General features: G+C 36.4%; 2 protein-coding genes across 3 annotated transcripts; one reads left to right on the plus strand and one right to left on the minus strand.

Moving 5' to 3' along the window:
* Positions 1 to 9,743: 9,743 nt before the first annotated feature.
* Positions 9,744 to 82,641, minus strand: LOC129941015 (protein CBFA2T2). 2 transcript variants are annotated; one of them, XM_056049554.1, is made up of 9 exons: positions 81,632 to 82,641; positions 26,973 to 27,066; positions 12,224 to 12,546; positions 11,992 to 12,138; positions 11,580 to 11,927; positions 11,235 to 11,513; positions 10,984 to 11,160; positions 10,801 to 10,908; positions 9,744 to 10,730 (listed from the first exon to the last, which is right to left on the minus strand). In XM_056049554.1, exons 1-9 carry the CDS (start codon positions 81,632 to 81,634, stop codon positions 10,518 to 10,520), a joined length of 1,692 nt encoding a protein of 563 aa, XP_055905529.1. In that variant the 5' UTR covers positions 81,635 to 82,641; the 3' UTR covers positions 9,744 to 10,517. The 2 variants fall into 2 exon arrangements, with proteins under 2 accessions (XP_055905529.1, XP_055905528.1); XM_056049553.1 differs by lacking the exon at positions 81,632 to 82,641 and adding an exon at positions 34,957 to 34,975.
* Positions 82,642 to 140,543: 57,902 nt separating this feature from the next.
* LOC129939288 (probable 6-phosphogluconolactonase) lies at positions 140,544 to 141,621 on the plus strand. Its single transcript, XM_056047256.1, has 3 exons — positions 140,544 to 140,810; positions 140,887 to 141,377; positions 141,442 to 141,621. The coding sequence occupies exons 1-3, from the start codon at positions 140,693 to 140,695 to the stop codon at positions 141,553 to 141,555; spliced, it is 723 nt and encodes a 240-aa protein (XP_055903231.1). The 5' UTR covers positions 140,544 to 140,692; the 3' UTR covers positions 141,556 to 141,621.
* Positions 141,622 to 144,179: the final 2,558 nt, after the last annotated feature.

Raw genomic sequence — 144,179 nt, forward strand, 5'->3', positions numbered from 1 at the left:
AGGTGATAAGAGTAAAACTCTTGGAACTTTTATTTTCTCAGAATGACTGTCGATTTTGTCAAAATCTACATAGGCTATAATAAGTAGACACAACATTTTCAATAATACTGATCATTTTCCCCTAATTTTTGTTTGTTAACTTTTCTCCAAATCTTTAAGGTAGTTCTAAGGGCCTTGTGATAAAAGCTCAAAACTTTGTGGAAATTTGTATTAAATTTCCGTGGACTACAGGGGATTAAAACAATTTCGTCTTTGGTCCAAATCATTTGAAATTTACTAAACACTTTTTAAGCCTTACGTTTTCTGTATCATTGATAAAAACAACAAATATCAGTGACTTTAATAGCCTTAAACTCATTTACAATTTATTTTATTAAGGTACATACATTTTGTCCACCAAATTTATATCTTTTGTTCACTGTTTTCCAGTTAGCGGCCAACGGACGCAACGCGACGTATCTATTCAATTTTTCCCTTCTTACACATATATGTGTCACCAGAAAAGATAGATATGTATTTTTTTTAGTTTTTGAATAAATTTTGTGGTTAGATAGTAGGATGGTTTTAAATAATAGCTGTTGGGATCCAATTAGTGTACGTAATTAAGTTCTTTAGATATTCATGCAACGGATATAGATTGAGTATAATATTGAGAATGAGAATAAAAATTGAAAAAAGAAATACGACATCAGCCACCAATAAAGTTGGGGTGGTCTAAAATAGCCCACGTTTAAGATACCAAATGTAAAAGAATTTTTCTTATATTAAAAGTTTACATTAAGTTAAAAATCAAAGGCTACAATAAGTAGAACTTTTTTTCAAAATTTAGCACATCATAGAAAATTGTATTCAAAAATGCCGGAATTATCCTTTTTAATTTATTAACATTCCTACAGCGGTGGCCAAAATTAAATTCAATTCCTATCCAATCCTATTATAAAGAAGCGATACATACAGTAGTCTTAGTGAATGTGGTCTTAGTGAATAGAGATTTCCAATTTAACTGGTCAGAATAGTACAACATCTCATTCAATAAATTGTTTCATTACAATACAAGTAATATTAGATGGATTCAAGTCTGAAAACCACAAAAAAACTGGTGTGCCACAGGGCTCCGTTCTATCTCCAACACTCTTTCTCATTTTTATTAATGATGCCCTGTCTGCAACTTGTAATCTAATACATTTTTTCGCTGACGATGGTACTCTTAGCTCTTCACATACTTTTCGAAATCACATCCCTCTTCTTATGATGTGGAGACAGAATACGATAAGCTCATTATTTTTTGATCTAAACAGAATTTTAGATCGGAATTTGATGCTCCAACAGCATTGGAGGTCTTGTATCGTTAAAGAGAGATGTACCCCCTTGCCATTATCCATGTATGACACTTGCACGAGGAGACATCTCGATATTCTCAGTATGTGTACCACCAACCACCTCTTATGGAACGCAATGTCACAAAAAATTCGGCAAGAAGTTGAGTTTTCTAAAGCGATGCAAGAAGTTTTTCTCCCTCTCTGATGGGGATGTTATCTACAAGACTTATATACCTTCAAAGCTTGAGTATAAGTCCCATATCTGGATAGGTGCTAATGGAACTTACTTAAACCTTTTAGACAGTATTGAACGTAGAGCATGTAGATTGATTGACGATAATACTATCATAGGATCATTTACGTCGCTTGAAGTTACTTGTCTTACCCTCTATTACACTTGTTTTAAAATGATAATCAGTATACCCTCGAGCCCCGTAGTACCCGTGGCATGATGGTTAGTGCTTTGGACTGTCATGCGAGAGGTCTTGCGTTTGACCTCAGCCTGTACCACCTAAAAAGTTTTTTCACGGGTATTTCCTCTTTCTCAAATAAGCCGTTCGGTTTGGCGTAAAACTGAAGGTCCCCTCCTTCCCTGATAGCATTACTCGCACACAGCAATGGTTGAGAGTTGTAAGTCACTAGGTCCTAGTTCTCAACAGACTGTTGCGCCACCTAATTTATTTATTTTTATACCCTCGAGCCCATCTTCAGTCATACTATCAAGTATAGATATTCGTTCTTTACGTACTACGCGAATGTGGAATGTCTTAGCACAATCTGTATTTCATAGCCATTGCAATATTCAGGAATTCAAAACCGATGTGCACCGACACCTCCTTTTAACTACTCTCTCGCTTTCCTAGTGCTCACACTGTGCCTTTAGATATTAAGAGTAGTAATATCCCCTTGAGTGGGCGCTTATTATAACCCAAAAAATTAAATCGCAAAAGTTAGACAAAGGTCTGCAAGAATTAGATTTCTTGGCCCCAAGCTCATAAAATCAATGTTTAAACTTATGTAGGTGACGGCATTAAACTTAAGGTGTAATTTTCTTAGTCTTGAGTAACTGGGTATCCAATTTTTTGTATGTACATTCTTTAAAAGTATGAATTTAAGATTACGTTTTCAGCACTATTCCGTAAAGTTAATAAAGCTCTCATTTTAAAAGATATTTTTTAAATCTCACTAAGAACCTATTCCTTGAGTATAAGATTAAACAGAACAGACAAAAGCCTTCTAACAAAACGAATCTTTGAACAACTGTAACTGAAATGTTTTACTTAATTCCTCATAGAAAATTTTAGCATCAAGTTGAGTCTTTGAATGTTAACATAAAAATAGATTCTAGAAATCCATGAAATCTTGGCAACCAATATTATCTTTAAGAAATACCAAATAAGGAAATATTAAAAGCCTGGTCAAATGGGGAGACGGTCCGAAAACGCCGCTACGATCCACAATCTGATACGTCAAACAGAACACAGTCAACATTCGGCATTCTATTATCCCAGCTTTAAACCTCAAGACAACTCTTTTTTTCTTTGCTTTTGAATCCAAAAAATTCAAGAAAATTTTTTTTAAATAAGAATTTTTGCGAAGAATTTAAGTTTTTCGGGAACAGCGGCAGTAAAGATGAGGCCCTTTTTCTACTAACCTTCTTTTTTTGCGTCTTCCTATAATGAAGTTTCACTGTCGCGTTTGTTGTAAAAATCAACAACTTGAATTTGATCGTTGCATTCTAAGAGGGTTTTTCTATTGGCGCTGGTAGATTTTGGCACCCCGTGGCGGCCATTTTGTTTTGGTGACATCTTTCAAATCTTTTGTTTATTATTAAGCTATTTATGCCAAATTTTAATATAGCTCTTGAAAACCCCTCACTATCATTGATTTGAAAAATGTTAAATTAGAAAACATAAGCTGAAGTTTAAATAACAGTGCATTCAACAAAAGTTATCAAAAAATATTTGTTGAACCTACATTCAGCTGTCAAAATCAAAACGACCATCATCCACAGCACTCAAAATGAAGACAACACAGTGGACCATATACCATCGGCTATGGCTTCGGCTTTGACATCGCACCAGAGAAGCGTTAATTTACAAAACTTTGCTACCCGAAAACAGCAAATCCAAAAACTATCACCACATCATACCATACCATGTCCTCATCCTTCAACGTCCTTTATCCCTTCCCTTTCCTCAAGCTACTCGTATGTATTGTACACATAGTGCTTTTCTGTTACGCATCGAACACAAAGAATTTCCGTAAATTATTACGCTTCTGTCACTACAATGTCATATGGCAGCGAACACCACACCACACCACCCAATGTATTCCACTGCCTTTGCCACTGACGCCATAAGAACAGTTTTACTGGAATGGCAGGGACATCAATCAGTTCTGCCTGTGACAAGGACTCTTTACTTGTTCGTTATGAAGCACAGCATCCAGCACCAGCGCTCAGTTCCGCGCGACTTCACTGACCGAGTGAGGAATTGGATGACAAGGATGAGGACGAAGCTGAGGCAGGAATATGTTCACATCATCCACTTGATGATATAAGCTTTTTGTTGTTCCATGGAATACGAGGAGTAGTACTATTCCCATCACTGCAACCACTCTGCCTCTAAAAAGGCAAGAACTACCTACGACCACCTTTTACCGACCGAACTGACTCTGCCTCGCACCAAAGGTGCTCCTGATCCTTGATGATACTCCTTTCTCCTTCTTCTTCGGTTGCTTCCTGTGCCTGTTCCTGGTTCCTGTTCCTGTTAGTGATTTGCCGGTAATTGGAATTAAAGGAAGATGGGAGAGAAAGAGAGAAGCATATCTGCGCTTGCCAGGAAAGCAAATTACAATAATTCCGTAAATGTCGGAATCGGAGTCGAGTCGAGTAGAGTATAGTCGGTGCCATGCCATGCCATGCCATTCCGTATGTATGTGGTTTTATATATTTTTTGGTTTGTTTGGGCACAACAGCAGGTTATGACAGCTAGTCTTCTGAAGGATTGTCCCTTCCAGTCCATTGGACTCAGTGAAAAGTGCACACGTACAAAAACGAACATTGAAAGTCCCTAAGGACATTTCAGTATCAGCAACCGGTGGTGGTGATGGTGATGGTGATGTTGAAATGTGCAGGTAGGAAGGATAACAAGACCACATACGTACAAGGCTCCCATCAAAGTGCTTTCTCCTGTGCTGTGTGTAGGTGGAAATTGGAAATGGGACAGCCACATGGGGGTAGATTCTTCGGAATCCATTGTTTTCGTCGAAATATTATATCTCCAATAGAATCTTTTCCAGCATCATGTTATTCGAGTTGTCGTTGTCGATAGTTTTCATCGCTGGTTCAATGAGTTTCTACTTAAATTTAACCCAAGGACATTTCTTCTTCAAAGCCATTTCTCCCGCTTTGGTTCCTTTTTTGCCTCCTTCTTCTGTTTTTCTTCATCCTCTTCGTCCGTCCCACATGCTTCTGTGTGTTCCTGTGTTCCTCACTCAATCGAGGTAACACAAAGGTCCTCCATTCCAAGTTTCATGTAACCGTGGTTAGGGTGTTGTGGTGATGGTGATAGTGATGGTGATGGTGTTGGTTGGTGCTGGTGCGGTGATTGTGAAACCTTATTTTGGTTCAATCAACATCTGGTACTGATTTCAAAGGGAGCAAAAATCTGGCGCATTGGCTTATTTCTGTTTAGAGCAGGGGGTGTCGCATGATGGGGGAATTCTGTTTTCTTTTTTTTCAATCATCCGGGTGAGAGCATGGATTCGTGAAACGTTCCAATTGCTCAAGCTTAACATGTGTCAATTACAGAATCAAATGTGTTTGAAAAGTTCTTGCTACGAGTATATAGAGGAACGTATAGCTTCTAATATTTATGTAGGTGGGCAGTAGGTGTATGTAGTAGGTTCGTTTAATGATTATTATGATCATGATGGTGGGCGTTGAAAGCAATAAACCTTGAGGAAGAATTTATATTTTGTGTATGAGAGATGAAATTAAATTTTTGGTTTTGAAGATTTCAAATTAAATTCGATAATGACAAAGGGTCGACGCAAAACCTCATTTTTTTTTGGAGGAATCAGTCCTTAGTGTTGATAATATTTTTTGAAAATGATAACATTTTGAAAAACGTAACACGTTTAACAGAATTTATTAAATTAAAAATAGTCCAAGAAAATTGAACATGCACCTCAAAAGTTTCCGCCAAAGTTAAAGTTAGGATGCAACACTTTCTAAAGTGTTTTCTAAATGGAGTAGAGTAAAATGTCTACGGGGTGAAAGAGTGAAATGTATTTTTATTCAAAAAAATCGAAAAGAATAGGCTTTTCAGAAAGATGTACTGGATATCAATTCATAGATTGGAAGAAAAACGGTGAAAAATATTACGGTGTAGCACGTTTATTTCAAAAAATACTAGGAGGAGATAGAGCTTGAAAGGGGTTGTCGGAACATTGGTTTTGAATTCCTGAATAATAAATGGCTGGGAAAGACAGAGTGTGGCAAGGCATTCCACATTCACATAGTACGGCTAAAGAACGAATCTCTGTACTTGACAGTACGACCGAAGTTGGCCTCGAGGGTATACTGATGAACGTTCCTAGAATCGCGAGTAATACGATTGAACTGTTTAAGACAAGGAATGCAGCTGGCTATTTCTTTCTGAAAAATATTACGGTGTAGCACGTTTATTATGTGGACCTATTGCCGCGAAAGCCGTACTGCCTGTCATTAAGAAGCTTCCGATCTTCGAGATATTTCTTAAGCTGATAATTTATCAGAGTTTTCATGACCTTGGAAAGGAGGAACGTAAGTGCAATTTGTCGGTAATTAGAGGGTGAGGAAGAACCGCCTTTTTTGGGGATGGGCTGGACAAATGTAGTTTTGTAGGTAAGATTAAAAAGCTTACGCAGTGGTTTTGCCAACGTTGAAGAACACATCTTCAGAACAATAGTTTCGATATCAACCGGACTAACGGATTTATGTATGTTGAGATTGTTTAGGACTCTCACGACAGTACGAGTGCGAAAAAATATTGACCCCATAGAATCATTTAAGCATGACAGCGTTAAATTAGCTGCAAACTACCTAGCAAAAAAATAAGCTTTCTCAAGAGAGCTAACAAATGGTGTATCAATAATTACGAGCGTGGGAACCGAGAAAAAGGAAGAATTTCTCATATTGTTTACGAATTACATAAATTTCTACTGCCTTTGTGAGATTGCAGTATTTTTTGCCTTCATTTTTGGTCATGTAAAAATTTGGTCAGTCGAATATGGGCGTAACAGGCCTTCCTGGCTTGCTTGAACTTAATCCGGTTTTCCTCAATTGGGTTGAGAACTCATGCAAAAACATCTCAATCAAGTTCTTGAAGGAAACTTTTAATATGCGCATTATCTTGCGTGATAAGCCTAAAGCGTGGCCTCCCAGATTGTGCGATTTTACACCAGTATGGACTTTTTTGTGGGGTTATGTGAAGTAGCTTGTCTATGCATATAAATCGGAGACAATTGACTCATTGAAAAACAACATTCAACATTGCTTAAATATGATTGTATTCAATTGTAACGTCATACAGATTTGGTATGAACTTAAAAAAATCAACAGAGTTGGAACTTTGAAATTATGCGTAAACAGTACAGCATTAAAATGACCACCATGCGAATTGTTGCAAGCATCGATTTTGTTTAGGTAATTTTTGACCACTTTTTGACGCATATTTGGCGGTATCTAAGCCATAACTTAACGAATGTTGGTTTTGAACAAACAAAAGTCCAGCGGTGTCAAATCACATGCTTTTGGTGGCCAGTTGATATCGACACGACGAGAAATTACGAGGCCATGAAATGTGAAAAAAGCAATAAAGCTCGAGTTTTGTTGCATATAGCACCGCCTTGTTGAAACCACATATTCTCCAAGTCGTATTCTTCAATAGCAGACAAAAAAAAGTTGGTTATCTTATAACCACAACGCTCCGAATTGACAGTGACAACAGTCGCTAGATCGTTTTCGAAAAAATATTGTCCAATCTCACCTCCGGGCCTTTGTGTGGATGTAACGGCTTCTTTTCAATTTCTTGCTGATTCTTAGAACCCCAAATACCACAATTTTGTTTATTAACACAGCCACCGAGTCAGAAATGTGCTTTGTCGCTGAAGTAAATGTTGTTCGAAAAATCGCAGCGCTTCACCGCCTATTGTTCAAGCGCCCATTCGACGTATCTCCGACGTTGTGGTCTCAGTTGTTGTGTGAGCTGGGTTTTTATTTGGATGTAGGTGTAGATCCATATGAAAAATAGGCGATAATGTGCCTAATGAAAGTCCGCATTCCTGCTAACGACGAGGAATCAACACATTCGGGTCTACGGCAAAACTTTCACTCAAAGCAGCGATATTTTTAGCGGTATGAGTTAAACTATGATTCACAGTCCTTTCTTTCTTTTTCTTCAAAATTTTTCCAATCGCTTGCGTAGTTTGACGATTACGTAAACCATAATCTCCTTTTAAAGCACGATATGTAAAGGGTGATTTTTTAGCTATTATCTTTTTGGCAACAATGGCTTAAACAGCACGTTTCGTGTTTTGTTTTCCTGTCAAACATCTTCAGTTTGGTCTATAATTTAACAACAACGCTAGCAAATTATTAAATTTTATTATCAAAATCCGTGCTTTGTTCAGAATGTTAATCGCGCGCTTCTTCCATTTTATGGTCAGTTTAATCGACCCACTGAAGCGGCTATTCGGACTATTGTGACTAAATTTCGCACCAAATTTACATTGTTGGATATTAAACCACCAACACGCTTACGTAGAGTCCGAACTGAAGAAAATATCGCAGCTGTATCTGCGATTGTTAATGATGACCATCAATTCTCGATTCGTCGCCGTTTGCATCATTTGGGCCTCTGTTACTCAACAACGTGGAAAATTTTGCGGAAGGATTTGGGTGTGGTGCCCTTCAAAATACAGATGGTGCAAGAACTGAAGCCGAACGACCTACTGTAACGTAAAATTTTTGGCGAATGAAGATCCACTTTTTTACCAAAAAATTCTGTTTTGGAGTGAATATCGATTTTGGAGTTCATATTAGCCATAAGCATTGCAAGAGCTACCAATGCATCCAGAAAAAGTCACAATTTATTGCGGTTTATAGACTGGTAGCATCATTGAACCGTACTTTTTCAAAGATGATGCGAATCGTAACATAACTGTGAATGGTAACCTCTACCGTCAGATGATATCCAACTTTATTTTTGCCCAAAATGCAAGAGCTTGACTTGCATGGCATGTGATTTCAACAAGACGGTGCCACATGCCGCACAGCACGGGCAACATTGGATTTATTGAGAGGCGAGTTCGGTGCGATTTAACGCATTTAGAATATTTTTTATGGGGCTATATTAAAGCTCATGTCTTTACAGACAGGCCCGCTTCAATTGACGCATTAGAAGACAACATTGAAGCATTTATTCGTGAGATATCGGCCGAAATGCTGGTCAGGGTATGCCAAAAACGGATGGAACATTTGAGGCAGTCAAGGGCAACATTTGCATGAAATGATCTTCAAACATTAAATAATATGGACCGTACTATCGATTCAAATAAAGATTTCACGCATTTTTCTAAATTGTATGTTTTTTTGAAAAACTTTCGTATAGCTCCTTTTCATTGGTTTTAATGATTTGTAAGCGTTGTGCGATAGTTAATCCAAAAACGGAGCGTAAATGTCAGAATTTCAACTGAAAAAAATGGTTTAAAAAACTTAGTTTGACAGATGTCGAAGTCCAACCGTATACTTTTAAAACATCAAAATGATAAACCCGTTACTATCATTTGAAAATATCTAACGGCACTAATGGGACATTATCAGAATGGGTCGTATCCCAGGCTTTTAAAAATGTACCTATCCAATATTCATATTAAACTTTATCTTTTGTTTTTAAGATAGAACATCCCTATTTTTCGCCAAAGTAATTTCCATGGGGTCTTCTAACATCAGCTTCAGCCATATCTTACGTTTGCTCAACCACTTAGTACCCCTTTTTCACAAAAAGTCTATCTTGCTTTCGATTTTTTTCGCTTTTCAACAGTGAATGAAAAATCAAAACCTATTTTGACGAATTACTTCTGAATGTCTTTCCATAATATAGAAAAGTTTTCCAACAGTCAAAATATACTCGTAGTTTCAGTGCGGGTGCGGGATGAGCTGGTGCGAGTGTTAAAGTTCTATGTCACATAGATATCATTGTATTTCTTCTTTTAGATAATATTTACTTTCCTTAGCTTTGTCGACCTCAGTTTTGTCTCTTCAAGTTGAACGTTGTATTAAAGTGCTGGAAATCACTTCACCTTACCTGCATTCGAGCTAGTCTCTTCCGTTTCCGATCACAACACAACAACACTAACAAAAAAACAATCATTAAATCTCTTCAATAAATTATTCGTTTTATTTAACAAAATGAAACATTTAAAAACTTTAAAATAAATCACATGGTTGTTTATTTTCATAACTTTTCTTTCAATTACATTTAAGTTGTCTTAAGTTTTCTTTAGTTTTTTAAAATTTTGTTTGAAATAATTCGAACTGAACACAAATTAATGGTTCTACATTTTAAACATTAATAAATTAAAAAGAATTGTATTTTGTATTTAAATGGACAACAGCAATTTTTAAATAGTTTTTCTAAATTAAATTGAATTTTGCAATTTGTTAAAAAATAAAATCTATAGCCTATAAAATAAATTTATAACAAATTAATATTTTTATTATTAATCGGGAAACATTTAAACCTAAACACAAAATTATAGACATCTTTTTACAAGAAGATTTTTAGTTAAATAAATAAATTATAATTAAATTTAATTTTTATTTTTTTTTTAATTTATACTCTATTCTCTATAGTGTTTTATTTTTTATTTTCTTTAATAACATTTTAATTAAAATTTATAAAATAACTATGCATTGTGCTGTTTTGTGGTTTATTTTTGTGCCTGTTGCGACCTTCCCTTCACATGACAGAAATAAGAAAAAACACATTAAGTCCGAGAATGAAAAGTGCATGACTTACACATTGAATGATAGTGATTTTTGTTTAGACACTAAATAAATAATATTAAAAATTATTTTATATAATATTTATATATATATTAATTTGACTAGCACAAATATTTCTTTTTGGGTTTCATCATGCGAATACGTCATTTAGATCCGGTCGCAGATGTTGAACCGTTTGGAACTAATGACGCAGCACTCGATTGACTTGAGGGTGGCTGTGACGATTGTGATGATATCGTTGATGTTGATGGGGTGGGCGGTGTACGGGCCAGACTTCCGCGGATGTTCGCTGTCAGGGCAATCACTTGAGATGGATGTTTGGCGGCAGTGATGTCGGACCTTGAGCTGCCACAAATCTATAAGAATAGAAAAAAAAATCGTGTTAAAAGTTTGTGAATTCAAAACTTTGACAATTTGTGTAGGTACCTGATGATGATGTTCCCAGTCTTTGTGCTGGCAAAACGCCCCACAATATCGAGCTAAATTACACCCGGAGCAAGTTTCAGTCGCCTTTCGTCCACAATTCCAACAGGCCTGAAAAAAGATAACCGAAATACAAAATGAAACTTTAGTTTTCCCTTTTGAATCTTGAGCTATTGCTGCTCTTACATTTTGTCCAGCTGCAACAGAAGGAGACTTGTTGTCAAGATCTCGTTCATTTGGATTGCGGCTTATCTCCGCGAAAAACTTCTCCATACGCAGGCGTTCCTGAGCCATTACCTCAGCGGCTCGACTTTCCGCCGCTGCTACTGCTCTTTGAATTTCAAGTACTGCTTGACGTTTGACCTTTTCATGGGTGTACAAAAAAGATATTTTAATAACCATTCCCTTACTCATGAACCTTCTTAAGCCTCTTTTACCTGATTCACTGCTTCTTCAGCGTTTCTCTTGAATTCGGATACTTTTTCTTCGGTTTGTCGGCGAATGTCCAAGACTGCAGTCGAAGAGACTTCTTGAATCGGGTCCACCCCTCTTTGCTGGAGAATTGTTATAGCACGCTTGGTTTTGTCCACCATGGCTGATATGCAATTGAGCATAGTGTGAATATTTTTCCATTCCTCCTCCCCGCCACCGGCTGCCATACGACCAACACGTTGAGATTCAGCGGCACGCATTTCCCTATCTTCCCTGTGAGTTGGCTAAAACAAAAACAATGCACCCAAATGAGGATTTGGATTTCTTAAACCAAAGGCAAGTAAACTTACTTTGTCTAAAAGTCCGCCAAACCCAACGTCCCCTTGACTGCTGGCAGCACTTCCTGGATACTCGAAGAGCGACGAAGCTGGCTGCCCCGGAATGTACCCGTTTGGAGGAGGATTGAGTGTGTGCATTCTCTTCGCCGCCGGATACATGTAATCATTCCACTCCTGACCCCCGTTATGGTGATCCATGATGGAGTCTGATGAACGTCTTTTAAAGACCAATCCGTTGCCATTCGAAACAGAACCGCTGGTTGTGGAGTCGAGCTGAAGAAATATGTCCTGATACTCCGAGGGGCTGTGTGAGAACTCCATGACGGAATTTTCATTTGACGTGACGTACTGTAGAGGAGTCTGGAAAAGGAATACACTTATTAGATATACCGACGGTGGAGACATGGGTTCTTCAAAGACTTACCTGACTTGTGGCTCTGGACAATGCGGCTATTTCTCGTTGAAGTAACACGATGTGACTCTTGAGCAGCGGAATGACATGGGGCCTCAGTGGAAGATTTATAGCCTCTTGAAGAGCTATTCGAAAGTCTTCAATGGATATGCCACCACTCTAAAGAAGAAACAATAAAAAAAAGAACACCCATAAAGAGACTTCTCGAGTAAAAGAAAATGTTCTCAAGGACGGACACACTTACCCCAAATGAAAGTACCAATGCTCGAACTCTATCACTCGCCTCCGGATGTACGTCCTGTGCCAATTGCACCAATGACCCAAGAAACTTTCGAATCTTACCCAATAGCCTGGCTTGCTCAACATGTGCCGTGGATGGAGGTGGCGGTGGGGGTGTGGTTGTGGCACCATTCACCACTGGTGAGGAACTTGAATTTCGATTCGGTCTCGGAGGTGGTGCCAGACTAGAGTGATGTATCTGCGGTGACATGGGTGAACGTGGGGCAACAGCTCGTGCACTTTCGGGTGAATCTGGTGTTCGGCACTTATCCTTGCACGCATTACCACCTGCAAATACCAAAATGGGGGGTTTGAGTTTTATTATAATGAAATGAAAATGCAATTTATATCATGGAAAACATCTACATCATATGCAATGCGTAAATTTTGTATGGCAACAGTATGAAAACCTCAGAGTCCTTGGGAGCATGTTTTAGAAAACCCACAAACCAATTGCAAACAGACCTGCTGCTGGCCTGGCCTGGCACTGAGTGTATATGTGATAGAGAATCCAGAATTGGATATAGGTTATCCATTATGCATCCCTTTAGCTGATGATTCTATTCTGGCTCTGGCTCTGGTACTGGTACTGGTTCTGGTTGGGGTTGTACTTCAATCTCTGTTATGAGTTACGGACCAATGGATCTCAGCTATCAGGTTCGGTGTTCGTTGTTCGGTGTCAGTTTGTGAAAATCACACAAAGATTGAAATGCAAACACATGTTTCAAAACATTATGGATCGCAAATAATGCAGCATCAGGAAAATGCATTCTGCCACATTTATAGTCCGTACATATGGATTTATGCTACAAATAGCAAACTTTTGTCATATGGCATTATTTTCTATCTCTATAGACGTATATCGGGTAGATGCATGGATGTGGTTTTGGCAAAATGATGCTGCGTATGTTAGGGGGAGGTTTTGTATAGTATTTACATTGCCAGCCAAATCAAACCAACCCTCTCTGGATTTCTCTGCTGCCATACCTTTTCTATGTTCTAGTTGAGTAATAATTGTCAACACATATGTCAGAGTTGGTTTTAAATATTCACGCAAATATTGAGAATAATCTTATAATAAAAGTAGTTAGGTATACATTTGTAAATATATATGTATGTTTATAAGGATTAAAGAAGAGGATTACTTTGCTAATGGTGCGAGTTGGAGTGCGTGTGATGCCCAGAGCCAAATGGGACAGGATTTTTCTTTGTTTAAAATCTGTATATAAATTTGATTTGAATAAAATTGATTTGTGGTTTTTCTCGAAAATAGTTGATATCATCTTTCATGATAATTGCCCTTGAGGATTGGATTAATTTGTTTATTGAGTCGAGCATAATTTAAATGTAATTTTGTTGTCAGTAAAGTGTCTTTTTTTGAAAGATTTTCATCAACATGGTTGTCTGCTATCAACGATAGATTTAACAAAATGTCGGTTTTCTATTTAACTTAATTTCAGGGGAATTTTGACTTACATTTATACGCATTAACAGAGTCTTTTGATTAGATCAGTTCTGAGCTACTATTTGATAAATCCTTGTAGAAAAAACATTTGCATCAGGAATAAAATAGGCATCGATTCGCGACACATGCAGAAAGAGGCTGAACCGGTGTTTTGACACATGTTTCGAGTTTTGTGTCACTGTCAAACATCTTCAGTTTGGTCTATAACTAAACCATAAATCGTCTTTCAAACGCACAAAGCTAGAAAATTATTGTATTTTATTATAAAAATGCGTACTCTGTTAAGAAAGCTAATTGTGAGCTTCTTCCATTTAGTGGTCAGTTTAATCTTGTCATTGGAGCTATTGTGACCAAATTTACATTTTTGGTTGTTAAACTACTAACACGCTTACTTAAAGTACTGGCTGAGGAAAATATCCCTGCATAAGCCAGTGTTTATGATAACCGTGAATTATCGATTCGGTGCCGTTCGCAGCAATTGGAATTTTGTTATTCCACTTCGGGGACCATTTTGAAAAGAATTTAGATATAAAGCCTTTCAAAATACAGTTTGTGCAGGAATTGCAAGAATAGAATGATCACAATGCCGAATTTTCGGGGAATGGGATTTAGAAAAGATGGCCAAGGATAAACTCTTTATCAAAAAATTGTTTTGAGCGACGAAGCATATTTCTGGTTGAAAGGATATGTAAAAGAGCATAACTGCTGTATTCGAATAAAAAGCAGACAGAAACAAGAAAAGGTGAATTATTGGTGCGGATTATAAGTTGGACCGTATATCTTCAAAGATAATGCGAATCGCAACGTTACAGTGAATAGTAGGGAATACCGTGTGATGATAACAATTTCTTGTATACAAAATGGAAGGTCTTGACTTTCATAATACTCGTATATGGTTTCTACAAGACGGTTCCTCACAAAGTTTATTTCACTTTGGGACTGACTAACCACATAGATCGTCTGTTTTAGACTTCTAGATTATTATTTGTGGATTAATGATAAGGCTCAAGCCCGCTGTGATTGACGCACTGGAAGTGTACATTGAAGCATTCATTCGTGAGATACCGGCAGAAATTTTAAAAAGAATTTGCCAAGACTCTAGTAAGCGGACAGGCTTTTCGAAGTGCGTCCGTGGCCAACATTTGTATAGTACACTATTGAAATTATCAGAAAAAGACAAAATCTTCTTTATATCTAGCGCTTCCTTGTGTTTCATGCTTTAAAATTCAAATATAAAAAAGTAATAATCTTAATCTACTACAATGGGGGAGACTAACTAGGTAGCTGTCACTGTCCAAATTTTAACTGTCAAAGTCATTTTGGTTTGTTGTTAAGTTTAAACTGTAAGATTGTTTTTATTTTCATTACAAATTTTATTTATAACAATTTTGAAAAATGCCTGGAAAGGGCAGAAAACTGACTTCACTTTCAATTAAACAAAAACTACAAATCCTCCGCCTGGTTGAAAGCAAAACGAAATTAAGAAAGTAAATCGCTGAACAATTTAAGTGCGATGTTTCTACTATTAATCGAGTGGCCAAAAACAAAACAAAGTTGGAAGAAGCTACACAAAAAAACCAAAACTCTGAAAAAGTAGAGAAAGCTCTTGCTAAATGATTTGATCAAATGCGATTTCAAAATGAAAAAAGAGGCTGGGATGCGAACCACACTGATAACTTCCCATCCCGTCTGTCGATTTGTCTTGCTTAAAAGTTTGTCTATATAAACTCGTATCAATTTTACCAAATTTGCGTACTATTTTTTGTAGATTTTATTTTTTATGAAAAAACGGACTGTTGGATTTTTATATAAAAATTACTGAAAATCGAAAACAATATTTTCTGTGAAATAAAATAAGTTTCAAGCCAATATTTTTAAGTTTTGAAAAGCTATTTGAGTCGAAAGTAAATTTTTACGAAGTTTTAGTATTGTTTTTTTTTAGAGTTTTATTTTTTGTAAAAAAAACTGTCAATTCGATTTTTGAAAAATTTTACCAAATGTTGAAAACAATATTTCTTATGAGATAAAATTACTTTGAAGCTAATGTTTAAAATTTTTGAAAAGATATTTGAGTCGAAAATCAATTTTTACCAACTTTTGTTAATTTTTTTTTAGGTTTTTATTTTTTGTAAAAAAAACTGTGGCTTCCATCTTTCTCAAAATTTGTCCAAATATTGAACACAATATTTCTTATAAGTAAAAATTAGTTTGAAGCTATTATCTCAAATTTTTGAAAAGATATTTGAGTCAAAAATCAATTTTTACGAACTTTTGTTAATTTTTTTTAGGTTTTTAATTTTTTTGTACAAAAACTGTCAATTCGATTTTTTTCAAACTTTAATTGTATGTTGACAACAAGATTTTTTGAAAGATAAATGTAAATTAAAGCCAATATCTCAAAGTTTTGAAAAGATATTCGAGTCGAAAATCAATTTTTAACAACTTTTATAAATTTTTTTTTAGGTTTTTATTTTTTGTAAAAAAAGTGTCAATTCGATTTTTTTCAAACTTTAATTGTATGTTGAAAACAAGATTTTTTGAAAGATAAAAGTAAATTAAAGCCAATATCTCAAAGTTTTGAAAAGATATTCGAGTCGAAAATCAATTTTTAACAACTTTTATAAATTTTTTTTTAGGTTTTTATTTTTTGTAAAAAAAGTGTCAATTCGATTTTTTTCAAACTTTAATTGTATGTTGAAAACAAGATTTTTTGAAAGATAAAAGTAAATTAAAGCCAATATCTCAAAGTTTTGAAAAGATATTCGAGTCGAAAATCAATTTTTACCAACTTTTATACATTTTTTTTTAGGTTTTTATTTTTTGTAAAAAAGCTGTCAATTCGATTTTTCTCAACATTTTTCAAAATGTTGAAAACAATATTTCTTATAAGATAAAATAAGCTTGAAGCCTAAATTTCAAGTTTTTGAAAAGATATTTGAATCGATATTCAATTTTTACGAACTTTGAGTAATGTTTTTTTTTAGATTTTTATTTTTTATAAAAAAACTGTCAATTCGATTTTTCTCAAAATTTTATCAGATGTCAAAAACATTATTCTTCGTTGCACAAAATTGGTTTAGAGATGAAATCATATTTCAGTCGTAAAATTTTGGAGGTGACAAATTTTTTTTTTTTCAGTTTTATTGATTTAAAAAAAAAAACCGTTATATTGATTTTTTTCAAAAAATATACTTGTTTGGTATCATGATACAATATATTATATAAAATTTAATTCAAGTCTCTAGCGTTTTTGGTTCGTAAGATATTTGGGGTTAACCAAAATTTTCACCTTTTTTTCAAACTGCTATGGTAAAAAAACCACCGACGCAATTTTCTTGAGAGCCCTTTCTGCATCTTTCTGCCTTATTATCTGTATAACAAAATTTATATGAAGTCGATATCTCTTCTGGTTCTTGAGCTATGGACGACGAAAAAAACGTCGCGAACGTACGGTCGTACGGACGTACAAACGTACGTACACACGCACGCACAGACATCTTTCTAAAAATCTTTTATATCGGCTCTAGGGAACTTGAAACGTCGAGAAATGTCAAAATTTTCAATTTGACAAATCGGACCCATTACAATAACTTCCTATGGGAAGTTAATAATCAGTGGAATTCAGCAAATGAACAAGGCTAAAGAGTTTTCAGTTAAATTAAATGAACACTTTGAGCCAACAAGTGGCTGGCCTTGGAGCTGTAAGCGAAGAGAAAATATAAGATACAAGAAAATTCAAGGTGAGGTGGCTGACGCAGATGTTTCAGGAGCTGATCTATATCGCCAAGAATTTTTGCCAAGTCTAATTTCCATGTACGAGCAATGTAACCTCTTTAATGCTCACGAAAGCGGCCTTTTTTCAAAGCCTTACCAAATGGTACTTTAACAAAAAAAAGGATGCTAATTGATAAAAGTCGACTCACTCTTCTTTTTCTCGGCAATGTCGATGGAACATTCAAAAAAGTATTTCCCATCGGAAAACCCAAGAATCCATGGAAAACCATTTCACTTCCTTAATATTCCCAAAATAAAGGATGGATGGCGTCTTCTTTCTTTTAGGCTGGATTCCTTTTGATTCACGAGTTAGATTCTGCTGAAGACAGCGAAGGCAATGAAGATATAGTCGAAAAAATATGGGACATTCCAATAAATCCATATTTTTTAATGCTATGTCCAGTGCGAAGGAAATAGTAGCAGAAGTAAATAATGAAGATCAAGAAGAAGATGTTGAAAATAATGAAGAATAGTTAAAACCGCCCAGCTTCAACAAAATTTTAAAAGTGCTGACGATTTTGAGAAGATTTTTTGAGCATAACAACATGAATGATAGTGAAATGGAGCGCATTTAAGAAAAACGGTTATTAATAAGTTATCAATACTAGTGTCAGTTATTTTTGTAAATACAGAGATAAGTGCTTATGTGCACTTAAGCGGGTTTTTCATAGCTGCCTAACCCGCATAAGTATCTGTTAAAGCTATGCATTTATGGTCAGGCACATATCCGGGTTTTACTGTAATCGATAAACTCAAATTTATATGGACCCTAAAGATTGTATGCATTTTTCTGAATTTTATTGATTTTTGTTTCTAAGCAGATCGCATATAAGCTCCATAATAGGCATCATAACCGGAGACTGTCTAATAGGAAAGCACTCCACGAGACTAAGCGTATTCTCAAATGACTTTTGCAGAAGCTGTATGGAAGAAGAAACAGTTCTTGATTCCACAAAGTCTCGAGTAAGACCATTTTCAAGAACCTAAATCCTATGCTATATGATCAATATCGCAGGTCTTATCGCTGCCAATATCATACAAAACACCGAACGAAAAAAGAAGCCTTCCACTAAAACAAACTTCAGTGCAGTGAAACCCAAACAATGAGTTTTTTTTTAAAAAGAAGCTGTTTTCGAAATGTCCACCAAGACGAGATGCTTGGTGTTTTTGTTTGTGTTGAAATTTCGTAGACTGGTAAATTAGTGGGCTACACTGCAGTAGGCACAAATAGGAATATGGCATCAACATCCAAAGTTATGTAAGACTTAATTCATTAACATCAAAGCGCCATAAATCTAAAAAGCTCAACATTGTACGGATTATAGCCTGAGGAGAATACTGCACAAGGAGAATTTGCTTACAAGCTCCAATCGAAGATGCACGACCATCAGCTTCATTATTGCTTCGCAGTTTGGGTCTTAGGGCAGCTTTGAATTTGACAATAACTTCTGAAGAAATAATTCTTAATTGTTAAAGCGAGAACTAGGGCCTAGTGACTTACAACTCTTAACCATTTCTGCGTGCGAGATATGTTGTCAGGGATGGAGGGGACCTATATTTTAAGCCGAATTCGAACGGATAATTTGAGATAGCACTTTTCATGACAAGAATTACATTTTGGGGATTCGTCAATTCCTCCCAAGTGGAAGTACCCGTGAAAGAAATTTTCAAATGGCACAGCCAGGGATTGGACCCAAGACTTCTGGCATGACAGTTCAACACACTAAACATCATGAAAGAAAATTGAAAAACAAAACCTAATTGTTTCCCAATTACTTTTCATAATATATGTATTTTCTACGTATCCGGTCTCAATTAAGGCTCAACAACCAAATGTGTCTAAAATACTTTCTCTCTACATCTCCTGGTCTTTAAAAAATAAAAAGAAAACACCTAAAAGTTAAAAAAAGGCTTTCAAGAAAAACGAATTGCAAATATTTCAACCCCTTGGCCTTAGCCCGGTCTTCGCATACCTACATTGACATTCCAGTTCTCCATCATATCTTGTACCTACCTACCTACCTACTCTTGCGTTTGTCATGATTTTGGATAAAAGGACGACAAATCGGACGAGTGTCTCCTCCTTATGTCGACAATGGCAAACAAGACTTGTGCTCAACCAGCTGGGCTCATTGAGGATTTTTCCCATTAGTTTGTCCAAACAGAGAGTACAGCTACAGACACAGAGCATCGAATTTCTTCTTCTTCTCTTACTCCTTCTACATTTGCGTCTCTCATTCTAGGAACTATATGTGTAGATGCCTCTAAAGTTTGGACCACATCGATGTGCAGATGATGATGATGACGATGGTATATTTTCAGTGTGTAGTGTATGAGGGAGTCTCGGAGTTCGGAGACGACTTGTCATGGAGTATAATCCTTTCGGGCAGTCACTGAGAGCTGCCATATGCTATGTAGAAAAGTTTCTACAAAATGGTTTAGTCTTCCTATCACCACCACTGCACCGTCATCATCACGCGCCGACCGACCGACCAACGACTTCTTCCTTTCTATTTCTAGAAGCTATAGGAAACGACAGTGTAGTATAGGCCGTAGGTCATGCATGCATTACACGAGTTTTTTTTTAACAGTCTTTGGTAGAGCTTATTTTTGTTTCACAAAAGTTCTGTGAAGAACATATTTTGCATGCATCGCCAGTTGTTTCTCAAGACTTTGAAAAACATCTGTGTTTGTTTAAGCTCAATCCCATGCAGACCAAAAGTATGTAAAAGGTATGTAGATGATGTAGATATCTACCTAGTATGTACCTTTGGTAGATTGAGTGGAATTATGGTAAACTTTTTTTTTATGGAACCATATTACATCACCAGATTTAGGAAGGACAATACAAAGGGATATACGGAACCACAGAAATCGAAGAAAGGTTCATTTTTAATATTTTTTTTGAATATCTACAGGGTGACTTTTGTTGACAATTTTATTAAAAATGTGACATATTTGTTTAAAGCATATTCTTTGTGATTATTGAAAATCGTAATCTTTTTTTATGTTTACGGAATCGAACGAAAAATTAAAGTGAAATTTACATAATATAGAATATGTCCAAACCATTTTTGGTCTCGGTTTTGTATGAATCTTGTCCCGGTCTCCTGTTTTCCTTTTCGTATCATTCGTTTCGTCAAGTCGATGTTTTAATTCTTAAACTGTTTTAAAGACTTAATGTTTTAAGGTATGGGTTCCCTAACAAGAGGTTAAATTCTGATATTTAAAAAGAAGCTGAGATGCGTCCCACATTGGTTCCCTCTAAAAATTTCCAAATCGAGAGGATATGGAATCAAAAATGTAAGTAGTGTCCGTTTTCTGTAGCGAAACATTCGAACAATTAGAAAAACACTGAGCTATATTCATAGTTCTTTTAAAAGTTCTGATTTTATCTTGTGCTAAACACCAGTTGGTCGTAATCAATTAAAACTTATTTCTAAATGATTGCAGGGACTCTATAAATAAATACGACAGAATCTATGATTCAGCTGATTTTAATTAAACAAAACTTCAAAAATAAACAAACTAATTGAGAAAATTACATTGCGAGACTTTTAATTAGACAAAATTAAAACAAAATTTAAATGTGATTAGACTTAAGAATCTACGAAGATTTTGGCACAGAAAATGAAAGCGGTACTTAACCCGAATTCGGTCAGCTTTCCAGTTTTCACATTTTGAAACAGGTTTAAGTGAAATTGTACAAGAATTGTAGTAGATTATAACTTAGACATGTTTCCAATTAAACAGAGCTGCCAAATTCCTTAATAGTCTATAGTTGCTGTGTCTAACTTGGCTGTTAAATTTAGAATCTAGCTCAATATTTGACTCGGTACTATGAATATGCCCCACATTGTTTAAACGTTACAAAACATTAACAAAAATGTTTATGTGGGATACTTAAGTAAGTATGAAATTTTAGTAATGTTTTGTAAAGTATAACAAAATATTAGTAATATAGCATTTTGTAAGATTATGGTTTACATAAACGTCCAACTACGCAACCAAGAGAAGAAGAGACAGGATTGGTTTCAGATATTGAAAGGACTGTGCATCATGATCATAGTTTCGCTCGTACCACTGAAAATATCGCTGCTAAATTTCCGATTAGTTTCAGACGTCAATGAGAGTTAAGCAGGGATGCTTTTTAAGCGCGCTATTGTTCCGTCTACACATAAACGATGTAACAAACTCAGTGAGAAGCGGAATAGTGATTAGTGTAAAATTCATTCCTGGTCTCATGTATTTTGACGATATAGTCTTCCTCGCCGAACCTAGGGACTGAATGCAGCTGATGATGAATAGACTTCAGTGCTATTGCAAAGTCTGGAATCTATCAGTTAATTTGTCGAAGTCCAAAATAATAATATTTAGAAGCAGTGGAGATAGGTACTCTAGAATGGAAAAATGGACTTTTCAAGAAGAAGTCGTAGAAATGGTTAAGTATCTAAAAGTATCGGAAGCTAAGCGTGCATTATTTATTATTTATTATTATTTGAGAAATGACGTTTCACATATTGCTTAATACAAAGTTTTTCAAGTAACCGCAATTGCAATTTTTTTTACGGAGCGCAAGTGTGGGTCGAAAAGTTCATCCGTTTTTTCATCAAAAGCACCTTAAGCGTGTCGAGTACGACACCCAACTATATGATGAAACAGGAACAGGCCCCATTTTTAATTTACATTTAAAGTATGTGGGAAATTGTGGAGATGGGAGAAAACAGGATTCCAAGGCTTGTGCTAAGTCACATTATTAATTCCAAAGGCGCATGCATAGATTAGTGGTATAAAACGGAGAACTTTTCCAATATCAACTGAAGTTAATCTTTCTTCCCTTAATTCGAAATTTGATGATTTGTTGATGAAAATGGGAAACAGTATTTATGATCAGTTAACTGAGGAAACGGAATCATCATTCTACAGAGCTTACTACAGTAAAGTTAACCAATTTTTGGAAAAGAGACCTACTTTTTGGCCGATTACACCATACCCAAAATCAGTACAATCTTTAAAGTCAGTGGTGAACTACTCAGTTTCAACTTTATTCCTCACCATCCAGATCTTTTTCTCTGGTGTGTTCGATGCAATCGAAGAGAACGTGAAGACGTGTTCCATTTTTTGGCAGGTTTGTTCAATTCTGAAAGAATTCCGCAAGAGATACTTTGGAATTAATGTACTAAGTTTAAAGGAATTCATAAAATTGATGAGTAGAGAAAGAGGGTGGGAAGTCTTATAACAATATTGTTTGAGTGCTTTAGGATATAGAAAATTTTGAAGACCATACCACTAAACTAAACCAAAATATCGCTGCTGTAAGTGAAAGTGTTGCCGAAGACCCGAATGTGTCGATTACTCGTTGTTCTCAGGAATTATGACTGTCTTACGGCACTTTATGGCGTATTTAGCATTTGGATCTAAACCAACACTCATATAAAGTCCAGGTAACACAACAACTGAGGGCAGCTGAGCATTCACAACGTCGTAGATACGTCGAATGGGTGCTCGAGCAATAGGCGATGGACGGCGATTTTTCGAACAAAATTCTCTTCAGCAACGAAGCACATTTCGCACTCGTTGGGTGTGTTAATAAACAAAATTGTGGTATTTGGGGTTCTGAGAATCCTAAGTTATTGAAGAGAGACCATTACATCCACAAAAAGTCAATGTTTGGAGCGGTCTTTGGTCCGAAGCTGTTATTGCACCTTACTTCTTCGAAAACGAAAATGGAACGATTTTTTTGCTTGTTATTGGAGAATACGACTTCGAGAATGTGTGGTTTCAACAAGACGGTGCCACATGCCACACATCTCGAGCAATATGGTTGCAAGAGACATTTCGTGGCTACGTAATTTCTCGTCGTGATGATATCCACCACAGTTGGCTTTTTTTTGTGAGGCTATGAGAAAGGCTTTTTATTCAAATAAATCCTTGAGCAATTAAAAACCAATATTCGTCAAGTTAATACTAAGATAATACCCAATCTGTGTCAAAAAGTGTTCGAAAGTTTCCTCAAAAGAATCGGTTCTTGAAACAATTCGCGTGTTGGTCATTTAAATGAAAGTTGTTTGTCATTCAGATTTGTCGAATTGAAAATTTTGAAATTTCTCGACCTTTCAAGGTCCCCAGAGTCGAAATAAATGGTTTTTAGAGAGATGCCTGTGCGTGCGTTCGTACGTTTGTGCGTTCGCTAAGTTTTTTTCGTCGTCCATAGCTCAAGATTTTGGTTAACCCAAAATATCTCACGAACTAATAACGCAAGTGATTTAAATTAAATTTTATATTTTGTCTTGTGACGATATCATTCAAACATTCAATTAACCGTGTTTTTTATTCATAAAAAAACCGAAAAAAAGAATTGTCACCTCGAGTTTTTTACGAACAAAAAATTGATTTTATCTCCAAAATAATTTTTTTGACATCTCGTATAATTTTTGGGAGAAATCGAATTGACACTTTTTTATACAAAATAAAAACCTAAAAATAAACAATACTAAATTTGATTAAAATTGATTTTCGACTCAAATATCTTTTCAAAAATTTGAGATTATGGTTTTAAACTTATTTCATCTTATACAAAATAATTTGTTCGTTATTCAGTAAAATGTTTATGAACATCCGACAGGCAGTTCATTTCATAAAAACTAAAATTTACAAAAAAATAGCTTTTAATAATAATAGTAAAAAAATAGTGACTTACAACTCTCAACCATTCCTGTGTGCGAGTAATGTTGTCAGAGATGGAGGGACCTACAGTTTATATGCCGAAACCGAACGGCTAATTTGAGAAAGCACTTTTTCATGACAATAGTTACTCTTGGAGAATTTGTCAATTCCTCGCAAGAGGCAGTACCCGTGAAAAGACCTCTGGTATGACAGTCCAACGCACTAACCATCATGCCACGGGTACTACAAAAAAATAGCTTAAAATTGGTTAAAATAGATGTTCGGTTCTCGATATCTCATGGATAATAGAAGATATTGACTTCAAATTAATTTCATCCATCCAATTTGTATTTGTTTATATAAAAAATAAAACTTTTAAAAAATGCTACTAAAATTGGTAAAAATTGGTTTTAAACTCAAAACCTCGTTAACGAAAATAGATTTTGAAATCAAACTTTTTCATCACCTAAGCCCCTTTTAGCAAGACAAATTAACAGACGGGATGGGAAGTTATTGGTATGGGTCGCATCTCAGCATCTTTTGTATATTTACTTTTGAAACCTCTTAATGTATAACCCTGTACTTAACATTTTACCAAATGTTAAAAACAATGCTTTTGATAATAAGATACAATTAATTTGAATACAATATTGTCAAGACATTTTGTTTATATTTTTAGCAAGAAAATTTTTAATTCAATTGTTCTCAAAAATTTTACCAAATATCAAAAAAGTTCGTAAGATATTCCAGTTAACAATTTGCTTGTTAGCTATATTGGTTCGTGATATTTTGGGGGCATAGATATTATTTACCACGTGACCTCAACTAATAAGGAGCTTATGCGTTTATTCACAAGATCTTGGTGGCCAATTGAGATCATCTCTTCCAGAAACAACGTGGCCGAAAAACTATATTCACAAAAAAATTGATACAACATTGACGGGATATATTTTGGAAACAATTCATTTCAGAATATTACGTCCAATGAAATTCAACCTTTAGCAGGAACATCAAACCTGTAGTCTATGTTTAAAAACCATCAAAAATATTATTGATCATCAAAAAGTGATGCAAATATTGCTGTTTCACTTTTAACAACTGACTTCCCAATTCCGTGAAAAGTAAATTGTTTGCTTTTCATCATTCATTAATTGTTAACTTTTCTACTCAAATAATGTCTTGCAACATTCTGGTAGTGAAACCCAAAACAGGATCAAATTAGCGGAGGATCAAAAGAAGTTCTAGAGAAAATCTTTAAAAATTCTTAACGTTAAAAAAAATCTAATGAAAATATCGTTATCTTAAAAATAGTGTAGAATTGAAAGTTTGATTTATTAAACGAACACAAAATCAAGAACTTACACCGCTTATATCCTATTGCCTATTAATGGTTATAACTTATAAGATATGCTATGAAGTAAGTACAGAAAGAGAATCCCATGCAAAAAATAAAAAACACCTCAAAGCTTCTAAGCTCCTAATGTTTGAGAGTTAACAAAACAGTTGTTTTTTTTATTCTTTGTTATCCTTTCAATATTCCATTCCATCACAATATAAAAGATACCGAACACAGTTATATCATTCATTTGTGCCCTTATTCGACTAGCATGGGAATTTCCACAGACAATCCTTTGTAAATTTATGACAAGGGCTTCAATGATTCTTTTTTTTTGCCCCCACCCCTTTTTGCAGCTTCAGCACCCGACCGACCGTTCTTGATCCTTGAATGGAAGAAAAATAAATACCTACATACGTATTCTCGTACAACAACAAAAAAGGGTTCCCTTCCTTGTTGCACATTATTCAGTAGCAACCAGGAACAGGAAAGGATAAGGAAGAAGATGAAGTGGAGAGGTCCATTTCATCGTGAGACAACAAGCACACTCTCTTCAAGGATGGTTGGCCATCAACAAAGCGAGTCTTAATGGGCCAGAAGTCGGGCATAGGAATGGGGTGCGAAGCCGAAGACGAAGAAGGTGGCGGTCTGACGGGCTTCGGGAAAAGCTGTTGTCGTGCCTGGTGATGGTGGTGTGTTGAATGGTGAATATTGTGATGTAACATGCTAAGAACATATCAAAATATTTTAGCAGCTCCCACGGCACATTTGTGTGTTGTGTGTTGTGTGGGGGGTGTGGGATGGTATCGGGTGTGGAAATGATATAAGTATGAGCTATGAGGGTGGAGGATGAGGCTGCTTTTATTTAAAACCGATAAAAAATACGAAGGGAAGAAGCTAGTGAGTGTGCAGAGCAGACAGGATGAACTGAAGAAGAACATGATGGAGAGATGGAATAGTGGGAATTTTGCATGCTGGACACCTGTCAATTCGAAGGACTGAGTAACAGCACAAAAGATTGATTTAAACGTTGCTCCTCGTCTCTGTCTCTGTCTCCGTTGCCGTTCTTAACGTCGTCGTCGTGGTCGAACTTTCATTCTATCCTCCACTTTCATCCTCTGTCGTGCAGTTGTCTGTTTTCCCATCTTTAAGGAGGGTGGGCTCCTTCGTCCTCTTCGTCATCGTTGAAATTGTTGTTGTTATTGTGTTGTTGTGGGTGGTTTTGTGTCTGTGGTAATTAATCATGTCGATGATGGGAACGAACCATCAGTGTGTTTTAACAAGGGTTGTTGCACGAATAAGGGGTTGCTTTTACAGTTGTTTTGTAAAAACAACTTTGGTTCTTCTTCTTTTTTTTGTATACTTTTTGTTTATTATTATTTTGTTCTTCTTTTGCTTTTGTGGTTTTGGATTCTCAGTTGTTGTTGTTGTTGTTGTATTTGATGTCACTTATGTAGTTTTATATAAGCTTACCTTTGCTTCGTCGATTATTTGTGGTTGCTGTGGCTTCAAATGCGTCCTTGTCAGTTATTTCCTCTTTTATTATTGCCTTGCCGTCAAGTGCCATCTAAAAAACGGAAAGAAACAAAATAAAGCCATAAATATAAAATATTAAATTGAAAGAGTTAATTGGGAATGAGAGGTTTTTATTAGGTAGATTAATTTTTTGATTGCATTTGTTGATATGTGATGACAGGGAGGTTCGAGTATAAATTTGTTTAGATTTAAGATTTTCCGATTAATGTTACTCTTCATAATACAAAACACAGAGTGTACGAAGTTTAATAAGGCACTTGCCTTTACAACTCAATGGTTTTAACCATAGTTTTTAACTGTTTACAAAAATCGACACTTTGAAAGGATATTTTTAAGATACAAGATAGGCCTTTTAGAAAAAGTCTTCAAAATCCCTGCTTATGATATCTTTTATCGAATCATTTTTGATTTCGCCGATTTCAATTTATTGTTTTAGAAGTTGTTATAAAGTGTTTTCAAATAAGAGTTTAAATATTGCATAGCTATTTAGGCTGATGTCACTTTTGAAACACAGGTTTATCGATTGCTGCCACAAACAGGCTATTCAATCGATAATGTTTGTCACCATCACAAGAACCATTACTTTATATAGAATCTACTGATCACTTATGTTTTTCTGAAATATGTATAATTCAAAATGTCATATTTTACACAAAGTTAAATTGGTTGGTTCAGCTAAGGTAGTTCCTAATATGTATAAGCTTGATATGAGAAAGGATCATAAGATCTTACAAAGCTACAAAGACCGATTTATGGCGTAAACGTTTAAGTCATAAAAATCAAGATGATCTTCAAAAATTATCTCAAGTCAAGGCTCAAAAGAAAAAAGATTTATTTTATGTCTCTTCGGTAAATAATCTAAGATTTTTTATCAAAATTCAAGAAGTTCTTCGGCCGATGTATTACAAATAGTACATTCAGATGTTTGGGGTCCTATGGAACGAGATTTAATTGATGGTTCAAAGTATTATTTAATTTTTGTCGATTAATTCTTGTCAAAAGTATTTGTTTACATTATGAAAATGAAATCAGAAGTTTTGGAGAACTGATAATGGCTTAGAATATTCCAATGCTGATATGAAAAAAGTTTGTGAAAAAATGACATTGTTCACCAAACTTCTGCTTCGTACAACCCTCAACAGAATAGAAGAGCGGAATGCATTATGAAGCTCGTACCATGATGGCAGATGCAAATTTGAAGAAATTTGATTGGGCAGAAGCTATATGCACTGCTGCGTATTTACTTAATAGAAATCCAAGAAAGATGATATGCCACCTCAACCAGAAGAAATACCGGGACCAACAGAAAACGAAGAAACAATTTTTCGTCGTTCTGTGTTTATGTTTTTTAGCTGATAACGTTCACTGTGACGATGACCCAGAAAATTATTATGAAGCCATGAACAATGAAAATGCAAAAAATTGGTCGGAAGCAGCAAAAGATGAAGTTAATTCATTGTAAGAAAACAAGACATGGACTATAACAGATCTACCAGAGGAAAGAAAGGCTCTAACAACAAAAAGAATTTTAAGACCAAGCGAGATGAAAAAGGTGCACTATCGAAATACAAGGCAAGACTTGTAGCACGAGGATGGGGACAACGTAGTGGAGTGGATTATCAAGAGACTTATTCACCAGTTATTAGATACAACTCTTCTATCATTAGCACTGAACAAAGACTTACATATTGACCTCTTAGATGCAGAAACAGCCTTTTTGCAAGGTGAGGTTCTCGATAGACCAGAAGGTAAAGTCTTAAACTTCACAAGCCAATTTACGGAATTAAACAATAGTAAAGAATGTGTTTGCCCGATCCTGAAAAAAGGAGACCCTCTAAACTGCACCAACTTTAGAGAAATCAGTCTACTTAACATCGCCTATAAAATCTTTTCTGCCTTAATATGTGAACGTCTAAAGCCCATCGTCAACAACCTGATAGGTCCTTATCAGTGTGGTTTTAAACCAGGAAAGTCCACAGTTGATCAAATATTCACATTACGGCAGATCCTGGAAAAAACTCAAGAGCACCAAATCGACACCCACCATCTTTTCATCGATTTCAAGGCCGCATATGACAGCATCTACAGGGACGAGCATAGAGCCATGTCTAGTTTTGGCATCCCTGCCAAACTCGTCCGTTTGTGCAGGATGACCATGGAGAATTCACGCTGCTCCATAAAGGTTGGAAACAACTTAACAGAACCTTTCGATGTCAAAATAGGTTTTAGACAAGGTAATGCGCTGTCATGTGATTTTTTTAACATCGTGCTTGAAAGAATAATGCAGAGCTCACACTTCTTTCAAAAGTCTGTCCAATTACTAGCATATGCTGATGACATTGACATAATCGGAAGAGCTCAGCGTGATGTCAATGGGGCTTTTGGTAGTATTGAGGCAGAGCCGGCAAAAATGGGTTTAACAGTTAATGAGGGCAAAACAAAGTACATGCTGTCGTCAAGAAAGGACATACAACACCGACGCGACGTCTTGGTCAACACGTCACCATCGATAGACGTAACTTTGAGGTAGTCAAGGACTTCGTCTACCTAGGCTCCCCTGTAAACGCAGAAAACAACACCAGCGCTGAGATCAAACGCAGAATAACTCTTGCTTACCGCTGTTTCTTTGGACTTAGAAAGCAATTGAGTGGTAAAGTCCTCTCTCGAGGGACCAAAGTGTTGCTATATAAGACCCTTATCATCCCCGTCCTGCTGTACGGTGCAGAAGCATGGACTATGACAAAAGCGGATGAAAGCACCTTGTGTCGCTTCGAAAAGTTCTTCGTGTGATCTACGGTCCCGTATGCATCGAAGGGGAGTGGAGGAGAAGATGGAACGACGAGCTGTACGGCCTACGTAGCCTTAGCCAGAAGGGTAAAAGTCCAACGACTAAGATGGCTGGGTCACGTAGAGCGCATGGAAACCAATGCTCTGGCCCGGAGAGTCTTTGAATTTACACCCACAGGACAGCGCAGTAGAGGTAGACCGCACAAGTGGAAGGTGACCTCACCCAACTTGGAGCGCGAAACTGGAGATATCTACCTAGGGACCGAGCTAGATGAAGAAGTTTGTTAGGTGAGGCGCTAGTTCACACAGGACTGTAGCGCCACCTTAAGTAAGTAAGTAAGTAAAGAATGTGGAACAAGAAGTTAACTCAAGTATTGAAACTATTTGGACTCAAGCAGTTGAAAACAAATCAATGTATTTATGTTTTTGACGATGGTTCTAAAGAATTTTTAATGTTGATGGTATACGTAGATGGCATTTTTATATGTTGCAAAAATGAAGTTTCAAGAAATAAAGCATCTCCAAGAAAACCCTTATAGATTCCAATGTGAAATTGAGCAAAGGACAAAGTCCATCAACAAAAGAAGAAGAAATGGCTAAAATTCCCTACGAAGAGTTAATCAGAAGTTTGTTGTCGTATCAACAATAACCCCGGACATGAACATTGGAAGGCAGCTACTTGTGTTGCGATACCTAAAAGGAACATTTCACTACAAATTGAACTATTTCAAGTCAGAAGAATTTAATGTAAAAGGTTTCTGTGATGCTGACAAACCAATGATCCAGATGAGAGAAAGTCGTGATTGACTTACACATGTTTCTCAGTCAAGGTGCAGTGATTTCTTGGAGATCTAAAAAACAAACAACTACAGCATTATCGACCTATGCGAAGCTGAATACATGGCTTAAGGATCCTCAATGTAAGAAGGGATGTGGTTAAGAGGTTTTGAAGAAGAAATTTTTAATACAAACCTAACTGCAAACAACATTTTTTGAGATAATCGAGGAGCGATTGATATTGTTATGAATGAAGCTTATAGACAACGTACAAAACACATTCAAGGTCGTTATCATTTTCTAAGCGAAACAATTATTAATAAGCAAATCACTTTAAAAAAAATAGATACAAACAATATGATTCCAGACATTTTTACTAAATCTTAACCTCTTGCAAATAATATTAAATTATAATAAATAAAGGGGGATTTTTTTGATTTTATCAAATAAAGTTTTAGTGGGAATGTTGCAAATTAAAAATACTTTATATAAAATCTACTGTTCTAATTATGTATGGTCACTTATGTTTTTCTGAAATATGTATGTTTTGCCTTTGAAATACAATTATGTTTACTCTGATTTTTGTTCAACGAAAGAAGTTGTTTCATTTGAAAAAGGGAAAATTATCGGTATATTCTTCAAGGAGACGAATATTTTATCAAAAACGATCAATTTTTCTAAAACTCTCAGTGTTGTCTCTGTGCTTTTTGCCTTTAATGGAAATTTCAGAATTTTAACTTTTAATAGCAACAAAAAGATTTTATAAGAATCCATTCGCAATATTTATTACATTTACATCATTACATTTCAATCCCTACTTTGAACTTCTGTTTTCCAAAGACATCTACAAAATAATTTGTTAACACTTCTGATAAAAAAAAGTATCAATCAACATCAGCACAGTTGCAGACGTTTTTACAGTTCAAAGTTTCATATATTGACAAGATAATTTCCATATAGTAACACCTGTGTAATGTTGAGATCATATATTCAATCCATCCATCCATTCATTCATTGAATATGGCGTAGATATGAATTGAGGAATTTTATTTACTCAGTGGTCATTGTGTCATTAACATAACTCTACGCACTTGTGCTATCTATAAACCAGAACCAGAAGAGAACTTGGATGATTAATGTCATGGAACATTTTTAAAGGCATCTCATTTTCAACACCATGCTTGTCGAGAACCAGATGAAGTCTAGTTCTCCGAAACGGTTTTTTAATATCGATTGTAAATTTGTTTATTCAGGTGTTAAACAGAAGAAGCAAAATGGAAAAAGACACGTAAGGGAATACATAATAATTCAATAATCATCGAATCGTATTTCGAAAAATAGTTAAACCAGCCCTTAAAAAAAATACAACATTTTACTATTTATCTCGTTAATTAAAGAATAAACTGTTTAAGAGGGAATTATGAAGGTATGTGGTAATAAAATAGTACAAGGGCCATTTTAAAACAGACAGGTACTTCACTTCCTTATTGATAATATACAAAAAATAAACAAATGATTAAGCTAAGTGAGTTTCTTCAGTCGAAGAGGGCCTGTTTGTCTCACTCGATTAGACTTACAAATATTTTAGTAGTCGTTTCGTTTTTGAATATTTGTTAACTTCTGCTGTTGTTTCCAAAATTCAAGTTTCATTTTTACGTGTTGTTAGAATTTGTTAGAATCATTTTAGATAATTGTTAGCACATTCGGTCGATTCGAAAGAAAAGTTCTTAGTGCGATCTATAGTCTCGTATGCATAGAAGGTGAGTGGAGGAGACGATGGAACGACCCGCACCCGATAAAAGTCCAATGACTGAGATGGCTATGTCACTTGGAGAGCATGCAAAACCAATGTTCTGGTCCGGAAAGTCTTTGAATCAACGACTACAGGACAATGCAGTAGAGAAAGACCGCGGACTAGATACGCGCACAAGTGGAAAGTGACCTTAGCAAAATTACAGTAAACATATGGCGCATCTAGCTAGGGACCGAGCTCCAGGAAATGCGATGGAATGGGGCAGGCAGAAGGAAGATTGAAGGCTGCGATTTCTACTATGGGAGGTGTCTCGATGGGATAAAGCGCTTATTTAAATGTGGTTTTGCTGTCAGAGGGAAACTAGAGCAAAGCTTTTGGGAAGTAAGCTAAAGAGTGAAGACAATCCGCATTAAGGCCGAATTCTACCTCGACGGAAGAGAAAGATGACAATACCAAAGAAAAATTCTACGAGCTCCTCGCCAAAACATATGAGCTATGTCCAAAAAACGACGTTAAAATTCTCCTGGGATATTTTAACGCCAAAATTGGTGAGGAAGGCATCTTTGGCAGGTCAAGCGGAAGACATAGCCTACACAACATCACATCTGGAAACGGAATCAGGCTTATCGACTTCCTAGCCGAAAAAAATATGGTGTTGAGTAGCGAAAGATTCCCTTGCCCAGATATCCACAAAGGTACTTGGCGGTCCCCGATGATCGACAATGCAGCCAAATCGATCATGTTGCTATTGACGGAAGAGTCTCTTCTAGCATACTTGGCGTTCGTACGTACAGATCAGCCAACATAGATTCCGACCACTACCTAGTTGGTGCTAAACTGCGCGTACGAATATCCATGGAAGTTCTTAGGCTAACAACAACCACTAGGAGAAGATTCAACGTTATAAGACTGCAGCAGGAGGATACCGCCAATGCCTTTGCCAACCGAGTATCCGAGCTTGCGAGACTAGAGTGAGATCAAACTAGTCATCACCAGGCTGAAGTGGAACAAAGCGGCCAGTGATGACGGTCTGCAGGCCGAGCTTTTTAAGTACGCTGGAGCAGATCTGGTAAGGAGCATGCACCAGCTAGTTACTAAAATTTGGTCGGAAGAAATCATGACCGACGAGTGGAACTTAAGCACCATCTGCCCGATCCATAAAAAAGTTGACCGCCTTCCCTGCGCCAAATACAGATTTGTTCTTGAAAGAGTGGGGCGCAATACTAACGCCAATACAAGTGGCACCATCTTTCAAAAATCCACACAATATCTTGGATATGCAGATGACATCGAAATTATTTAAAGAACCAAACGAGCAGTTTCGGGTGCCTTCTCTAATATCGAGTCTGAGGTGCAGAAAATGGATCTTGACATGCAAATGACTTCAGCAAGGAGATCAAACGTAGAATTACCCTTGCTAATCGCTGTTTCTTTGGCCTAAGTAAGTAGTTAAGGAAATACCAAAGAGACACTGTACAAAACCTTAATCATCCCAGTCTTGCTGTATGGTGCAGAAGCAAGGTTCCTCTCCCAGGCGGATGAAGGATCTCTTGGTATCTTTGAGATGAAGGTTCTGCGTACGATCTGGCGGGGAAGATATAATTATGAGTTATAGGAGCTGTACAGCCACTTGCTAATGGTCAAAAAACTTGGTGTTCAACGCTTAATATGGCTAGGGCATGTCGAGCGAATGAACATCGCAGAGGCTGGTCTCATCTCCGGTGGAGTGATCATGTTAAGGCTGACGCACGTCAACTTGGTATTTGAAACTGGAGGCAGCAATCTAGAGATCGAGTAAGCTGGCGAAAGTTATTACTTGAGGCCCAGGAGCACAATACACTGGCTGTAGCGCCAACTAAAGTAAAGTAAGGGTCCCGTTCCAGCCTCTTTTTTTTTGCAAACGAAATAACGAAAGAAAATTTGAACTTAAGTTGATGAGATAAATAATAAAACATTTCATTACACAAATGTTTATTTTTTTTAATAAAAGGGTGACAAGCAAAAAAGGGAATCGATTTAGATGACGAATAAATTTTAAATTCTCCCAAGCAACATTTACTTGTCTGTAAACAAATCTTTCACTTTGAGCTCCTGAGCTGAGTTGTGGATTATTAAAAATAGTTAAAATCTTGATATTTAGAAACCAAATTGGTTAACCATTTTTTAAAAATAATTATTAATAGTTGGAAAGAAAAGAACAGACCTCAGAGTTCTGTACTTTTATTGTAATCAGTTTGATGCTGAATAAACAAACTATCCATAATTAAAATTGTTGTGCACCACTTGGGACTTAAATTGCAAAATATGAAATATGAAAAAAGGAAAATAAGAAAAATTAAGATTGGTTATTTTTGCAGTTCGAACTTTTAACTGTGTAACTTTCAAAATGGATATTGTATCACAAATCAAATCAGGGAAATTTGTTCAATCTTGATTGTATATTATACTCATAGGAATTATTTCCTTATTTTATTTGTAATTCAATTCAATCCACACGTCAAAATCAAATCTCGATAAAAAACCTTACTAACATTTTAGCGAAATATATGCACATATTCCAATGTCTCTGAAGGCATTCTTAAAATTGCTCAAATTTAAACTTACTTTATAAATAATATCATCTTCAAGAAAATCAAAAATCATTGCTCTACTTTTTTTTTTAAATACTCTCGTAGTGAAAAAGCGCTCAGTTTTGAAAAGTAATTAAACTACAGAATTTAGAACTTGACAAAATTACAAAAATCAATATTCACTGGTGACACACGGTAGTACAGTCGACAACTAACTCGAATACTTATATAAATATAATAAGCAGGTAGTTACTGATCTTATGTTTTGGTAGGGTTGAAGAATTGTCTAGTCCATCCCTTATTAAGTAATAATTACCCAACTTAATGATACACAGAGTTGTTATATAAAAAATATATACAGAGTCGTTATTCGGTAAGAACTCCAACACTGAACACTGTAGCGCATTTTAAAAGCTTTGAAATGTTAAATTCTAAAATAAAGTCAAATTTAAGAGTTAACTCAAGAATTAATAGTTGAAAAGAGAAGCTCTAACAAAACAGCTTAAAATATTTAAATTTTCTTTGCAAATTGAAAAATATTTGTATTTCATCGTCCATCTTATTCTTACTTTAAATTAAAATTTTGAATTATTATTTTAAAGTACCCACATTACAAAATAAAAAAATAGAAATTCGCTACAGTGCCACCGCAATCTCTTCAAAGCAACCAACCCCTGGTCAATTATCACAGAGGTTTCCAATTTCGTTTGACACAAAATCAAAACCCAATTTTACCCAACCCAGAAGAATTAAAACTTCAATCAAACATCACAAGAAAAACACTCTTCCACGAATCAAAAAAAAAATAAGAAAATAAAACAACCTTGTCAAAAGCATTTTAACCAAAAAATGAAAATAAAAAATACACATTTGAAAAAAGGTGTTCAATGGAAAACGATGAAAAAAAATCAATATTTTTTGAAAGAAAACACATTTTGCTATTACACATCCGATTATTATATTTTTCTCTTAAAACCACCAAAAATATAATATTACAAAAAATTAACAAATAAAAATCCTTTTACTAAAATCCTCGCCGTCTCTCGACATCCACACAAACCCAGAGAAAAAAAAAAGCAATATGGAAGTCTTCAAATTTTCACACCAAATCTGATGATGATACAAAAGTAAAAATTAGACATTCCATTAGAAGCAAAATGTGCAAGGGGAGGAAAATTCACACACAAAGTGTTTTGGCAAAGGCATCATTATCTCACGACTCACGAAGCTTGAGCACCACCAGAAGAGCACCACATGGTGTTGTTGACACGCTCTCCATTCGTCATTTTTGTGCTTAAAATGTTTCCAAAAAAAATCAACTCAAAAACACACATAAATCTGCACATAAAATGAACAATGAACACAAAAAAAAAAAGAATTAATCGGGTATGTATGCTGAACAGGGTGTTTTTTTTATTTTTTTCAAAGGGGGTTGATGATGCATTAGTACAAAAAGCATTCCTGTCACTGACAGACACCTTCAACTTGTTGGACATAAACCAAAAGGGGCTTAAAAATCAAACGCAAAACTCATCATCACCACTCGTCATCATTATGTAATAAGATTGGCATATTTCAGAGTTGCCAACATTAAAATATATAACATTTATACATTTTTATGATTTTACGTTGAGGGCATATAGAGGACTTGACAGTATTTTTTTTTTATAATAAGCGCACACTCAAAGGGATAACTACCCTTATTATGTTGACACAGTGTGAGCACTAGGAAGGGGAGAGAGGGGTTGAAAGGAGGTGTCCGTGCACATTGGTTTTGAATTCCTGAATATTGCAATACCCAAACATCTTGCGGCATTTTTGGCGACATCGCGTATGTGATCGTTCTACAAAAGGTGGTTTGTGATACACATACCGAGAATATCGAAATGTTCAGTTTCCTCCTAGCAAAGAGATTTGCTTTCTCTAAAGAGCTAACAAATGGAGTGTCATTCACAACGAACGAAGGAACGGAGGAAGAGGAAGAATTCCTCATATTTTTTACAAATGACCAACAATTTTTACTGCCTTTGGGACATTCCAGTATTTTTTGCCGTAATTTTTGGTCATGTATAAATTTGGTGCGCGTTGCAGCCCTTCCTGGCTTGATTGAACTTATTCTGGTTTTCCTCAGTTGGATTGGATTTAAAACAACGGAAACTCACCTTCTTGACCCTAATAACCTCTTTACATCTCGCATCGAACCATGCGTTTTCCTTAGGTCTAACGTCTAATGCTTTTTATCCTATTCGGGATAAAAGTTCTCATTCCCAGGAGAATCAAACTTGTGTTCATATCAGCGCTGGCGTCAACGTCACTATCGAGGAAGCATAGTGACCAGTTAAAGATCCTAAAATAATTATTGAGACCGTCCCAGTTGGCTTTCTCGTATTGCCAAACGGTTGTCTTAGGAGCTCTTTCTTTAACTGGAGAGTTTTTACACGAGAAATTTGCTGATATGACACAATGGTCAGATGTGCCTAGAGGAGATAGAACACTAATAGTGTACTTACCAGGGTCAGAAGTAATTCAAAAATTTGACAAATAATGGACAAAAGGGAATGATATTTTATCTGAGGTAACAACATTTTTATGACGTAAATTCGATTGTCATTTGTTTTTAACACAAACAAATTTAAATAATGTATGCTTACACAAATTCTGCTCTGAGAGTATCATATTTTAAAAAAACTTTCTGGTAAATTAAACAACAAATGTTTTTTAATTTGTGAATTTTCATGAATATCAAAAGCTATAGGTTTTGGGAACACCTATTGAAATGAGATCTATATTTAAATTGAAAATCGAGTAAAATTGTTTTCAGATCGATCGATTTTATGAATGCATAATTTTCTGAAAATCACTTCAAGTGGAATTAAATCAGCTGACACATATTACTTATGCAAGTCAAAAACAATTGCGTTGATCATCATAATTTATATGATTTCTTATGTTTTAATTGTTTCTCTTCTTTTCAATAAAATATGTACAAAAATATTATTTGTTTTTTATCTGAATTAAATCGATGCGCATGATAACGAGCTGCAGCCTTGTGGTTCTTTCCGACATGCAGTTCCCAAATATCGGTTGGAGAGACTCTGGTGTCGAAGTGTACAGTTCTGAACGTGTCTTGAAAGTTTTTGAAGGAACATTGTTTTATTCTAAATGATATGGGGAATCCATTTGAAGTACCATTTATCATTTTGCTTTGTCCGTTCTCTCGAATACAAAGCAGAAGCTTAAAAGTAGTACACGGAAATTCACCTCGTTTTAAGTTCATAAAAATGAAATGGATATTGATAAAAATGAATATCAGAACTCCAATTTATATTTTGAATCGATTTCAACTTTATTTCTAGTGAAAAGGAAACTAAGAACCGACCTAGGTCCACGTAAGTAAAATAATGGATTGCAAAATGATCAACAAGGCATTTTCATTGTTAAGAAACATCTTAAATTCAATTCTTAATTTTCATTTATGAAAGACCATATGAGAGGTATTATCGAACATTGTTCTTCTAAAATGTTGCCGATCAGGAAGTAACATTCATATGAGTATTCGCTAGTGTATCATAACATTTTTGTTTTTAATGTCTAAATTACAAGATGTACATCTAGGTTCTAAATTTCACTTTCACTCGAAATCAAATAGAAAACTATTCAAATTGAAAATTGGTATTCGGAAATCTACTTTTATGGATTTCATTTTATTTTCTGAAGTTAAAATGAAGCAAAGTTGTACATTTAAGTTTTGGCGGTTTTCAAGTGAGTTGAATTCGACAAACACGAAAGGAAACTGTTTTAAAACATGAATAACTTTGCAGTTCTTGGAGAAAATGAGGAAAATGACAAATAAGAATTAAAACATAAATAAGAGAATGTAAATGTCGTCCCTTAAAAAATTAATGTAAACAAAAAAACTTAAAAATTTAAAGACACATTTTCAGCTGTGCTTCTTTAGGGTTCGCCAAATAACTTTTTTTTTTTAAATGCTATAAAAGCATCGTAGCTTCGGCTGTGTGGCACGCAGTGCCGCCGCCCTGTTGTAACCAAATGTTGCTAATATCCTCCTCCTTTTTTTTGTGAACAAAAATTCGTTCAACATGGCCCGATGACGATCGCCATTGACTGTAATGGCTACTCCAGGCTTATTTTCGAAGAAAAATGGCCCAATTATGCCTTTGGACAAAAATCCCCACGAAACAGTGACTAGTTTTGGGTGTATCGGCTTTTCAATGCATGCGTAGGGGTTTTCTGTTCCTCAAATGCGACAATTTTGTTTGTTTACATTTACACCCGCCAAGATAAAAATGAGCTTCATCTGAAAAATGAATTTATTTACTGTTCGCAGAATATATACAACCATGTTCGTTCAGCAAGACCTAAGTGTTACCATTCACGAAATAAGCACTATGTAGGTGAAAAAAAGTTAAATAGCGGTCCCTATACATATAGCAAAATCGGAGTTTTGATATTGATCAAAAGATAGAACCTTGAAAACAATTTTACTCGGTTTTTAATTTAAATGCAATGAAGTCACACTCGATTTCAGAAACATAGCTGATAAATGTGATCAACATGTGGTTTCAACAAAGCGTTGTTGTTTTACCATCTGAGAAATAATTCAATTGCTGCATGATAACGCATTTCATAACCTAGTTATCGGCCGTTTTTGTGATCAGACTTGGCAAACCAGAATTTGCTTTTTAAACACGAATGGACTTCTCGATCAAATGTCGATGCTAGGTTTACTTCTTGATATAAAAATTGGAAGTTGTTTTTGAAGGAATTCAGCGAATCGGTCTAAGAAAATTTCAATTAGTTGAACATTTTATCTGTTGTCTGTTATGTTTTTGCAAACGCAACTTGTTATTTTTCATCAGAACAACTTTTTGAGTTAATAACGAGACATCCCAGTTTAGCAACAAACTACAGGGTGTCCATCAATTGGTCAGTAATACTTGAAAAGACTGTTCCGATTCAAAGATTCAGCTTCCTATTTAATGTTTTCTTACATTTTTGGGAGAAAATAAGCTGTCTTGTAGATAAACATTCTTCAGGATTGCAGGTCCTTTATTTCGGAGTTCCCCAGGGATCAATACTAGGACCATTGCTATATTGTGTGTGTTTTAATGACCTTCCAACCCAGGTGCATTATTCGTCCATTGATTTGTATGCAGACGATGTCCAGATTCACCTAAGTTGTGAAATTGGCATGATTGAAAACGGTGCTTACCTACTTAATGAAGACTTGTATGGAATTTATCGGTGGTCAGAGGAAAATAACTTGAGGTTGAACCCAACACAATCTAAATGTATGGTAATTTGTAAACATAATCTCGATCTCAGTTGTTTTCCACTAATACAAATTATCAACCAGGTAATTGAGTACGTTGATAAAGTAAAGAACCTTGGTATATGGGTTAATTTCACACTTGGTTGGGATTGTTACATACAACACATTACAGGAAAAATTTACGGATGTCTACTCATTCTTTCCTTCATACAGAAGCATACACCACAAGATATTAGACTTTACTTAGCAAAAACTTTGATTATCCCGATTATTACTTACGGATGCCAGATATTTTGCAGTCACAGCTCAGAATCTAAAAGAAACCTATATGTTGCCTTCAACAACATAATTCGATATGTGTACAATCTTAAACGTTATGATCATGTTTCCGCGTATAAGAAAAATTTACTTGGTTGTAGCTTAAACGCATATCTAAGTTACAATACTTTAAAGACTTTGAATGGCATCATAACAAAATTTTGTTCTCTACTTCCATCCGATCTTCAGTATTTATTCAACCAAGATTCACATGCTCTGCCTCTGAGCGCCAATTCTTTGTTTGTGATGTCAGCCTATGGAACTCCCTACCCTTAGACATACGAGAGCTTCAAGGACGTAAGCATTATGATCGCTTTTTCTTTAGGTATTTGGCTGAAAACTCTTAACTTAATTTTCTTTTTTTTTACTTTATTTCTTAAAATTAAAATTTTGTAATCCTTATTAATGTTATTAAAAATTTAAAAATGGTTTAAACGTAATTAAACTACATTTTAAAATTAAATTTTATAAATAGATATAAATATAATTGTTAGTTGTTTTTTTTTCTTCATATAATGCTCTAAATTGAAACAATTTAAATCTTAATTTGGATAAGCTTGTAAAAGTGTAACTTTAGTATATAATAAATGTAACTTTTGCTTCTATAGACTTAAGTCAACTGTAAAAATGATATGAATGAAAATGAAATGAAAAACAAAGCCAAGAAGGTTACATTGAGTACCTGTCATTTGTGTATAAGAAAATGATGATCTTATATCGTACAAACCCGTTTTTAATTCACATCCTTTGAAGTTCAAAGTAACTTGCCATAAATATTGATTTTATTACATTTATTAACAACAAAAAATAAGACATCATGTTTATTATGTATTTTTTGGAGAAAATTGACTCAAAGTTAAAAAATTTGCGTGGACAGAAGAAATGAAAAGGACTAGAACAATTGGAACAAGGAAAGGACAATTACTACATGTGACAATTTATTAATTTACAACTTGGCAATTATCAAAATCTGTTCCATAAACAATTTGACAGCTTGGTAGAACTGTGAGAAAATACCCGACAATTGTGTTTTTTTTTTTCATAATGAAATTGTCATGGCAATGAAATGTCATCTAATACGTCGTTGGCCTAAGAATTAAAAAGAACAAACAATAATTACGAATCGTTAACACGCCTACAATTCGTAGAACAAATTTCTTATCGTTAAACAGCTGCGGTGTACACAAAAATAAATTGGGTGGCGCAACAGTCCGTTGAGTGTGTATGTTCTAGTGACTTAAAACTCTCAACCATTCCTGTGTGCGAGTACTGTTGCCAGAAATGGAGGTAACCTACAGTTTTTAAGCCGAATCCGAACGGCTTATTTAGAAAGCACTTTTCATGACAAGGATTACTCTTGAAGAATTTGTCAATTCCTCGCAAGAGACAGTACCCGTGATCGAACCCAAGACCTCTGGCATGACAGTCCAACGCACTAACCATCATGCCACGGGTACTTTTATATCAAAAATTGGTACATGTTTACAGTATACAGCGTTATGTTAATTTTTAACATGGAGAAATTGGTCAAGAGACGATGAAAACTGAAACAAAATGCAAAGGATTTGTCTCATATTTCATTGTTTTTCGATTATAGCCACGAATTTGTCATTATGTTCTTCTGCCAAATTTGTCAGCCGTCAATATTTTATGAAACACACGTCAATTTTCAAGATATCTATTTCATCTCGACTCAGCGTAAAAGTAATAATAGATTAAGTCCCAAACGTCGTTGGTACTAACAGCGCCATTCACATGGTCCAGGGAACCTAACGTAGGATTGTTCTTAAATCCCTGATAAATGATGTGAAAGTTGGACATGGCCCTTACTGTTGAACGATTTATTTTGAAATGTACCCAATATAAAGTAAGGGACACTAATACAAACTTGTAAGATCTATATTCACCGAGTTATAACATAGAACATCGACATTCAACTTCACTTTTATGTTGAAAGTTTCAAATAGCTGTAGCATGACTTAGTACAGCACATATTATTTGTTTTGTAGAAAAAGTCTGAAGTTTAATTGGTTTAAATGCTGATTTCCCCCTTTGTCATTTTAAAGTTGATTTATAGCGTGACTTATTTAAATTCGTCATTCTCATTAGATACATTTGTTTCTTTTATTTAAATTAAAGGTAAATTAAACAAAAAGCAAGTGGCAACCCGGTAACTCTTTGCTGTTCAACAAATGACAAGACAAGGTTATAAAAGTGAGATTTCCGACAATAGAACATTGGTAAGTACCTAAAGTACTTGTTAATATTAATTATTCTGTATGTCTTGCAATTTTTAGACATCTTGGTTAATGTCCTATTTCTTTTTAGTTAGACTGTCACCTAAGGTGATGGTTCTTTAAAAACAAATAAGACACAACTCATAGTCTGGTTTTAGAGAGCTTAATTTTAAATGTACCTAGGTAATTATTTCTAGCTACGATCTCCCTAATTGATATTTGGTGATAGAACATTAACGAACAGGTTTAAGGTGTGTCTTATGGAATATTGTTGACCTTCTTGCCTCTTCAAAAAGAGACCAATTATGATTTAAAAAAGACGTGATGGTAATTTGTAATAGAATTTTATTCCATAAAGGGAAGAATGATACAAACTTTCCAGATATTAGTTATCCGAAATGAGCACTGAATACTTCAAGAAGACATCCCATTCAAAATTTGTCAAGGACATCTAATACCTACCCTGTTATTAACATACAAAAAAACTTCCTCAAAACATAAATCCTTCGACTTTATATCATAACTGTAGTTACCTACCTCTAACTCTCATGATACATTTTTAAGCTATGGTCAAATTGAACAGAAGGTGCTAAAGACGCAAAAGAAAAACGACAATTTCATTCATATCCTTGATACCTACCTATCTATTCAGCTTTATTTCCTAAGTTCGTTTATAACATAAAAACATGTTGTAGAACACTTCTGTTGCATCTGATATTTTCCTAAACTAACAGCACATGAAATTTTCTAAAAATGTGAATGCTTTTAAACGCATTTTCATCCTTTTTCTTATATACACACACATACATATATACAACTGTTCTTTCTAGATGAGTATACATAACATACCTTCTATATAACTATAGCAGCTGAAAAAAAACTCAAAAGGATATAAAAGGATAATTTCAATACATTTCCTTGAAAATAAATGGGGGAAACAGCTGGTAGAATGTTTCCGACACCTGTGCTCATCGCAGACATAGTTGTATGATATAATAGGATATTCCCAAACCTAAATGTTTGTGAGAGGAATTACAACTGCACTACGAACAAAAAAAAAGAAAGAAAGGACGAAAAATATCCTGTAACAGAGGCAGAGCGCAGAGGCAGAGGCAGAGAACCAGAAGTCAACGGGAATAGTGAATATCTATTACCTCACCACCACCATCACCACGTTGTCCTTGTGCGGTGTTGGGTTTGTTTTCTTCTAGCCTCTCTATGCCAAAACCGCCAGCAGCAGTAGCAGTAGCAGCAGCTGAACACCTCTAAAACCAACTACAGGCATCAGAGGCAGACCCAATATAGTATTGCGGCTATCTATACCTGCATACATATATAGAAGTAAATGTTGGCTTTGGTATGTGGCCGACAGAATATTATAAAAGACATGCGGCAGCTCACGCTCAAGCTCAAACAAAAACCAACCATAACACAGCTGCATTGAAAGAAGGAACAAAATCGAAACCCAAAGAAAACCGTATATAGATAGCTGCAGCGGAAGAAGGTGATGAAGATGTCTGAAGGAGCAGAGTGGAGTGAGTTGGGAGAAGAAGCAGCGAGCACATCTTGTTCGTCCTTGCTCATCCTCAGCATACACGTGTTGAGTTGAACTTCCTAGCTCCTTTTTGTCTTTCGTCCTTTTTGTGTGTGAATGTGAAAGCCTAATTGCATTTTACTTTCGTTAACATTCTGATCTGAACCCTTTTCGTAGCAGAGCGCACATTTTCCAACGAATCTATGTAAAAAGGGTGATACAGGTTATTTTTAGTATTACAGTGCTGTGCATAATATTTCGTTTCGTCACGACTTTATGAGATATTCGAATTTGCACTTAATGCCACTGATGGTTTTTTTCTAATGACGCAAGGAACAAGATTTTTAAATAAAAACCAACATTGAAAAAGCATCTAAAAAGGATCTGAATATATTTTACTCTGTTTTTTAAGACAGCACTGTATTCCAACACGTATAGGAACCTCGTATAATCGTATATATTTTTATTTTTGTTGAAATCCTTGGTCACATTCCACACATTTGCAGTACGTGTCGCAGATGTTGGCGCGTGTCCCATCGTTGGAATTCAATTAAAAAAGGCACACACAAAATTGTGTATGAGCATAACGAAACGACAAACGAGGAACTCCTTGACACAGGTGTACTTGATTGCTGCATCCTTTTTTGCCAAAAAAAAGAAGAAAAAGTCACACACTCATATACCTACTACTCGATGGCCCTGTCACTCCCCTCTCTCACAGCGACAGCACAGAACAATCATCATATTCTAATTTGTTGAAAAGTGAAGGCAAAAGGATAACGACTTTGCCTGACGCTGCCACCGCCGCCGCTGCTGCTGCTGTGCCACACCACCGCCTGCTTGTCTGGGCATCATCAGTGAAAAAGGTATCAGCATCAGCAGTATAGGGATAGTTATTGTACATAGTCCAACGCATCCGTTGCCCATTTCCATTTCCATTTCAGAGTTTCCATTATGACTGACTAATTTGACAATCACGTAATAAGGATAATTCAGGACGTGTGTGTATGGAAATAGCTATGAGCAAAACAACAGTTGACAAGGTGAAGGCATACGAGCATATCTACCTATAGAAAGATAACCATAAAATTGTGCTCAAAGAAGTAGGGAACCATAGTATCGACCCAATTGGGAATACAAAACCTTACCTACTTTTGATCTTTAGTAAACACCCGAAATCTTTATTTAAAAATCAGGAAATAAATTCTGAATGGCCCGAGTATAGTTTAGAAAATCAAAGCAAATTTAATAGAATTGAATAAAAAGGTAGTGTGGGAATTTCAAATGAAAATTCCATGTAATGTGTGGGAAAATTCCATAAGGGAAGAAATCCGCCGCTGCTTAATTCATTCCTGCCACAAACCAGCCCAACCCCAACCCCAACCCAAAACCCAACCTATGCCCTGATGGTCTTATCACAATTTTACCATACACAATAATCACTTACTATGTTTAAGATAATTGAAGAGGGCTTTGCTTTTGGGGAAGGGAAGAATAAAATGTGAGTGCTTGGGCAAACAAAGATAAGGGATTTGCAGTGAGGGCGACGACGACGACGACGATGAGTGGTAGTTTGTTTTTGAGTTTATTATATAGAGGTATAGGTGTATATACATTGTGTTTTTGTGATAAGAGCTGGGAGGATAGAAGCTATATATGATATTTAGAAAATGGCAACTCATCAGTTGTTGGAAATTGTAAGCTTTTTCAAAACTAATTAATTATCTTATGCATACATATGTACAAATGTAGATACCTACAAATAAATGAGTTTCCTTAGAAGGTAGGTAGGTATGACGATAGTCTTGTCTTGTTATGTGATTGTCTTGTCAAAAGGATAAGGTCATTGATTCCTAGGTAGTGGCTTATAGGTTTGTCTAATTGCAAGAAATGGTTACAACATTTCAATAGGATAGAATAAATTTTGAAATTTTTTGGCGTTTCAAACCAATTATAATTTTTGTAATTTTCTTTTAGGTGCTATAGAAGACGAGTTCAGTATACCAAGTGAAGAAAAGCTCGACTATAACCTGATGAAAACAATTCAATATTCCGTTTCACAAACAGAAAAATAAATGTCATCTGATGGGTGAGTGTTAAACGGGTTGGTGTGATTCCCATTGGGTGTATAATTATAATAATGTACAGCTCAAGGCTATGTTTTTTAGACAGCAAGAGGAAGAGAATAGGTCTCCTGTTTTATATAGTTTAGACATGTCTACAAAAAAAGAACATTTCCTACTGAAAATTATTATAAGGAATCTTTAAAAACGTTGTAGGTACACCTTTACTTTTAGTAGACACTGAAAGCAATATATCTCCTTTCAAATTTAGAGATTTTTAGACTTTTCTATTGGTTGAAAATTTGCTTTATTTATACTTGATTTAAAAAAAAAGCGTATTTGACATAATTTTTAACAGTTTGTTGTCATTTGGGAGACGCAATGGTTGCGTTCAATCGCAGACCGATAGAGTATCCGGAATTTTTTTTATTATTGTTTTACATGTAAAAGAATACCTTAATTAAAACAGCTGGGTTATCAAAGAGAGAATCCAAGAATGCTGCTATATGTAGATATCTGACAGAACCGCTGATTTAATGAATGGATATTTAAGTTGAAGGAACTAGAAAATTTATTTTAAAGTTGGTGAATGGGTGAATTACCAAAATTGTATGTTAAAAATATCATTTTACAATAGTTTTGGACCTCGAATTGGTCATGACCACCTTGGCCCTCTCCCTGGAAAAACCCTGGAGTAAGTAATGTTGGAAATGAACCAACCTTCATAACTAAAACTCGACAAGAAGTCTTAGACATAACTCTTGTCTCAGATAGTATACACCATATGAGCTTGGACTGGAAAGTATCCAAAGAACATTCGTTCTCTGATCATAGATATATCCAGTTCAATATAAATGTGGATGATAACCCGAGTCCATTGACTCTTCGAAACTATCGGAAAACTGACTGGGCTTCATTCTCGAACTCATTACAGAGTTTACTAGAGCCTAGACTATCTAGTCCTTCCTCTAACGCTAATGAACTTGACAACAAAGTCAATGACCTTACCTCAGCTATAAACAGATCGTTAGAAATTTCTTGTCCACTTATACCCATAAGAGGAAAGAGGAAACCACAATGGTGGGCCTCAGAGCTTGACTCGCTCAGGAAGGAATGCAGGAAACTCTTCAACCGGGCCAAAGCTGCAAGACTAGCCTCTCATTGGGACTCCTACAAAGAATCCCTAAGAATCTACAAAAAGGCACTAAGGAAATCCAAGCGATCTTCTTGGCGATCCTTCTGTGTCATGATAGAAGAAACTTCTGAAGCCTCTAGGTTACGGAAAATCCATCAACTAATCCAGCTATGCCAAGCTGCTTGAAAAATACAGACGGCTCCTGGACAAATTCATGTAATGAATCGCTGAACTTACTATTGGACACTCACTTTCCTGGTAGTTCTCTTACCGAAACTTGCAACAGTTTTATACGTTCAAGTTCAAATACAACATACCCACAAGGTCTGATCACAAGGGATAAGCTACAATGGGCTCTCAACAGCTTCAAACCATTTAAATCTGCAGGACCAGATGGAATAATACCAGCCGAATTACAAAAGACTTCTGATATAATTGCACCAATCCTTGAGGCAATTTTTACCAGCTGTCTTTACATGGTCCATGTTCCATCGGCATGGAGAGAAGTTAAAGTTGTTTTTATACTTAAAGCAGGTAAATGCTACCAAGTCAATCCTTAAGATCTACGACCTATAAGTCTGTCATCATTCCTTCTTAAGACCTTGGAAAGATTGATTGATATCCATTTAAGGGCACGTATCGATACAAGACTTCTGTCTTCGTCTCAACATGCCTACTGTAAGGGTAAATCGGTGGAAACAGCGTTACACACTTTAGTACGCACCATCGAATATTCCCTCCATCATAAAGAGTTCACTATGGTTGCTTTCCTTGACATCGAAGGTGCCTTTAACAACGTGGACACATCTGCAATCACTTCTGCACTGACATCTCTAAATGTAGAGAGTTCGTTTCGGGAGTTAATTCATTTAATTCTTACTAGCAGAATAATTAACTTAAAACTGGGCAACTCTTCTAGTAGACGATTCGTTAGTAGAGGGACATCGCAAGGTGGTGTTCTATCCCCTCTCCTCTGGAACCTAGTGGTGAATGAAATCCTAACTAGTCTGGATGCGGAGGGTTTCAGAGTGATAGCCTATGCAGATGACATTGCTATAGCAGTTTCAGGAAAGCATCTTAACATCCTAAAAGAACTCTTACAAAATGCCTTATACAGACTAATACTTTGTGCTTATCCGTGTGGACTGGGTGTTAACCCACACAAAACCGATCTGGTCTTATTTTCGAGGAGATACAAAATTCCATTTGTCAACCCTCCCTATATTAAAGGAATGCAATTAAAATTCTCAGACGAGGCTAAATACCTGGGTCTTGTCTTAGACAAAAAACTAAATTGGAAACGCAACGTACAGGAAAGAGTCAAAAAAGCTACTGTAGCTCTCTTTTCTTGCAAAAAAGCTATTGGTAATGTATGGGGTTTACAACCCAGAATCACGCATTGGATATACACATCTGGTTCCATTGAGCTTAGGAGGAAGCCTCAAGATTCATGTGGTATAACAATGGGCCATTAAACTGGCCTAAGTGTGTCCGTTTCCATCTTGGACAGCCAGAATAACCTAACCTACCCTAACCTGGACTCCAATTAATTAAAAAAATTGTTATTTAGTGTGAAAACCACACAAAACAAGCAAATTTCGATTGGTAACTTGGTGCAGAGTTTGACGATTTTCGAATCGTAAGTACCTACGAGTATTAACATGATTTTTCTTAGGGACAGCTATAACTATTATTAAAATACATCAGTAAGAATTGAAACATGAGGAATCTAAAACAATGGTTGGAAAATAAATCCCTTCTGCCTTTTTGTCTGTTGAATATCGAGGCTATGTACAAAGCGCTACAGAGAACGTATCTGGCAATACTATACATTATTTGAAAGGTCTTGAAGTAACCTGTAACAACTATAGACGTGTAAACATGGAGTTTACTAACGCCGACAGTCACGCTTTTTTAATATTTTAAAGTTTTCCTTCGTTAAAGGCAAATCTGCTAGAGAAACGTTCCGTGAGATGAATTGTGTTTTGAGGGATGGTACTCTAACACCTCGAACAGCGAGGGAATAATTTCGAAGATTCAGACCCGATGAAAACAACTCCATGGATAAGCCGGCCGGCGAAAGACCAGTAACGATGAATACCGATCAAATCATGAAAAACATCGCGTTAGACCGGCATGTGTCAACTCGTGACATCGCCCAGTAGATGGGAGTTACTCACCAACAAATTTTAAAGCATCTACAGAAGGCTGGATACAAAAAAAGCTTTATATTTGAGTGCCGTATGGTTTGACGCAAACAAACCTTCTGGACCCAATTAACGCCTCCGATATGCTACTGAAACGAGACGAATTCGGGGATGGTGACTGTCGACAAAAAATAGATCACATACGACAATATCAAGAGAAAACGGTCGTAGTCGAAGGCCGGTGAACAGTCCCAAACAGTGGTTAAGCCGGGATTGACAGCCAGTAAGGGACTCATCCACTATGAGCATATGGCCAGACGCTTATTTCTACCATCTACTGCGAATAGATGAAGCAGGCGATCGACCAGAAGAGTCCAGAATTGGCCAACAGGAAGGGTGTAGTATTCCACCAGAACAACGCCGGACCACACACTTCGTTAAGAACTCGCCAGAAGCAACGGGAGCTCGGATGAGAGGTTTTATCTTATCCAACATAATATAGCCCGGACATAGCGCCAGGTGATTACCACCTGTTCCTGTCCTAAGCGACCGCCCTTGGTGGTGTGAAATTGAACTGAAAAGAGGATTTTGAAAAGTTGCTGTCCGAGTTCTTCGTAAATAAGGGGGGGGCTTCTACGACAGCGGTATTATGAAGTTTCCATCTAGATGGAAGCAGATTATCGAACAAAACGGCAGCATATATTTTAACTAAATCCGATCACTGTAAGACTTTTTATAAAGCATTGAATAAAGAGCAATAAATCGTAAGGGCGATATTTTCCAATCTTTATTACACTATAAGCGGTAATTATCGAGTTGATCTGGTTTAAAAAAACATCCTTAAATAACAAAGAGCCATTTGCTTTGGCTCGAATATGAAAGGGATATGTACGTCGATTATTTGGGATGACAAGTACACATTCTATGGCTATGGCATTTATTCATACAAATTACGGACAGAAAACTAACAAATTTAAGATATCTCTAATAGTTTAAGAAAAAGAAAGTTATATTTTCAAATCATAAGAGCACGAAAAACTTGGATTGAAACTATTCACGTATGTATTTTGCCAGTTCATACTTCTTAAATTTCAAAGATTTCTGTATTCTCAAAAACATAAACAACATTTCAGGAACAAATTTCTCACTTTTGCTTTCAAAAATCTGAGAATAAAATCAGTATGATTCGATTTCTCAAGCATTCTCTATCACACAATTTACTTTGTAGGTGTGTTTCGATTTAAGTTCCGGTAATGAACTTTTGTTCCTTTTTTAACTCTTAACGTTCAGAATTTTAAATGTGTGTTACTTTATTCATTCTGAACGTGTTCTGAGCTTGTTCAGAGCGTGCTCGATGAGCTCAGAATATAATAAGTGATTCAATCGAGCTGAAAGAAAAACTCTTTTTATTAAGGTGTAAATCCTCGTTAGCCATATTAGTTTGCCTACAACCTAAGGCAAACAGCTGATTTAGTAGTTGATTTAATGGGCAGGTTCAAACAACATAAGGGACTTTATTGGGAGTCAACTTCATTCTTTGAACGTATATTTTGACCAAGGCAACTAGTTAGTTTTTTAAGTGTCCTGAATTTCAAATTTAGAGCTTTACTTCACAAACTTCTTTACTTCTACTTTAAGTTCATAGTACAAATACTACCAAAAACATTATTGTCTACAAAACACATTCCCTCATGATTAATATTTTGTATTGTAAAGAAATATTACTTATTTCTTTTCCAAATTGACAATGAACCCTTTTACAGGAAACACTTACTGAAGCTGTGCAGAAAATAAATAAATCATGGAGTAATAAAGTTCAGATTTCAGTTAAATGAAAAATACGATAAACTGTCATTTTGACTGAAGCAAACTTGACTTGATAGTTAGAAATATTTTTCTTGAATAACTTTCCAGTCAATTTTCCATTAAATTTGCTTAATTGGAAGGTAATCTTTTGGCATCTGGCCAATCAGATACAAGAAACTTGCCTTATGTCGTCTGAACCTGCCCAATGTGTGTCAGTGTTTATAGAAAATAATTTAAACATAACGTACAATCTGTTATTTTTAAACTATATTTCGGCTATTTAGGTTTAATTTATTTAAATGCACGAAAGGATTACATAACATGATCTAACACCAGTGCGTGGTTCAATCGATTTACAAAAGTGTTTGACGGTTTAGTCATTTCTCAATCAACATTTCTTTCGAATCGACCTCAAACAGTATATCGTCAGATTTTCGAATTTCAATATATTTCTTAATGCACAACATACCCCAGCATCACCAAATAGTGAGAGTGACTACAATTTCCAAAAATAAATAAAACTCGGGAGGTCTGAGAAGAATCATCTTTTCACTTTTCCATCCAAATTGTACCCCCCTCTTGTCGTTGTCGGCCCTCAGCCCTCACACTCTTGATGCCATCTCTAGCCAAAACAGAACCATCAGCCAGCCTGCAGAGTAGTGCCAGCTTCAGCTACAACTTGTGTGTGTTTTTATAGAGGTTCACATATGCGGATAGCATGTTCTTTTGCTATCCGAAAGTCTTATTTTCTTGAGATGATTGCCAGCTGCAGCAGCTGAGTTTTCGATTGCAAAGCATGTCAGTTGAGAGTTCTGTGGCGCGGATGTTTCACAGATGGCAATCGAAAATTTTTAAGGGGAAAATCCATTCAAACGGGGCAATTGTATAGTCAAAATAAGACTGAAATAAGAACAAGAACCCAAAAACCAAAAACAAAATAGTATTTATAAAAGCGTATATTCGAATATTTTTGAAAACATTAAGCAGAATGTGCACGAGGAGTGTTAACTTCAGTGCTTATGTTTTTATTTTTGTTTTTCAATTGCGACTTGTGAGAGTATATTAAAGTGAATATTTTATTGAATGAAATGTTTAGTGTTTCTTTGGGGGATTAAGATTAAGTACACTGGAAATTTCAATATTTTTTTTTTGGAAAAGTGAAAAGGTAATGAAAACGACATTAAAAGGGGTCACATCATCACACATCAGAAAAAGCAATGAAATGGTTTTATATTGACAGTGAGCAGTCAAGATATTGATCTTTTGTTAAGTCTTAAAAAGAATGTGAAAGACTTTTGTTGAAACACCTTTAAGAATTAAGGAAAGTAAGGATATCATTACTGATTACTATTTGTTAAATTTAAAAATTCTTTTGACATACATATGTATCTACAATGAGCGGCCACACCACAATTATTAAATAATATCTGAAGGTTTTGAAAAGTCTTTTGTGTCTTCTTTGGTGTTCTATGATTAAAACCTGGCGATGAGTATTAAATAGGACTTTTCAATAAAATCATAAGGGACATATGTTTTGTGGAACCTAAGAAATAATTCTTTATGCCTGTAATATAAATAAAAACTCTTGAGAGTTCTGAAAGCGCAAAACCGGCCGTGTTTAAAGTATGTACCTACTTCTAATTATTCAGTGTTCGCTCTCAAGTTTGCTTATCCTGGATACAAATAAGGCTTTATGTTTGTTCTGTGGTAAATGTATGCAGAAGGACCTAACAAAGTAATTAGAGGATATAAAGCATCATCTGTTTTATTAACCCAGAGTTATCTTTCCAATTAATAAAGGTGCGTTGTACTCCGGACAAATACAAATTTAACTTTTTTCAGGAAATCACTTTTCAAAACCATCTGACCTGAAATTAATGGTTAAGTGAAGGTAGTAAGGTTCTTTGACATATTTGTGCAGTCTTTGATGCTTTTTATTTACTTATATGTAGCCAAATTTACAAATGGCTTACTTAGGAATATTTTTAAATAGTATATGTAGAACTTTTGTATTTATTCGCAGTTTATCTTGTTAAAAAGACTAAACTAAATTTAATTCGATTCCAAATAAACAATTTAAATAGTGGACAATATAAGATTTTGCAATGAGAATCTTCAATTCCAAAAGGCCTCATTTAAGACACCTCTCATTTTTTAAGCTCTCATTTTCTATCACTTTCGACAAATAAAAACTTTTGCATTTTGAAATAATTAAATTGTTAAAATCCCCTTCCACCAACGAATAAACGGATATTCGTCCATTATGACATTTATTTCACATGGCTTGTTTTTAACTATAGATGTACAGCAAAGCCTAGAATAAAATGTTTAGGCAAGGACGCGTGAGACTATTTTCTTCGTTAAAGTGTGGATCGTATGTGGAACGCGTTTGATATTTCCCTACAAACAATTTGTTTTCTTAAATTTCTCTTATTTTGGCAATGAAGAAGATAATTTTAACACCTTAATATTAACTTAAAGTTTATTTCTACCTTTTTGTGTAGAATTTGTACAGAATCCACCTGTATTCATTTTTTAATATCACATAAATTAATTCATATCTGTAAGGGAGATAAAACCACTCAACCTCGGCGACGCAGATCAACAATTCCGCCTACCCGACCTTGACGAAGTGAAGATAGCTATATCTAAACTTAAGTCAAAAAAAGCTGCTGGAGCTGACGGCATCGCTGCCGAACTATTCAAAGCAGCAGGCGATGACTTGGTACGGAGCATGCACCAACTCATCTGCAAAATATGGTCGGAAGAAAGCATGCCCAATGAGTGGAAACTCAGCATAGTGTACCCGATACATTAGAAAGGACACCCACTAAACTGCGCCAACTACAGAGGCATCAGTCTCCATTGCGTATAAGATCCTCTCTGCCGTATTATGTAAACGTCTGAAGCCATTCGTCAACAACCTGATTGGTCCTTATCAGTGTGGATTCAGACCAGGAAAGTCCACTATCAACCAAATTTTCACACTACGGCAGATCTTGGAAAAAACCCAGGAACTTCAAATCAATACCCACCATCTCTTTATCGATTTTAAAACCGCGTATGACAGCATCCATAGGGAAGAGCTCTACGAAGCAATGTCTAGTTTTGGTATCCCTGTCAAACTTATCCGTTTGTGCAGAATGACGATGGAGAATGCACGCTGCTCTATCAAGATCGGAAATGATCTTACCGATGCATTTGATGTCAAAAAAGGTTTTAGACAAGGCGATGCACTGTCATGCGACTTCTTCAACATCGTTCTGGAAAGAATTGTGCAAATCTCAAGCGTCAACACTAGAGGAACAATACGCAGATGATATTGACATAATTGGAAGATCAAAGCGTTATGTCAGTGGAGCGTTTTTGAGCATTGCGACGGAAGCGAAGAAGATGGGTTTAGTGGTCAATGATGGCAAGACCAAGTATATGCTGTCATCAAAAAAGGACACTGAACAACGGCTTCTTGGACAAAACGTCACCATGGACAGCTATAACTTTGAGGTAGTTAATTACTTTGTCTACCTAGGCACCGCTATTAACACCGACAACGACACCAGCACTGAAATCAAACGAAGAATAACTCTTGCAAATCGCTGCTCCTTTGGACTTAGAAGGCAATTTAGGAGTAAAGTCCTCTCTCGAGCATATAAAATCACCATCTATAAGACACTCATCATCCCGGTTCTCATTTATGGCGCCGAGGCATGGACCCTGTCAAAGAAAGATGAGAGCGTCTTAGGTTGATTCGAGAGAAAAATTCTCCGGGTGATTTTTGGTCCCGTACGCATAGATGGAGATTAGCAGGAAAGATATTACGACGAATTGTACGAGCTGTACAGCGACACTGACCTAGTTAGCAGAATTAAAGTCCAATGGCTTAGAAAGCTGGGTCATGCAGAGCGAATGGACATCAACGCTCCAGCCCGGAAAGTTTTCAAATCCAATCCCGAGGGACGGTGCAGTAGAGGAAGACCGTGACTCAGGTGAGTGAAGACCTCAACCAACTTGGCGTGCGAAACTGGAGACAGCTAGCTAGCTAGCTATGGACCGAGCTGGCTGGAGACTCATGTTGGTTGAGGCCCAGGTCCACCCCAATTTCAAACAAAAACACATTTAAATTATAAGAAATCAATTGACGCTAACGTAAGGATAATACAATTTGCATTTAGTTTTCTAAAACAAGAACATTTTGTAAAAACAATTTGGTAGTAACGAATTACAGTGTGGTTGCTACGAACTGTCAAACTCTATTCGCGTTCCACATACCATCCACACTACAACTAATATATTGTTCGGGCGCAGCTTAACGTCATGATTATAAAACTCTTGTTTTGTTTTTTGTGTGATCATGGCTTAGGAAATTATAAAGAAAAAGGTTATTAGAAATTGACAATTCGTCGTTGTCTGTGAATAGGAATAAAGATCATGTGAAAGAAAAGTCAAAATATGCGAATATCCAAAGTTCGTAGTTCGTAGCTCATGTACAAGATGCTTTATGTCCTTTAGATTTCTTCGAGCCACCTGAAAGACAACGCATATGTATGACATTGCCCAAAGTCCATTCAAGACTTTCATGATGAAATTCGTGAAGTCATCGATTATTTACAGCTGCAAATATGCGAATTGGTCATACAAAACTTCGAGAAATACATACTAAGTTTTTCCAGTAAGAGGTTTAGTTTTGGGGCAACTTCAAGTTAGTTTGTATTTAAAAGCTTATTACGCCTTTATGAACCTTATTTATAGAGGTTTCTATTTAAATTTTCCTGGGTTCTTTCCGCCAAATATCCCCATCAACAGAAATTCAACTGATTCAATCTGCCTGAATGCTTCAATTATTGGTTATATTTCAGAAAGTTAAATCAATATTCCAACCATGTTTTATTCAAAATCATCTATTTTTGCTGGCCAAACCCTTAAACATGACTAAATGAAAATGTAGACAATTCTCACATCGATCAATAATCTGGAAATAGGTACAAATTAGCTGACAAAAGCGGCAGATTTTGTCAGATGGCTATCCGATTCGAATTTCTATCCTCACAGAAAATTTATTATAAAAATGACATAATATGACAAAAGAGAAATGGGTTTTGATGACATAAGGGACTTGAAGGTATGTAAAGTTTCTAGTATCTGATTACCCAGCTTCCAAAGTTGACTGGAAAGTTAGTCGTGTTAAAATAGGAGCTGGACACATTCTTATAATGTATATACATTTATGGATTCAACTCTCATCTGAACTTCATTCTTCTACCTATAATATAAATTATAAAGAGTTTGCATATTGAATTCTAAACGGATTACAAAATTTAAAAATGAATCATTAATCCATGATTTTGTATTATTATTATGCCATTTTCTTAACGAACAATTGAAGGTTGATGTCATTAAACTGCATTTGAAGTCACTTTTGGTTAAGTTGCCTTAACCTTCCCATTGTCTATGGAACAATAGATTTAAAATCACACCTTTCGAGATGAGCGATTAGAAGTTTTGTTGTGTTCTTGTTAACGGACTCAGAGTATACAAATAATTCGGAGTGTTCTACGCAAAAACAAACATTTTGAACACACCCCGGTTGTCACGCTACTCATGTTAACACTTATGATTTTTGTCGGCATGCATTTGACACGAGTTTGACATTTGAAACGTACTTCAAAAATTCCGATTTGTTAAGATGTTACAAATTTTCTACATTTTGTATAAATCGGATAAAATTACACTCCATAGGGTTGAAAATTATAACATCTGAAAATCGTCGTTTAACTAATCTTAGCTTAACCTCAACTATAAATCAGGTTACTGTATTTTTGACCTAAAACTATTTAATAGGAGCTATTTGAGGTAGATAAATCGGATAAAATTACACTCCATAGGGTTGAAAATTATAACATCTGAAAATCGTCGTTTAACTAATCTTAGCTTAACCTCAACTATAAATCAGGTTACTGTATTTTTGACCTAAAACTATTTAATAGGAGCTATTTGAGGTAGAGAGATTACCTGTTCCCTAATTCAAAGGTATAAAAAAAAACTGTAAGGTGGCGCAACAGTCCGTTGAGAACTAGGGCTTAGTGATTTATAACTCTCAACCATTCCTGTGTGCGAGTACTGTTGTCAGGGATGAAGGGGACCTATAGTTTTAAGCCGAATCCAAACGGTTACTTCCAGAAAACACTTTTCATGATAAGAAGAATTTGTCAATTCCTTGCAGGAGGCAGTACATGAAAATGGATGGCACAGACAGGGATTGATCCCGAGACCTCTGGCTTGATAGTCTAACGTACTAACCATCATGCCACGGGTACTACGATTCAGAGCTTTACTCTGTAAAAAATACAATTCTTTCAACGAAGTGACATTTTTAATTCTTAATTCTACTACATGTTTTTCTGATTTATCAGAATACAATTTTATACAATTTTGAAATTCATTTTACTCTAGATTTCTTTCTCATAGTCATAACCAATCTCAGTATAAAAACATTTAAAAATACACAGAATTTAAGGTAAACATCCTAATTACGTTCGGCCAGAAGCCCCAATTTTATTTTTTAGAATCCTAACACACATAAGTACTTCATATTCTCTGGTCTAGATTTATGAAAAAAAGGAAAACAGCCACCTGTGCGCGTGTGTTACGACCAAACAACTCAATTCCAATTCCAAAGAATTTATAGACATCGAACATTGAACGAATTTCGAAAAATACCTCCCTATAGCTGCTGCCATTATTTTGGAAAAAGCCAGAGTTCCAGTGACTTTGGTTCGAGTTATATTCGCATATATACAATACATAAATATATACGTATGTGAAATGAAAAATAGTTCCCATCCTCCCTTTGTCGGCTTTATCTGCAAGTGTCAGCTGACATTTGAACCATGGATAGTATGGGCCATGGGGAGTGAACCATAGTATATCGGATCGGGCAGAAAAGCTTGGGATGTTAGAGATTGCTGAAGGCACAATTGTGTGTATTGCCAATGCCAAACACACAACACACAAAATATTTTCCCTTAACAGTATTTTTTCATATTTTGTTTTTTTTTTTCTTCTTATAGAGTTTTTGTTTTGTTCCGAAAACAGCCCCGCATCAAACCAAAAACCCCACACTGTAGGTATAGACCCCCACGAGCCAAGTCTCGAATTCTTTGAAAACTACCCCCCTATACGATACCGATACGAAATACGGGGCAAGTGCTCCTCTTTTGGAGCAGATGTGCGCGTTCTGTGCTGCTATATTTACTAAGCATGGAGCGAATCTACGACGACGACGACGACGATGATGGTGGTGAAAAATCCATCGCCGAGTGTTCATGACATTTCTCTTATTACCTTTTTGCCAAAGTGGAAGTTTTTCACGAGATTACTACCCGCAAGGGGCCACAGCAAAATTACTTCTGCTGTGTGTGTCCAACTCCTCGAGTCAGCCAGCCATCCAGCCAGCCAAGCCAACATCTCCTTGAAATCATCGTCATCATCATCATCATCATCATCAACCCCTATTCTTTGAATTGATGAAGCGAGGCACATAGTGATGATGTCGGTGTGGTGGCAGTGGTGGTGAGGGCTGTGGCGGAGGCGTTTTGGAACACTCACAAAAATGTTTGTCAATCCAGAGGGCGGAATGATTTTTGATTATACTTTGGATTTTTGTGTGTTTCATCTCCAGCTTGCAAATCTATGGCAGGTGTTTGATGTTAGCTGCCTCGTCGAAACAATCGAGCAACACTTGTTACCACTAAGTGAGTTATACATCTCAATAGGCTTTCCGAAAACGGACGAGGACGATTTGGAAAGAATAACAACCCCAGTCCATCCCATCCCGGAACACACTCACTTAGAGGAGGCAAATAGTCTAATATTGCTTTGCCAAATGTTACCGAGGTAAGGAAAGGAGCCAGCAAGCAGCGTCAGTGGCAGCTCTATGACGTACAACGCAGAGCACATTCAACATCAGGCATCCATCAGAAACACAAGGCGCTTCTTGTCGTTGTCGTATAGTCGGCTTGGAGCGTTCGTCGTCGTAGAGAAAGCCAACACAGCACAGGCACAGGCACAACCAGCAGCGCAGAGATTTGACTGTAATCTCCATTGCTGCAGTGATTCTGAAAGTTCCTATTCCTATATCCATATCGGGCCACAGTCGTAGATGGAGGATAGAGGATAGAGGCCAGCCGCACCAGATGAAGCGCAGATGCTTGAAAACGTCTGGAGCAGATTCTTTTTAAGTGTGCACACGTTTTTGTTGGGCTTCTCGTTGCCGCTGCTGCTAGTTCTGCTTCAGATAGAAGACCAACGAGGCAACGACGACGGAGACTACGACTACGATGGTAATGGAATGGCTGCCTCAAGGGGTGGCGGATAAAATGTTTGAAAAAAAATTATAATAATACACTGGCTTTGGCTAGTTTAGTGGGTGAGAGGGCTCTGATGAGTGTTGGCTGTTGGTGGCGCAGGCATATGGCGTTTGGGTAGTATTTTCCGGGGAATCATTGCCATTTTTTTGTTGTTGTATATTTCTGTTTCCTTCACTCTATATATGCTTTGGACAGCTGCCTTTAATGTCGATGCTGGACGAGGAACTCTCTTTTGAATTGGATTTGAGTTGAGTAACACATGGATTGAGTTAGAGGCATTGGCCATCAAGTTCTATGCAGATGAAGAACATTTGTTTTGAGAAAACAAAACGCCAATTCATTTGCCAATATATAATAGGTATATACGTATTTATATAAGATTTTCATATACCTACATTTACGCTGATTATATACCTATGAATGAAGGTTCTGCAAAGAGGATAAGTGTTGAAAAATAGCAAAATAACGAATCCACTCGTACCTACAGTGGAGTGATTTGCTCTTTCACAAGGCTGAAAACACTCGAGGATAATAATTTTAAACGATGTTAAAACCATTTTAGTATAAATAATGAGACGGTTTTTCCATTGGGCCAATGTTTTTACAGATGACTCCATAAAATAGTTTTAAAATATTAAAGCGACCAAAAATTGTTAAATCATAAAAATATGTTGTCTTTTTCGGCTCAAACATTTCTTGTCCCTTGCCCCGGTCAAAAAGCTACATATATGGGGCCCTGCTTAGGGTATGTACAGACGCATGCAGACTTTAAGTTCATAACGCTTATAAGAAACTCAAAAATTTAATAATGTTTGTTTCTTATAACCGAGGGCTTCTTTATATTATTAGAATAGACATGAGAAATAAGTTTCTTATACGGATATACCCAAGACTGTCCAAATTGTATCCAAAACTCAATATTCAACCTGGTTATTAAACGACACTTAACACATCCAATTTTGAGTAAAAGTCAACACGACGGACAGAACACAAACACAGCAAATATCAAATGACAAAGGAACACTTAACTGAGATTATCTTCACATGTTAAATTAAAATAACAATTTTAAAGGTTGCTTAAGCTTGATTTGTATAAGCAAAAAATATTGTATCAGTACCTTTTGCGGGTTAGAAAATTAAAACAAGTAAATTTCCCCTAACCTTAAGTGTACTTCTTAAAAAATCTGAACATTTTTGATGAAGATTGAAAAAAAATGTATTACACTTTAAATCAAAAAACATATAGAAAATGTCAATAAACCGTTATTACGTGTTTTATTGCAAAAAGTAAAACTTTGAAAATTTATTAAAAACAAAAATAAATGTTTTCTTATTTAGGCATATTTACAGATTCAAAACAATTCTTGTCTGAAAATTCGTTCTTTACTAATGGAAAGTTGAGCTCTTAAGTTGAAATCACAAAATGACAGTTTTTGACATTTAAATTTAAAAGGTCTGTTTCCTAGATTTAGGTTTGTTTGATCTATTTTTTTCACGAACAGTCACTGACGTGTTAAGATTCACAGTTTAAAAAAAGAAAGTAATAAGTTTTTGACACCAAGTCCAAAACCCGGTTTTCGCGAAATTATCGGTTTTCGCCGAAAACCTACATCGAAAACTCAAATTTTCTCATACATTTTTGGTAAACCACAAGTTATATATAAAACCATTCAAAAACAAGTAACATTTCAAAGTTGAACTAAACAAACAAAACGTTCGAAACATTCAGCGCTCAAATTAATGTAAACAAAACAGCTGATGGCTGCTGTCAAAACAAATATTTCATTTTGAAATAAATTTTGTGGTGGTAAGTAATATTATTTATACAATTTCTTTACAAAATAAGAATTATTTCTTTTTTTATTTACAGAATATGGAAGAGAAAAAACACAAAAAAAGGAAACTCTGAGGGAACAGAAAAATTTGACAAAGAAGAATAAAAGCCCCGGTTCTTTTATGATCCTCCAGAGTTTCAAACGCTCTTTGTTAAGCGAGGAACCGGAATTTATTATGGCTACTGATGTGACGACCCCAAGAAGGAGGAAGACTTGTTCATAGTTCGTAATGGCGTTCCCAAGGGATGCGTCTTCGAACTCGTCGCCACAATTATGTTCGACGCTTTCGCTTACTGCCTATAGAAAAAATTTCCGGCAACTCCGTTCAATCAAAAGGATTTGCGAGATACGAGAAAGGCGATAAGTTCATTTGTGGAAGAGAATAAGTATGAAAGAAAATCTCTGGTGTAGGCTCATAAGCAGCGGGCTAGGAAAATTTGCGTCAAAACATTATACAATGTGGGAATCGTTGTTTCAGTGAATAAATCCTCAACAGTGGGCTATCGCAACTTGATGAACAGCCTGCCAACATCTAGAAGATCCTCAGTACATTGGACAAAACAGGTGAGCCCTCAAAATAAGAAGCCAAAGACATAGTCATGGAGAAATTTGCAGCCCATCATAACAGCTTCAGTAATCGCTTTGGATGAGTGTGATTTTGGTACTAATCTGAAACTAGGAATAGTTTCAGCCATAGGGACCTACACGAACTCAACCCCGCCTAAAAGTTGCTCGGACGGCCACAATATTTTGCGATTCTAAAGGCACATTTGGTCAACAGAAGCAATAAGTCATAAGCTCAGTATTTTGGATTGAATTTGTTGTTAAATAAAATTAATTTTTATTGTAACAGTTTTGTTTGTGTCGATTCTATGATATATTTTCTAAACACATAGCTTCTCCTTAGTGAATTGTTTGGACCGGTTGAAGTGAACTAAGAGGGTAGCTGCAACCAAGCGGGCTTTTAGTTCTTGTTCCACTCGTCTCCAGAACTTCAGTTGAAACTTTTTTTTCTAGACGAGCTAGTGTTACGTTAAAATCAATTTGAATTGTTTAGAATTCATTTTATTTTGACAAATAATTTGAGAAGAACAAAACTTTTTACTCACACATTTTTCCATCAATACAAAATTTGACAGCCGATGTTAAACAAATTTAAATGTCAATTGAAAACGTGTAAGTGTTCGGTGTGAACGATTTTCGGGTTTTCGAAAACATTTTGCCGAAAACCCGGTTTTGGGTTTAGTGTGAAAATGCTATAAGTATGTTTCACTTCGGGGGATTAATAATTTTGAATGGTAAGTAAAATTCTAAATATTTAGAATTATTTAATGAAAACACTTCTAACAGAGGTGCTTTAGAAATGTGGTATTTTTCAATAACTTATTCGCATGAACAACCTAAATAAAAAAAATTCACTGGTAGGTACTGCCTCTTGCGAAGAATTGACAAATTCTCCTAGAGTAATTCTGGTCATGAAAAAGTGCTCTTTCAAATTAGCCGTTCGGATTCGGCATATAAACTGTAGGTCCCCTCCATCTCTGCAAATACTCGCACACAGGAATGGTTGAGAGTTGTAAGTCACTAGACACTGGTTCCCTACGGACTGTTGCGCCACCTAATTTAATTTTTAATTCGCTTGAACAAAATATTAGTTATTAAATAAGGGAATAGCTTTTTCATTTCAACAATATTTACAATAAGTGTTGTTCTACTGTGCGGCATAGTCGTCGATAAGTTATGTTCCAAATCAAAGCCAGAATATTTCATTTTGCACGTGGAATGGTGAAACAAATAAAAGCAGTATAATAGATGCAAAACTTCAAAAAGAATTTTTGAAGATTGTTCATATTGATTTTATAAGAATGAATATCAACTTGTTCTAACAGTCATGAGGAATACAAAATATAAATGTCTTCAACTATTACAAACATTTCTTTTAAGTAAAAATGCTTTTGTTGTCTAAAGTCATCCGCTAATAGGCCTTTTTTGTTTTAAGTTCAGAGCAGAACCTGAACTTTCAAACAAAAAATTGTGTTTCTTTGTTACCTCTGAGCGTTTAGAGCTTCAAATTTGTGTTTCTTTTGTCGTTTTGAACGTGTTTGGAGTGCGCTCTATGACCTTAGTGGACCGATATGAATACTGAACAAAAGTATTTGACAGAAGACAGTTTTTCCATTTTTATTTAAGTTTTAAATATCAAATAGTGACAGCTAAGTGGTCAGTAGTAATTCTGAGCACTCAGAAGTCTGAACACGCTCTATTCATAGAATGTTAAGAGCATGCTCGATATGCTCAGAATCTGTTCAGAACTCTTTTCTTATAGCTAATATAGAAAAACGCCCAATGCATGAATGTCAACTCTTAGCAAAACAACATTCACCTATCAAAAAGTGAGTTTATTATGTGCCGTAATACAGTCAGCACCATTAAGTCGGGAATTTCAATTTTGTGGCGTGAGGTCTTGGGTTCCCCATCTGTAATTCTTGGCATTAAAATTGCTTTCTCAAATTTGGCCTTATCATTCGCCATATATAAATTGTAGGTCCCATCCATCCTTGACATGACTTGCGCACATGAGAGCTTGAGAGTTTTTAGTCACAAGGCCCTGGTACAAATTTAACATAATAAACAAAATGTAAAAGATTTGACAGTTTGATAAATAACGTTTCGTAATTGTGAATTGCGACAGCAGTTTGTGTATTGGTATTATGATGTTATAACGTTACATTACGTAATCAAGGACTGTGTGCAAACCTATTATACAATTGGCATTCCCAACAGTAGACTTGACCATTTTATCCACTGCTCCTACATGAGGTTTGTTAAATTTTTTATTTTTAGGCAGAAATTATTGGTCCTTCATGAAATTCTCTCAGAGAGAAGAAAACTGCCAAAATAATATAGAACTGACAACTCTAATAATAATCATTATACGAACCACAATATGACATTTGACAGATCAACAACGGCTGCGTTCAATCTAAGACAGATAGGGTATCCGGGTACCTTTGTGTTAGTGCTTTACGTCTAAAATAAAAACTGATCAAAAATAGCTGAGATGTCGAAAAAGGAAAAGAACTTATATGACAGAACAGCTGATTTAACGCATGGTTGAATTTCAAGAAACTTAAAATTTGATTTTAGCTTTTTGTATTTGTTGGTAAACAAAAAGATACAAAATGTTAGTTGAAGTTGGAAATGAGATCGAAATTCTTCCAAACTATTTATAAATTGTTCAAAAAAAAGTTACAAGCCACGGGATATGAACATATTTCATCAAATCTTAATGACGTGTGTTTGACATAAAACCATTAACCAAAAAAAACTCTACAAAATTTTAGACATTTTCTTAGAAATTCACCTCTACCTCACCAAAGGTCATATTGTTACGTAAAAGCTTAGAATACAATTGTCGGTACATGATTATGTCATTTTCCTGAATGCTCCACTTTTGTTTGTCAATAAAATATATCACAAAATGAAATACAGAATTGTTATGTTACTAACCTATCTACAGTAAAAATTGTGTTGTATTTTTATTTTTACCCCCGCCCTCATTATACTTCATTGGAATTTTTTCATAAGATTGAATTCCATAGAAAAACATTTGTATATATTGATTTGGTTTTGTTTTTCTATTTATAAATAAATGTTACCTATACTTAAAATATTTCTCCTTAAACATTTTTGACAGGTGAAAGAACTTATATTGGATGGGTTCATATAAGTTCACTTTAACTTTAAATGTCAAATAAAAATGTTTTACTACTCAAAATAATAGTAAGGATTTAGTTTAAATAATTTTAACTTTGAAATGAACTTTTCGTTTTGAGAAAAACTCTTTGTTAATATTTTTAAACTTAGTGCAAAAAAGATTCATTATCAACAACTAAAATGTGAGCTGTCATTGAAGTGAAAACGATTTCAAAATAAGCGTCAAAGAATGTACACACTTCAAAGATCAAATAGATTGTAAAGCAGCCAAACGGTTAAAGGGTGACAAAGAGTTGAATGTGCGTTCTTGTCCTCAGTTAAATTTGTCTATATTCCAAAACTTGTCTTCAAAAACTTTCAAAGTCAAAACTGTCAAATAACACTGTATATGTACGTTAACTTTAAAGTTTCAAAACAATTGAATAATTGTGGTGTAAAATAATAAACAATTGTTATAAAATTGTTCCTCAAGATCGGCTTGATGCTTTTAAAAAAAAAACCTCCAAGTTCTGTGTTAAAAAAGTCATATAAAATATAAGCTTTTGTTTCATTGAATTTTAAAAAAAATATACCCACCCTGTGTGGTGAGTAAACAATCAATTGGTTCTCATTTGCATTGCCCCAAAACAATAATCGGACTCTTGCTGATCTATACTCGGAAGGAATACATTATCATTATTAATTGAGTTATTTTTCTTTAAGTACAACAACATGTGGTTGTTATCTTTTTTCCCATAATCAAATATTCATTTAGTAGGAACCAATTGTTATAGAATAGAAGACACAACACACCACACCACACCAAACAGAGGTGTATACCTTCTGAACATACTCGTATACCCCACAAAATACCCATCCATCCATCTATGTACATAATATATTATTGTACATTTGGCCATAATTCATTGGCAATAATCATCGCAAGTTGGATATTGTTTGGAGTTGGACATGTGATGTCCTTGTCAGGAAACCCAAATGACAAGTGTAATTGGCCACACGTTCATTTGTCTGTTCAACCTGCCAATGTCGGCAAAATTCCCACTCGCTCTGTTTTCCATTACTATGTGCTGATGTGCAGTCCACATAGCTCTTCATCCTTTCACGGGTAGATATACCAATACCTAACCTATAGGATAGATGTCAGAGTAGGAAATTAGACGGATTGTGAATTTACGTTCAATACTGGTTCTCGTGGTCTTATATAGCAGTCGTAGTATATGAGCTTTCTCCTCCTGTACTCTCTAATGAACATGAGTAATCTTAAATCAATTTTGCTCAATTTGCATTCATAATTTATATCTACACCACTTCGAGGCTCTTGCAATCTACTTGGAGTCATCAATATTGAAGCATAAAGAGGATATTGTTTAACCTTTTCTATACAAATAACACAGAGGCCCTAACTCCTCTCCGAAGTCCAAACGGTAACGACGGGAAGGACATCAAAGCGACGCACGGCCCACTCAGGCATAAATGAACAGCAATTAATGTTGACACAATGATAGGCGAATGTGCTTGCTCACGAATGGTGCCCTTAAGTGGGTGGCTCGGCTCAATTTGACATCTGACTGATGTCAAAACTTTAAGGCCCCCAGGTGCTTAATCGAAAATAGTATTTTTCTTTTCACAATTTTTACTCAATGCAGACCATAACCATCACAAAACCACCTGGCACACTAATTCATCGCGATATGCTATGAACAAATTTCTAGCCAATTAGTTAAGGAAATCCTTCCAACCCCATTTCTGATGCTTGTTCTGCCGGGTATTTGTATTTTGTTCGTGTGGGGAAAATAAACTCGTCAAATGTCGACACCACAGCCCAGCACCCTTGTATCGCTCCCCCATATCGAGAGTTCAATCAATCGCACACCCTCGACTCGAATACCCCAAAAACGATCCTTGTGAACAAATTGGCTTAGTCCTGGCTGTTTGTTGGAAAGTACCGTTTTCGCACCCTCCTCGTTTAACACACACAATCAATCAATCACGTGATTAGCTAGTAAGCAATTTTGTTTCGTCTGTTGACGATGACGATGACGACAAGAGAAGAACAAGCTGACGTTGTTCGTCGCGTCGGTCGGTCTGGTTTGTGTGGAAAGCAAAAGGCGGGAGTCGGAGGACGACAATGGGTTGGTTTAGATTGTATTGTATATCCCACTTCTGACACTCAAATACAATTACCCTCGCTCGATGTGGGAAAGTATGTATGTATATACGAGCTAGAGAGACGAAGACTAATGATGTGACATCCGCAGGCACAGGTGAACAGAAGCGCGCATATGAGGCCCGCAAAAAGCATAAAACCCAACTCGGGTAGATGCATAGTTTTACGGTTATTAGAAAAGTACAGAGAAAGTAAAACAATTACGGTCGAGTTTTTATATTGTATACCTCTGTCTCTATAGCTTTATACTTACGACGCGAAGGACGACGAATAGAGTCTTCAGCGTAAGATCCCAAAAAAAAGGAGAAAATATGGAAGGGTTATTTTAGTGACGATGATGGCAATGGCGATGGAACCACAGATGTTCGATTACAAAAGTGCAACATAAGGGATAAGGGTAGTTTCTTTGATGATGGTTGTTCTCTGTCGGTTAAATGGGGAAAGTTGTGTGCAAATTTTGAATTCTATACCGCAAATTATTGCTTCAGCTGGGTCTTGCAAATTTTAAGGACTCTTTCAGATTGTAATGTGGTAGTGGGTTTTTATGTTTTGTTCTGCTAATCGCTTTTGCTCAAAATGACATTCCAAGTTTAACATAATCAGACATTTATGGAGAATTTATCTTTTATGGATTGAAATTGAAATAAGAAATGCAAAACATGTTTTGAAATTGGATAAACACAATAACTGCTAAGTTATTAAGACGCATATGGTTTAATTTTTCGTTCTTGCTTATCAATAATAAATAAATAGATTATGACTTTTTCTTAAAAGCTAGCACTAGTGTGTTCAAAAACGGATAACCTTTAATCCATAATGATTCCAGCTAATTATGTTTATTGTTTGTTTAGTAATCTATAGTTTGAGCCCTTAAATATGGATTAAGTCAGTAGATAGATCTCGATTGATTAGCATCATTGAACCAGAAACCCAGTTTTGTAACCTCAACCATGTATCAATGAATGGTGATAATCAAACGAAGTTGGGTCATTAACTTAATCTTTAATTAACGTCTCAAGCTTTTGATTTTTCTCATGAAAACTTGGTTTACAAGGGCATGAGTTGGGATTTAAATTAACCCACTTTAAACAAACAAATGTTCAGATTTGTAAATCAGGAGATTCCAAATAATTTGCGTGTGAGTTACCTGTTAACTGTTGGTGAACGTTTTCTACATATTTTGAGCAAACCCTAGAGGAAAATTATGCAGATTGCAAATAATGGGGTTATCTAGTTTGGATACTACCGATAAAAGTTAAAGTAGAATCTTACTATGGATGGGTTTTTGACATTTATACGAGCCTCGAATGGATCTCGAATGGATGTGATTTCGTTCGCAAATGTTTGAACGAATGATATTGCATTTGTATCTCTATGGCTGTGTTCGTTGAGTGCTTGTGCATTTGGAATCATGTGTTTTCCATTGGGGAAAAAATACATCTGTTACTGTTGATAATATTTAGTTTTGTTAATGAAAATGGACTAACTGGGCTTATTTTGCAAGAGAAAACAACAGAAAAGATAATTAAGTTCTGCTTTGTTTCCACCAAAGGGTTAACTCAGTGCAGATTAAATAAATCTTTTAGGTGTTTCCAGCGGAGAAGAAGATTTAAACATGATTTAGTTTGACAGCATTTTCTAAAATGCAAATGTTGTTTCGATGTTTCTTATGAAGTGCAATTGAGATAGTTTGATTCGTGTTAAACAATGAATAACTGAACAGTTCAGCACTATACAAGAATATGCTACCTGCTCCACGTTCATTTTTTTTTATTATTAGATTCAAACAAAACTATATTTTTTGTACACAAATGTGCAAATAAACAGACCATAATGCATTATCTGTAAAACCAACTCCTCCACACAGGATTTTCTTCACAAATTTTGACTCGATTCCGGTCGGGAAATCAAGCTCATTTCAACTCGATTCAGGTATATACAGAATTGAGACGAGCTTCAAGTTCGTAGTAGTCTACGAACAAAGCCTCTTCTTGAAGTTTTTATTTTATGTCAAATTGTTTGGTTAAAACTCTGAAATCGACTATCACCTTACACAGACGTATGTATATTCTTGATTTTGATAGTCAACTACTAAAAATCAGCTTACCCGATTTTACCCTTGGTATGAATTGTTTTGTGGAATTTTTTGATAAATTATTCTGGCAAATATTCAATTGTATCAACTTTAAAATATAAAAACTGGACTTCTGCGGATCGTTTTTTTTGGCAACTTCTCACTGTACTATATATGGAATACCAAAAAAACACGGCTATTTGTCTATGATTGAGAGCAAACGTCTTTTTTTTTGTCGTGTTTTTAATCTGATGAGTTCCTTTTGTTCAATTTAATTAAAATTAATTGGCAGCGATCTCAAAAGTCTGTTTTTCTTCTAAAAAGTGTAAATTTCGTATAAATCCCCATCGCTCAAGTATTAGTCTGAATATAACCAAAAAACTATTCATCGTTGCATAAAAATAACTTTCTCATTGCAATTTCAGTATCTGTATATTTAAACCAGAGCATACTCACCCAATTTGAAAGGTTAATTCTGAGTTGACTAAAAGATTATAATAGACTAAAAAACATGTTTCAGAAGTTAACTCTGAAACTAGAATGATCTCTCACTGAAACAATAGGCCTAAGTCTAGTAACTCAAAGAATACCCCATATTTTTTTTGACATTTCTTTGTTGGCTAAATTCCATTTTCAACCGAATACGATTTACTTCAAATTTTGAAATTCACCACATTAAATCTAGTTATCCATTTTGCGGTTTCAAAAGTATAGCGCTGGAATTCGTCATCTGTCAAACTAAATTGTTAAACAAAGTTTTTGTCAGTTTAAAGTCTGACATGTACGAAACTGGATAGCTTAACTATCGCACAACGCTTACAAATTGTTAAAGCCTGTTACAAAATTGGTTATTATGTAGCAGCCACATATCGTGCTTTAAGAAAAGATTATTGTTTATTTTATCGTCAAACTAGATTGGTTACAGATATTGTAAGGCATGTGCATCATCGTTGCACTCGTAACACTAAAAATGCTGTAAGTGAAAGTGCTGCCGAAAACCCGAACTTGTCGAATTTGGCCCGTCTTTCTGTACATTATGGAGTATTTTTGTACCTGGTATTGAAGAATACGACTATGTGAATATGTGGTTTCAACAAGACGGCGGCCACATACCACACAAGTCGAGTAAATATCGATTTATTGCAAGAGACATTTCCTGGCCGCCAAGATCATGCGATTTTACGCCGCCGGACTATTTTTTGGAGGGCTACGTGAAAGACCGTATTTATTCAGATAAACATTAACTCTTGGGCACTTAAAAACCAACATTCGTCAAGTTATGGCTGAGATACAATCCAATATGTGTCATAAAAAGGTCGAAAATTACCTAAGGGGAATCGATGCTTGCACCAACTTTTGTGGTGGCCATTTAAATGTTGTAGAGTTTCACACAAAATGTCAACGTTCAAACTTTATATAATACAAAATAAATATCATAAAAAAAAATATTTGATATCTGTTTTATTAACGTTTATTTTTTAAAACGCAAAATTTATAACCCTGTATGATGTAAAAAAGCAATTAAAACACAACAGAAACACAAATGTTCTTCACATCTGATCTAGCTTAATATTCACGCATTCTAAAACAGATTTAAAAGTGTTCTCCCCGTATAAATCAATTGTTGTAAAAAGACTGCTCGATATAAGACCATGTGGACACTTCCAAATGGGTTTATATGACTTGCATAGTTTTTGAACAATATCATGAATTTCTGATAAATGTGTGGTGAATTGATCTAAGTTTTCAATGTGTGTAGTGTATGTTTTGTGTGGTGAATAATTCTAAGCATGAGCTACTAAGTGCGAAATGACAGCTGAGTGTTCTTGTTGCCATCAACTATCAATGTATCAAGGTCAGCAATCAACATCAATAAGAAGTATACTGGCCGATAGGATGCAACAAAACAGCTGGACCGGGATTAATTTTGTTTAAAATAAGTTATTCATAATATTGTGTAAAGTAATTCAAGTGTTAATTAGTTAGTCCCACAATTTATAGTTCCCAAGAATGTTTATTTTGAATCAAGTTACCTGTCTAGTAGGTATGTATTGCATTTTATCTTTTTTCATATTATTTCTGTAAGAAGATACAACTACCAAAAATACCAACACAAGCTTTACTTAGATACGAAAGTTGAGGTCAGGAAATTAGGTTCATCTAGGTCGAACTTGTATTGGACTCCAAAATATCCTGCTGCTATTCACTTAGCTATTTTCTGTGGAATTTACTGTGAAATCGAATTTTTATTTGTTTTGTTAGGAATTGGGAAGTTTTGTTTTCTATGAATCTTTATATTTGCTATATATATTTTTATTTACTATGTTTCTATTGAATTTTGATTAATCTCTCTAAAAAATATATAAACTATTAGCTGCCTGAAACCAGCTGCTATGAGGTCTGTTCTTTTTTTAATTATGTAAATAGCAGGGGTGGAAACGACTGCTTGCTTCTTTGGCTGTCGCCAGAGCAGTGTACAGATGCAGAATCAGCTTTTTTCCGTAGCTACTACATTGTGCAGATTCATATACAACAAAAGGGACTTCATTTGAATTTAACTGCATTCTTTGAACGTGCATTTTGAGCAAGGCAGCTAGTTAGTTTATTAAGTGTCATACATTTAAAGCTTGTAAAAACTATCAAAAACATTATTGTCGACAAAACACTCTTTAGGCAAGCTAAAAGTCCATCACGACTTGCGTTTTCTAATGTAAAGAAATATTACTTATTTCTTTTCCAAGTTTACAAAGATCCCTTTTAAAAAAACTAAATAGAAAAGTAAATCAAAGTGTAATAAAGTTCTACTTTCATTGATCAAAACATGATCAATTGTAATTTTGACAAAAGTTGACTTGACTTGATAGTTATGCAGATTTGTCTTGACTTACTTTTCAATAAAGTTGACTTAATTGGAATTGGATACTAGAAACTTGCCTTACTTTCAAGTACCTTATGTAGTCTCAACCTGCCCAGTTTCGTCCTGTACCAACCTCTATTTGGCATTTGATTAAGGGGAAGTGGGCTTGGTTTGGGTTTGGTGGGCTGGTGTTAATGTGTTAAAGAGTTTTCAAGTAATTTTGTAGCTTTAGTGAAATATAACAAGTTTCTGCTTGGAATGGCAAAGAGTTTATCGAAGTCATTGATGAAATGTCATCCATGGAAGCTGTTTCTTAAATAGCATAGCGCACGGCAGTGACACCGTTAATGAGTAGTATCCTAATGTACATTGTCATCACCATAGCTCATGCATAAGTCAACCGTTTTGAATTTTATTTTTTTTTTCAGAAGGGAGAAGGATTTTCAAATAGTTACGTTACGATTTGTAACAATCTAAAATGTTTTATTACCTATGTCATCAATTTTATTAAATTTCTCAAGCAAGTTAAGAGCTTCAATTTTCCTAACATTATATGTATTTACTTTCCGATTTAAAGTTATAAAAACATATGTTTTTAATTTTGATATTGGTAGATTAACAAATCAACAATTTAAACAGTCGTTCCAAAAATTTGTAACAACGACGCTTAAACAATTTTTGGAGATAACATAAAAGACCATTCGACTACTCTGGGCTGAAAAGTGTAGCTTTTTTGTTTTCATGGAGAAATATGTCTGCACTAGTTTACACTAACAAAACATTTATTTATAATTCGTTTAATACTAACGTTAGCAATTCTTAATATATACTTAAAATCTAAAAACTTAAACTAGACTGCTGTAAAATTGTACTGTACAAGAGTAAAATTTATTATAGATTCCAATTAATTGATTTATGTACACCATAGTTTGATCTGCAAAAATTAGTATTCAATGGTTTGTGGAGTCTTATACTTAAACGACTAAAACTTAGGTTTAAACTAGCAAGAACTGATGGTGATGAAATTTTCCCGTTTATTATTCCAACAATAAACCAAAACTGCAAGTACTTCCTATGATTTGTCAAAGAAGGAGGATTTATGAGAGAAAGTCATGAAACCACGAAGTGGATGTGATGTGTACGACGTAGTAAGGTGACCATACTGTACAAGCATATTCCAGGACTGGTCTCACAAATGAAACAAAAAGTAATTTTAAAACATGAGGATTTCTTAATAAAACCCAGAACTCTATTTGCTTTTTTAACTATGAATTTAATATGTTCATTTAATGTTAGTTTAGGATCTAAGACAACACCTAAGTCAGAAAATACATATACACTACTTAAAGGACAAGAATCAAACATGAACATGTAACTAAAAACGATTGGAACTTTTTGGAACTCATGGTTTTACATTTGTCAACATTTAAAACAAGATGATTATTATTGCACCATTCCCTGAATAATATTAAGTCTTCTTGTAAGAGAAGACAGTCAGATGTAGAGTTAATTTCTTTTTAAATTTTAATGTCATCAACAAGTCATTTATAAATAAAACAAAGGAATAGGACCAAGTTGACTACCCTGGGGGACACCAGAATTCACAACAAATGAACTTGAACCCTCATTACTAAATTTAACACTATAACGTCTTGCAAATGTTAGGAGATCCAGTTTAAGAAACTGTCGTTAAAACCTTGCTGTGATAGGTTTAAAAGTTATGTTTTATGACAAAATTTGTCAAAGGCCTTGCTGAAATCAGTAATGATACAATCTTCTTGTTCTCGTTTTTCAAAAACGTCTAAACAAAAGATAGTAAAGTTAAACAGATTAGTAACAATTAAACGCTTTTTAACAAAACCATGCTGGTTATCACAGATAATTGAATTACAGTCAAATAGTTTAGGCATCACAGATAGTTTAGCAATAGGTCGGTAGTTCATTATTTCGTTTTTGTACCTTTTTTGTGTACTGGTATTATTGAGGAGCTCTTCCAGATAAAAGGAAACAGCGAGTTACTCAGGGACGTGTTGCAAAGAACACATAACGGGTGTGCTAAATAAGCAGCACATTGCTTTAAAATTGATGATGGTACACCGTCGGGACCAGGACTAAAACATACGTCAAGTTGTATGATACTATTAAGGACAGTATCTTCACTAATAACGAAATTGATAGAATTTAAGTGGGGAAAATTTATAACAGTTGTAGAATCATCATCAGTTCTTGTTTGATTGTACTTTATCTAAGCTTTGTTACTTTTGTTTTTTAATAGTTTAACGTGAGAATCAAATCATGGTGGAACACTCAAGTTATTTCGAGTCTTTTTAAATGGAATCGTTTTGTAGAAACACTCAAATAGAGTTAAATAAAAAATGTTACACATATCGTCAATATTTACGTAAGTTTCTCGTAAGTTACAAAATAAGTGATCCCAATTGATCGTACTATTTAGCGTGTTTTGAGCTAAAGAAGTGCACTCTAGTTTCTTAGTAAAATCTCGTGTCGCATTGTGCGTGGCTTTTCCGAAATGACCGATTTTTATGAAAGTCTACATATGTAAGTATTTGGTACATGGAATTGGAATCAGGCCTTAGATTATATTTCTCATTTTGCTGGTAATTAGGGCGTCCCTTTCTAGAATGTTTGTATCTAATTTATTGACAAAATATTTTTTTTCGTATTTATGTTTTCAAAAAATATTTACAACTCTTTATTTTGAAGCTTGTAATTGCCGTTTATCAACTAATTAAATTATTAAATTTTATTTAAAAATAAGAGTTTCTTTAATATCTGTTATTTTTAATGAATGTCACTAAATTACTTTTATTCTTAACAACTAACTATTCGGTGAAGGGTTAGAGAAAACTTAATTTATATAAATAATTATATGAATCTCCTCTAAAAAACTATCGATTAGCAGGGGTATGCTCACATCATTTCCAATAAGTAGGCCACATAAAGTCTTTCTTTAATAACTTAGTTTCATTAAATGAATTGACTAATTTTTTGGGAAATTTTCCGTCCTTAACATATTTTTGTACCTGTGGCATGATAATCAATCTCCGCCTGTTTCGTCTAAAGTTAAGTTCTGGCTCTTGCCCTGCCTTATCACAAAGACGTAGAATCCACCTTGGAGACTACTACTTCAACGGTACCAGCGATCTAAAAAATTCTTACATTATTTGTCTCCTATGCTTCATTCGGAGCTCCAATTGGTTCGATGAGTTAAGTTTATCAACTGATCCATGTGGTATCACAACGGACCATACTATGGTCTAAGTGTGTTGGACTTCCCCACCAACAGCCACTTTAACCTAACCTGGTACTGGCTCTTGCGAGGAATTGACAAATCCTCCAACATTAATTCTTGTAATAAAAAGTGATTCTCAAATAAGACGTTTGGATTTGGCTTATAAATTGTAAGTCCCCTTTGTCCATGACAACATTATTAGCACTCAGGAATGTTTGAGAGTTGTAAGTCAGTTTGAGCCTAATTTATAATTTATTTATTATTTATCTCTTTGAACAGTTTTGGCAATGAGAAAAAACATGCAGAGATGTTATATGAATTCTATCTGAGTCTTAAAGTCGAAATATCTAAGTTTTAATTATTTGAGTTGAATAACAATTGTTGTTCAGAGAATTTTGTTCTTTTTTAAAAATTGTCAAACATTTTTAAATTGCCATTGTTACTCATTGTTGGACTTTGTTAGAATCATTTACGTACGACTTTTATTGTTAGAAATGATTGATCTGTCAATCCAATATCTGTGATTGTTTGGTAAAAAATCATTCATTTTTACAGTTCAAAAGTTTCATTTAGTAACGTAATATTGTTACAAAAAGTTACATTTGTAACAATAGTCACTTAAAAGAAGATCTCTTTGCATAAGTTATTTCTTGGGGTACTGGGATGACGGTAGATGCCTTCAGTTGCAATTGCATTTTACATGTAATTTTTTGAACTCTATTAATAGAATTTTTTTTTTTTAAACAGCCATCATTTATTTCTGTGATGAATCACACTATACTAATATTATATGTAAATACGAAAGTAACTCCTTCTGCCTGTCTGTTACTTAATCATGCCTAAACCACTGAACCAATTTGCATGAAATTTGGTATGGAGATAATTTGATGCCTGAGAAAGGACCAATCGCTTTTACGCCTAAACTACTGAACAGATTTAAATGAAATTTGGCAAGGAGATAGTTTGAGATATAAGAAAGGACTAGAGTTAATTTTGACCTTAACGGCTCGATTACGTTGAGTCATGAATTCTGTCAAATTGTCTGTAGCACAGATGAATTAAAAAGTAATGTCTATCCAAACCTGCATACAAATATGGGCAGTAGTGGTTGTGTGAGAGGACAATCTTAGATCCAACTAATGAGATAGACATAGCCAGATAAACAAACAAATTATGTCGGACGTGGATGGAGATATCGTCGAGTACCTCTCAGTAGACAACTTTTTGGACACTGAGCAAGTTACATCACTACCCATAGAGTTGAATTATCAGGGGTGCCTTCTCATAAGTTGAAATTGAAGGTTGGTGTTCCAGTCCTGTTAATTAGAAATCTTGCCGCAACAAAGTTATGTAATGGTACACGGCTGCAGATTACTCACCTAGGACGAAATATTATAAAGGCTATAATCATGACTGGAATAGCAAAAGGAAAAAATGTTTAAAAGAACGCAGTTTCCTCTGAAAGCAACATTTGCAATAACAGTAAATAAAGCTCAGGGTCAAACGCTGTAAACTTGGACAAAAAAAAAAACAGTTTTTCCCATGGAACGTTATATGTAGCGTGCTCACGAGTCTCAAACCCACAAAATCTTCACGTTTTGGCCAAGGAAGGAAAAACAAAAAACATCGTATACAAAAATGTATTGCAATAACCTATCTTCTTAAAATGTATTAACCTAACCTAACCTATGACAATCACACTTAGTATGGCCTACAAAAAAGGTTTTTTCATACTATTATTGAAAAAAACTATCTAATGTGGACAAAGTCGCGGGTAAAAGCTAGTACTTAAAAATTTGTTTCTTATAACATAAACGTCTCAACCGCTTAGCCGATTTTTATGAAACTTTTTATATGTACATGTTTTGTAGATGGGAATAGTAGATACATAAAGAAAACAAAATAGCTCTTATTCTCAACAAATATTCATAAGGGTACATCATATAGAGTAGGAAGGCCCACTGAGGCTTTCTTTCGCTCAAATCGAAATCTTTGCAAACCAGGAGCTTTACTTTTTTAACACTTTACTGTTTTGCAATAGCCACATCTCTTTTTAATTCAAGATTAGAAAGTTTAAGCTGCTTTTTTTCATCAATCATACGAATTCCACCATAATTTCAAATTCCTTTTGTTTGGTAAGCACTTTTTTCGCTCATAATTCCTGTAATGGTATTTATTTGCTGACATTTTGAATAAAATTATTATTTCCTTACTTATATTTTGGTGTCATAACCGCCACGCAACTAGGCGTATTCCCAAATGATTTTTACAGAAGCTGTATGGACGAGGAAGAGGAGGAAACAGTTCTTCATCTTCTCTGTACATGCCCTGATCTGGATTGAAAACGCAAGAATTACCTAGGAGAATTCTTCTTTAACGATCTAAACGATCTGAATCATATTTACATAATCAGCTTCTAACGTTTCGTAAGGGACTCAAACTGTTTAAATTGAGCTTAGAAGGAAGCCTCAAGATTCATGTGGTATCACAATGGGCCATTAAACTGGCTTGAGTGTGTCCGTTTCCATCTTGGACAGCCACTTTAACATAACCTAACACTACTTATATTTTATCTATTTAACAAAAATTAACACAAACTCTATTCAAACTCTAATGACATTCGGAAACTCATTGCCAAGTACTAAAAATCCAATTGCGAATTTGTCATTCCGAAAGTACTAGATTTCTTATCCGCATTAGAAATAGAGAGTGCAAAATATTCGTTTTGAAAATATTTGCTTTCGAAACGAATTACAGAGTATGGCTCCAGTTGTTTATAATATGCACAAAGCAAATTTTCTTCAAATCCGAGAAACAGCCAAATACGGAATAAAAAAGCTGTTTAATTGATAACAAGTAATAACAGCCTAAAAATAAGACGGTTTTTCCAATAAACCCCATATTTTCAATTTGATATTTACGTACATAGACATATTTTAATAAGAAAACAACAAATAAGTATTTTTCTTTAAAACAAAAAATATGTTAATTAAATTCATTGTTAGCTCTTGTTGCTTAAAAATTAGAACTACACTTATGTATATTTACTAAAAACAACCTTTTCGACGCCAAAGGAAAAATACCTGTGGTGAAAAACTTTTTGTTCGATAAAATTCATAAAGTATCTAAAAGTTAAACACAAATGTAATTTTTCTTGCATATCTCACAATGCAAAGATTTTAAGTCAAAACCATGAGTCAAACATTTTCAAATAAAATCTGTTGTTAGTATCTTTTCAACTTCTGTTTTATTGGGCAGGTTCAGCCAACATAAGGGACTTCATTTGCAGTCAACTTCATTCTTTGAACTTAAATTTTGACCAAGGCAACTAGTAAGTTTTTTAAGCGTCATGAATTTCAGAACTTTACTTCGCAAATCTCTACTTTAAGTTCATAGTACAAAAAGTACCAACAAAATTACTGTCTTAAAAACACTCCTCAGGCAAGCTACAATTCCACGATTTGTATTTTGTATTGCAAAGAAATATTAGTTATTTCTTTTCCAAATTAACAAGGAACCCTTTGACAGAAAGTAGAGTAATAAAGTTAATCTTTCAGTTGAATGAAAAAACAATATCAATTGTCACTTTGACATAAGTTAACTTGACTTGATACTTAGGGAGATTTTTCTTGACTAACTTTCCAGTCAGCTTTCCATTAAAGTTGCCTTAATTGGAAGGTAATTTTTGGCAGCTTACCAATCAGATAGGTGCTAGAAACTTGGCTAACTTTGAAGTCCCTTATGTCGTCTGAACCTGCCCAATCTTTAACTAGGAATATAATAGATCCAAGTAACCTTCTGTTATTATTAAGATAAAAATAAATATTTTGATGGTAGATATTTATAGAACGTAATCTTTTCCATAATTTTATTATTAGTATTCATCTATTTATTATATTTAGATTAAATAAAATAGATTTTACTAAGAAAGGTGACAAAATCACTTGAGTTTCTTTCGCACATCGCTATCTCTGTCTCTAGGAAACTTTCAACTTATGAGTTTGCGTAATCTCTTGATGGTATCCCTCTTCAGAGAACTGCTACAGTAAAGGATTTGGGTGTCTCCTTTGATTCCAAGTTTACATTTGTTCCTCATTTTTGGATGCTATTGTAGCTAAAGCCAGCTCTATTTCATTAAAAGAAACTCAACTGACTTTTCGGATCCCTATACGCTTACATCTCTATATAACTCATTAGTTAGATCAATACTTGAGTACCTATGCTGATGTCATATGGAATCCTTTCCAACAAACATTTTCGGATAGAATTGAGAAAGTTCAGAATTGTTTCACAAAATTTCTGTTTTGTAAAATGCGCTAGAATTTTTGTCCAGATTCTTAAGCTCGACGTTATCTTCTGGGTCTGAAACCATTGAGAGAAACCAGTTTCAAGGTCAATTAGGGAGTTCAAAAATTACCACTTGTATCAATTACTAAAGTAGTCTAATTATAATTTCAAATTTTCTTTTAATTCCATTGAATTAAATATTTCATTATAAATATTCCAGATCATTCTTCAAAATGTTTTTGATAAAATAACATGGGAAAATAAGGTTCCATTATTTCCATTTGGATCTTATTAAAGATAGTTTTGGAAATACTCCTTTATATTCAAAGGACATAGGAAAAGATATCTAGACAATACAAAAAAGGATGGAAAAACACAATGATATTGTTGATCTCATGAGATTAGGTATGTGGATAATCAGATAAAAAAGATTCAAAACACATCAAATCAGGATTTTGAAAATCGAAACTCGTAAGTAAATACTTTTAAATTAAAGATACATTATATTCATTAAAATTTTTCATAAATAGGTACATAAATCTAATTGGGTATAGCTTTCAATTTCGATTGTCTTCATAAGTAATATGAAGACAACCCAAACACAAGAATTCAACAATTTTAGTAAAGTACACCGAACTCAAGAAAGAAATCCAGTTTTTAGCAAGCATTGCACATCTTATAGCTATAACCATTGCTTTTCTCCGGTCATCTAAATGAAACAACTCTCCAGAAACTTGTACGTAAACCAGTTTATCTACAAACTAAAGAAAAAGAAGAACAATGCCTGAAAAGATAAATGTCTGCCTTTCTTGTTGTTACCTAGGTTGATGGAGGTAAGTACATTTTCATTTTAAAAACTAGCTATTTCTTATTGCATGCATCTATAGTTTCATTTTCAATACCTATGATAACTCTTATTATTTAAAATAAAATCCCTGACCTAACTTTTTTGATATTGAATTTATAAAGAAGAAACAATTCAAATTAATTCTTCACACCTGGGACAAAAAGTCCAGTTTTCAATATAAATCTTTAACAAAACAAAAGAACAAAACAAAACAAATTCAATGTTGAAATCTTAAAAAATAGGTTCCATAGGTATTTTCTTTTCTTTGAAACACGTGCGGGCCCGTATTATGTACTTTGGTATGTAATTAAAATAAAAAGAACACTATACACAAAATTAACAGATCTGCCACAAAACAGCTGTACCTATAATTAAGATAAATAATAATTCATTCGCTAACATTCCTATACAAAATAAGACAATGTTTGTAAAGAGCCGCAAAGAACCTTCAAACCACCTGCACAAATGTCTGGCAAAACCGAACGAAACAACACAACACCAATTCCACCAATGAGCCAACATCAGTACAGTTGTGATGTTATTAAAAGTCCCTTCACTGCAACCGGGCCCCGATTAACCTGAACCTGAACCCATAGGCCGCAGGCTGTAGCCAGTTCCAACTTTCAAAGCCGCTCTGGCTCTGCAGAAGTGCAGATACGAAACTGCATTCCATTTTAAGCAGAATTTATGACAGATAGGTACAACAACAAAAACCAGAAAATAAGAACCATATAAAGAATTCCATGCTCTGATGCTGGCTGAGGCTGACTCACCATAATTAACCGGACAGATGATGCTATTTCCCTCTTTGATGCGTTTTGTTTGTATTTGTGTATTTGTTTGTTTTAAGAATTAATCAAAATCACTGTTATTTCAACAAAATCGATTCACAGTCTCAGTCACAGGCTAAGTGTACGAGTATTCAAATTTTCTATCGAGAGTTGTTTTGCTTTTGTTTAAGTTTTTTTTCGCGCGCGACGGACGTTAATTGGATCAACGAACCATTTGGCTTTTTGAATCGAAACACGTGTTCACTGGAATGCAGTTTTATTATTCATTAATCTTTTTCATTCCAATAAAATCTTGGAATAAATTGTTTTTTTTTTGATATTTTTGACTGACGTTTTTATTTTTATTTTACATTGTCAGCGTGATTTTTAAGTTTTTCACTTAAACACAACTTTTCACTCGACACAATAGCAAAAAGATATAGTATCTACCTGGAAAGGTAGGAATGTAAGATTGGTTTTTGTTTTGTTTATTCACTGTTTTACCTGGATAAACAGGTTTTGGTACCGCTACCGAGTTGGAAAATATCGTTATTTCCACTATACGACACGTTCGAACCGTTCCACAGTCAAAATTCGACTAAACAGAGAGTACTCGCAGTCTCGAACTGAAACTCAGGCATTGAACGAAAAGTCGAAAACCAAGTGCGGGCAAATAAAGCTGGGGATGTTGTGTGCACGATATATTATTCAACTATAGTCGAACCGTCACCACTGTAGTGTCTCGTTGAGTCTTCAGACTTTCAGAGTTCAGAGCAGAGCAGAGTGCAGACCAAAGGCAAGGAGCTATCGCTGTGCCGCGCGTATTCCACAGATACAAAAATAAAACAGAAATAGAGTCTAGAGAGGATTGAATTGTTGTCAGTACACCAAGTTTTCAATAAAAAATACTCTCTATCAAACTGCCTTGCCTACTTTGTGGTGGAATGGAAAGCGAGTTCCATGCTCGCAGTACCGAGGTCGAATACGAAGTGATTTCGATTCGGGTGATTGCTGTGCTCTGTACCTTTTCTGTTTTTGTTGTCGGATCGGAATCTGAACTGAACACTCATTTTCCAGCAGCAGTTTAGTGCTCAGTTTTTGAGTTCCTCGAATGGATTTCTTCTTTGGATGTGTGCTCTCCGGGGGATGATGATGGTATTTATAAGTGTTGGAGTTTGCGTAATGCAGTGAACAGCTGTTGAACAGGAGGAACATAGAAAACACGACGAGTGTTGATAACAGACGAGCCGAGCGGGACTTCCATACTTACCCATTCCCGTCCTTTGAAAGTTTTGGTCCTACTCGAGAATCGAAATGTATAGGTATAGATAGAGTGTTGTTTGTCGTATAGAGATGGATGGCAGGCACAGCCGGTGTTTGAAACGACCCCACAGCTGCTGATGATGGCAGCAGGCCGTATTGAGGGTTAGCAATATCTTTTGCACAGAAACACAACACAATACTCTTAGGTATATGGTATCGTATAACGTATACGTCGTAGTGTCTGCCGTGTTGTTATTTGCACCACTATGGCCACCCTGTTTTGTGTTTAGATAACTGCTGATGTAGTGATGTGCTGATATATAGGTAACAGTTACAGCAATAACATAACATCAGCAGCAGTAACAGCAGCAGCAGCAGCCTCTCTCTCTGTCAAAACATTTGTTGCGAATATTTGTCCAAACACATTCCGTTATGTCATTGATGTGTAATGTGTATTTTTGTAGTCCCAACAGTTGTTGTTATTGTAGTTCTTTTCGTTATTATGCACAAGGGGATGATGATGGGGATGAAGCTTTGGGGTTGATGATTTTCTCTCTCTGTGTATATTCTCTCTGCCTCATTTAAGAAACAAAATGTTTGGTTGTGGGTGGAACGGTCTTGGGGTAGTATAGATACATCAAGTGTTGGATTCACCATTTTGGCACTTTATTGCTAGTATAATGATGGATGTTGAATGTATTTGATGCGGCAATTGCGGCTGCGAGTGGAACAACGGGCAAAATATTTGAACGAGCGAAATGTTGAGCCGCAGTAATGAGGGTAGGTTAGTTATCCTTCCATCGTTATCAGTGTGAGCGTTTGGTTCAAATTTTAAAATGTTTGTTTATAGTTGAAGCTCGAGTGTTAAGCTATGTAGTTGTTACTTTTTAATTTAATTTTAAGCTTCAATATATTCATGAGTTTTTGAAAAAATTTAGGTCCTAGGTTTTCTGTTTATGTTTTGTAACTAAGGGGGTAGATGGTGGTGTTATGTCTTTTTTTTATTAGAGTACTAATAATGCGCCATGTAACATATTCAGCCCTATCATGAATTCCATCGCAATCGGAAATTTTTACGAATCCCGAAAAACTGTATCATGAAATCCGTTCGTAATGCAAAATTAAAATGGTAATTAGGTTTTGATTTTTCAAAAGTGAATGTAGTACAAATGTTTTCCCTCTTATGACTTATTATCTATTTATGGGTGCAATGAATCGCACCACATAAAATATGCAATCAGAAAGCTTCTAGAATGAAAAATCACCATAATTATTAGCAAGGTTTGAAATTCTTCAGTTTAATCTATTATTCAACCGTGAATCGTCTTAAAAACGAACAACACTTGCAAATTATTGAATTTTATTATCAAAATGCGTGCTCGGTTAAGAAAGTTCATTGACCGTTTCTTCCATTTAATGATTAGTGGTAATCGACTATCGACCACTTGAACCGGCTATTCGGGCTATTGGGACTAAATTTCTTACCAAATTTACATTATTGGACATTAAACCACCAACACGCTTACGTAGAGTGCGAACTGAGGAAAATATCGCAGCTGTATCGGCCAGTGTTAATAATGACCATCAATTATCGATTTGTCGTCGTTTGCAGCAATTGGACCTCTGTTACTCAACAACGTGGAAAATTTTGCGTAAGGATTTAGGTGTTATGAATTTCAAAATACAGCTGGTTTAAGAATTGAAGCCGAACGGGCTCTTGGAAAGATTTTTTTGAAAGTTCATTGACGAAGCAGAATTGTCGATTTTGGAGTGAATATCAGCCAGAAGAATTGCAAGAGCTACAAATGCATCCATAAAAATAACAGTTTGGTACGGTTTATGGGTTGGTGACATCATTGGACCGTACTTCTTCAAAGATGATGCGAATCGTAACGTAACTACCGTAAGATGATATCCAACTTTTGTTTGCCCAAAATGCAAGACCTTGACTTGCATGACATGTGGTTTCAACGAGACGGTGCCACATGCCCCACAGCACGCGCAACAGTGGACTTATTGAGAGGTGAGTTCGTTGAACATTTTATGTCACGTTCGGCCGCCTAGATCGTACGATTTAACGCCTTTAGATTATTTTTTGTGGGGCTATGTTAAAGCTCATGTTGATACAGACAAGCCCGCTTCAATTGACTCATTGGAAAACAACATTGAAGCATTTTTTCGCGAGATGCCGGTCGAAATGTTGAAAAGAGTATGTCAAAGTTGGACTAAGCAGTTGACTCAAAAAGGTCAACATTTGCTTGAAATAATCTTTAATCATTAAATTATATGAACAGTGCTATCGATTCAAATAAAAATTTCATGAGTTTTTCTGATTTTTAGTTTTTTTTTTGAAAAAAAAAAATTTCTATAATTTTTCAAAAATCATCTTTTAGTTTGAAGTTTCATTAAGTTCTTGAATTGTGTCCAAACGTTCATATTAACAATGGTAGAAAATCCGATTTGATTACTATGGGATTATGACCCTAATCAACGATTTTAATGAGCACTGCCTAGTTTCAAAAAATTATTTTGTTTCCTCTTTGGAAATATTTGGTTATTGAATACTCGCAATCCTACAATTTTCAAAAGCCAACCACCTGTTCTTTGCAGTTTCAAGAAACCTTTTGTGGAAGAAAGGGTAAGCTTGTTGACTTCGCTTAGTGAACGTAACACCCTTCGTCACTCTATTAACAGTTTTGACTTTGTGACAGTGGTGGATATGGACTTAATTGCTGATTGGGTGTTGTTTTAGTTTACCAAATTTTGAAAAGAAATGTCTTTAGCTGCTTCAAAAATACTGCAGTAGTCTGGGAGCTTTATTGATCATTCTAGGCTTGGATTATATGAAAGGATACCAGAGCCCATCCTTCTTCCGTTTTGGATCCGTCCACAAAAAAGCGATGCATGTTTTGTTTTTATGACCCTGTTTTTCATCTATTACTCCTTAGTAGATATTTCTGAAAGGACTACTGGGTTCAAAGGTTTTACAAAATCTGTTTGAGTTTCTAGGTCAAAGTCGATAGTGCTTTTTGTTTCTTTGACTAAAGAGGGGTTAGCGAGAGAAATGTCTCTTGGGCGGCAGTTAGTATAGTCCCCAAGACATTTGTAGAACCCATACATGCAATTCTTTGATTGTTCATCATATTTTGGTAACCCTTTCAAGGGCTGGCCACATGAGTATTGCCTTTAAAATTGAGGTGTACCCTTAAGCCTAATTTAAGTCGTGATTCCAAGTAGAGATATTTGTTTTTTAGCCGTACTAGACGAATGTGATACGATTATATATTCTGGAATGCTTTCCCTGTCATTTAAATATTCTTTAATTACAAGTCATTGAGGAACCACACCTGCTTTTATATCATCTCTTCCTTTTAAATTTCTTTTGACATAAAAAGGATCCCAAAGACATTTTGAGTCTACGATCATTATACAAAATATACTCGTATAAACAGGATAATGTTACTTAGCTCGAAAATATCTGTGTGTTAAAAACGTAGTTTTGTTTTTTAAATAAATTGCAAGAAAGCCAGACATTTATTTGTGTTTTATTTATTAAACATCAGCACAAGTGAGTTATCATTTGTTCGGGAATAATATCTTGGTAAGCAAATCTGTAATGTTAATGTTCGCGTAGAAACGGTCACACTAAACAAAATATAAATGTGTTCAATCGCATGATCTTAGTGGTAAATAAAGGTTGTTAAAACATAAAATTATAAGACTTGGGACATTTAAACGCAACAAAGCTATAATTGGTCGTGTTGTGTGAATTTCTTGACCAATCTCGTTGGAACCACATTTCGTCCAATTCATGATCTTCAAAAAAAAGGCGGTCATTATCCGAGAGTATTTACGAAAGGTTTCAATTGTTGAGTACATAGTTGGAACTTTATTTAGATTAGGATGCAAGTTCAGATGCATAACACGGAATGATAAGGTGTCCGATCAATTTCTACAAACACGAGGATAAATCGATAGATTTGTTCGGTTGGCAAGCGATTTCTAAGCATAATTGGTAAACATTTAACTAGTATTATGAAGCTTCAAATATCAGCTGAGTTCAATAGGCGTCAAATGAAATACTTTCTATTTTTACTATACAATATTTTTGTACGTACGTATTTTTAGGGTAGGTACACTGTTTTCAAAAACTGTATTATGACCTCCTGATAGTTGAATAGGGTATAATGTTAATTAACCCCTTGAGTACGTTGCGTACAATCTACAAACAAGATAAAAACAACTTAAATTGCATTCTTAAAGGAGAATAGACAGTTTTGTTTGATTCTCGATTTACTATAAGACCTTTATCTCATAAAAATTATGTACAGATGGTACAATATAGAAATGTACCATGTGTACATAAGTTTTTTGAGATAAAGGTCTTTTGGTAATGATGGGGAGAAATCTGCAACCCTTCCTTTCTAACTACCGAATTACATATAAACCACCCCATCAATTTTTAAGTTTTCTGTGTTTGAATCAAAATTGCCTAGGAACAGAAGTCCCTTACCATTAAAGGTCATCATCGATGATGGCGTCATCTTCTATACTTCTGCTAATAAACTTTGCAGCTGCAACAAACAACATCGAAATATTCACCAAAAAATGTAGAATGCACAGCAGGTGTTATCATATAGGTAGACTACACATACACATTGGTACAAGAATATTCTCTACTTTACCGACACAAGACTCACACAAAAACACATTTCACAATGTCATTGGAACACCTGCCATTTAAAGGGACATATGGTATGGCAGCTGGCAGAATCAGAAATTACTTCAATGATGTGCATTGTGAACATGAAAAACCTTTTGTTTTGTTATAAAATATAATCTACAGTGGGGACGCTCTTTATATAAAGTTCATGTATTAAATTCGTTGCTGAATTATACATATTAGGGACGACGGAGTGCCGCTATATTTTCAGAAGTCATATGGTTGATGAGTTTTATATTGAAGAATTTAGTTGACAGGTTTCAAAAAATCAATTGATGAACTGTTAAATATAAATATGCAGTAGGTACATGAAAAATATTAATATTTGACTTTCACTCTTAGTATTTTGAACTTCAATAAGTAACATTGCACATTTAAAAGCTTTAGAAAATCGAAATTGTTGTTGCCGTAATGAGCATTATCAGTTGGTATAATTCTGTCACAGGTGTCGGCTTGTTTACCCATTATTTATTATAATTAAATGAAAAAAAAAGATATCAAGATCTTCGACTTGGGTCCTGGTTTCGTTTGGACATTGAGTTATAACCTTTGATTTCATTTTCCTTCAATTGTAGACGGTTTTCTAAACAACAAACAAAATATAGTAAAATTCACTCTGCACTTGTGTTATTCGAAGAATTTGAAGTAATATTAAGTAAACATCACAACAAAAAATTAATTCGCATCAAATTCAAGTAAGGCCTGTATTATGGCAGACCGGGCAGTTGGTGTTTGCCTTAAACTTGGGTTAGGCCAGCAATGTAACTTGCTTACCATGTGGAAGTTCTTGCTTTAGCTATGGAAACCGAAACTACTCCTTGGATAATAATTAATGATAACTCGTTGACGACTTTTGGCTGTTGTGACCCCACAAAGATTGGTTTCTGGAATATGAGGACGCTTCTGGAAGTAGGAAGTGAAGATCCGCACAATGCCAGATTCCTCCAATTAGAGAGAGAGAATTTATGTGGCACAGGGTAGATATCTTAAAGTCAAGCGAAGTGCGATATTTGGGATCGGGTGTGACACCGTCCTGCTGTACCCTGGTCACGCTTCCAGAAGCGCTCGAGTAGCTGGATTTGGGTTACTCCTTACTAAAACGGTAATCAGGAGCCTTATTTTGTGGGAACCCCTTTGGAAAAGGATTATCAAAGCCAGGTTTCAGAGTAGAGTACGGCCCGTCACCATTGTACAATGTTACGCCCCAATGACGGAGCTCGCATCTAATGAAGAGAAAGAATGCTTTCACAGTCAACAAGGATTCGCCTACAACAACACACCCCACGGAGATATTATTTTGATTATGGAAGACCTCAATGCTAAGGTTGACAGTAACAACGACTGGCTAAAACATTTGCAATGACAATGGTGAGGTTCATTGACTTCTGCAAGCCAATGGCCTTATGATTTGTGCCACTATGTTTGAACACAAAATGTCATAAAATTAGCTGGGTGTCGACCTACAGGTAAGCGTCTTTCAGCAAAATTGACCACTTCGCGATTATTCGACGCTATAATAGCAGTCGACTTGCCCGTGACTTCATAGCATAGCTTCAGTTCGAAGATCCAACGGAATAACAAAAGCCCCGAACTCAACATCGCTAGACTAAAGGACGACTCGCCAAGAATTCAGGGACTACCTGCCTCACGAAATGAGAACGATTAGCTGCACAGTACATGAAAACAATGAATATCATTGGAATGCTGTGAAAAACGTTTTCATTTTAGGAGCTGACAGAATAGTCGGTCGGAAATAAGAAAGCAACAACACCTGGCTTTCAGAAGAATCTTGGGTAACGATCAACGAATGCAATCAATTAAGGGCTTGAATTACTGCTGCACAAGGGGAATAAGAAATGAGCTGGAATCCTCGCACCACATGAAAAAGAGAAATGTTCACCGCAGTGTGCGCCGTGAAAAGCGTAACTATATCAACGCATTGGCGCAAGAAGCCGAGGATGGCGCAATCAGGTGCGACAGCAGGACCGTTTACGTTCCTTGTGGATTATGTCGGGAGTACAGTCGGCTATGATTGCAAAGTACTTTGAAGCGTGAAATTATAGTAGATACTACTTTTGATGCCATGAGCTCTATCAGCTCATTTTGTACATTCTTTAAGCAATAGTGATCAGACAATTTGTGATCATCGACAGTTTGACATGTTCTTCCATTATGGTATCAAACTTTGCCAAAAATTGAACAAGGCCGAAGAATTTTCCATTCTTTCTTGTAAATAACTTTTCGGATGATCCTCTCAACGCGTATGTTATTCCACCTTTTCCACGTCTTTCCACCTTAATCTCTACTTACAAATAATCTTTCACTCCTGCTTGTCAGTTGTTATAGCGGCCTTTAACCTGCTGCTTAACCATACCCATTCTATGTAAGACTTAGTATGTACAGAACTATTTTCATACATTTTTAAGGCGTTACTAAGATTTTTAAAATTTTGGAATCCTTTAAAGCAAGTCATTTTTGAGTCAGATTTTAAGTCAAACAAGCGGAAACGCCAGCGCCCCTCAATCGCGTCGATCGCCTGGGTCGCCATACCCAGCCGGCACTGGATGAAACTGTTCAGAGTTGAAGAAGTTTCTTGTCCAGGGTTGACCGGTTACAAGAGGTTTCACTGTGCAAAACACCCTTAAGTAAACTCTATAATGTTTATCTACTTCCTATACCTATTAATATTTATATATCCATAAAACCATCACATTAAATGTAAACTAGACAAATCTGCCCCCTACTCTCTGAACACCTTGAATAACCACCCTCTTCCTCCTCATTCAATATCTATGTATCTATACTATATATGCATGTATGTTTATATAGTTTTTCAATATTGAAAGTATTTATTGAAAATTTAATTGCAACAGTAATTAAATTGCTTTGTGCAATAAAATACCAATCTCCGCAGAGAAATCCTTTTAAAATCATCAACACCCAATACACAAACCATTCAACCGAACTCAACTGAACTGCAACTGCAAACGTTGAGGGACGGGTTGGGTGGTATTTGGAAGTGGATACAAGAGTGCTGTATGCTGTTGCTGTGTTTTTGTTGTTCTTGGCTTGGTTTGGGTGCCTGCCTGCCTGGCTTGGCTGGCTGGCTGGCAAGTGAGATGTTGACAGTTGATTGTTTGTTGGTGCCGGGACTGCTGCTGGTGCTGCTGTTTCGGGCAGGCTTCATTTCTTTTTCAATGGAATGGAATTAAATTATTTAATTACTCAAGCTCACCAATCACAGGCAGCAACTACCACCGCCGAGCCGCTGCCGCCCTTTGCGCCAGCTTGATGCTAGTGCTTGAGCTGGTGCTAGTGCTGGTGCTGGGCTGCTGCTGTTGGTGTTGCTGCTATTGTTTGTTGTCGCTGCTGCAATAGCACCCCCATTTGGACATCCAACTAAAAACACATTCAGTCACCCAAGAGCCACGACCCACGCACGTCCCAAGACCCAACTACCACCCCTTAGTTTGCATTGTAATTTAAATTTGGCCCCCTGCTGTTGGCGTTGTTGGTTGTTGGCTGCTGAGAAGTGAGAACCTCCACCATAGTCGTCCTTGTTGTCGTCGTCGTTGACGTTGTCGTCGTAGACATGTCCTTTCCCAAAAAGGGGCCAACAACATTTCCAGTCCGCCACTGTCAACACCCCGACCCCAATGGAGAGCGGTGGAGTTGGGACGACGACGACGGCTTGGCTGATGTTCGACTTGAGATTGTTTCCCAAGCGTCGTCATCGTCGTAGTGGGTCGGTCGGTCGGTCGGTTTGGTAGTAGGTTGTTCTCCTTTTTGTGGCTCGGATAAACACTGTAAAGGGGTGGCTTTGCTAGGCTAGGCACCCTTAATAAAATCGCCTCATCATGACGAACGAACAGAAATGTACGACGACGATATGGTGCGATGGAGCGGAGGAGCCGGCTGCCATATAGAAGAATCCGAACCCAAACCACCCGTACCCGCTGCCTATGACGATGTTGATTATGATTGTGGCAATGAGGAAACAGTTTGTTTGCAAACATCTGGCAAGCAGGTGTTTTGCGTCTGGCACATTGTTTGACTTCGATTAGTGGCACAGTATGGTAGTTTAGGCAAAGGCGGTGATGGTAATGGCAATGGTGGTGGTAGTGGAAGTGACGGTGGAGGTAGAGAAAGGCACTGGCACCACAGACACATAAAATACATCTCGCTCTAGGTCTCTTACCCAATACCTACTATGTCCCACAACCTCTGCCTCCACCATCAGTCTTTGGCTTGGTTTGGTTTGATTTGGTTTCGTCAGTGCAGTCATGCAAGCAATTGAAATTTCTGGCAGTTGGCATATTATACTGTTTCTGGTGCTTGCTACTGCTTCTGCTTCAGCTTTTGCTTCAGCTTCTGCTTCTGCTTCTACTTCTGCTTCTGGCTTTTCACAAAGTGGCGACATGAATTTTCAAAGCAGCAATTCATAATATTTTGGGGTAAAACAGAACACACATGAGTAATGCCTTCTGTTCGAACAAGTGTATCTAGATTTATACAGCAGCTGGGTTGGGTTGTACTGTTGGGCTGATGATGGGCTGATTGGGGCTGGATTTAGCTTGGGCAGGGATTGGGGAGTTGAGTTTTGTTGAATGAATGATATGGGTTGAAAAAGTTGTTGGTTATTTTTGACGTACGGAAATCTTTGTAGACTCATATTTATACCATATGTATGAATGTTCCTATATTTCCACTTGAGAATGAGATCACAAAAATAAAACAAAGTATACGATTTATATGTACAGACCTACCTTTGTATAAAGTTCCTACATATGTATGAATATATGCAAACGGTGCGTTGCAAATAAAAAGTTTTTCTATTTTTTTCGTTTTTGTTTTTGAAAACACATGTGGGAATTTTTAAAAACCGACATGGAAATCTATAGAATTTGATTTATACTTTTTGGTGTGTTTACATCAAAGGGGAAGGGGTGAGGGGGAGGTTGTAAGACGTAGATGGATAGATTTATGTTTTGCTCTTTTCTCTTAAGAAAAGTCTTATAAACATGTAGTAAGAAGGTACATTCGAAAATATTTTAATGCAATGCTTTTTGAAATGTGTTCATATTATTTTAAGGACACAATTAAATAAGTAACTCTATTTTTAAATTTAAAAAAGCCAAAGTAAGACTTAAAATACAGTGGGGTCCTGTATGACGAATTTTATAATGACCAGAGAGAAATTCGTTATATTATTTTATATGGATATGCCTTCGAATGTTATTTTTGAATGCCTTTCCTGTCCTGAAACTTATTATAAATTAGACAATCGAAATTTTTAAAGCCATTTTGTTTTGAAAATAACTTACACGAATGACCAACACTTTTAAATAATAAAATGTATTGTCAAAATGAGTGTTTGTAGACGTATTGGCCCACCAGTTCAGTAAACAGTCAGCCAACACCCGTACATTTTGCGTCGGGAATTGGGCGTATTAATAATTCCTGTACAAGATCCAACTGACCTAAGAGCTCAAAGTTCATGACCATAGACAACGCCGTTTATTCGCTGACTCGGCTTCGAATCGTTTGGAAAAGGACCCTAATTTTGACCGAAAAGTCATCTTTAGTTACGGGACGCATTTTTGGATAAATGGCTGTGTTAACGAGCAGAATTTTCGTGTGTGGCACGATTTCGGCTATACGACCTCGATAAAGTTGAAGATAGCTATATCAAAGTCAAGCAAGTCTGCTGGGGCTGATGGCATCGCTGCCGAACTATTCAAAGCAACAGGCAATGACTTGGTACGGAGCATGCACCAACTCATCTGCAAAATATGGTCGGAAGAAATCATGCCCGATGAGTGGAATCTCAGCATAGTTTGCCCGATACATAAAAAAGGAGACCCTCTAAATTGCACCAAGTACAGAGGCATCAGTCTCCTTAACATTGCATATAAGATCCTCTCTGCCGTCTGAAGCCTTTCGTCAACAATCTGATAGCTCCTTATCAGTGTGGCTACAGACCAGGAAAGTCCACTATCGACCAAAAATTCACACTACGGCAGATCTTGGAAAATTTCAAGGAGCTTCAAATCGATACTCACCATCTCTTTATCGATTTTAAAGCCGCGTATGACAGCATCTATAGGGAAGAGCTCTATAGAGCAATGTCTATCTCTATAGTTTTGGCATCCCTGTAAAACTTATCCGTTTGTGCAGAATGACGATGGAGAATGCACGCTGCTCTATCAAGGTCGGAAAAGATCTCACCGATGCATTTGATGTCAAAAGAGAATTGTGCAAAACTCACCCTTCAACACTAGAAGCACAATCTTCCAAAGGTCCATCCAATTACTCGGTTACGCTGATGATGTTGACATAATTGGAAGATCAAAGCATGATGTCAAGAAAGTTGACATAGTTGTCAGTGAAGGCAAGACGAATTATATGCTGTCATCAAAAAAGTACACTGAACAACGACGTCTTGGAGAAAACGTCACCATGGACAGCTATAACTTTGAGGTAGTCACCAGCGCTGAAATCAAACGAAGAATAACTCTTGCAAATCGGTGCTTCTTTGGACTTAGAAGGCAATTGAGAAGTAAAGTCCTGTTTTGAGCTTCTAAAATCACCATCTATAAGACACTCACTATCCCGGTTCTCATTTATGGCGCTAAAGCCTGGACTCTGCCAAAGATTTTTGGTCCCGTACGCATAGATGGAGAATGGAGGAGAAGATATAACGACGAACTGTATGGGCTGTACAGCGACACTGACCTGGTTAGCAGAATTAAAGTCCAACGGCTTAGATGGCTAGGTCATGTAGAGCGGATGGACATCAACAAGGGACGCCGCAGTAGAGGAAGACCGCGACTAAGGTGGCGCACGGAGGTGGGTGAAGACCTCCACGAACTTGGCGTGTGAAAATGGAGACATCTAGCTAGGGACCGAGCTGGCTGGAGACGCATGTTGGTTGAGGCTCAGGTCCGCCCCAGATTGTAGCGCCACCTTAAGTAAGTAAGTAAGTTATTTTATAAATTCTTCTTAAACGGTTTAAGAAAGTCTTCTCTGGGTACCATGTTTCCACCAGACTGTAAGAATTTGAATTCCCAAGTGTCAATCACTTCTCGCTGAGAATTTACAGAGATGATATGTTTTTTGAAACTGCAATTACTTGACCTTCGAAATATTACCTTTAATGTAACGTTATAATTTCAGTAAATTTCTCTCATCAAAATTCTCGAGTTAAAGAAAGAGCTTTTAGGAGAACCATTTGGCAATACGACAAAAGCCAACTGGGACGGACTCAATTCTTATTTTAGTATCTTTAATTGGTCAGTATGTTTCCTCAATAGTGACGTTGATGTCAGCGCTTATATAATTTTATTCTCTTGGGAATGAGAACTTTTATTATGATTACGGTTAAAAGCATCAGACCTAAGGAAAACGCACCATTTGATTCAAGCTGTAAAAACGTTTTATTGTTAAGGTGGTAAGTTTTAGTTGTTTTAAAGCCAATCCAACTGAGGAAAGCCGGAATAAGTTCAAGCAAGCCAGGAAGGCATGCAACGCCCATATTCGACGGACCAAATTTGTACATGACCAAAAATTAAGACAAAAAATACTACAATGTTCCAAAAGCAAGTACATAAATAGTTTTGTCATTCGTAAAAAACATGAGGAATTCTTCTCCTTCCTCAGTTCCTACGCTCGTTGTCAATGATGCTTAATTTGTTAGGTCCCTCGAGGAAGCTAATCTCCTTGCTAAGCAGTTCGCCACCAATTCAACGGCGCGTTAGAAAAAGATCTCAGTTTACATAAATCGTCTGGTCTAGATGGTATTTTTCTATGGAGATGTTCTTCTACTCTGGCAAAACCATTGCTTAAGCTTTTCATCTGTCTTACTGCTCAGATCTTGTTCCAAGCGGATGGAAAACAACATTTGTACAACCTATCCCCAAAAAAGGCGAATCTTTTTCACCCTCTAATTACCGACTGATTGCACTTACGTCCCTTCTTTCCAAGTCATGAAAACACTGATTAATTATCAGCTTAAGAAATATCTCGAAGATATATTTCTTGCCATTATCCATAATAGGACTTGCATGGAGGAGACTGAACATCTCTTCTGGATCTGATCTGTCTGCTATCTACACGACTTATATACGCCCAAAGCTTGAGTATAGCTCCACTATCTGGGCTGGTGTTCCTGCAGATTACCAAAACCTCTGGGACACTGTTAAACGTAAAGCATTTAAATTTATCGGTGATAACTCCATAATATGATCATTTAGGTGGCTTGAACATCATTGTAAAGTTTCTTGTCTCACTCTTGTTTCGAGTTATTTTAACGGTTTATGCTCTAGAGAAATAGCCAGATGCAGAAAGCATTTTTCATGACAGAATTAATATTGGAGGATTTGTCAATTCCTCACAAGAGGCAGTAACCGTGAAAAAAGTTAGGGATTGAAACCAAGATCCCTAATACCTTCCTCTCCCCTTAATCAATTCAACCGTAATACTCGCGCTTCTGGTAATGCTCATCAGTATACCCTCGAGCCTAACTTCGGTGATTTTGTCAAAACAGATATTCGTTTTTAGCCGTACTACACGAATGTGGAATGCCTATTCACACTCTGTCTTTCTCAGCCATCGCAATGTTCAGTAATTCAAAACCAATGTGCACCGACACCTTTTTTCAACTCCTCTCTCTTTCTAATATACTGGACCACCATTGTACTATTAAAATTTGTTACAAAATTTAGTTTTGACTTAAATGTCTTGAAAGAAAACAATGATAATGACATATATATTATTATATTTTGGAATTACATAGATTTTTACTTTCACTTTTGAAATTGCAAAAAAATGTGTTTTTTTATTGTAATTGTAAAAAGATTAACATTAAAAGTAATTTTAATGATAAAATAAGTTGTGGCCTTAATTGTGATCAAACTTTGAATTGGTTAAATCACATATCATATTTAAAATAACATTTTCGTTTATCTCTTCGCCACTTGTTTCTTTAAAGAACACATTTAAATGAAATAACACTAAGATCGGTTTTGTACTCAAATTTTTAATGAAGACATCTATATGGTATACCTTATTGGAGTTAACTTAAAAGCTTGCTTCAAATTCAAACAAAGGCTATTTGCTTACTTCCTAGAGCAGCAAATGGTATACTGTCGTCTATGTCGTTTTTTAGGAACTTGAAGATTCTGCCATTAAAGCATTTGTGCTACTACAAACTCTTATCAAATTTCTCCATAAAGAGTGGCTATTTTGAGAATCCTTTAGCTGACTCGCGTAAATTACGAATCAATTCGTCGTGTTTGTTCAATATGCAAACTCATTTTCGAAACTTCTACACTGTCGTCGCTCGTAATTTGTTTAATAAAGGCATTGTATTAAACTTGAAGCTTTTAAGACACCAATATTCTTATCTTATATCCCCAGGTCTCCGTCCTGTCTCCGATACATTTTCTCATTTTTAATTAATCTCTTTTTCCTAAACCATCTGATCCACTTAATTTGGTCGTTTTATTCAAACAAGATCAGTTCTTCATAAAGTCGATAACTATTTTTACCAAATTTTTTTTTGTGACAAAATAATCAATTGAGGAGTTCTAAACAAAAGATAAGTTAAAAAGGTCATTGTATGTTATGTAGTGTAAAATAATCTGGGGTAAATAGCATATGTACGCCTCTTAAGCTCTTTTGAGAACTTGAAAGTTGAAACGTGAATTATGTCAAAACCAATATTAAATAAAAACTACAAATAATTCCTACGAAAACAGTCAATTCCGAACAAATTGAATTGTTTTAAAATGCATATTGAATCAAATATTCTTTTGAAACAAGTGAATCATTCATCAAAATTCGACTTTATTTTTATACCAGAAAAGTTTTGTTTATACGATCACGTTCACTTTGTCTGATGTTCGAATGTATTATGTACTTATTTACATGGCATTCAAAATCCCAATCTGTATTTAAACAGATGAATGTATGCCTATTGTTTTTATTTCATTTTGTCAAAAAATATGTTTTTTTTGTATACATTTTTGTCAATATTTATAAATTTAACAAAACTTCAATAAAATAGTCGAATACAGTTGCGCCACATGTACTTGCTTTCATATGTTTTAATATTTATGTTGTAAGCCCTTCTGGTTTCGTTAAGTATGTAAAGAGAGACGTTGCATTTGTTTGTTTTGTTTTATTTGGTCTGGACCAGATCTAGTTAAAGAAAAAGTCAAGGTCAAAGACGCAATAACTACAGGGTGAGCCGAAATTAACTTCCTTATTTAAAGGTATACTAGGAAACTAACCAGCAATAGCTTCATGCTCACAAAAGGCGTTCTTCTTTAAAGGCTCAGCGCAGAGGCTGAGAACGTCGAAGGCACTCTGAGCAGAGTTTGATCTTTCAATAGACAGCCATCTATCTTTTTGATAGGTACGGTTAAGGTCTGACTGTTAATCTTACTACCCTCACACTTAGATCAATATAGATCCATTGTGATACCCTAGATGAAAACTTATGATAAGAGTCACATGACAGAGCCTACCAAAAAGCTTTGGTGTAGTTTCTGCAAGCTGTAGCGCGAAATTGTTTATAGATCTTAGCCGGCACATTCATTTTTGTGAGAAGAGGTTAACGTATCAGTTATATGGACATGTTCCTCTACTTTACTGCCACGGGTGATACCACAAGAAACAGATGTGAATTCAGCCAAGCTCAACTTCTAACTCAATTAGCTCCATCATTTTATTTCGAGCTTAGAGAGAATGGAGATCGGATATCACAATTCTCTGAACTGAGCTTAAAAAGAAAAACACCTAGAGACGGCTTCTTTCTGCATTGCGTTTTCCATACGACTTCGTACGACATCTCGACTCGGCGTCTGTATTTCATCGAGAATTTTCTTCTTAAACACTTTACTCTTTAAATAACCCCCCAAAGATCTGTTGTCTACTCGATTCCGAAAAACGTCAAAGCCAATTAAGTCCTAAATTTTTCGGCACAGGGTGGATTTCGCAAGATAAAATTACGCCGATAACTTGTTTGGGTACAAGTAACCAAGTGGATTATTTTCAAAATAAAAATCAATTAGTTTGGTCCCATCCAAAGCCCTGTTTTTTTTTGTATTTTTTGTAAATATTCCAAGTTTGTTTAATATGAACCTTATAAGTAAAAATTACGTAAAACTAAATAACAAAACATAAGACTTCTTATTTTTTAATTAAGGAAGAGACTTTTGAACCATCTTCGATAAATTAACTGAAAGGAAATCTCGAAATTGAAAACCTTTACCATTACCTTTTTAGGTATAAAACTTAAAGTTGGCAGCACTATTTTAACTGGCAACTATTTTATCAGCTGTCAAGTGATTCGATTTTAGTTTTTTTCTTTTTAACATGAATATACTGTCAAGCCTGAAGAATGCTTTCAAAAAAAAAAAAAATGGGGTGGCGCAACAGTCCGTTGTGAACCAGGGCCTAGTGACTTACAACTCTCAACCATTCCTGTGTGCGAGTAATGTTGTCAGGAATGGAGGGGACCTACAATTTTATGCCGAATCCGAACGGCTAGTTTGAGAAAGCACTTTTTCATGACAAGAATTACTCTTGAAGGAATTGTCAGTTCCTCGCAAGATTAAATTAAGGTGGCACAGGCAGGGATTGAACCCAAGACCCCTTGCATGACAGTCCAACGCACTAACCATCATGCCACGGGTATTGTTTAAATTGTTTAAATTTTTTGTTGAAAATCATGGTTCTGTTCGAAATACGTATCGTGCGCTATTTTTTTTAGTGATAAAGGTCAATTTTAGCTGAGTGATATGTTGAGACACCGTTACATCCGCAAAAACTTATGGGTTTGGAATAATAAATTAGTTTGTACGACTTTAAAAACGATGCTGACAGTTTTATTGAAGTTATCGTTTGGAACGATTAAATGCCGTTTGACGGGGTTAGTGGAAACGTATACAGTAATCCGACGTACTAAATCTATGTACCGTTTTTCAGACAGAACTTTTGGCTATCAAAGAAGCCCGTTCTTGGCTCGAAAAGACATGATATCGACTGCCGATATACGTACCTTCTCAGATAGTCAAGCATCAATTCAAACATTGAATTCTGTATTAATAAACTCACTAACAGCTTGAAACTTCCGATCATCTCTTGAGAAGATGGCGGAGCAGTTCGAAATTCACCTTATTTGGGTGCCGGTTCAGGAAATAGCAAAGCTTACGAACTTGAAAAAAACAAAATGAAACAACTTTACCTTTGAAAGAAACAAATTCAACCTCGGTATACCTTTAGCTACTTGTAAACTTATACTAAAGTATGATACCATAAAAAAAGCAAACCACAGATGGTTTAATACAACCACTTGCCTCCGTAATAGGAGAACTTACAGAACACTGCATAACGGGTAGGTTTGCCTTTCGACTTGCAGCTCCTGCAAACGATTTCTGTAAAAGCTTAATGGATGGAGATGAAAAGGAGACTCCATCTTGGAGAAATACTAATAGTGTCCGACAGAAGATCGATTTTCAACCGATGCTGAATTATAAGGCTGAAAGACAAACTTCGGCCGAGTTTGTTTGTCAACATTTTCACCAATCAAATTTGATCTTCTGACCGCATATGTACCTATATATCTGTCCGGCAGCACTGAACAGTTGTTTACTAAGAAAACTAGGGGGTGGAGTAGACAAAAATGTTTTAGCTACGGTCCTTAGATAAAAGTATGGGCTCGACGCCCAATATGCATATACAAGGTGTCTCAAAAGTAAGTTCACATTTGCTTATCTTATTACGCGAAAGCAACTATTCTGAGGGGCGGGGGGGGTATGTCAGTCGGTAGTCTGGCTCTTGGGAATTTAGTCGCTATGGAGCGTTTTTTCTGGTGCGGACCGTGCGTTGTGCGTACGTGAGTTTTACAAAAACGGTAATTCGGCGACTGTAGCGCGTAGAAAATTCTGCAGTATTCGACGTATTAGTCACTTAAATGATGCGCCTAGCACTCGACTCATTGCAAAATGGGTTGAGAAGTTTGAAGAGACTGGGTCAACTCTGGAGAAACAAAAATCTGGGCGGCCAAGAACATCAAGAACAGCCGAAAACGTTGACAGTGTTACTCAGTCTATTCGAGATGATCCAAACCTCTCGAATCGGAAGCGTGCTGTTGCTTTAAATGTGCACAGATATTCATTATACCGCATTCTACACAAAGATTTAAAGCTGCACCTGTACAAAATTCAGTTAGTGCAAGAACTGAAGCCTCAAGATGCTGGCCAGAGACTTGCCTTTGTAAATCAGATGATTGACCGCTTTCCAACGTTTACCAACATCTTGTTTTCTGATGAATCCCATTTTCACCTGAATGGGCTACAAGCAAAATTGTCGTTACTGGAGTGCAACCAACCCAAAACAAAAACATCAGCAACCGCTACATTCACCCAAAGTCACCGCATGGGCAGCGATGTCGGCGAGAGGAATTGTCGGCCCTTACTTTTTTGCAGATGAAAGGGGACGCACACTCACAGTCAATTCAGAGCGTTATGTGGAGATGTTAGACTAGTTTTTCGTACCCCAACTGCAAAACTTTACTGGTTACAACCAAAGAACATGGTTCCAGCAGGATGGAGCAACTTCACACAAGTCCAACAGATCTCTGCTTCGAGTTCGAGAAATTTTTCCGAACAAATTAATCTCCAGGCGAGGTGACATAAATTGGCCTCCACGGAGTCCCGATTTAACGCCTATGGATTTTTTCCTGTGGGGTTATGTCAAATCAAAAGTTTACTCTAATAAAAAGACTTCCCTGGCACAATTAAAAGAAAATATCCGCCATGAAATGGCAGCCATCACGGAGACTACCTGCCGAGCTGTCATAGGCAATTTTAATGCCCGACTAAATGAATGCCGAGAGCTCAACGGTTTACATTTGGACGATGTTGTTTTTAAAAAATAAATTCCCAAACAGTGTACTTCAATATTAAATAAACATTTTTTCAATAAAGCTAAGACTTTTCTTTTAAAAAAGAATTAAATTTAAACTTTCTTTTGAGACCACTTGTACATCAGTGCTTCGTAAGAGTGAAGGTTATTTCAAAAAAAAAAAAACAGCTGTCCCTCATATGGAGGAGGTTTATTTAAGCAAGTCTCACTCTCAACTGGTTAAACAAATTTATCATGTTATTTCCATAAATCATCATTATTATGTTGCACTCCTGATGCTGATGTTGAAGAAGATGGATACTGGATAGGGATCATCGGCTTCTAAAATCATCGGAACCATTGATTTGACCAGTTCTGTTGTAATAATTCCAATAGTTTTGCCTTGGTATTTCCGATTGCATCACCGGTGAAATACTTCCCTTTAAATCGAGGATCTATAAGGGTACTTTTTGCGTACGAAAATCGTCTATTAACAGACTCGCACAGTCGGATTTTAATCAATTTTAAGTATCTTCATCTTTTGGAGCTAGTTTTGAGTTTAGCATGACAACCAGTGGTATAATTAATGATATTGATGAAGAGTGGCTTGAAATATCAATTCGGATATCAAATCTCTTCTTTGCACCCATTCTTAAGATACTGTTACTTCTATGCCACCGCGTTCTGCAATGTACAATTTTACAGCGTTTACAACACTAGATACGTGCTATTCGAGCGTGTTTCAACATCTTGAATCAAAGTGAGCCTGGGTAAGCAGCAATTTCTTGGAATTGCTTTAAATATCGACAAGCAACAATTTTGCGTACCCGTGGCATGATGGTTAGAGCGTTGGACTGTCATGCGAGAGGTCTTGGGTTCGATCCCTGTCTGTGCCACCAAAAGTTTCATTCATGGGTACTGCCTCTTGCGAGGAATTGACAAATTCTCCAAGAGTAATTCTTGTCATAAAAAAGTGCTTTCTCAAATGAGCCGTTCGGATTCGGCATATAAACTGTAGGTCCCTTCCATCCCTGCAATTACTTGCACACAGGAATGGTTGTGAGTTGTAAGTCACTAGGCCCTGGTTCTTCATGGACTGTTGCGCCACATTTTTGTATTATATCCATCGTGGGATCGCTTTTGATTATAATACCAACTGAAGCGTATGAGCTACTCATCCAATGGATGCAACATTTCCAAGACGCATTTCACACTGCATATTACAAGCATTTTCGCGTATAACCATGTGAACTTTGTTGGGCAATCGGAATTCAGCAATTTTATTGATAAGCGTTTCTGAAATATGCTATCAGTATGATTGCCTTCAAGTGTCTTGTCTTTTCGTTGCTGAATGAAATGAGCTGTGCAACTCACCAAAGAACAAGTCTTCGCAGGATTACTCCATATGTCTGTAGTAACTAGTAAGACTGACCCATAAAGCCTTTTCCAATAGAACTTTGACTTTTTCTTTTACTTTTAAATACGTCGCTGGCATAAAAGTCGTTCTGAAATATTTTTCAGACTTTTTTCTGTATCTTAATAGAGTTTCAGGGTCTCCAGTGTCTAGCACGATGCTCGATTTAATAAACAGATTCTTCGGTTCCTGCTAAAACTTCGGCTTTAATGGCCGAAGCCGAAGGTATGGACGAATGTTGTTTTTTTGCCGAGCCGAAGATTCGGTCGGACACTACTTACAACAAGATCGTAGTGAACTAAAAAATACTGACATGTATTATTTTAAACGATTTGAACAACAACATTTGCCACGTTATTGCCGATATCAGTTTGAAGCAAGGGCTCTTTCATTGTCGCTTCGACGGCTTATTAGCATACACTTATCACTTAACGTAATACAAAAGAAAAAAAAATGTCTAGAGGCTATAAATCATACGAGCTTTGCGGCCAATCTGTTGAAACTACATGTCGTCTAAGTCCATATTCTCCAACTGGCGCCAAAACAAATCGGTAATCCTGCGATTATAACGATTGTTATTGTCATACGAAATAAGGCAACAAATATCGCCGCCGTAACAATTATATTTTGTGGATGAAGTGTTGATTCATGAAGCAAATTTGTTTTCCTTCACGCTGTTATGAAGACTGCCCACTTTTTAGGGCAGTCTTCATAACAGGGATAATTATGCACAAGCCACAGCGCATTAATATTTTACCAAAGGATATTATGACGAAGTGAAAAAGGTGTATGAGTCAACAAGAGATGACATCATCAAGAGGTTTAGTGATGCGGAGTCAAAAAAATATGATGAGGCTGAAGATCAGACCACAGCAGTCAACCTTCAGCCCAAGCAGACAATAGGGGATATAAAGACCACTGCAGTCAATCCTCCGCCCAAGCAGCTAAAAGGGGATCTAGGACCAACAGCAGCTAATCCTCAGCCCAAACAGCTAAAAGAGGATCTAGGACCAACCGCAGTCAGGCCCCTAGCAGGGCCTTCAAAGCAACACTTCACCGTGACATCAGAATTAAATATCCCAGCAGGGTTAAAAGTAAACCCCACCTCTGAAGCTAACAGGATGACAATGGAAAAAGTGAGTTTAAGAGAAACTTCACCGCAGCAGTTTCATCAAAAAACTAAAACGCTCATTATAAGCTGTGAAGACATAACCTCGGTATATAAACGACTTGGAGACGATGTAGCTGTAGCTGACATAGAGCCTTATTTTGAGCTTCAAGACGAACTGCACTTGAGGATTAGCTGTTTACCTAACAACAGCTTGATTAACGAAACCACCACCCAACAGACCCAAGTGAAGTCAACCGCTATAAAGCTATACAAAATTGAGATTCCAAAATTCGAAGGTAGTCATCTCAATTAGCCTCAGTTCTTCGGCCTGTACCAGCAAATGGTACACAATCAACCAATCGCGCCCATAATCTGATTCAACATTTCCATGCAACGGATAGTAATTATGAGTTAGCAAGTTGACAGGTTCAACAATAAGAGATTGTTGTTAAGTGCCCAGTTAAAACGATTGTTTCAACACAACATCATCGCCGACAACATGAAAAGTTTTAAAAGACTTCATGATACAATTAAAGAATAACCTCGGATTTGACACCAGGGGATCCAGTAGTTGTTCACCTCTTGCTGGACAGGAATGGTTGTGAGTTGTAGTCACTAGGCCCTAGTTCTCAACGGACTGTCAAGCGACCTAATTTATTTATTTTAATAACAACTCAAAACAAATTATTCACGGGTACTGCCACGGGAATTGATAAAATTCTTTCTAAAATTAGCCGTTCGGATTCGGCATATGAACTGTAGGTCCCTTCCATTCCTGACAACAGTACTCGCACACAGGAATGGTTGAGAGTTGTAAGTCAGTAGGCCCTGGTTCTCTACGGACTGTTGCACCACCTAATTTATTTATTTTAATAACAACTTAAAAAACACTAAGCAATTCCGCCGTATCCAAAAATGACACAATTTTTACCATGACATTTTTCAATACTTAACCAAATCTTCTGACAAGTATAAAAGTGCCTATTCCAAACGTAAGTGTAGCGCCACCTCAAGTTAGGTACAAAGTGCTTAAATCTTAATAAAAAACCTTCTTAAAAACGTCCTTCTTATTGTCGTTAGTTAAATATTTACATATATTCAGGTTCTTCTCAACTTACATCAGAGAGCTAACTCTTTCTACCTTCTAGCTACGACCACTTGATATGTGATTCCCTAAGCAATTCCTAGTCATGTTGTTTTTTGTTCGTTTTTCTCAAAACATGAGTGAAATGTATGTTTCAAAGACTGATACCCCCATTCTACTCGTATATCTGATTCCATTTCCCTAGCCACCTTTTGTGTTCCAAAAGAAAAGAAAAAAATGGAAACAAACCCAAAAAGTCTCCTTTGGCATTTTAATGTTACCCAAGGTGCTTGCTCATGGTAACAGACCGTTGCTACTGCTTTTCTTTAGCCCTGAGCCCGCTTGAACACGAACACCAATCCATAGCCCAACCATCACCCTGCTCCATCATTTCAAATAAAATAAAAACAAAAAACTCACACCGCAATCTGGAAACAAAATAAAAATAATGAATTGGCCGAATAACGGTGGAAACAGTCCTCGTACTCGTCCTAGAGTTGTAGTCGTAGTCGAAGTCGTAGTCGTTTCAGTTTCTTGTACTTAAACACAAACACACACACACTCCACTCAAAGTGAGAACTAAGGGCCCCCATCTGCATTAGCCTCCATCGAGTAATTCTGAAAATAGAAAAGCTCCAAACGCCAGCTTGGATTGACAGGCAACCCTCATTCACATACACCCCCAGCTCGTTCCAGCGATATGCCCCAACCAACAACCAAGAACAAGAACCAACCAACCAACGAACCAACCAGCCAGCCAGCCAGGGCGCACTGGGAAAGGTCTGTGAGAATGGGCACAGCTGGTGCTACTATATGTGGGGGATTATTTCGGGCATGCTGGAATGCTGAAATGCTGAAGAGGCCCGGTCCTATACCAAAAACCATCCGCATCGCTACAGAAGAAGCTTTTACACCCGACTATACGAACTACGACTGCTGAGGCTGACTATAGGGCTGAAGTGGTAGCGGTATAGATCCGATGTAGCTACTCTGCTGTGGGTGTTTGCCATTCATGAACTAAACTGAGGTTACTCTGTTTACACAAGCCATGACTAAGTATATGGGGAAGGGTTGTCCGGGGTGGCTGATGGGTCTGCTCTGCCCTGCTCTGCTCCAGAGCGGGCACAAGCACCTTCAAAGTGTAAAAACGACAAAATAAAAGAAAACAAACAAAAAACGAAACACATTTCTTTGATATTAGCAGCAGCTGCGACCTTCCGACGATGGTTGCTTATGGCGCTACTGTTGTTCGAAGGGATGATTGGGTAAGGACTGGTTCTGGAACCTGGGTTCTGATGAGGAGGGAGGGAGTGCGATGGAGTTCGGGTGATGCTGAATTGGCATTCTTATATGCGGGTGCAACGATTAACTGGTAAGGGCTGCGTTCGTTCCTCCGTGCTTCGTTCCACTTTCCACCACAGCAGTCGTTGCTTTTTTGGAGAAATCGTTTTGGGAAAAGTTGTACACTGAAAAACTTGAGTGAAAACAGAAAAAAAAATTGTCAATCTTTTTTGGGGGGGGCGGACTGTTAGGTTGTTAGGATTGAAGCTAAGGTTGAGTCTGAGGGTGTGATGTTGCGATAAGAACGAATGGAATTTATGTTGATTTTGCACCCATCTGCACGTAATTAATTGAAAGCTAGGAAACGAGATGATGGCAGCTGGATGCTGTATTCGATTCGATCCGTCGAAAATACGCCACCATCTCACCGACGCGACGTGACGCGACGACCCATAGAAGTAGATATTCGAAAACGACTGAGTTTAGCTGAATTTGCATGTGAGATATCGCATCTCTCCCCTACCCCATTTTTTCTATCCGCTTCCGCTTGGCGGGTGGTGTTGTTCTAAGGATAATTGATTGCATTATCACTTCGGTTATAGGATATAGAGCGCATACAGTCTTCCCTTATCTACCTCTCTCTGGGGTTTGAGTCTGGGGCTGGAAATGTGTATCAGACAAGTGAGGGTTGTTATATTTTGAGTAATCCATAGTAATCATCTATACATTGCCGTACTCGTATAAAGCTAAAGGGTTCTACAGATATATACTTTCATGTTCATATTATGGAGAGGAAGTATCAGGCCCAAGTGTTGATTGCCAGGAATGATGATTTTATTTGTTATAACGATTCGAAAACTGCTGGGGCTCATCCTTTCCTTCGCAGACAGTTTATTCCTCAGCTGAGCTATATATAGGATACGATTCGGTTATAAGGCTTATACGTATGTAGGTAATGTAGTACGTGTATAGTGTGATTTTATTTTATTTTATTTTATTTCGATGTCGCAATTGGGTGTTTTCCGCGACTTTTGGCAGAACATGACTCTGTCCTTGTTTTGTGTTGTTGTTGTCTTTTTTTCGCGTGTACTTTTTGGGAACATCAGTGCACTTTGGTCATGCTGATAATCGAATAACATGCAATTTTGGCAGTGATGCAACCCATCGGTCGGTCCTCGGTATATGGTTCTTGGATGTTGAAAAAGTGTATTTGTATATTGTATACCGCAGGATCACAACTTGTGTACAGCTTGGTTTTTTGGTTGTTGGTTAGGAACCAAAGTCGCGCCAGGCAATATCGGCAGATATACTCGTAGCACAGCTATAAAGGGACTTTGCCACAATTTAGGGTTTTTCATTTTAAGGCGTTTTAGACATGTACCTACCTACTCGATGTGTCGTTTGGCTTTTGGAAATCTGATGTTTGGCTAGAAGGGGCTTTAATGCAAAAACATGCCCATAGATGTGGTATGTCCTTGTCGATATAAAACATCTCCGGTGAAAATACATAAACATGGATGTTCTATAGAGGCGACAATCAACCAGGGCATTGAAATCCTGTTTCTTTCTATGTATACATACGTTTATATAGGAGCAAAGTGATGGTGATGTAAAAAGATAAACGTGACGATAGCGGTATTGGGCATTTTGGTGACTTTTTGGCATTTGCATGTGCTTTATTGATAGAAGAAGAAAGCACATTTTTTCGAACTTTTTTGTGGTTTTTATTTTTCGGGCATCTGTCAATTGATTTTTAAACTCCTCCAGTAATAAAGTTTGGGGCACCAAACGAGAGAGGGGGGGAGAGGTATTTCCACTAAGACACCTTTCTTTATCCAGATGACAGCGAATGAACTCTCGAGTTCAGTTCCAGTAAGGTGAACGACTTAGTGAAGAACTTATGAGGGTTCTACGATATATGCGGATTCCAGGCCTATAAAGAGCGAGTTAAATCAAGGGTCTGGCCCTTTCAGGTTGAGGTTTGTGCCGTTGGGGTGACTTCTTGAACACGTACAAAATACCTTAGTTGCGAAGCACGAACAAGCTTCGGATACGGACGGATTCACTGTTGACAACCCACTCAAACGAAATAAGGACAACGAACTTCGGATCTGTACGTGAAATGTTAGGTCCCTCAACAGAGGAAAAAAATGAAGACACCAAAGACTATTCTTCGAGCTCCTGGACAAGACATGTGAGCAGTGCCCTGGCTATGACATTAAAATGGTCATAGGAAGAGAAGACATCTTTGGTGGCACAATCGGGAGATACAGCCTGCACGACACCACCTCTGCCAACGGATTAAGGCTGATCGATTTTACTGCAGGGCGAGACGTACTGGTAGCTAGTACGCAGTTCACACATCTTGATATCCACAAGGGGACATGGAAATATCCTGATCAATCAAATGTCCACCAGATAGACCATATTGCGATCGACGAACGACACTTTCCCAGTTGCATGATGTGCGAACATTCCGAGGGTCCTACATTGACTCGGACCAATACCTCGTTGTAGCCAAGGCACCTCTTAAGAAGTCCTATGCTGCCTGCATTAAGCATTGAAAACCAGTGGCAATATTGCCTTGCAGCCATTAGAGATGCCGCATCTGAATTGATAGGTTTCACACGGCCACCACATCGGAACCTCTGGTTTGACGACGAATGCCGTCAAGCGCACGCAGTTAAGCAAAAGGCATACAAAATGGCGCTGCACAAAAGGACCAGAGCTAATCGCGAGCTCTATGAGCAGAAGAGGAGAGGGAACACCGGCTTCTTAGATGAAAAAAATAGCATGAGAATCTCGCGATCGAGGAGATACAGGGATGTCACAACAGGAATGAGGTTCGTAATTTTTACCAAAAGGTTAAAAAAAAAACTCCCAAGGGGACCAGCCACGAACCGAAGCCTGTAAAGACGCTCAAGGGAACATCGTAGTAGAACCGCAGTCTATGTTGAGAATATGGAAATACTACTTCTACAAATTATATAACGGCGATGATGAACCGAAATTCGCTGTAAGGGAGATAGAACCACTCAACCTACGCGACGAAGATCAAAAATTCCGCCTTACCGATCTCGACGAAGTGAATATAGATATTTCTTATCTGAAGTCCAATAAAAGCATCGTTGGTAAATTATTCAAAGCAGCAGGCGATGACTTGGTAGGGAGCATGCACTAACTCATCTCCAAAATTTGGTCGGAAGAAAACATGCTCGATGAGAGACAGTGGAAAACTCAATCTTTACTTACGTAACAAACGTAACGGAGATACAAACCATTATGAAATCTCTTGGAGAGGATAAGGCACCTGGAGTTGATGGCATCAGCGCAATTGATATCAAAAGCCATTCCGATGTTTTTCCATCCATCATTTGTAATTTAATTAATTTAGGTCTTACTCAATCAATTATCCATTCAACTTTGAAAACAGCAGTTGTGAGACCAATATAGAAAGGTGGAACCAAAAATCAGTTGACCACTATCGATTATTTCTGTTGTAGAAAAGTGCTGGGAGGGTGTAATAGGGAACAGGTTGCAAAATTTTATTAAAAAGCCCACTCTGATACATAAGAATCAGTACGGTTTTCAAAAAAATAAGAATACTGGAAAGCTTGGAAGAATGTCACCATGTGTAAGTAATGTACATGGATTTTAGTAAGGCTTTCGACACCTTGACGCTTGACCCATACTAATCTTATTGAAGCACTGCGAAGGATTGGAATAAGCGGCACAATGGCCTATTGGTTGACGAACTATCTACAAAACAGAACATTTTGTGTTAAGATAAAAGATTCTGTTAGTAAGAAAAAGTTAATGAAATATGGAGTGCCACAGGGATCAAAATTAAGACCGATTTTGTTCATATTATGTACCAACGAGTTACTCAGAGTTTTCAAACAATGTGTACCATTGTGTTGTTGATAATACGCCTACAGTTTTCCGTCATATTTCCCTGGAAACTGCAGTTATGATGATGCAAACAGAATTTAATGGGGCTGTGAGATGGTGTGACAAATCCAAAATGACGCACATTCGAAGCAGGACGCAGAACCTTATGTACGACCTCTTGTATCCTCTCATCCTGAAGAACCAGTATGTCTCCCTTAGCCTCGAAAGGGTCTTCTCATCAGCGAAATGACCTATGTCATTGTGGCAGAACTTCAACACTCGCCATTGAACTGCCTTTGGAACTGCCCATCTCTCCTCCCCTTTAACTAAATACTAAACGGAACAAACGACATCCTTTCACTCGATACTCTTGTTCCAGACTCTCCACTATGGTGAGCAGTTCCAGTTCATAGGAGTGGAACTTCTTTACATTGTCCGTCAGTTTTCGACTAAAATATATCACTTGTCGAAGGTCTCTGTCCTGCCCTTCTTTTTTATCAGAAGGCCGGCAAACCCTAACGACGAAGCATTGGTGTAGACTTCATGATCGCATTCCGGGCTGTAAAGAGCTAAAACTGGAGGATTAATTAAAAATTCTTTAAGTCTTGGATGAGCTCAAAATCGGCGAAATCAGCGCAGAAGACAAGCGCAGTCTAGGAAACTTAATATTAAACTATCGCGGATGCTTTGCAAAAGATGCTGACGAATTGGGAGTATCCAACCTGGGACAGTGCACAATAGAGCGATGTTCCCAAGTGGGGCATTTTCAGAGAGACTGTCCAACTTTAACCAGCAGTGTCAGCTCGCCTAACAATCCCGTCAATAACCAAACATCTCGGACAGGCAGATCATCCCACTTCTGACTATTAAAAAAAAAAGAAAGTCAAGATGCCGCTTAACCTTTAATGGGTTCTTTATTATACGATAGTCAAACTCCAACTAACTCATAACAATATTATACTTATAGAGCTATTTATAGCTCTACACTACTTAATTCCAAAAATTGGTTGTTTGTTTGGTTATAAGAAAAATACTGAATTCAGTTTTGAGTTTTTGGTAGTTGAAACATTAATTATTTTTAAATTAGAAACCCGCGAAGGATCAATTTTATAATTCCAGTTTGCCTGAACTGTATTTAGTGGTCAACTGACTTTGGAAAATTTCAAGTTCTTTTAACTGCTTTGGAAAACCAAATTTAATGATTATTAGTGACCTGAATGGAAGATTTGGTTTGGGCCAATGTTGTACTGCAAAACTATCATCTGTTTCATCAAAAGTATTGTTTGAAACAAAGTCGAAATACAGAGTTTTGAATAGCAATGGGAAAAACCTCTTGGAGTTTTGTAAAACGAACTATCTCACAATCATAAATAGTAGAACAAAAAGCGATATACAAGAGAAAAAAAAACTTTTTCTTTTTACAATGGCTCCTCAATGATAATTGCTGTGCAGCAACAGACTTTTTATTTTTAATTAAAGATTGGGACTCAACATTTTTCAGACTACATTCCAGTACTAATAAATGATATTGTCTCAATGTCAAAGGATGTGGATGCATATTTTACCAAAATAATTTTTGAAGGAACACCAAACCGAAATTTCTATCAAAACTTATCGTAGGAATTATCTCAGCTGCATTTTAATCTTAAAGAAGCTATTTTCCTTGATGAAGTTATAGCTAAAGCTGTACTCAAAAATAATTCAACAAGGCATAGCATACCAAAAAAAAACATATACTTTAATCATGAATCTAAAAAGACTAAAGATGAAGCATTCAAGATGCTTAATTTGTTTCGAAAATTCAAAGCGGAAATCTTCAAGAAGATGTACTTGAAAGCAAACAAAAATGTTAAACTCATTTGTTTGACATAAAAAAAAACAGAAGTCTTCAAATGCAAGCAGTGCAAGATGTTTTTGGAAAGCTATAAGAGGGATAAGCTTACATCCTAGAAATCTTAAAGACCACTTCGGCAAACTTTCTAACCCTATAAACAACGGTTCAATAATCTAATATGCCAGTCCTTTAGTTGTACATAAGTGATAACCTAGCCCATCACATACATATGTTTGGAGGAAGTCAAAGAGGTTATTGATAGAACTAAACATAACAAAGCAACAGGAGAAAACAGAACTTTTGAGTTCTACAAAAATTTAACAGAAGAAGCTTTAATTGTGATGATGGATTCGTACAATCAAATATTTTGTGAAAACATTTTTTCACAAGTTTTCCGAAAGGCGATTCTATTTCCACTACACAAAAAAGGCGACTTGGATTAAGTAGATAAGTATAGAGGTATTTCATTCCTGAATTTTTCGTTAAATATTTTTGCACTAGTGCTATACGCAAGAGTCACAGCATGCGTCAATGATGAGAATCGTCTATAAGTGATTTTCAGACTGAATCAAATAGACAAAATCATTCAACAATTGACCAAATGTTTACCCTTATAAATGTTGCGCAGACGTTTCAGAATCAACATAAAAAACAATAAACTTTTAGTGTAGACTTCTAAGCCGCTTTTGATTTTATCGATACAAAAACTTTCATTGTCAACGAAAATACTGAATGCTTTTTAACTTGGACACAAAATCAGCGGGAGTAAAACGGGTAATTCAAGTTTAGGGTTATCAGCAAAATGAAGAAGTTGAAAAACTACTTAGAATTTTTTCGGAATCGAGTGTTTAAACTTCCATTTAGTTCCCCAAATGATAGTTTTTATTGGAGACTATATTTATTTCAACTTGGAAGATTTACTTCGATTATTAGGTCTGCATTTCATCTAGAAAATCGTTTTGCAAAACTATTGACTATTTTGGCAGTCAATATGACTATTTATTTTACAATTTGGTAGTCAATATGACAACTTTAGCAGGCAATATGACAACTTTGGTTGAAGGAAATTGAAACTACGGTTGTTATATTGACTAATGTGGTAGTCCATACGACAACTGCGGTAGTCAATATAACAATTCTCGATAGTCAATTTTGGCAGTCAATATGACAACTGAGGTAGTCAATAGGACAACTGTGGTAGTCAATATGACAACTGCGGTAGTCAAAAGGACAACTGCGGTAGTTAATATGACAACTGCGATAGTCAATATAACAATCCTTGACAGTCAATTTTGGTAGTCAACAGGACAACTGCCAATTTTTGTTGAAAACCGAAATCTAATTTCACTACTGATAGTCAATATAACAATCGTCGATGGTCAATTTTGGGTAGTCAATATGACAACCAAATTGTCATAATGTCATATTGACTACCCAAAATTGACATTAGAAAATTGTTCTATTGAGTATCCAGTAGTCAATTTTAAAAAAAAGGTTTTCATATTGACTATTTTGGTAGTCAATGCGACAACTTGGTCAAATATCAGGTTGACTATAGACGATTCTTTATGTGACAACTTTTTTTTTTCTGTGTATGAAAGATTGGAAAAATAATTTGTACATCTTCATAAGTAATCTGGACAAGAAATTGAGAGAGGAGTGTCAAGACAATACGTAATCATTGCTCTACAGACAATATTACTGCAAACTTAAACTTAACTATGACTTGAATGAACTCAACTATTTTCGGGAGGAAAACTATCTTCGAAATATCAACAATATTTGAAGTTAGAAGAGAGTTGCTTAATTTGAATTTTAAACCGCACAGGGATGATCTTCCTTTATTTTGCACTTTATGCAATCTTAAAGCTGGTGAGGACATATCCCATTTCGTAGCAGTTTGCCCTATCCTTATGGATATCAGAAAGGTCTTCTTTGACTGCACGACAATGACCTTGGAATGAACAATAAGTGTTTTAAACGGAAAATAAGGCAGGAAGATTCTGACCGCTTTTTGCATCGAAGCAGCTAGCTACAGAGCCAAAGTAATAGCTGCAGAATTATAGTTTCTACTGTTTTTTTTTCTACATTTTTTTTCCTTAAAATTTTTATATTGTATACAAAGTTTTATAATTATTATTTACCTGCCATTTAAGGCCATGCCTTAATAAGATTGAGTTGAGCAATATTGTAAACTTTCTAATCTAAAAATCGAATCTAAGATAGTAATCTGCAAGACATTTAATAAAGTGATCTACGTCTTGGATTGAACCTGCTTTAAATTTGGAATTATAAAGAACTCAAAAGATAAATAAGAGAAAAGCAAAAGACACTTTCAACTCACAATAAGAAATGAATAAAATTCAACAAATCGGAAAATTGAAATTACATAACGTATTCTCTATTTCCCCAAACCTATAACACATTATTCACTATTTAACCTATACCATTTTCCGACAAATGCAAGCACACATAAGTCTCATAAAATCTTATGCAAGAACACATACAAAAAGCAACCACACCTGTTTTGAAAAGGTAACTTTACTATAAACAAATACAAACCCCAACAACTTATCTATAATCCAGGAAGACAGGAAGACATGTAAAAGGACAATTTCAGTAACCATGTCAGTATGTCACCGTCACGCAACCATCTTCAACCCTGCATCACATCTGCACAGGAGTATCCCGAATAAGATAATTCTGAAAAAAAAGAAAACCAAAGGGTATACGAGTATCTTGGATAACATTCTCATTCTCATTCTCATCTTTCTTAAAACATAATCATTGCATTATTTTATACTTTCGGTTCGGTTCGGTTCATCGGCAGCGGCAGTAGCGGCAGGTGGTGGGCGGTTGTTGGAATAGAAACTCATGTCGTAATTATGCTGCCATCTGCAGCGACCTCCTTTGACTGATTACGGAATCTTCTGGTTTTTTCTTCCCGCAGAGTCTCTTATATTTCTTTATAGCTTATGCTTTCTCAGTACTTCCTTTGCTCTGCTCTATATTAGGAATAAGGAAGAAGGAACTTTCAGTCCCAGTCTTAGTCCATATCCCAGAATAATATTCGTATGTAGGTATAGGTACCCCGTACCCCGTACCCCCATCACACAAAATATCTACATATAATATACTTTCAATGGAATTTTTTGAGGAAAAGAAACTTTTCATTATTCCATTTGAATATTTTTCATGTACAAATGTCCCTGGTGCCATTCAACTGTTGTACCCCTACTCAAGTCCCAATTCGTCAGAAGCAATATGCTGATAGCACGAGCAGTTGAGCAATACCCAAAAGATTCCTCTAAAGAACTGCTGAGTCTTGTGTTCTGATGGTGAAAGCTTGAAAATTGTGAAGCGATATAACACAAGTACTTGCGAGTATGTACGACGACGGATGTGAGTCTGAGTATATGGTTATTTTTCTCTATGCGCTCTTTTCTTCTCATGCAATATGCGGGTTGAGGGAAGGATCTCAATCCCCATCCCATCGATATCCTCGTGCAGTATAGAACACCCCATAGAGTTCATACACTCCAAAGCGGATTTGCATGTGGCGCAATAAATGGCGCCCAACGCCAAACCCCCAAAATTTAAACATGAAAGAGAGTACTCGTATAAAACACAGCAGACATCACTATAAAAGAGAAAGAGAGAGAGATCGAAATTGAGGTTGCGGCAATGGACGAGCGAACCGGGTGGTAATGGTGATGGGGATGGGGATTGAGCTCACAGTGGCGGGTTGGAGAATTATTAAAGATTTTGAATACCTAATTATGAAACTGTCAGATGCAAAAGTTTTTGGCAAAATGATTAAGTAAACCTCCATTTTAATCATTGAATTGCGATGGAAATTAATTGCCACTGGCTGTGATGTGTTCTGCCAACAGGGCTTCTGTTCTACTAGTAGTACCTATACTATAGTTTGTTCCCGTTTTGCAAATGCCATTGCCAGAAAGACATGTAGCCTCTCACTTCTCCCCCATCAGGACAGCATCAGCTTCAGCAGCCCCCTTTTCACTTTTTGTTGATGTTGTTATTGGCTGTGCAATGGGAAAAGGGTATCTGATGATGGTACGTAAACTGTAGGGTATGGTACGGGAAACTCAAACTCAAACTGATGCTGAAGCTCTGACTCTTCTGTGTGCAGTGTAAATGGATTTTCGAGAATGCGGTTTGGTGTGTTTTTGGGGAATTGGTGTGGTATTTGTTGGGTTGAGTCGGGCGGAGACAATGAATTCGTAAGTAAGCTTAATGCAGGTCGTGACCGGTGTTTTTATTAATCTTCATAAATTAAAAGTTTTGCAATGCGGAGTGTCACTTGCAAGTGTGTGGCTTTTGAGATATGTTTTTCTTTGGGTTGGAGTTTTTGGGTTGTATGTACTTGTAAACCCTTGTCCATTCTTCGTCGTCGTCGTCGTTGTCGGTAGCTCAGACCACCATCACAGTATTTTCTTATTTCCGATTTCTTGTGCGGTTACGTTTTAGAGAAGCAATTAAATGAATTGAAATTTAATCAGAGCTAGTAGCAAAGTTCTGGCATGTTGTTTTGATCAGAAAGAAGTAGAATGGAGGGAATTTTATATTAAATGAATTTAGCTTTGAACTTTAAAGATTTTAATTCTTTGAAACCAAAGTAGATGAAAGATGTAGAGTATAAACGTAGCTGAAACTATTTTTTAAGTGTCGATTGCATGAAGTGTAATGAAGTGTTAAATAGATAGAAGCGGACTTTTAAAAGTATAAATTCATAATACAAGTATTTTCAAATTTTTAACAGCACTAAAATTTATTGTAATAAAATAATTTTTGATTAAAAAATATTTCAATGTTTGTCGATCACAGATCGAAAACTGTTACAGTACTCGGATACGCAGATGATATTGACATAATTGGAAGATCAAAGCGTGATGTCAGTGGAGCGTTTTTGAGCATTGCGACGGAAACGAAGAAGATGGGTTTAGTGGTCAATGAGGGCAAGACCAAGTATATGCTGTCATCAAAAAAGGACACTGAACGACGACGTATTGGACAAAACGTCACCATGGACAGCTATAACTTTGAGGTAGTTAAGGACTTTGTCTACCTAGGCACCGCTATTAATGCAGACAACGACACCAGTGCTGAAATCAAACGAAGAATAACTCTTGCAAATCGCTGCTTCTTTGGACTTAGAAGGCAATTGAGAAGTAAAGTCCTCTCTCGAGCATGTAAAATCACCATCTATAAGACACTCATCATCCCGGTTCTCATTTATGGCGCTGAGGCCTGGACTCTGTCAAAGAAAGATGAGAGCGTCTTAGGATGCTTCGAGAGAAAATTTCTTCGGCTGATTTTTGGTCCCGTACGCATAGATGGAGAATGGAGGAGAAGATATAACTACGAACTGTACGGGCTGTACAGCGACACTGACCTAGTAAGCAGAATTAAAGTCCAACGGCTTAGATGGCTAGGTCATGTAGAGCGGATGGACATCAACGCTCCAGCCCGGAAGGTCTTCGAATCCAATCCCGAGGGGCGGCGGCGCAGTAGAGGAAGACCGCGACTCAGGTGGCGCACCCAGGTGGGAGAGGACCTCAACCAACTTGGCGTGCGAAACTGGAGACAGCTAGCTAGGAACCGAGCTGGCTGGAGACGCATGTTGGTTGAGGCCCAGGTCCGCCCGGACTGTAAGTAAGTAATTTGGAAAAGGGGTCTGTTCCTGTTTCTAGGTGCAACATATTATTTAGTGTCGTACTCGGCAGCCTTTAAGGTACTTTTGATGAAAAAACGGAGGAACTTTTCGACCAACACCTGCGGTCCGTAAAAATGATTTGCAATTGCATTTACTCGAAAAAATTTATATTTAGCAATATGTGAAACGTCGTTTCTCAAAGAACAGCTTTTCCACTCGTTGCAAATTCCACGCTTAGCTTCCGCTACTTTTGCTCGGAGGTGTCTATCGAGATTCAGGTTCGAGGTGATCAGTACGCTCAGATACTTGTACTTCTAAACTATTTCAACGACTTCTTCTTGAAAAGTCAATTCTCCCATTCTAGAGTACCTGCCTCCACCGCTTCTAAATATCAATATTTTGGACGTTGATTATTATGTTTTATATATAGACTGAACAGTAGCACGCTTAAAACTCATCCTTGCTTAACTCCCATTGAGATCTGGCTCTTCGGAAAGTTGTTTTTCATCCCACACTCGTGCCACGTTTTTGGTATACATTGCTGTGCTGACTGCTATTATTTTCGAAAAGATTCCATAATTGTAGAGCTTGTAGAATATAGCTTCCATAAGAATAGAGTCGAATGCTTTCCGAAAGTCGACGAAAAAGGTATTCAGCTTTTTGTCATTCTTCTTGTAGATTTCGGCTATATTTACTAAAGAAAATATTTGATCGATTGTTGAGTGATTTTTTCTGAACTCTGCTTGAAATGTCCTTGCTTTCAATCCAATTGGATAATCTAGTATACAATACTGAACTAAAAAGCTTTGTTTTTCGTGGTAAACAAATGAAATGACTCTGTAGTTTGTTGGATCTTCAGGGCTGCCTTTTTTATGCAAGGTTAAGATGATTGCTGATAGGAAACTCACTAAAGCGTCGGAAGTCTCAAACATTTTTTTGAATTCGACAGTTTGGAGTTGTAGAAATTTGGGGATGTTTAAAAAATTCAAAAGGTATTCTTCCTCACGAGCTTTGCCATCTTAAGTGTTTTGTATAGCTGCTTCAACTTCGGTTGTGTTTTAAATACGTCTATGTGCAGAGCTGCACACATTGAAGACGTCTTTCAACTCAATAGCTTCACTGCTTTCCAGAAATCAGTTGCGTTTTTAGCCTAATTTATTGTTTCAATATTTCTGAGATCGAAATATCGTATTTTAAGCTGCTTACAAAGCTCTTTGTATTTTTTGTTTGCAGATGCATACAGGACTTTAAAGTTTATGTTGTCTGAGGTTCTGAGTAACTTTAAGTAACGAAAAGAAAGATTTCTTGCTGCCAAACACTTTCTATCGAACCACTTTTGCTTATTTGTAATGACCTTTCTTTCAAACGTTTTTTGACAAGTTACGATTGTGTCTAGGTCGGGGCTCTCTGGAACTTCAGTGGCTACCAGCAAACATATCTGTATGTTTATATGCTGAAGCTTTGTATACTCTGTTTTCCTCTAGGTAATCATTTGCTGAGTGTTCGGAATTATGGTTTAGAATGATCTTCAGAAGTACGAATGATTTTTGTCTGCTAGATTTGCATTCTCTATCGTAGCTTTATTCCCTGGAACAAGGTTACTTATTCGATAAAATAAAAGCGTCAGAAAATTTCATAAGCTTTATTAACATTTTTGACAGTAAGTTCTTTGTTTGAGTATTCTTACCAAGGCCATATTTGCTGTATACTTAAGTATTCTTCTCAAACCTTCAACATTCTACAAGTTTGTTTATGATTCAAATTGACATAAACAAGTTAAGCTTGAACCTTTTTTATGTACTTTTTCACTGACTCTAATGATAAACGACTTAAAATAAATTTAATCATCGAAAACCAAAGAATTAGCGATTTATTAATGCGGCATTGTGGTCATTTCTAAGGCTTGCATTGACTCGAGATGTAAGGACCTTATCACTTTTTATTCTTTTTAAACCTCATAAACCGTTTATACGCCTTTTGCGTTTGAGGTTTATTTATATTAGCACCAAGTACGGAATGTTTAACATTCAGGTGTGATGCTGTGCTGCATGCAAAGCTGATAAAACTTATTCAAATTTTCTAAGCTTATTTCGTCCACCTACCCCCAAAAAAGATTCAGAGTATATGAGCTTACTCTTTCATTATTTCACTATATTATACAGCAGTGGTCAATATGCGTAGCGGCGGCGTATGGGTTTATTTTGGAAATAACAAATCAGCATTATTTATCTGAAAACACTTTCTCATTATCATAGAGGACTCAGTGCGCCAATAAAGCGGGATGATGGTATAAAGGTTCTAAAAAGTGTGTGTTTGTGTCTTATCAGCTGCAAAGTAAACACTCCCCTTAATAATTATGTAGTGCAAATACTCATTACGATCGCAAATTCCGCCCTTTACCCGAAACCTGACGTGGGATATACAATATACGTACCCACCATTCATACGTATACGTTACGTACATACACGAATAACCGTTTGTCACTATTCTGTAGCTGAGCTGTTGCTGTTGCTGCCTGCCATGCCACGCCGGGAGCATCTCTTATCTCGCGCACTCATTGCAAACATTCACATTCCCAATTCCCAAAACCTCCTATACCTACCAACTACCCTTGTTCCTCTGGTCCTGTCATCCAGATCCAATCCAGCCCACCAGCATCCTTACCCTCACCATCGCCATCACCCATTGTAAAGGACGAAGCACGAACTACCATGGATAGGATACGAGTGCGAAGTGGATGACATTTTGTGTGTGCGGCGTTATTTGTGGAATGTGTTTGTTTTGGCTCCGAAATCTACGCTTCCCAGCCACGTGCAGGATTAGGTAGAATCGTGGAATACCAATAGTCGTTCAAAAGGATTTCACTCCTCAGGACTCAACTGTACTGGTGCGGAAAAGAGGAAATACAAATAAAAAAATCAAGTGAAGGATTTTATATATTTTTGTGTGTCAGTACCTACGAGCTACGAATATGATGACGATCGACATAATCGGCAGTAAAACTCCCAGACCCAGTTACTCCTCGTTTGGGATATGGACTATGGATGTGGTGTTATGTGAACAGAAACGGATGTGCTCTGCTATAGTAAGTTTGTGGGGCATTATTCGTGGCACTGCTGATGGTGCAGGAAGAGCGACTACGAATACGACGACGATGACGATGAGTGGCTGAGCCTATACAAACAGATAAGCCACGTCCTTGGATTAGTAGACGACTACGACTATTTTCGAGCACGAGCTCTAGGACCAGGATATGAGATGTGACACAATGTTGCTGTTGATGTGCGCTATGGTTGGGTGGTGGTGGTGGTGCAGAGGCTTCTGGTTGAACTAAGTATAGTAATCGGGGGTATTGAAAAAGGGAAAAAATGTGATAGACATGGACAAAAATCAACAAAGCCATTGCTTCTCTATCGCCGCTGAACGCTGACGCTGTGCATGCAGAGATAATAATGCACGAATGACATGGAAGGGCATGATTTGTGTTTTTTTTCCAGAATCAGTAGATTATATGGGATGCCGAACATTTGTAATAATTGGGAAAAGTGAATAACATGCAAATATATTTACAAGTTCCTACTCGTAGAAGAAGTTCTGATTATTAAGAAAAAGTTAAATATAATAATTACCAAACAACATTTCAGGCATTTCTGTTCTTTAGAATAGAAGATGAAGATTAGATCAAAAAGGTTAAAGTTGTTTCTTTCGCTGAAAATTACGTAGGAGTTTAAAAAATATCTAGAAGTTGCGAAAGCTTCTTAATGAACAGAACATTTAAGTAGTTTAATCGGCATAATCCACCGAAAAGTTAAACAAATCCTTTTGGATCAACTACAATTGCCATTTGATATAATTCTTAAAAAGCTTTGATAAAATCTGGAACCAAGGTTTGTAACCAAACAATGCCGCATTTTGTGTACTCGAAATACATACATTAAGTGTATCGAAAAGTTTTGTTAACAACTTTAAACTTAGAATCCATAATGTTTAGTGTATCCCAAAGCTGTTCCTAACTCCTTTCATTGCAATTAAAAATGGTTCTGTGCCTAAAAGATTAGTATTTTTATTTTTGTATTTCCGTTTGCAGCGCAAATCTTCCAAATAAATCATGACCTTTACAAATTTGTCAATGGTTAGCTTAGATATACATAATAAAACATATATTCTTTTTTGAATTTTATATATTTGGCAAAAATTTCGCTTCCCTTCTCATGTGAATGCTCGCACTAATTTTTCCAGCCTTGACGAAAACAAGTATTTTAAGTACATTTGACATTAATGATTATTGATACTCTCAGATTACACTGGACCTCAAAATTAAATTTGTTTTGCCACATAAACCATTACCGATAATTGTTGTCCTGAATTAAAATCTCACCCGTAAATTAGAAAAAAATACATAATACCCTGATTTTGAGACTAGGGGAAAATGTATAGTTTTCAACAAAATTTTGTACGATAATTTTAAAAAAATAAATAAAAAAATAAATAAATTATTTCACTATATCTGAAGTATTTTCAAAATACTTGAAAGTTATTTCTGTATCTTTTTGTAAAAAAAAAATGTTAGACTTAACTCAAAAATAACCCGTTTTTAGCATTGTTTTTGTATTTTTTCAATACATTCTAAGAACTTGATATTATAACCTTAAGACTACGAATTCTTAATAAGAAATTTCTTTTATGCCTTTTAAAAATACATTTAGCATCAAAAAGCTTACAAACGTTTTGGAGGTAGAGAGTTAAAAGCCCATGTATTAAAACCAGGTCAGTAATTTCTATATGTTCCTGTTATAAGTTGAGGTTTAACTTTTGGGGGCGATCACTAGTTCAAATGATTAGGAAATGTGGCGTGGTGGTTAGTGTGTAGGGCCGTCACCCAGAGGTCTTGGGTTCAATCCTTGCTTGTGCCACCGTAATTGAATAAATAAAAAATTGCACGGGTACTGCCTCTTGCAAGGATTTGAAAAATAGGTCCCTTCCATCTCTGACAATTTTACTCGCATACAAATATGGTTAAGAGTTGTAAGTTACTAGGCCCTAGTTCTCAATGGACTGTTGCGCCACCTTATTTATTTATTTATTTTTTTATTGAAGGGCAAAATACATATGTATGTATATTTTGATATAGAGACTTGAGACGCATATTCAAGTGGAGGTCTCACAAACGCTATGTAAAGTGATCGGTTTACCAAAGGCTTAAAAAATTCCTTAAGCCACCTTTCCTGGAAAAAAACCCAAGAACACCAAATCGACACCCACCATCTTTTCATCGATTTCAAAGCCACATATGACAGCATCTACAGGGACGAGCTGTATAGAGAGATGTCTAGTTTTGGCATCCCTGCCAAACTCGTCCGTTTGTGCAGGATGACCATGGAGAATTCACGCTGCTCCATAAAGGTTGGACACAACTTAACAGAACCTTTCGATGTCAAAAAAAGGTTTTAGACAAGGTGATGCGCTATCATGTGATTTTTTTAACATCGTGCTTGAAAGAATAGGGCAGAGCTCAAACGTCAACACTAGAGGCACTATCTTTCAAAAGTCTATCCAATTACTGGCATATGCTGATGACATTGACATAATCGGAAGAACTCAGCGTGATGTCAATGGGGCTTATGTGAGTATTGAGGCAAAAGCGGCAAAAATGGGTTTAACGGTTAATGAGGGCAAAACAAAGTACATACTGTCGTCTAGAAAGGACATACAACACCGACGTCTTGGTCAAAACGTCACAATCGACAGACGTAACTTTGAGGTAGTCAAGGACTTCGTCTACCTAGGCTCCGCTGTAAACGCAGAAAACAACACCAGCGCTGAGATCAAACGCAGAATAACTCTTGCTAACCGATGTTTCTTTGGACTAAGAAAGCAATTGAGTGGTAAAGTCCTCTCTCGAGGGACCAAAGTGTTGCTATATAAGACCCTTATCATCCCCGTCCTGCTATACGGTGCAGAAGCATAGACCATGACAAAAGCGGATGAAAGCACCTTGGGTCGCTTCGAGAGAAAAGTTCTTCGTGTGATCTACGGTCCCGTATGCATCGAAGGGGAGTGGAGGAGAAGATGGAACGAAGAACTGTACGGGCTGTACAGCGACGTAGAAACTAATGCTCCGGCCCGGAAAGTCTTCGAATCCGCACCCACAGGACAGTAGAGTAGTAGAGGAAGACCGCGGATCAGGTGGCGCGCACAAGTGGAAGGTGACCTCACCCAACTTGGAGCGCGAAACTGGAGAAATCTAGCTAGGGACCGAGCTAGATGGAGAAGTTTGTTGGGTGAGGCCCTAGTTCACACAGGACTGTAGCGCCACCTTAAGTAAGTAAGCACCTTTCTACAAGTTTGGTCTTATGGTTTATTTTATCAATTGCAAGTAGATATGTTCCGGGTCACAAAAAGGTCAAAATCTCTTATATTCCATACTATGAACCACGATGAGATGATTACACAGAATGAAAAAAATCATCCTATTGAATATTTTGGAAGTCAAATTGACTATTTGGTATACAATTTTCAGCCAAAAACCGCGATAGCCAATAGGACAAGTTTCCGTTGTCAATTTTGGGATTACAACTTGGTAGTCAATATGTCAACTGCGGTAGTCAATATGACATTTTTTTCTGAAAACCGTAGTCTTATTTGACTACCGGTTAGTCAATTGATAGTCAAATTTGGTAGTCAATATGATAACCATATTTTCATATCGACTACCGAAGTTGTTCTATTTACTACTTTTGTTGTCATGTTGACTACATAAAATTGACAATAGAAAAATGAAAGACATTGACCATATTGCAGATTTTGACAATGTTAAAATACTAGACAAAGAAAAGCGCATGACCAATCGCTTCACTCTGGAGAGCTTGATGATCCAGCAGAAAATTGATAAGACGATGAACCATCAGGAAGACGTCGACAACATTAGTGCTTTGTATAGTGTGGCCATACCTTAGTTGTTAAATATGGTGATACTAGTGTTGTCCATTTTTAAACTTGTGGCGCTACATAGAAGGACGAAAGCTGCTCACGAGTTCTATGAGCAGACAAGGAGAGAGGAACATAGACTTCTCAGAAGGAAATATCGCAGTTGAACCGCAGTCAATGCTGAGGATTTGGAAAGACCACTTCTGCAGACTGCAGGCAACGAAGAACCGAGTTCCGCTGTTATGCAGAATGATTCCCAACTAAGGCGAAGTAAAGTATGTCATATCTAAGTTGAAGTCTAACAAAGCCGCTGGAGCAGTTGGCTTGAATGCCGATCGTTTCAAAACAGCTAGGGATAATTTGGTTAGGAGCATGCGCCAACATTTTGGAAAAAAGCATGCCGATGAATGGAACTTCAGTATTGTTTACCCGATACTTAAACAAAGAAGACCCTCTAAGCTGCGAAAATTAAAGCAAGGAATCAGTCTACTTAACATTGCTTACAAAATCTTCTCTGCTGTAATATGTCAACAATTAAAGCCCATCGTCAAAAACCTGATAGGTCTTTATCAGTGTGGTTTTAGACCAGGAAAATCTATTATCGACCAAATAATCACATTACGACAGATCGTGGAAAAAAAACCAAGAACATCGAATTGAAACCCACTGTTTTTTTATCGATTGTAAAGCCGTATTTGACAGCATCCACAGGAACAAGCTGTATAGATCCATGTCTTGTTTTGGCATCCCTGCCCAAACTCGTACGTTTGTATAGATTATGAGTATGGAGAATGCGCGCTGTGTCATGAAGGTTGGAAACAACTTAATAGAAACTTTCAAAAAGGTGAAGGGCTGTCATGCAATTTTTTTAACATCGTACTTGAAAGAATAAATAGTGTAGAGCTGACACGTCAACACTAGAGGCACTGTCTTTCAAAAGTCTGTCCAATTACTAGCATATGTAAGACATAATCGGAAGAACTCAGCGTGATGCCAATGCGGCTTTTGTGATTATTGAGGCAGATGCGGCAAAAATGTGTTTAAGGGTTAATGAGAGCAATGCAAAGCACACAAAAAGACCTACAACACCGTAGTATCGGTCAAAACGTCACCATCGAAAGACGTAACCTTGACGTAGCTAAAAACTTTGGCTGCGCTATGAAAACAGGAAAAATCACCAGCGCTGAGATCAAACGAAGAATTACTCTTACTAATCGGCTGTTTCTTTGGGCTAAGAAGGCAACTGAGTAGTAAAGCCCTCTCTCGAGAAAATAAAGTGTCGATATATGAGACCCTCCTCATCCCCGTACTGCTATACGCTACAGAAACATAGACTGTTACAAAAGCAGATTAAAGCTCATTGGGTCATTTCGAGAAAAAAGGGAAAAGGGTTTCAAAACATAAAAAGGAGAGAGAGGAGTTAAAACTTCAAGACTTTCAGTCAGTCATTGTAGACCATTTCAACTTCATTTCTGTTTTCTAAAGCTCTTAAAGAAAATAAACGAATTCTACCAGGTTTGTGGTGAAAATAAATTGCAATAGATTAAAGTCCAAAGTGAAATTCTGGACTTTATTGTCCTCTTAAAGCTCCGAAGGTTCTTGAACTTTATTTCACTATTTAGACTTAAGACTGCTTAAATATACCAAAATAATGCACAAAAGTCACAAAAAATTGGATTATATTTTAATGCTCTTCTCTAACAAAAACTTAGTAAGATTTAATCTAAGGTTAGGTTCTGAGCTTAGATCTCACTATGAATTGTTAATTTGGAAAACATTAATTAGAGTTTGTTATTTTGTCGCGTGGTTTTCAAGAAGAAGTAAAGCGCACATAATTTTATAGTACGGCCAACAATTTAGCTTTGTTATAAAGTTAGGTTTGCCTATTAAGCTTTACAAATAATTTCGAATGTATTCCAGTCTTAAATTTTGACCACTTTTGAGGTATGTGGTGACCTGAAGTATTTCCTGATTAAGAAACCACACTTCTAAAAAACACAAAATTATAATTCTATCAATAGGTAAAGGGTAATTTGTTCATTATTCTCATGCCCATATCGGTCCAGTAGTTCTCACATTTTGTCATTTATGAACCGAAGCACTCTTCTCGTACGATTCTGCTTCCGATCACTTCATTGCAACTTATTTCTGACATCACAACGCACAATATAGGCTATTAACGATTCAAAAAAATGCTTAACTGATATTTGTGCTTCCATTAATAAAAAATAGAACATATTGAAACCGAAACTGATGTTTTTCCTACCTTCGTATATCGAATAAAAACAAACATTTTTTTTTTTAAATAAAATAAAATTTTGCGATTTGTATTGTTATTGCGGCTGCAGCATTAGTGCATTTTACCGCATTGTTCAATTTAATTTTTTATCAGTTTTTATTTTAATTCCCCCGCCGCCGCGCGCCGCCGTATCGAAAAAAAAAATAAATGATTTTAATTTTCATTGCACGGGGAACATTTAACAGCTGGCAGCGTGGAATTTTATTAAGCTGCGATTAAATGTTGCCAAAAATATGTTCTTTTTGCCACAGCAGCATGGTCGACATCCAATCCGTTAGTGACCGACCATATCGGATGAATGGCAAAGCGTTTTCCTATTCAGGGAGGGAATTTTGGCGCTAATTGCACACAAATGTTCCACCACAATTCCCCCCTTCGCGTCGGTCGCGTCCGGTCCTTTAGGAGATGGATTTTTTTCTGTGTTGCTTAATTTTTATCCCGGCCTAGAGGGGGTTGCAATTAATCTCCATAACCGGCTACCGCGAAAAACATTTTGTGGTTTCACGCCATGTTCTCGCAAAAACGAGTCGTCCTTCTTCACGCCCGCCAACGGCCCACGTCCCATATCGCTGGCCGCTTAAAAATCCTTGCTAAGCATTTCACGCACTTGTGCACTCGCACGAACATACTCACTGGACATCGCATATGCTTCAGCTCTGGCTATGGCTATGCTGTTCAGTCTTCAGTGCTCAGCCCAATGCCCAGGGCTATTAAAATGTGCCATAGTGTCTAGAGTGTGATGCAGCTAGTGGCCAGAGATGGGGCTAACGCTGAGGGTGGGACTAGAGGTGGACATTGGACTGGACATTAAATCGTTCCAATGCCACTTGGAATTAATTGGGTGAACGAGCTGCGGACGCGAATGGATGGATGATTGGTTGGTTGTTTGTGCGGGCTGAGCGATTTTTGTTTTGCTTCTGTTGCCGTTAGTTGTATAGTTGGTGTATTTTAGTTGATGGGTTTTATTTTTGCACGCAAGGATACTTTTGTTATTGTTTACACATTTGGTTGCAATAAATTGAAAGGACATGTGTACACCTGGGTGTGGTGTGAATTTAATATTGCAGGGGTGTACCTTGTGTATGCGGAATGTGGGTTGTGGGTGGGGGATGGATTTGAAGAGGCGGGGGCTGTAAATAATTAAAGCCGACACGTGAAACGTGATGACAACAGAAATTGTGTTTTGCAATCACCTGATTTTAAGTGGTGTTGTGTTTTTGATTGAGGACTGCAGAGGAGTATCTTTCAAAATACGCTGGCTGTTATGGGAATGGAATAGGTGTGCTTTTTAGAGTTTAAAAATAATTAATTTTGGTTGATTTGTGTACATCTATATATTTTGTTCCCTGAGAGTTGTTGTTTTCTCCAAAACGCAGAAAGCACTTTTCTGAGAGAAACTAAGTTAAAGGTTGGCTTAAATACATAGGTAATACTCCAAAATATAAGGGAAGGAAATAGTACAGTAAAGCTACTATTTTTAAAAGACATTTTTGTACAATCATTAAGTTTTCTCATTTATTTATTTAAGGTGGTGCTACAGTCCTGTGTGAACTAGGGCCTCACCTAACAAACTTCTCCATCTAGCTTGGTCCCTAGCTATGTCTCCAGTTTCACATACCATTCCACCTGATCCGAGGTCTTCCTTTACTGTGGGTGTGGATTCGAAGTCTTTCCGGGTTGGAGCATTAGTTTCCCCAAGCTCTACGTGACCCAGCCATCTCAGTCGTTGGACTTTTATCTTTCTGGCTAAGTCTACGTCGCTGTAGAAACCGTACAGCTCGACCTTACATCTTCTCCTCACCTTCCATGCATACGGGACCGTATATCTTGCGAAGAACTTTTCTCTCGTAACCACCCGTGCTTTTATCCGCTTTTCTCATAGTCCATGCTTCTGCACCGTATAGAAGGACGGGGATGATGAGGGTCTTATATAGCGACACTTTGGTCCCTCGAGAGAGGACTTTACCACTCAATTGCTTTCTTAGCCCAAAGAAACAGCGGTTAGCAAGAGTTATTCTGTGTTTGATCTCAGCGCTGGTGTTGTTTTCTGCGTTGACAGCGGAGCCTAGGTAGACGAAGTCCTTGACTACCCCAAAGTTACGTCTGCCGATGGTGACGTTTTGAGCAAGACGTCGGTGTTGTATGGCCTTTTTTGACGACTTTGTTTTGTCCACACTACCCGTTAAACCCATTTTTGCCAACCTTTATGGAGCAGTGCGAATTCTCCATGGTCAAACGAACGAGTTTGGCGGGGATGCCAACACTAGACATTTGCTCTATACAGTTCGTCCCTGTGGTTGCTTTTATATGCGGCCTTGAAATCGATGAAAATGTAGTCAGTTTCCATATGATGTTCTTAGTTTTTCAGGATCTATAATAATTTTATTGACGGTAGACTTTCCTGGTTTAAAGTCACACTGATAAGGACCTATCAGGTTGTTGACGATGTGCTCTAGACGTTCACATATTACTGCAGAGAAGATTTTGTGAGCGATGTTAAGTAGACTGATGCCTATTTAGTTGGTGCAGTTTAGAAGGTCTCTTTTTCAGATTTTTAATCATTAACTTTAGTTAAGGTTAAACTCTCTCAAATCCTAATTACTTGAAATTAAAAACATTTGTGGTTTTGTACGCGTCTGCTAAAAAAAATGTGAATTTCTACATACTGCACTCAAAGTCGACATCTGATAATTGCTTGGTTCATTACTTACTTATAAATGAAGCAAGCAATTATTAGATGACTCGATTTATGTACTGATGAGTTTAAAGATTTGTATTTTTAGTTTTTTTTATAGAGGTTATATTTTAAAACCCCTTTTGGAAAGTTGAAGAAAGTGTCAATATAGTTTTGCATTAAGATCAAAATTTTATTATTATTATTATTTATAAGTTTTTTGTGAAAAGGTTCCTTCTCATATTGAAAAATGAATAAGGGCTTTTTCTAAAGAATACAAAATGCATTATTTTAAGTGACAGTAACCTTCGTAAGGATTCCAAGAGTAGCCGTTCAGTCGTGTTAAAACTGTGAGTCCCCTCCATCCCTGATAACATTACTCGCACACAGGACTGGTTGAGAGTTGTAAGTCACTAAGCCCTAGTTCTCAACGGACTGTTGCGCCACCTATTTTTTTTAATGCTCTTAGTACCTTAGCATAAAAGGTAATCAGCAGGTCAAGGTACAAGTTTGAAATTGATGACATTTGAAAATCTAACTAGCTGACTTGATCTTTTTTCTCGTTCGAAAAATTCAGTTAACTGCAAATGAAGCCCCTTATGTTGTTTGAATCTCTTCATTGTCTGGTCTGACAAAATGTCCAGAGCTGTCAGTAATAAAATTGTGTTCCATTGGCAGCGTTCAATCTCGTATTGGATAGAGTATCTTGAATAGGTGGATTTTTAGATACCTTGTTGAACGAGTTGTATTGAGATAGCTGTCAAAAAATAAAAAAAAACTTTCAGCTGTTCACAAAAAGCAGAGAAACATTGAAGGTTCGAAGTCAAAATTTTTGTGAGATAAAACATATAATGGATAATTCAACTGATTCGTCGGACGATAACGAATTGATAGGTGCGTAACAATTTAATAAATAAGCGTCAACATTAATCTGTAATCTATGTTAAATTTCCTCTTAGCTCAATTGGATTATACGATTAATAATTTACTTGCGAAATCACCTTAACGGACCAACGCAAGAACTTTTGTTGCATGATGTATCCTTTTAGTTATTTAACGCTTCTTTAAAAACCATTCAAGGGGCATCATCAACTAGAATACCCAATAAAATGCGAACAGACTAGTTTTGATATCCTTAATGAATTGCTTATTAACGATTTCAAATTATTACTCGTAGGATCTCTTGCAAAAAGTGCAGAAAAATAAAAGAACTTTTAACTTGGAGAAAAACTGGTATTTTTAGTTTGGATCTTGAGTAAGCAAGAAAGTTTCTTATTAGCTGGAGACAGGTTCAGATTTCTGCTCATTTTGTATTCAGCAAAATTCTCCAAGTGGTATGAAACAATAACTTACCTCTCCTTTCAGCGACCTTATTTGCTTGTAGCTCCACCTGATGTCCGCCTCTGTCTGCTTTTATACATACAAAAAATTGATTTATTTATTTCCACAAGGTTAATATATATTTACCTGTATTTTGTTCTACCTCTGGAACAGGATGAGGTTCTTCAACTTCAGAATTCTGGACACTAGACTGGGGGTAAGACCTTACAAATTGGTTATCTACAAAACAAGAATAAAATAACTATTTTCTAAATTCGGAGGCAAATATATGTACAGAACATTCTCAAATACAACTCCAATTAACATTTTCTATCTTTTTGCTTGCCAACAAATACAAAACGCTAAAATCAATTTTCAAATTTCTTGAAATTGAACCATGTGTTAAATCAGCTATCCTGTCAGAAACCTAAATACCCCAGAAAATCTTGGATACCTTTGGATTCCTTTTTTGACATCTCAGCTGTTTTTGATCAGATGTTATTTTACACGTAAAACACAAACAAAAAGGTATCCGGATACCCTATCTGTCTGAGATTGAACGCAGCCATTATGTGTCTTAAGCTAAGTACACACGAATTCCTACATTGGCTGAATTATAAAAAATCATACAATTTTCTTTCAAGTGAAAATATTGTTAGACAACTTTCTGGTTAAACGTTGGCTGAAAATTGACCAACATTTTTCGTCTCTCAATTGAAAAGTGTTGAAAGACTTTTTGAAAACAAAAAAATTGAAAAACTCATTCGCCATCTCAATGGCGTTGTCAACGTCTTGGCTAACCAAGCCCTTAGTTGACTTCGCTCAACCTGCACACCCCAAACATCGACTGGTCTCGATCTCCTGGATAAAAGGATTGGACATTTTTTTTAAATGACTACAATTTTGTTATTATACCAGACAGTAACTTTTTGTTTTTTTTTTTCATATTCGAAGCTTTTAAAATTCTCTAAAGTGGTATTGTTGTTTCCTGCTCAAAATGTCGGTCAATTTTTGATAGAAAATTGGCGGACGAATGTTTGCTAATTATTTGATACATGGTTGATAGAAAATTGGTTAAAATGCATTTGCGAAAAAACTGCCAATATTGGGGAATCATTCAATCATGTTTGTTTAGCTTTAAAACTGTGCGAACTTTTGCCAAAAACGTCATTGTCATCAAAGATGTCAGAAGATTTTTGTTAAAGATATCTGACTGTTTCTGTCAATTTTGTTTATCAATTTAATTCTTAAATTTAATAGTGTCTTTAAAAGACTCGTTCTGATGCTAATTCTATTTCCAAACAAATGTGTATAATAAGCATTTCTACGTGACTCTTGCTTGAAACACAAAACTTAATCCTTCGCAAGTTTCAGATCTTTCTCACTTAATTTTTGTAGTCCAAAACATTTCACATCCAATTGTTTTGTCCAAGAGCTGCCATATAATCATTAGGAAAAGGAGTGATTATATTAAAATAATATTCAGTGTGACAAATGTTATTTCCATACAAATTACAAGTGTTATATTGTTCAAGGCTTTCCCAATTTACGCAATTTCCATTGATCTTTGACAACAACATTCCATAAGATCTAATAACACTTACAACTTGTAATATCTACAGAAAGACAAACAATATGAATTTAGTATGTTTTCTAGCAGCTAAACTATAAATAGGTTCTTACTGAATAAGACAAACAGCTGTCAGAAAAGAATTTATCGGATGTTATTTTAAGAGCTTACAATTTTTAAGTAATGAAACAAGACAGAAATATTGATTGTTGGAATGGTTGGTTCTTTATTATAATATGGTAGTTTATTTTATAGCAATTATTTTTTATACATGATTTTTAGCGCAGAAACGTTATTTTAACTAACTAAAAGATTGATGATAAATTGACAAACAAAGAAAAATTACATAATTTAATATTTTCCACTGTCAAACCATAAACAAGGATCAAAAGTTCTCATGACGCTAAACCAAACAACCTATATAGTAGTAGTAGTAGTATTTTTATTCATAATTAAATTTTAACAAAAATGGTTTATATAGCATGGCAAAATGCCGTCTGCCAGATTGGCAATAAAGTATAATTACTAGTTTGTAATACAAGTTTTCCTCAAATTATAATAAGTCGTGTTTTTTTCAGGTTCTTATTTATATACAAGAATGATTGTTACAACAATAGTGAATAAGGTGGAACATTTGCATATACATAATTATATATATTTTTTCTTCATTTAAAAGCTTTCATTTTGTATTCTTAATCTATATTTTAGTGCGATTTTGCAATACTCATAAAGTAGCGGAACATTTATCTGATTTAGTTGCATAATAACCTCTTCCTCCGATAAGAAATCGTGCCCACAAACAACCTATAGTTTTGAACCTAGTCATTTTTTGTAACTACCAAAAACTGTCTTTAGTTAGCCTAGTCTTAAGCTGAAAATGTGTACTTTATTTTGACCCCCTTAATTTCATTTTAATTTTCGTCTTTGGAAATAAAAAATCTTCCTGCAGGGACTCTCGAAATTGGACATTTGAAAGTTAGCACATGTGTCATATATTCAGTATGTTTTGCCAAATTATCGTGAACAGATAAAGGGTGTTTTACAATACTTAAATTTTTCTATCAAAATTGGTGTTCAGCTTATACAACGCTAACGTCCTACAGAGAGGACAACTTGCTGACCAATTCAAAAGTATGGTTTTTTCACTTGGACATGATGCTAACCCCATGATCCCCTTAGATCTTTTTTTTTGTAATACAGGGTTCGGCAAAAAGATCTCCCATATTTTAAAAGGCAATGACAAATAAATAAACAATTTAACAGAAAAATTATATTGATTTTTTTAAATTAAATACTATGCCATTTTACTTACTTAAGGTGGAGCTACAGTCCGGGGCGGACCTGGGCCTCAACCAACAAGCGTCTCCAGCCAGTTCTAGCTAGCTGTCTCCAGTTTCGCACGCCAAGTTGGTTGAGGTCATCTCCCACCTTGGTGCGCCACCTGAGTCGCGGTCTTCCTCTACTGCGTCGTCCCTCGGGATTGGATTCGAAGACCTTCCGGGCTGGAGCGTTGATGTCCATCCGCTCTACATGACCTAGCCATCTAAGCCGTTGGACTTTAATTCTGCTAACTAGGTCAGTGTCGCTGTACAGCCCGTACAGTTCGTCGTTATATCTTCTCCTCCATTCTCCATCTATGCGTACGGGACCAAAGATCAACCGAAGAATTTTTCTCTCAAAGCATCCTAAGACTCTGTCATGTTTCTTTGACAGGGTATAGGCCTTAGCGCCATAAGTAAGAACGGGGATGATGAGTGTCTTATAGATGGTGATTTTAGATGCTCGAGAGAGGACTTTACTTCTCAATTGCCTTCTAAGTCCAAAGAAGAAGGTATTTGCAAGAGTTATTCCTCGTTTTATTTCAGCGCTGGTGTCGTTGTCTGTGTTAATAGCGGTGCCCATGTAGACAAACTCCTTAACTACCTCAAAATTATAGCTGTCCATGGTCACGATTTATCCAAGACGTTGTTGTTCAATGTGCTTTTTTGATGACAGCATATACTTGGTCTTGCCCTCATTGACCACTAATCATCTTCTTCTCTTCCGTCCCAATGGGCCTCTAGTGTTGACGGTTGAGTTTTGCACAATTCTTTCCAGAACGATGTTGAAGAAGTCGCATGACAGTGCATCGCCTTGTCTAAAACCTTTTTTGACATCAAATGCATCGGTAAGATCTTTTCCGACCTTGATAGAGCAGCGTGCATTCTCCATCGTCATTCTACACATAACGGATAAATTTGACAGGGATTCCAAAACTAGACATTTCTCTGTAGATGCTGTCATACGCGGCTTCAAAGTCGATAAAGAGATGGTGGGTATCGATTTGAAGCTCCTGGGTTTTTTCCAAGATTTGCTGTAGTGTGAATATATACGCAATTTTAAATAGACTGATGCCTCTGTAGTTGGCTCCTTTTTTATGTATCGGGCACACTATGCTGAGATTCCACTCATCGGGCATGCTTTCTTTCGACCATATTTTGCAGATGAGTTGGTGTATGCTCCGTACCAAGTCATCGCCTGCAACTTTGAATAGTTCGGCAGCGATGCCGTCAGCTCCAGCAGCTTTGCTTGACTTAAGTTTAGATATAGCTATCTTCACTTCGTCAAGGTCGGGTAGGCGGAATTGTTGATGGAATTCTGTTAGTCATATAATTTGGAGAAGTGATCTTTCCATATTCTCAGCATCGACTGCGGTTCTGCTACGATGCTCCCCTGATTTTTTTTTTTTTTACCTTTTGGTAAAATTTACGAACCTCATTTCTGCTGTGACATCCCTCTATCTCCTCGATCGCGCGCTTCTCATGCTCTCTTTTTTTCCATCTAAGAAGCCGTTGTTCCTCTCTCCTCTTCTGCTCGTAGAGCTCGCGAGCAGCTCTAGTCCTTTTATGCAGCGCCGTTTTGTATGCCTCTTGTTTCGTTTCGAGCGCTTGCCGGCATTCGTCGTCGAACCAGGGGTTTCGCTGTGGTGGCCGTGTGAAACCTAGCACTTCAGAGGCGGCATCTCTGATGGCTGCAAGGCAATGTTGCCACTGGTTTTCAATGCTTAATGCAGGCACCATAGGACTCCTTAAGAGGTTATTAGAGACTCGATCGAAAAAGGACATGGCAGCAGTCTCTTGCGATTGTAGCCGTCTAACGTCGAATCTTCTCACAGTACTTCCTTGTTTTGGCTTGGATCGGGATATCCGTAGCCGTATCTTGGCTACAACAAGGTAGTGGTCCGAGTCAATGTTTGCCTCTCGGAATGTTCGGATATTCTGTATACTGGAGAAGTGTCGTGCGTCGATCGCAATGTGGTCAATCTGGTTGACGGTTGATTGATTAGGAGATTTCCATGTCCTCTTGTGGATATTGAGATGTGTGACCTGCCTACTAGCTACCAAAACGTCTCGCCCCGCAGCGAAATCAACCAGCCTGAATCCGTTGTCGGAGGTGGTGTCGTGCAGGCTGTATCTCCCGATTATGCCACCAAAGATTTCTTCTCTTCCTAGCTTGGAATTAAAATCTCCTAAGACAATTTTAATGTCATTGGCAGGGCACTGCTCATATGTCTTGTCTAAGAGCTCGAAGAATATGTCTTTTGTGTCTTCATCTTTTTCAAAAGATTTTGGGCGATGAGTGTAGACTTGGGCCTTTAAATGTCCCCAAAGAAAAAAATCACAAAGTGATAAATCGGGGGACCTTGGTGCCCAGGTAATGTCTCCTCGTAAAGAAAGAAGATGTCCTGGAAACATTTCTCTCAAAATGGTTAATAAACGGCGTGAAGTGTGTGCTGTGGCTCCATCTTGTTGGAACCAGACTTATTTGTGGTGCCAAGTAAACTGATTTAAGTTTGGTTGGAGAAAGGTCTCAATCATGTGACAGTAGCGATCCGCATTAACTGTAACTTTTTGTCCATTTTCTTTGAAAAAATACGGACCTAACACACCAAATTCAGCAACAGCACACCAAACTGTCATATAATGGCTGTAAAGTGGTCGTTGATGAATTTTTTGAGCGTCTTCTGTTGCCCAGTATCGGAAATTATTTTGTTTATATACAGTACCCGAAATGGAAATGGGCCTCGTTAGACGAAATTAAAACAGCACCAAGGGGAATGTTTTAAAGAATGTCCACACAAACAGCTCTGCGAGTTTTAAAATCTTTTGAAGGGGTGCATTGTTTGTGCTATTACACAAACTTCAATTTCATGTGGTTAAAATTTACGGTAAATAGCGTATCATCCACGCAGGTTTTTTATATCTAAGTCCAAATCTGGACAGAAATTCAACTTTTAACGCCCATTATCCTCACACTGAAATCGCCCGCAATGTACAGAGTTCTTCTTGGCTTCGTTATTCTGGCCAGTCAACACCGGAAGGAAGGTATGTTGAGATCTTTGCTGAGTTAAACCAATTAACTCAGCTTGTCGATGAGCCAACTCGAATCCCTGACGTTGCAGGTCAATCCGCCAACACCCTAGACTTGTTTCTTACCTCTGACCCTAATAAATACACAATTAGTGTACTACCGCCTCTAGGCACATCAGACCATTGTATCGTATCTGCAAAATGCTCATGTCGAAAAAACCCTGTTAAAGAAAAACCTCATATGAGAAGTTTGGCAATATGAGAAATGCAACTGGGACGGTCTCAATGAATTCTTCAGGAACTTTAACTGGTCACTATGCTTCCTCGATAGTGACGTGAATTCCAGCGCATAAATGGTAACAAATTTAATTCTTTGTGGAATGAGAATAGGGTGAAATCTATCAAACCCAAAGAGAACTCATGGTTTGATTCGAGCTGTAAAGAGGTTATTAGGTTCAGAGATGTAAGTTTCCGTTGTTATAAAGCCAACCCGACTGAGGAAAACCGGAATAAGTTCAAACAAGCTAGAAAGACATGTAATGGTCATATTCGTCGAACCAAATTTTTGCATGATCAGAAATTAAGGCAAAAAATACTACAATGTCCCAAACGTAGTAAAAATTTCTGGTCATTTGTAAAAAACGTACGAAACACCACGTCATCCTCGGTTCCAACGCTCGTCCACAATGACACTCCCTATGTAAGCTCGATTGATAAAGCCAATTTGCTTGCAGCACAGTTTGCTGTTAATTCGACGCTACCGGAAAGTGTCTTGAGTCCTCCTGTTCTTGAGAGCGTAAATGATTCTATGGGACGAATCTTCTTTCGCACTCGTGCAGTTGCAAGAGTACTGAAAGACCTTGACATACACAAATCCGCTGGCCCGGATAGTATTCCCCCTATTGTTCTGAAGAGGTGTTATTCAACGCTGGCAAAACCACTGCGTAAGCTTTTCCATCTGTCCTATTCTACAGATCTCTTAACGAGTGGATGGAAAACTGCATTTGTACAGCCTGTCCCTTAAAAAGGCGAATCTTCCTCTCCCTCAAACTATCGTCCAATTGCACTTACGTCCCTTCTTTCTAAGGTCATGGAAACGCTGATTAATTTTGAGCTTAAGAAATATCTTGAAGAACGGTAGCTTCTTAATGACCGACAGTATGGCTTTCGTAGCAATAGAACCACTGGTGATCTCATGGTTTATCTCACCGAACAGTGGAACAAATCTCTACATCGTTTTGGAGAAAGTAAGATTATTGCACTTGATATTTCAAAAGCATTTGATAGATTTTGGCACCAAGCTCTCTTATCGAAAATGCGTGCTTTTGGTATTGATGAATCTCTTCTTTGTTGGATAAGAAATTACCTTTCTAACAGTTCAATACAAGTTGTATTGGATGGTTTCAAGTCTGAAATTCATAAAATAAATGCTGGTGTCCCCCAGGGCTCCGTTTTGTCTCCCAACTCTCTTCCTTATATTCATAAACGATCTTTTGTCTGTCACTTCTAATCCATTAAACTGTTTAGCCGACGAAAGTACCCTCAGTTTTTCATATTCGTTTCTAGATTCACATCCTTGTCCTTCGGATGTGGAATTTCAACGGCAGCGTATGATAAGCTCATTAAATTCTGATCTTGACAGCATTGTCCAATGGGGAATCAAAAACCGTGTAGAATTGAATGCTTCGAAAACACAATGCTGTTTCCTGTCGTTAAAGCGAAACTCACCCCCGATGCCGCTATCCATTAGCGGCACTTGCATCCAGGAAACTAATCAACTTTCAGTACTCGGTATGAATATCACAGATCACCTTTAATGGAATTGACACATATTTGACATTGCTAATAATGCTAATAGTTGCTAAGGATTTCTCCCACGGTTCAAGAAATTTGTCACCCCTTTTAAACTGGCTGTAATTTACAAAGCCTTCATCCGCCCAAAGCTTAAACATAATTAACGTATCTGGGCAGGTGCCCCTAAAACAAGTTAAACCCTCTTGGATATAATTCAAAAAAGGGCTTTAAAAATTATAGGCAATGTCTCATGGCTGTCGTTGTATTATCGATATTTTTACAACTGTCGAACTAACCAGTTGCATTCCACCCCTTAAACAATTCAGCCGTAATACTCGCACTTCTAGGAATGCTCATCAGTTTACTCTTGAGCTCAATTTCGGGCGTACTGTCAAGTATAGAGATTCTTTCTTAAATCGCACATCGAGAATGTGGAATGCTTTGGCCAACTCTGTTTTTCCCTCCCATTTTGATGTTCAGAACTTTAAGACCAATGTGCACCGGTATCTCCTTTTAAATCCTTCCCTATTTTCCTAACGCTCGTGCTGTGTTTAAATATAAACATATAAAGGGTACTAAAAACCCTTGAGTGCTTGTGAATATAAAAAAAGAAGATTCGTCTTACACTCTTATCAGACAATTCAAGGGCAGCTGCATGTTTAAGTGCTAAATGGCTCGGAGATTGCTGGATAGACTCACTTACACGTGCCAAATTATCCGGCGTTGTTGCGGTTAAGGGCCGGCCAGACGATTTTATCTTTAGTGGACAACCCGTTGCTCTAAACTTTGATAACCAAACTTGAATTGTTTTTCTATCAGCAACAGGATCATGTCGTCCAAGTTGAAATCGAATGCGAAATGCTCGCTGAGTAGTTATCAAACGCAGAACCACCATTACGGATATATTTTTCTACGACAAATTCGCGATGCTCACTGTTCCACGCCATTATGATTACTAAAAACGGCACGTATATTGTAGACCTCTATCTGTCTATGCCCGGAACGGAATACTATTTTATTTATAAAAAGTTTTAAATATAAACGTCTACAAATACGGGGGGTTGTTTTGCCGGACCCTGTATTTGAATCTATACGAATAAATCACAAATTACAGCGTAAGTTTTTCAAGAAGATTTTTAAGATCTTGCAATTCAATTATTGAAGAAATAAACACATTGGAAGAATATTGGCTTGAAACAACTATTTTTCCACTCAATTTTGTATAAAATATTAGCTGTCGAAATGACAATGCAAACCTTGAAGTTATATTCAAATTAAAGTTGACAATGTAACCTAACTATCAAAATTTGTAATTGTAATGAAATATTAATAGCCTAGTAAGCTTTAATTTTGATTATTGTTAAAAAAAAAACTATAAATAAAACTATAAAAGAAATAAGTACAGACCAACTTATGAACCTATGCGTAAGTGAAATTAAAATGAAGAATACAAACTCCGAGATTTGTCGATCAATTTACTAGCTTCATTTTGATTTCAATCAGTACGGTGAAAAAGAGAATACCAGAAAATTTTATCTGAGTCAATAAACTTTTATTATTAAGTATTTTGAGACTTCTTGCATCACTGACAAAATCATAGTGGTCAGAGGTTTTTTTTGTTGAAAGTTGAAACTCGTCGCGTACCTAATGGTTTGCATACCCCTGACATAAGCTATGAAGAGCTTTTCAAAATTGATTACTTCTGACATCTAGCGGAAATTTTTAATGAAAGCTTTTGTGCACAATGCTTTTTTTAAGTGCCATCGAACTGTCATAAATGTCAGTTGTCATTTTGAATCAGATGTTTTGCTTTTTGCAGTGGTCATCAAACATCACACCGTTTTTCATTCCAAACACCAAAATTGTAATTTGAAAAGGAACATTAGTTTAACTACATTCCAATTTTACTCGATATTAAAATTATTGTTTTATTTAAACAAAATGGTTAATTTTGTTCTTCAAAATGAGGATGAAGTCATTCAAAAACTTACCGACCGAATAGAAAGTTTAGCTCAAAAAGCTATCGCTGATAACGGAGTATTCCGTGTTGGTTTATCAGGTGAGTTCGGCTTCTTACTTTTATCAGGGTCAAGGTCACTGATTTGATTTGTTGTCCTAAAAAATACTCTATTTAGGTGGCTCCGTTATAAACTACCTGTGCAGAGCAATTCCAGCAATCAAAACTGACCTCGCTAAGTGGCGATTGTTTTTCTGTGATGAACGCTTCGTTCCTGAGAATGATAGTGATTCCACGTTTGGTGCCTATAAAGTAGCGTTGCTTCCAGTGACAGATTTAAAGGAAGAGCAATTCATTAAAATCAACACAAATCTCACTCTGGAAGAGTGTGCCAAGGATTATGAAGAGAAAATTCTCAAAGAATTCCAAATGGAAGATGGTTCCGTGCCGGTATTTGATTTATTGCTTCTCGGGATGGGACCCGATGGACATACTTGTTCATTATTTCCGGGTCATGGATTGTTGAATGAGACCCGTCGTCTTATTGCACCCATTGATGATTCACCCAAACCACCTCCAAAGAGAGTTACTATGACTTTTCCATTAATTAACAATGCTAATTGTTGTATGTTTGCAATTTGCGGAGCGGGAAAAGCTGCCATTGTTGAGGTATGAATGGTTGAGGTTATAACGCTGTCATCGTTTTGTAAATATATTACTTCATTTATTTCAGAGAATTTTCGTTAATAAGGAGTTACTGCCAACGGGTTTGGTTGCTCCAAAGAATGGGAATTTGGTTTGCATTTTTGATCAGGCAGCCGGAAAGAGCATAGGCGCTAATAATTAGATTTTGTTATGTGATATTTACATAAAGCCGATGGTTGCGAAAATAAAGTGATTTTTTTAACATGAATTTGTGGACTTTAATTTGACAAGTTAATGAGAAAATAATTAGATTTTAACATACTTCATGTCACAAGTCCAATTTAAGAGGACTTGTAAATAGACAGCAGAAAAGGCATCATACTTAAATATTGCTTAAGAAAGTAGTTCTTATTCGAAACATAGTTCTTATCAGCTTTCTGTTGTTTTTGAAAGGTTTGTGTTCTGAAGAGTAGAGTTGTCAATTGGGTTGTTCGAAAAAATTAACTTAAAGTTAACAGAAATATTTTGAATAAAATAAGTTTCGAGAACAATTAAAACAGTGATTATCATCGGCTTGGTTGATTTTTTTTATGATTAAATGAAAACAGTTTTAAACTGATTTTTCCCAACGTTTCGACGGTACATTGATTTAAATATTACAAAAACCTTAAAAAAAAATAATTTAAACAATAAAAACAAATAAAATTTAAAGCGCTTCCGACTTTGATGACTTGTCACTGTTAAATGTAAACTGTTGAATTGTTTGTGTCTGAAACTAAGGAACAGTAAACGGCGGATATGAGAGTCTTGTTTGCGGTTCATATTATTTTTGTTATTTATAATGTGAAGTGTATGTATAGCGTTTGGATGTATGTTTCTCCGTTGCAAGAATTTGAACTCCTTCAAAGTCTGGTTGATGTCCGGTTTCGATGGTGTGGCATGCTAGTGCTGTCTTTTCCGGGGTTTTTTTGCGAATGTCTGATTTATGGTTAGCCAAAATCCTCCTTTGTCGAAGGAGTTGTTTAGTTGTGCCAATGTAACAGAGATTGCATGATTCGTCCGGTTTTTCTTTGCAGTTTATTTTGTAAACTACGTCTGAGCGGCGATCCTTGTCCGTTTTCGTCTTTAGGCATGTAAATAAAGATGAAACTTACTGGTTTGACTTATATGCCAAGTTCACGTTCAGTTCCGACTTTTGGGAACATACAAAACACTTTTCTAAACACCATTCTTCTCTTCCAACTTATTTCCGGAAGAAACTTGATGTTTTTGACGAAGTATCAAGTTTCTTATGATTTTTATCGGAAAGCTATTGTCAATGAGTATTTGTGTTACTTTTTTCTCATTGTCGGAGTGGTATTTTGAGTCACTCAACGCAAAGACTTTATTTATGAGATTGGAAGCTGTGTTCATACGTATGTGTTTGGCTTGATTAGATCGGAAATTGACAAGTCTTCCAGATGCCGTATCCTCCTGATACCAGTCGAAAGATAGACGGTCGTTTTCCCGATAGTTTTAACGTCTAAGAATATTATTGACTCACATTCTTCCTTCTCTACGGTAAACTGGATCTTTTCATTGAATTGGTTGATCGTAGCACATTATCAATTTCTTCTCTTTTAACAATCGCGAAAATATCATCAACGTACTTTGCTATAAACTTAGGTCTGTCTAAAACCAAGTCAGCAATTGTCGGGGAAAGACAATTGCCTTTAAACTGTAAGTAGTTATTGTCCTTTATGCAAAATTTCGAAACGTTGGGAAAAATCAGATGAAAACTGTTTTCATTTAATCATAAAAAAGATCAACAAAGCCGATGAGAATCACCACTTTAATTGTTCTCAAATCAAACATAAACATCAACTTGGTCAAAATTATAAATCATTATAATAAGTTTCATTTCAATATCTGTTTTTTCGTTGCCTACATTTTCAGTCGAAAACGAATTTTTAGTAGCGTTTCTTTAAAGTATATTTTTTTATAAATAAATTACGCTTCTTTAAAAGTCTATCTTTTTATAAATAAATTACGCTTGGATTTTTCTAGAAAAAATATATTTAGGTAAGAACTGTATATTTTATAGAATGAAGTCAATACCTTCTGTGTTCTTGAAACTTTCGAATCGAACATTTAATTTTTCTAAAGACTTTACTAATGGTTAAAAATAATGTTTTTTTTATTAAATAAAATTAGTTTGAAGGCAATGTCTTCAATTTTTCCAAGATATTCGTGTCGAAAATACATTTATTCCAATTTTTAGTAGTATTTTTCTTAGACTTTTATTTATTACTAGCTTTTTACCCGCGGCTTCGCCCGCAGTGGAGAAATTAAATAAGTATGAGAGATAAAGGGTAAGGGTATAATAATAGAAGTGAGTCAATATAATAACTAAATTTAATTGCTTATCTGAGATCAACAATTTTTAAAAATTACTACAGACAATGAAGTTTCAACACCTTAATATATGCTTATTGAAATGCAACAACAAATGTTAAAATATATTTCACCGTAACAAAAATAAATAATTCTGAATTCTAAAGAAAGAAGAGTCCACCACTGCCAGAGTCTATTTTACTCAAAACTTGATGGAAAACATGATTTTGCTCTGGAAGTAATTGAGGGTCTAATTCTGCCACTTGATGTTGCAGTGCTATGAAATCATAATCTAGCTCACGTACAATTTCATTATCAAAATCATCTACATTGTCTCGTCGAGGGCTGGACATTCCAAAATCATCTAATTTTTTTCCAACCATCGTAAAAACCTTGTTTTCGATTATAATATAGACATGTTCATTGAAAGTAATGTCTTTGTGTACTTGCTGC

This window comes from Eupeodes corollae, chromosome 1 (genome assembly GCF_945859685.1).
Source record: "Eupeodes corollae chromosome 1, idEupCoro1.1, whole genome shotgun sequence".
Taxonomy (NCBI): domain Eukaryota; kingdom Metazoa; phylum Arthropoda; class Insecta; order Diptera; family Syrphidae; genus Eupeodes; species Eupeodes corollae.

Excerpts from the sequence above, each read along its gene's own strand:
- LOC129941015 (XM_056049554.1), bottom strand. Across the intron at positions 12,547-26,972 it reads AAATAATCGACGAAGCAAAG|GTGGTAATGCGTGCAAGGAT; the intron begins GTAAGCTTATAT and ends TGGTATTTGCAG. Across the intron at positions 11,928-11,991 it reads TGTCCAGAGCCACAAGTCAG|ACTCCTCTACAGTACGTCAC; the intron begins GTAAGTCTTTGA and ends TTCCTTTTCCAG.
- LOC129939288 (XM_056047256.1), top strand. The coding sequence starts at position 140,693 with ATGGTTAATTTTGTTCTTCAAAATGAGGATGAAGTCATTCAAAAACTT. Across the intron at positions 140,811-140,886 it reads ATTCCGTGTTGGTTTATCAG|GTGGCTCCGTTATAAACTAC; the intron begins GTGAGTTCGGCT and ends TACTCTATTTAG. Across the intron at positions 141,378-141,441 it reads GAAAAGCTGCCATTGTTGAG|AGAATTTTCGTTAATAAGGA; the intron begins GTATGAATGGTT and ends CATTTATTTCAG.